Source organism: Quercus lobata, chromosome 8 (genome assembly GCF_001633185.2).
Source record: "Quercus lobata isolate SW786 chromosome 8, ValleyOak3.0 Primary Assembly, whole genome shotgun sequence".
Classification (NCBI taxonomy): domain Eukaryota; kingdom Viridiplantae; phylum Streptophyta; class Magnoliopsida; order Fagales; family Fagaceae; genus Quercus; species Quercus lobata.
In genome coordinates, this window is record NC_044911.1 from 56,230,698 (window position 1) to 56,356,436 (window position 125,739).

The 125,739-nt window shown below is 33.8% G+C and overlaps 8 protein-coding genes across 17 annotated transcripts; 3 read left to right on the plus strand and 5 right to left on the minus strand.

Annotated features, from left to right (window-relative positions):
• Positions 1–51,146: 51,146 nt before the first annotated feature.
• Positions 51,147–51,836, minus strand: LOC115957106. The gene has a single exon (XM_031075335.1). The coding sequence runs from the start codon at positions 51,834–51,836 to the stop codon at positions 51,147–51,149; it is 690 nt and encodes a 229-aa protein (XP_030931195.1).
• Positions 51,837–59,030: 7,194 nt separating this feature from the next.
• LOC115958007 (serine/threonine-protein kinase-like protein CCR2) lies at positions 59,031–61,839 on the minus strand. Its single transcript, XM_031076370.1, has one exon. It carries the CDS (start codon positions 61,482–61,484, stop codon positions 59,163–59,165), a length of 2,322 nt encoding a protein of 773 aa, XP_030932230.1. The 5' UTR covers positions 61,485–61,839; the 3' UTR covers positions 59,031–59,162.
• A 2,843-nt stretch (positions 61,840–64,682) lies between these two features.
• On the minus strand, positions 64,683–66,390 carry LOC115955848 (chlorophyll a-b binding protein 6, chloroplastic). Its single transcript, XM_031074219.1, has 4 exons — positions 66,112–66,390; positions 65,813–65,915; positions 65,127–65,415; positions 64,683–65,021 (listed from the first exon to the last, which is right to left on the minus strand). Exons 1-4 carry the CDS (start codon positions 66,306–66,308, stop codon positions 64,876–64,878), a joined length of 735 nt encoding a protein of 244 aa, XP_030930079.1. The 5' UTR covers positions 66,309–66,390; the 3' UTR covers positions 64,683–64,875.
• A 3,203-nt stretch (positions 66,391–69,593) lies between these two features.
• Positions 69,594–80,698, plus strand: LOC115954772 (uncharacterized protein slr1919). Of its 2 annotated transcripts, XM_031072702.1 has the most exons (16): positions 69,598–70,192; positions 70,673–70,848; positions 71,619–71,784; positions 71,973–72,025; positions 72,575–72,718; positions 72,851–72,955; positions 73,035–73,160; positions 74,218–74,418; positions 74,814–74,920; positions 75,034–75,196; positions 75,346–75,411; positions 76,066–76,159; positions 77,839–77,951; positions 78,674–78,744; positions 78,974–79,118; positions 79,658–80,698. In XM_031072702.1, the coding sequence occupies exons 1-16, from the start codon at positions 69,871–69,873 to the stop codon at positions 80,096–80,098; spliced, it is 2,493 nt and encodes an 830-aa protein (XP_030928562.1). In that variant the 5' UTR covers positions 69,598–69,870; the 3' UTR covers positions 80,099–80,698. The 2 variants fall into 2 exon arrangements, with proteins under 2 accessions (XP_030928563.1, XP_030928562.1); XM_031072703.1 differs by lacking the exons at positions 72,575–72,718; positions 72,851–72,955; positions 73,035–73,160 and having other exon boundaries at positions 69,594–70,192.
• Positions 80,699–81,722: 1,024 nt separating this feature from the next.
• LOC115957474 (rhomboid-like protein 19) lies at positions 81,723–86,941 on the plus strand. Its single transcript, XM_031075720.1, has 8 exons — positions 81,723–82,031; positions 82,152–82,276; positions 84,027–84,087; positions 84,195–84,361; positions 84,924–85,029; positions 85,158–85,360; positions 85,471–85,608; positions 86,426–86,941. Exons 1-8 carry the CDS (start codon positions 82,008–82,010, stop codon positions 86,526–86,528), a joined length of 927 nt encoding a protein of 308 aa, XP_030931580.1. The 5' UTR covers positions 81,723–82,007; the 3' UTR covers positions 86,529–86,941.
• Positions 86,942–90,075: 3,134 nt separating this feature from the next.
• LOC115954565 (probable E3 ubiquitin-protein ligase RHG1A) lies at positions 90,076–104,974 on the plus strand. Of its 9 annotated transcripts, none has more exons than XM_031072454.1 (8): positions 90,076–90,319; positions 96,126–96,272; positions 100,394–100,554; positions 100,979–101,713; positions 101,894–102,303; positions 103,550–103,648; positions 103,731–103,865; positions 104,679–104,964. In XM_031072454.1, the coding sequence occupies exons 3-8, from the start codon at positions 100,449–100,451 to the stop codon at positions 104,826–104,828; spliced, it is 1,635 nt and encodes a 544-aa protein (XP_030928314.1). In that variant the 5' UTR covers positions 90,076–90,319; positions 96,126–96,272; positions 100,394–100,448; the 3' UTR covers positions 104,829–104,964. The 9 variants fall into 9 exon arrangements, with proteins under 9 accessions (XP_030928314.1, XP_030928313.1, XP_030928307.1 ...); XM_031072453.1 differs by lacking the exon at positions 96,126–96,272 and adding an exon at positions 98,551–98,654; XM_031072449.1 differs by lacking the exons at positions 90,076–90,319; positions 96,126–96,272 and adding exons at positions 96,566–97,467; positions 97,614–97,692.
• Positions 104,975–106,549: 1,575 nt separating this feature from the next.
• Positions 106,550–110,167, minus strand: LOC115955965 (probable ubiquitin-conjugating enzyme E2 C). Its single transcript, XM_031074392.1, has 6 exons — positions 109,792–110,167; positions 109,557–109,584; positions 108,460–108,690; positions 107,695–107,758; positions 107,560–107,619; positions 106,550–106,995 (listed from the first exon to the last, which is right to left on the minus strand). Exons 1-6 carry the CDS (start codon positions 109,923–109,925, stop codon positions 106,940–106,942), a joined length of 573 nt encoding a protein of 190 aa, XP_030930252.1. The 5' UTR covers positions 109,926–110,167; the 3' UTR covers positions 106,550–106,939.
• Positions 110,168–112,548: 2,381 nt separating this feature from the next.
• On the minus strand, positions 112,549–118,978 carry LOC115955964 (MLO-like protein 6). The gene is made up of 15 exons (XM_031074391.1): positions 118,697–118,978; positions 118,252–118,309; positions 117,888–118,126; positions 117,352–117,468; positions 117,026–117,086; positions 116,005–116,093; positions 115,483–115,557; positions 115,197–115,291; positions 115,049–115,098; positions 114,771–114,811; positions 114,470–114,643; positions 114,323–114,358; positions 113,796–113,863; positions 113,589–113,649; positions 112,549–113,380 (listed from the first exon to the last, which is right to left on the minus strand). Exons 1-15 carry the CDS (start codon positions 118,817–118,819, stop codon positions 112,979–112,981), a joined length of 1,689 nt encoding a protein of 562 aa, XP_030930251.1. The 5' UTR covers positions 118,820–118,978; the 3' UTR covers positions 112,549–112,978.
• Between the last annotated feature and the right edge of the window lie 6,761 nt (positions 118,979–125,739).

Below are 125,739 nucleotides of genomic sequence, written 5' to 3' on the forward strand. Positions count from 1 at the left end.
TTGGTTGCACTCCTCTCAAGTGCCTTTTCTTTCACTCTCTCATAAATCTCCTGCCATCTTCCATATTTCACTTAATATAAGTTTACTCTCTCCATTTATTGCTAGATGGCTTCCTATGATATTGCTAAATACATTTATTGACGTAGATTTTTTTGATAAACATGTTTATATAAGTCGCGGATTTAGTAAACTTAAGGGATATGTCGTAAATCTGAAGGTTTTAAGTATCATCCACCACACTATCAGCCAATGGAATTTTTAGAATGTCTCGCGAATATAAAATTGAAAAGTATAGCTCAAAAACTAAGACACCACTTCTTTATGTGTATTCATTTAATCTTAGTAAATAACTAAGTATATTTGTCTGGCTCTACAAAGAATAGCTTAATGTATTTCATCATCTTATCAGCTATATTTATATGCTTCATAGCCTAACTTACTTGAACATAAATAATAAATAAAAACCAAATTTTCATTAATTTTATATTATTTCTAACACTCGTGGACAGGCAGTATCCCACATATAACATTCGCATCTACATATAATAAGATTCACATAAGCAAGTTATCCCCTCCAAAGATGCTCAACAAAACCGATCAAGTAACAGTTTTAAATGAAATATATTGTTTTTCTTTTTTCTTGGGGTCCCAATCATGAAGTCAAAATGCTAACAGATCTAACAAAACTAATAAAATTTAACAATACCTGCAGCCGTTTGACCCGATTTATTAGTCCATGAAAAGAAATTCAATTTGTAGCATTAAGCACATGCGTGCAAATATTGCAGAACATAGCAGTCTTATCCCTTAATTAATTGTATGTTCATTCTTTGTTTGATGACTTTCCATTATCAACTATGAAATGGGGGCAAGAATTTCAAATGTTGGTATACAAACAAAAAGTTTCTCAGAACCATATCAACTTGGAGAGTATCAAAGAATATTTAAAGGTACTAAACACTTCCACAATTTGGTTCCCTTTTCCATTCACAAAAATGACGGATGAGAAAAAGTATTTCCACCCAAATTAAAGAATATTATAACGTGGTTGAGTTAGCCAAGGAGGGTGATGTTTTGCCCAAAAGGTTCGTGACCAAATATCTTGTAGATAAATTATCGGACTCGTTGAAAAAAAAAATACAAACTTCATTTCAAGCAATAGAGAAATTTTATGAGTCTTAAACAAAGCGTAGTCCACATTAAAATTGAGGAGTGAAATAGGCCTTTCACTTTTGGGAAAGTCTACTAAAGCTCTCTCTCTCAAAAAAAAAAAAAAAAAGTTACTAAAGCTAAGGAATTTTCCTTTTCAAGGCTAATATGGTAGAAGAGAAACCCTATAGGCCTCCACATAAAAATAAAAAGTAAGACATAAACTTAATTAAAAGGTAGAAATCATAAGAAATATGGCATCCATCAAATCCTCAAATTCTAAAGGAAAAAAAATGATAATTTGTTTTATTTGAGGCAAAATAGGTCATACTTCAACACCCTTTTACTCTTCGTAGTGCTTCACATTCTTCAATTATAACACAACCTCATTTCAGTTTATTTACTTGGTTAGATTGGAATAAAAGTTTTATTTGATGGTGAGATAGTTACATTAACTAAACATGTCATATTTGTTGGTAAGGGTTATGTTCATCAAGGTTTCTTTTGTAAATATTGATAAAGTTAATTATTAATATTGAGATACGATTGATTTCGGAATGATGCCACTTTGATTAATATCGTCACTAATTCATCTTCCCAAATATGGTGAGGTGGGATGAGTTTTTGGGGCAACACACTGACACCAAGATGCTAAATGTGGCTATTAAAGAAATTATTTATGAGTAATTTTAGTTTCACTACTTTTTTAGTGAATCATGTAACTTATTTAAATAATATACATAAGCTTATAAATCGTCATAGAGTATGTTGGAGGAGATTCGATTCATTGTTAGAGGATAATAGAGCAAGAAAAATTACAGAGATGTTGCTTGATATTAGCCGTAGCACTTTTCCTACATGGAGATGATTCTTCAAAATGACACTGTGACAGCTTCTTCATCCACGGAAATTTTATTTCCCTTTTTTTTTTTTCTTCTTGCAATCTGTTTTAATTTTTTTTTTTTTTTTAAGCCGCATGACCTGATCGTTAGCAAAACAATTTTGAACATTGATAATGCTGTGTCTTTTGTGTGGGCCTAACATCAATTATTAATTCAATGTTGGACTAGCTTTTGTCTGGACTTCATTCTTTCATTTAATTTTGGATTAGTTTTTAAGTGGACTCAACACATAATATATATTACCTAAAATACATATAATATAAACTTTTTACCAAAAAAAAAATATATATATATATATAATATAAACTTTTTTTAATAATTAAAAAAAAAAGGTCAAAATTGGGAAGTAGAACCGGTTTTAGCGGTTGAATCGTTGTCATTAGAAGACACCAGCGGTATTTATAAGTTGTCATTGTTGAAACTTGAAATGAGGGGAAAGTGGGAATCACAAAATCTGACCTCGTTTATTTGGTTGGAAATTTTCGTATCCATGAGAGGCAATTCCCAAGTGAAGAAATCAAATTTACTTATATATATATATATATATATATATATATATATTCAACTCTTATTAAGTCTCGCCTACAATAGCCATGCCATTTATTTTCCAATTCTAGAAAATCAATGTAAACTTTGTCCTATGTGTTAGGTCTAAAATTATTATATGTTGGCAATCCGTATTTAAAATGTTTCCAATTATATTTTGATTTGAGTTGTAAGTTCTCAATGTCTAGAAGTATGTTAAGAGATTATGCTTGAAGACACATATGACTACCTTTGCTCAACAATTGCTGAATTTGCTACTTCGACTACAAGCTTGACAGCATTTTGACCGATTGAGGATGACTTCAGTACAAGTCCATCCTCGATACCTTTTGATCAATCAAGATTTGCAGATTCAGTTTTTGCTAAAGACATTTTTTTGTTTTAAATCGGCTATATTGGGTTGTAAAAGAAAAAATCCTAAGGTATTTAGAGAGAAACCCTAGCCTCCACCTAGTGAACCTAGGAGTTTAGAAACTCAAGAGAAGGATATTATGTTGTGACTATTGTGTGCCAAGGATTTTGTACTAAGCATCGTTTGACACCAACCTTAAAGATCCTAAAGATCCTATTGGAATTTTATGTGAAGCTATTGCACAAACCTACATCAATCAAGTTGTTGTAGAGTTAGACACAAATGAAATATTTGGGCTCTAAAGAAATTCACGAAGTAGAAGAGTCCAACTAGTTGGAACTATGTACGGTCATATGAGTAAATCCCACTGTAGGTGGAAATACTTGGATTGAGTATATTTTGAATTGTTGTACTTCCATACTACATGGTGAATTCGTTAAGTTGATGGTAAGCTTCAAATCATCCATCTAGTTTTTCCATCATAACTATTTCGTATGTGTGAAAATTTATTATTTACTGCACTTAGATTTTGTGGTATAGTTGTGTCTATCATAAACTGAATTGAACTATTGCATAATAATATAACTAATTAATCAACTTAGATAATTGGTTAATTTAATTGAGTTCTAAATTTCCTTACACAATGTAAAACATAAAGATTGCTCCTTATAGTCGAAAAATAGAATACGTTCATCATACACGTATATATATATATACATCTCATAAGGTTTTGTTTGCATGGAATTCTGTCTGCAGCAGCAAAGAAAAAGACTGATTTGAACCATTGAACAATATGCTTGGTATTGTGATAACAATTGATGGAGATGGACATCAATGACATTGAAATATTGGAGCCGGGACACATCACATGAATGTGAGAAGGGGCGACCGAGGCTAATCAAAAAGGCATACCAGCATGCATGGCCTGCGCTTAGTCACTTACACACCTTTTAAGCAAAGGGTTCTCTGTGTCTCGTAGCAATACTAATAGATTGATTTTTGATCGATTTGGATATATGCATGCACCGCCATGTTGCATGTCCAGAGAAGCTTTGCAGTGCATGCCCAAATTAGCCCTGTCTTTTTGACTGAGAAACAAGGACACAAAAATGTCTATGGATATGGGTACTGGTACGATATGGCAACACGACAAATTTTGAAAATAATGAGATACAAATATAACAAGACATGTCTATTAAATAACTACTGAACATATTTTTATTTATATTGCTGTATTTTATCAATCATTCATTTTTCATATAATGTTAAATATAATCAAGTTAAGAGTAATAATGGATAGTAAAGCAAATTCACTACTATTAAAGGATGTTCAGAAATCAGAATACAAATTAAAGAATAAAGATATTTATTAATTTTCAAAATGCACCAGCACTATTACTATTCAGAGCATGAATGCTCTCTTTGTTTTGTGAAAGGATATTCAATTCCTCTTATTTTTGTGTTCCAACTGCGTCCTTTTTTTTTTTTTTTTAATAACATGGCTAGGACACGCATGTAGAACTATCCGAGGCCTGTCAAGTATCCGACGCATGTGACATGTCTAACACATATACAACATCCTAAATGATGTGTCCGTACTTCCTTACTTTCTCATAAGAAATGAAATATATAAATTTAACCCCAAAAAAAAAAAAAAATACTAGCATAGCTAGGTACCTGATCAAGTAATACTGTAATAGTAAATCTGAGCAAGGACAGAAAAATCAAGGGATCTTAGGAAATAGAGTTATATGGCAGTGTACGTGAGCTTTGATTTTATTTTCAAAATCGTAGGAAGTACCTAGAAGGTAGACAAGAAGGGACTAAAATTCTGGAAACACTTGAGTATAGTTCTGGAAAGTTGGGATTAGGATTTAGGGGCATCTTTTTTTTTTCTTTTTCTTTTTTTTCTCTCTCTCTTCTTTTTTGATTTTCTAACATACCAATGTACACTGAAAAGTGAAAATTCAGTCGTACAGTTTGGAAGTAGAATTCAAACTATAAAGTTTTAAACTTTTTTTTTTTATATAAACTATAAAGTTTTAAACTTATGTATTGCTATCCAAACTCATCATATTCTTAATTTTGTTTTCTTGGGTAGACAAAGTCGATCGTAGATTTAGAAATATAATTCATCCGAGGACTAAATTAGATGAGACAAAACATTTACCATGAATTTCATTATAGCTACTTTATTTTACCACCAGTAATTAACCCAAACTTTAGTTTTCATGATACAACAAACTGCAATCTTTCAAAATCACGTACTTAATTTTTCCTGGTAAGAAAAAGGGTATGTTCTATCATATCAAGGATAGAAAAAAGCAATGTCGGTTTAGGTTTGACCCTTGCTCCAACCTCTTTTCTAAACTCAACTTGGATGAAAGTGATATGAATAATTTATGCACAGGAGATGAAGTAGAGTGAAGCTGCTTCACCATATACGTAAAGCAATCCAATGTGCTAATGTTTTGGCTAAAAATGGACCGCCAACAGGACCGTTGTGTATATGATACAGGCCTAACTCTTGATCTATATATAAATATAACTTTTTGTTATGGGATTCTAGTGGTTCAGTCTTAAACATGCTATGTACTAAGAATTAAATAAATTCTCCATTTCATCAATTTTTTTTAGACAAAATTTGGTTTAGAGGGTATGATATTCTACTTTATATGAGAAAGGAGGATATCTCATGCATATATACTAGACTTTTGTTGATGAGTGCCAGGGTGCTCATTAAATAATGTATTATTTATAAAAAGCAGGAACCTCAATTATAATGGTCTAAGTATCTACCATGCGGCATATTGATTGAAAATGAAAGATTATTCTCTTCATTTAATCTTTCACCTCAGCAAATTTTTTTATTTATGTCGAAGTATTAATAAATTGACATGTAAATGGAGTAAATACATTTTTTTTTTATACAAGATAGAAATTCTATTTTAGTCTAATCTAAATGTATATGTGTGTAAAACTCCCTCTTGGAGACTTGAACCCCGACCTTTACCCCCTACACCCCACAAGCACTTATACTTGTAGATTGACCATCACACCAAGGGTGGACGGTGGTGTAAATACATATTTTCATATATTCATTATTTGTGTATCAATTATTTATATAAAATAAATTCATATGGTTATTTTATAAAATTTATACACAAAAAAATTTATTTAAAATACTTATTATTAAAAAAAATGATTGGAATATGACTTTTTTTTATTATTATCATATTTCGTTACTTTGGAAAAATTGAAACAAACACTATAAAAAAGGATTAAAAAAATACAATTAATAACACATGTAATCAAGAATATAAAAAATTATTATGGGAATTAGTCAAAATAATTAAATATTTGTGAATTCACTAAAATAACATATTCAAAGTTTCGATTACACTAATTTTATGGTTATTTTTCTAACTCCTTTTATTGACATGGGCTTAAATTGTATGTCACTCACTCTTTTTAGCCACATGCAATATATATATATATATATACATATAATTTTTATGGTTTTTTTAAGCTTTATATAGTAATTTAAAAAAAAAAAAAATTCATTTCCTCCGTTTCTAATGACATGTAACATAATTAAAGTCGATTCCCCAACTATTAGAACACATGATTACTAAAATGTATGAGTTATATTATATTTTTTGACAAATTAATTCAAAATGTACTGCACATTGCGTAGGACATCGACAAGTATCAAGAAAAGCATAGAAAACTATAATGAATTTATGCTTGCAAACCAATGAATTATTATTATTTTAAGACTCTCTTGTTAACAATACCCATATTTATACTATATAATAAATTTGTGTCTTAGAAGCCACAATTTTATTTTTCCTTACAGTTGGTTACAGTTGGTTGTTTTCTTTTTGCTGCACTCTACTTTCAAGTGGTTATAAAATAGTTTGGGGTGATTTAAATTAAACTTAATTTTTTTTAAATTCAACTAAAACCATAAACTTCTTAAATTATTTCAATTCATAGCCTCAACGAATCACTATTAAATAAAAGTAAAAGAAAATATCTACCCCCCCCCCCAAAAAAAAAAAAAAACACATTTCATGTGAAATCATAACATGCATTTGGAATGCTATATGAGAACAATGAAATTATTATACCAAGTCATTTAGTTATTACCAAAATTTTACAATAATTATATATATATATATATCATATCATATCATATAAACTCATGCCCAGATTATAGTTGCGCTAAGGGGAGATATTAATTTTCTCTTCTTTTTTTCAAATTATTATTTTTCTTATGTATTGTAATTTATTTTAAATATATTAAAATAATTAAACTAATTGCACCAGATATAACTCTAATACCCAAGTTTGAAAATTTTTAAAGAACATACAACATTTTTGCTCTTTTATTTTTATTGCCTATTTTATTATTTAATTTTAATATTGAAATATTTATTTTCTCCTACATATAATTCTTTCATAGTACATTAGTACTAGTTATATGTAAATGATATTCAAGTTAGCGACATATCTCGAAAAGTTTCAGATATGTACTGGAGATTTCTAACATGTAAAAGGCAACGACAATATTTTTCAATCAGGAAGAGAATCTTAAAGATCACTGACATTTCCAAGCATTACGCAAGACATTGTTCACATCTATCCAACTAGGAAACTTATCATAGAAGATCTCTCTCCATAGCTAGTTCATGTTGTTGTTAGGAATAGAATGGACAAAGTTTAGTTATAAAATTAGTTTTAGTCTAAAACTACAATCTTACTCAACATCATTAACATTATTACATATTTCGAAAATCTAACCGTTAGATTGTATGTTCTTTATGCTCTTAACACACATGTCAAATTTTGTGCTAATTGAATATTATTTACTATATGATCTATAAGATTATATTTTATGCAAATTTTAAATTATAAAGACTTGCAATTTAAAAAATTTATTGATGACATAGTTATTAATCTTTAATTTTATAGAAATTTTGCAAGCATGGAGGATATAAAAAGAAAATGTAAACTAATTGTGAATTTGTCAAAATTCACCTCCAATAAAAATAAATAATAAATAAATAAATAAAACGAGATTTTGTAGCTAAATTTTGTCTAGAATATTGATTCATGCTTTAGCGAAGAGAGTGAGATTTTCTTTCAATCACATTACAGGTGGAATCTTGGGCTTTAGCTTGGGTTTATCAGTTTTTATTTTTCCAATCAAAGGCCCTCTCAAATTTTTTTTTTTTTTTTTAAAAAAAACTTTTTTGAGAAACCCTAAATTAAAAAACTTGGCAGAAGTACTTGCATCAGTAAGAAATTTCAAAAGCAACATCTTTTCCCACGATATGTAACATATTTTTCAGTTTTTCTTCACAAACCAAGATGGACAAATTAATCCTATTAGTTGAAAAAACTATTCTTCTGGGTGTCACTAATTAGAACTTTTTCTTTCTTTAAAATGTGGGCATAAGCATAACAAACTCAAATACTGGTTAACTTGACAATACCATTGAACTATAAGATATTTTAACTAAAGCACTATTTTTTACAAACTATCACATAATCTTTTTTGGGATACAAACAATAATTTTTTGTAAGTGTGAAACTTAACTATATTTGAAACCATCAACAAATATTTGAAACTATTAATTCATCTTGGGTTTTTCTACTTAATCTCCATCAAGAGGGATGCATAAAGTAATGTCTTCTTCTTCTTTTTTGCTGAAAATGCATAAAGTAATGTCTGATAATTTCTTTACCTTGCCACATATAAAAGCATAAGGTAATCAATAATGTGAGAGGGAGATGCATGAACATGAGTGTCAAAAAAGCATTTTTATACCCCTTGGAAATTGATAGAAGAAGAGATAGAATCTACTTTCTAAAAGACCAGATAGTACAATGTGTAAGAAGCCAGAGCATAACACATTGGGGAAGATGGACCCCACAAGCCCAAAACTTTTCTTTTTCATACCATTCTTCTCTATCCCTTAACTAAACCTGCCCCAATGAACTATATATATTGTCTCAATTGATAAGGAGAATGTAGCTAGTGTAGATTATAAATTAGTGTAAATGAAATTGAAATTTGAAAATCATGCACCCCCAAATGCCACAATTGATTTTCCCAGGAGATCTCACAAAGGTGGTCCCATTCTCTTTGCCAGACCAATGTCCTTTATTGACCTGCTTTGACCGTAAAACATATTCCCTGCAAACCAATAAAAAAGAGAGAGGGTAAGTGAGGGTGGTCCACTCCTTATATGAGATTCCCCAGTAGCCATAATGATAATCCTCCTGCTGCAAAAACAACACCTTTTGCTTTTCCCAGAATCCACACTCTTTTTTCTTGATGCCCTGGCCAGACGTGTGTATGTGAGAGAGAGAGAGAGAGAGAGAGAGAGAGACTGGTGCATCTGAGAAAAATATGATATGGGGGGTGAAGTCCCCATTGCTTAAGATAATATGTATGCAAATAAGCCTAAACATCTCTGATCAGTGTTCAGTATTAGCTTTGCTAGCTTTACTTACTATGCACAGCAATGACTATGATCGATTGACCAAGAAATAGGAACAGCTTGTTGATTTTGTCAAAAGAAAAAGAGGAACAGCTTGTTGATAATACAAAACCTTTTCTATTTCTTCATTTGTTAGGGGTTGAAACTTAAAAGCCTAGAGTATCTGTGTTTGTGGGTGTCTTTACACCTAGGTATACAATTGGGCTTACTTGATCATGTCTTCCCACAAAGTAGCAAAATTAATAGAACAATGGTTAGATTCTTTAGAACATGATGATCCATTGAACAAATGGTCTACAAAAATGGTTTTTTTTTTTTTTTTTTTGACTGATTTGTGCAACTTAGCCCAAATGCATTCCATACCATGTACTCCAAAAACAAAAGTGAAACAATCCATCATTAGGCTTGCCAAGCTAGAAATTTGATGAAATGGGTAGCAAAAACTTTGTATAAGAAAAAAAAGGTATGTTGATTTGGGATATTTTGTTTTGTATATAAAAATCAAATTAACAACTGGCTTTGTGTAATTATGAAACAATTGCTACTTTTCAGTACATTCATAATAAGACCAGGGGTCATATGAAATGTCCATGAGACAAGCGTGAAGGGAGATAGAAATGGTAGTTGTTTGTAACTTCCATGTTGTCAGGCACCGCACAGATCTAAAATTTTCCGTAAATTTGGCAACAGATTTTACACAAACACAGCTTCACAGAGAAAAGAAAAAGAAACCTCGTTACGTGTGTAAACGAAATGATTACGGTCCCATGGGAAGCCACATGTGACCATTGGTAAAGGAATAACTTTCACAGAAAAGAAGCCTACTAGTACTATTATTTTCTGCAAACAAAAAACATAGACATCATGAAAACCCTAAAAACCGTAATAAATATAACAAAGAAGAACAAGAACAGCAAGAAGAAGAGGATTGTACCTTTGTTCAGACATGAGAGAACCTGCAAACTTGTCTAAAAATTAGGACTTGAATATGACTGTAATGAGAAAATCAAAGAGACCCCAAATTGGAAAAGAGAAAAAGAAAGACTAATCTTTTATGTATAATACATGTGGAATATGCATGGCTCCTCATACGCCATCCACGGAGGCCATCGATGCTCCGGTGGGCTCTGCAAATGGCATACAGGGAGCCAGGCACATACTTATATGTGTACACATGAAAATGATGACATAAAACGTGCATGTATACATGAATTTCTACATTTATGCACATATTTCCACCATATAATACTAAAGAAATTTCCACCTAAGACCTTTTTTGAAACCCATCAAGTGTAAATTGAACTAAGGCTTGAAAAAAAAAACATGTTTTTATGTATGTATGAATGAACATGTTACATGTATATATGCAAGGACTTTGAAGTGCATACGGATACTATGAATTCCAACCCTAGCAAATCTTCCAAATGATCAAGAGGAAGATGAAGATTTAGTAGTTTCTGTAGAGAGAAAGAGAAAGAGAGAGAGACGTTGAAGGGGATTGAAGAAGGGAGAGAAAGAGCTATATATTGAGGAAAGGAGCTAGCTAGGAAGAGATTGTGGAAGATGGGGAACTAGGTCATAATCAAAGGTGGCTTGAAAGCCCCACAAAACCCTATTGAATTGGTTTAACACAAGCAAACCGGTGGGCTGAACTTAGGGGATTAAAGGGTCTGGCTAATGTTGTGGGGTTTGTGTGTAGATTTCTGAGGGAAAGAAGGAAGATGTGGGGTTGGTGTTGCACCCCAGCTCCCCACTAAATATAGACAGCGAGAGAGAGAGAGAGAAATGAAGGGTTGGGTTAGTAACCACGCAATTTCCTAAGCTAACCTTATGGTGTTTGAAATCTCCTTTTCTGGGTCGTAAAGCAAAGGTTGCTTTTCTCTTCTCTGAAGCTCATTTTGTCTGGGAGTGCTTGGAAGACATGGATTCCTCATCCCTCTACTTCCTTTAAATAAAAATAAAGTTAAAGAAAGAGAAAGAAAAAAAGGAAAAATACTACCATAATTTTATCATCTTTTTTCCTTTTCCTCCATCACTTCACACTTCCTCTTTATCTACCTTTTTTCCATTCTATTCTTTCATATTATATTACTAATTTATTATGTTGCTGTATTTTGGTCAAGAGTGAAGAGACAGGGATAAGCACTTTAACTCTTTTTGTTTAGATTTTAGAACTAGCCATGTCACTTTGTTTACCTAATTCACTTTAGTTCTGTTCACTTAGCCAGCACTAACAGCTCATAGCGACAGATTTTTTTTTTTTTAATTAAAAATAACCAAATTGGAATTTTTTTATAAACAAATTCTTTAAATATTAGAAAAATTAATCTCATAATCTTTCATAATTACGTGGACCAAATTTTGGTTTTCATGAAAGCTGAATCATTCCAATCGTATTGTGTAAGACATTTAATGTCCCGATCCATCATGTTCAAAGAAATTAGGGTCAAAGAATCATTTTCAGGAGAATTAATTTGTAGCACTGCTTGATTTTATTTTGTCTTTAGACATTAATCATTAATCACAACTACTTGGCTGTCTCAATTATAATTTTTTTTTTTTTGGTAAATTACTTAATTGTTCCTTAGCATTTAGGTTATGTGTAAATATAATCCATAATTTTTTAATATTATGTCAAAATGATTCATGCTTTTAATAATAATGGTCAACATTTTCCATCCACCAAATTGACACAGCGCAAAAATTAGAAACCAAATAAGTAATATAATCTCTTTCATTTTCTATTTGCTACATACTCAACAAATTTATTAAGGAATAATAATAAATTTGCGTACTAATCTAATACAGCACAAATTTTATGAGAGAGTTAAAGACCTCAATGTCTAGCCTGATTTCGTCTGATGAACCGACCTAACATGCTTTTCAGCTTGTCCTAAGGCTTGTCCTTTAATTTGATTGTCCTGCTAGATCTCTCACAATTTTTTATTGTTCAGAAGTGGTACCCATCTCTGTAGTTATTTTCAATTCTACCTGACCTCTTATTGCCTGCACCATGAATAACTTCATTTGTACATGACCAACTAGCCAAAGCTTCCCAATAATACTTCTAACCTTATGTGAATGTTCTACGAATAGTCAATATCTTTTAGAGAATCTTTAGCTGTCAAAATATGGCCACCAATAGAATTTCGTGTTAACACCAAAATAACAGATGCCAGGCTTTTATATATATATATATATATATATATATACCTTCTCCAAAAAAAAAAAAATTATATATATTATCTTATTTTTGGGTTATATCAATTATTAACCCCAAAAAAGTTTGTCCAAAGTAGATGTTTAACCAAAAATAAATTTAAAAAAAATTGTGGAAAAGTATGTTTGCTCAACATTGGGATTTTTTTTTTCTTTTTTTTTTGGAAAAACAAAAACACATAATAAGGAAGAAGAAATGAAGTTCTAATATAAAGGTTCAACGTTAGAATTTAACACGAAGTATAACATTTTAAATGAGGGTTTCATACAAGTCATATTTGTTATTTGAAAGATAATGGCGATTTGGAAAAATTGAGAGCATAACTTATTTGATTTTTAAGATGTGAATAAAATATGTATACATATAACCATTGTTTGTCCTTTCTCTCATCTCTTTTATTCAACATATTTGTCAGATCTCTTCTCTTTGTCCCTAAACTAATTGATTCCATTTATAGAATGAGATTGCCCTTAAGATATTGCGAAGATGCATCTTAAGAAACTGTTAAAAACGGGCTGTCCATTGCATGATTTGCTTCCAAATACCTAAAATATCAATGTGAGGCACAAAATTTGGTATTACATTTATTAAGTTGCCCGGTAAGCTCTTCCAAAAAAAACAAAGGGAAAGTTGAGAAAACGGGATAGTGCAACTGGGTCGGAAAATTATTAGGTACTCCCGGAGTACCATAAATGCGTACTCCCCCCTCTTACATAAATGGTGGGTCCCACTAATTTATGTGAGAGGGGGGAGTACGCATTTATGGTACTCCGGGAGTACCTAATAATTTTCCCACCGGGTCATAGAATTTTTAGGGTTATAGCTATCTTTTTTTATCACATGAGTGAAGTTAACAATCCAATTAAAAAATGGTACAGATGTTCTGTGGCTCATCAACATGAAAAAACAGTGCTCATTTCTTTATAGAACTCTAATCATAGAAATAAACCAAAAAAGAAAAACAAGAGGTAATGGTTGGCCTTGGATCTCTGACCTTGAATAAGTTATGCAAAGAGTGTTCTTACATAATTATTAATTAGTGATTTTTTATTTTTTATTTTTTTTTTTGCATAAATCTAGGTTCATACTCAATAACATTGGTTCTAAAAAATTAAGGATGTTATGAAAATTTGAGTAGGAAATTGTAAAATTCTGAAATGACACATATCTGAATTTGCATGATCAAACCCTTAACACGCAGCTAGTTTAAATGGAAGGAAAGTAGAGGGGAGGAGAGGGATACAATTTGATGAATCTTGTTTGGATATTTTTTACATGGATGGAGGGGGAGCATATGGAAGTAGAGGGATGGGGGAACCGCTTATATTTAAAAAATAAATAAATAATTGTCAATGTTGCCTTTATGATGTCAATTTATATATATTAAATCTACAAAAGAGAGTCATAACTGTCAATTTATATGACCTTTCACTGCTCTCTCTTCTCCCAACTTAATTTTAAAACATCTAGACAAATGAGAGAGATTTTTATTCATCTTCCCTACTTAAGTTTTAAAACATCCAAATAAGGAGAATGGATAATCTCTTCCCACCCATCCCCTTCCCTCTCCTTTCCTCTCTTCTCCCCTCCTTCCCCTCCTTACCTTCTACTTCTCTATCCCTCAAAACTTCCAAACATAGTGCCAAGGGGGGAGGGTGAGGGGTTTGGAGGGGTATCTTACCCCTCCTCACCCCTCTTTTTTAATTCTCTCAAATTGGAGGAATTTGAATGAGGAGTAGAGGGAGGGGTTCCACACATATTAAAAACATTGAAATTGTCAATTTTACCATGTTGTGGTCAATTTATATATATTTCCTTAAAATTAGTAAATAAAGAACATAATTGTCAATTTATATGACCATTTCTCTCTCCTCGCTTGCTTAATTTTTAAACATCCAAACAAATGGAGATATATATATATTCTTTTTTCCTCTGCTTAATTTTTAAAACATCCAAACAATGGAAAAATGTAACAATTCCCTCCATTCTCCTCTCCTTCCCATCCTTACCTTTTATTCTCCTCTCCCTCCAAACTTCCAAACATTGTGTAAAATGTTCAGAGTTTCTAGTATTACAAACGAGGTTGCCTGCTTCATAGCCTAAGTACTCTTGTGAACTTAGGGGAACGACTATGGATAACAAAAATCTAACTAAAACTTAAAACTAAAATGAATTTCCTTCAAAATTACAAAACCAGACTCAACGTTTGGCAAACGTATTTGTACCTAAATGTTTACAAAGCATTGAGTCACGTTTACTTGCTCAACTAAAGATCGACAGCTTCAAGTTTCATTAAGATCCAAATTAGTATGCAATTCAATTGATGTTGGATCGTTTTCTTCTTTTACGACAGTTGCGAGTACATTGTTTATGGCACCATCTGTAATAAATTTAAAAAACTCTATTGGTTTAAAAATTTATTTCATCTTAAGAGGGACATGTGATTTAAAAATAAATTCAATTCTATCATTAGTCTAAAATTTGAATGTATCTAGAGGTTTAATATAGATGTCCTCTAACTCTGTGTGTGTATGTATATATGGAGACAACTAGGAATATTTTACTTTGTCAAAGAGATAATCATTACTTATCTATTAAAGAGATAAATACATTGGGAAAACTCCTTAAGTAGTTAATATAACATATAGAAACACATTTAACTTATGTGTATACCAAAGAATCTCCTTGAGAAGACTCCTTGAATAGTTATTTAATATAGAACTTCACTCATACGTGTATACCCAACAACCTCTATCTCACATGCGAGTCTTTGCCTTTTTGTTGTCTATGACCAAGTTCTACTAGCTCCTCATTGTCTATGAGCTTTTTACATCACCAGCACATTATTTATGGACCTTTTGTACGTCATCCATGTGAACCACTACATGTCAACTCCCCACTCTTATTCACTGAAACCAGAAATATGGACCCTAAACACCTCGCCACCTTCGCCACCACCTGAGCTCTGATCCCCACACGCATCCATTGAAATCGGAAATAGGGACCCAACACCTTGCCGCCTTCGCCACCACCTAAGCTCGATCTGATACCAATTGTTAAGGAAATAAATGCCTTGGAGAGATTCATTGAGTAGTTAATATAACATATAAAAATACACTTAACTTAAAAGGCCTAAGCCTAATGAGTATGAGTTTAACTATATTATATTAACAAGTCATTTTTCTCATCATTATTCAATGTAAGACTTCACTCACACATGCATATCCAATATTATCATTTTTTTTTTTTTTGTTTGTAAATTGCATTCTCACACTTTAAGCTATGAGATTGATTGTAATGTCACTCTAAATTTTAAAATTTGAGAAATTGAACTTCAAAATTATAGGGCTCTATTTATAGTATCCTCCCACCATTATAGGGCACTCTCACACGTAATTAATAATGTATATGTAGAGAGGGAAAATTCCCGACCTATCACAAGCTGACACGTCACATTACCAAGTCCACAAAATACAGCCAATTACAGAACACCATATATTGCTGCTATGTTTTGCTATCACTATTCAGAAGCCAACAGAAATTTGCCAAGTGTCATGCAAGAGCCAATCACGCATCAGCGCACGTGTAAGCGATGACTCAAGCAACCTCGCACGTGTAAGCGATGACTTAAGCGGACCAATCAAGCTGTGACATGTGTCACCAATCAAGCTCCGCCACGTGTCGCTCACCCACCCCAAAACTCCTATAAATAGAAGCCTTCCTGAGACATTTAGAGGACCAGATTTCAGAAGTGAAAAAGCTCTGTGAAGATCAAGCCTCAAAGCCTTCAAGAACTTCAACCCCAAAATCGAAGAACATTCGAAGCAGAATCATCCAGATCATCTGCCTAGATCCTAAAGTTCACGGGAATCAAGCCAAAAGTGTCCGAAAACATCAACAACTCACAAATCATTGAAGCTCAACGGATTCAAGCCTCTAAAGCTCCGAAGAACTTCCATCACAAACCTTCGAAGACGAAGAATGCACGAAGAACACGAAGAACGCGAAGAACAAAGGATTTCTAAACAAGCTCATAGCCAGAGATTCATTGTAATTCCGTTTCAGTAATCTTCGATCCATCCATCAACCAAATTGAAGGATATTTTGTGTTCAAGTCAAATCCACATTACCATAAATCTAATCAATAAGTTTTGCAAGGAGATCGAATCAGAGGATCACTCTTTTATAATTTCAGAGAATTGTACCACACAATCATAAATACAAATTCGCATTTGTGAAACTATTTTACTTGTTTGATTTATTTCAAACTAGAAATTTAGTCGCTTACAGTATACATTATTAAATGATTATGTAGTTATTTTTGTTGGGATTATGAATTAAACATGTAAAGATTAAGATTAAGTACGATGGAAACTGAGGAAAATTTTTAATGGTAGAGGGACGTTACATTTGCACCTAATCCCATAGTGTAGTGGGTTGATTGTTTAGATTTAAAGTTTAGATAGACATTACAAATAACTCTATAATTTAGGATTAGAAAATGCAATTCACCCACCAAAAAGAGAGAGAACAGAAAATATTCAATTTTCTAAGCATAGGAAATATTAATTTAGAGGGAGTGTTGGGAGTCAACAAACCTCCAATACAAATAATTTTTGACTGTCTTATTGAGGGTCCCCCAAAAGAAGAAAAATGTGCTACCCTGTATAGCTAATTTGGTATTAAGAATTGACGTACAAGTGTGTTTTCCATTGAGGGGGCAGTGATAATCAAGGAATTACCACAGTAACAAAAATATAACAATTTCGAAATTACAGTTATAACGTATACTAGAATTTCAATCCAACCAAAACAAGAGCAATATGTCGTTTCTTTCTATTGTTTTATCCCTTTTTGTAGCTTGGTTCTTGTGTGATAGCGATTAGCGAATAGGCTCTGTCCCCATCATAAATATTCGATTTTCAACCATGGAAAAGATCGTTAATAATTGAGTCCTATACAAATAATCCACCCCCCCCCCCCCCCCCCAAAAAAAAAAAAGGGTTTAAACTTGAAAGTACTAAAAAGAAGCAAACTGGTATTGAACAGACACATACACATAAAATAACTGCTATAGTTCTTGCTTTTGTGGTTAGACTATATAAACAGAACACATTTGTGAATCCTGACCTATTCAAAACATTTTCCATATTCTGTTTTACAACATTCTGCTTTTGAGCTTTATTTAGAAAAACTTAACCTTCAAAACGTTGCATCAACCTCCTAAACACGTAGGAGTATGCTAAACGGGTACAACTGCATTCCCATTAAATATGAACCAAAAGCACCACAACTTTCTCTCATCCTTTTCATTCTCTTCAAAGATAAAAGGATGGCGACCAAGAAAACCATTGCCATGTTCCTCATCTCCTTGCTGGTTGTGATGATGGCATGCACCGACACGGTTGAAGCAATGCGATGCGGCCAATGGTGCCAACCTCAGTGCATGAAAGTCAAGGGTGCATCTCAACACGCATGTGAAAAAGCATGCAATGGTCTTTGCTTACAACTTGGTGGAAAAGGAGGCGGGGATTTTATTTTACCCCTTAATAAAAATGCGACCACGTGAAGCATTACTATTCTTTGGAATTGGCTTTTTAGACTTTTTTTTCTCGTTGAAGGACAAAAACATTAATATGTGACAGTCGAACTAATTTTTTTTGTTCAGCAGATGTTGGAGTGTTTTAATTTTAAATTGTAATATTTGTAATTGATTTTCCATTAATTGAATAATCAAATTTTGATTATAAAATTTCATCCATTGATGGATTTTTATTTTAGAAATACAATCATATTAAACTATTACATTCTTTTACCTGTTAACCCTTATTTCTTTGACTCTTTTTTAATTTATTTTAATTTGGTAATTTACTAATCCACCATCCTCCGCCTATTAGAGAGACATCTTTTGTTTAATGTCTAATTGAAAGCGAAGTTTCTTTGCATCATTTGTATACTTCATTCCCATTGTCCACAGAGACGTAGTACGGTAGTAGTGTCTTTGTATAACTACTAGCCGATGTCTCATAAAATGTACAGTGAAACAGTTTAGAAATAATCTTATTATGTTCTATCTATAATACTTATTATTATGTGCAACCATATTTGGGGAATCAACTTTCATTATATTATATGTTATTAAAATGAGAGAGAATGTTAATTTTTAGTATAAACGTAATTAAGTATATGAACCAAATTTTTTGAGTGAATTGACAAATATTTAATTATTTTTACTAATTTGAAAATGCAATTATTTTATAATCTTGATTGCATTTATTAAATTTTCTTTTATATTTTCCTATACTGCGATCAAGAATGTCATATCCAAATTAATTTTTTTCTATATAAATCTTAGAAAATAATCAAAAAAAAAATTATTTTACATAAATAATTAGTGATCTACATATAAATTATTAATACATGAAAATAAATGTATATTATGCTTAATTAAATAGCACAAATATAGGCTACTATAGTGCTAGTTCCATATGTTTGTGTGTGTGTCATTAAAAGGATTTAGGAAATGTAAATTGTTATGATTAATATAGTTAAAAATAAGAATTCCTAAAGGTTTTACAAATTTTACTACATAGAGTTTACAAATTAACTTATGTGCCAATAGATATGATTGGTAGGTTTCAACCACCTCATAAATGGGTTGGATAGGAATTTCATTTTGAGCCTTAGGTTTAAGTTTATAGTTTTTTTCAACACATCTGACTCAACATAAACCATCATATATATATATATATATATATATAAGTTTATTTTCTTATGCTTATTTTAATTTTTTAATTTTTGATATTTTAAGTATTATTTTCGATGAATTTGAGAATTTGGAATAATATTATATGAATTGAATCATTCGTTGAAAAAAATATTTAAATAGTTTAGGAAAGTCCAATTTTTTTTATAATGTAAGCACAACTCATGTGAGTTGTGTTGGTTTTGACTCGGGTTAGAATGGAAATTTCTCACCTTAACAAGATTGGATAACTGACATTATAATAATAGTTATAATCGTGAGTATAATATACTACATTAAAATCACAACAAAAGTCGGTAGAATAGTATCACTTGTTCTACTAGCTAGTATTGGGTTAGCCTACATTATATGAGTTATAATCATGAGTAACAAATTAAAGTCACTTGAATACACCACCTTTAATTCAAGCCACTTATTAACATTTGGTCATGTAGTAAAGAGAAGTAATATGTTCACAACATTTTCATGATAAATCTTAAATGGTAAGTTGTTATTGGGTTTAATTTAAACACATTACTGAACTTACTTTTTTACTCACTAATAACAACTAGTAACAACTTACTATTTAGAATTTATTATGAAAGTATTATGAAAATTATATAGACATAGCATTTTCTAGAGTAGGGAATTTTTGGGTGTAACATTCAAATCTTACTCCCAAGAAGAAATTAAGGCTAGGCAATATTGATAAATTGCTTTAATTCAGATGAAAAAAGCAAGTAAAACCGGTTCAAGTAATTAAAACCTTCTGGATAAGGTAATTAGAGGTTAAATTATAAACATGATAGTTTGAGACTTTGAAAGTTTGTCAACAACAACAACAACAACAAAAAGACTTTGAAGGTTTGTTCTTGCTTCCATGTGACAAGTTACCTGATGAGGCAATACAAAATATATTGTCCACAGAAAACTGAACTTGCGATTGCAATGATTAGGGTAACTTTAGGTCGAGTACTCAAAATAGCCATCGTTTTCTCGTCCCAAACGTGACAAGTACTGTTTGGAAGGTCAGGTCAGGTCAAGTCTACATCCAATTCCTGCTTGATTGAAACTCTCAATATTGAATATTGGTACACTTATATATCCCATATACATATCACTAAGGTTTGTAGAAATTGTCATTCTAATCCAAAATTTCTTTCAAATTTTTATACCCCTAGTTAGCTACTCTAAGTCATTAGTCATATCAAAATTGTTCCATAATAACCAATTGATGATGATGATGATGTCTAACTAATATAGAGATGTGTCAATCAGCTATAAGCTATTCTTAAGAAACCGCATGCGCCAAAAAGCGAATTAAAAGTTCAGGTCGGCATTGACACTAGCTAATATCCAAACAACAATACTGCTTATAATAATTTTAAGTCATAACCAATTCATTCCCCACTCGCCACTCGGCACTTTGCATAATGTGACTTTTCTTGAAAGATCATCTAATTGGTACTACTATACTCACATGTTGCTAATCCCAGAACCATGTATATTGATTAAGACCTTACTCAAATTTGTTTCATTATTGATCGGTTGAAATTTTGTAATAAGTTAGGTAAAGCCTAACAGGGTTAAAATAAAAAAAAGGCAAGAAAAGGTATTTGATATCAAAATATAATAAGCGACAAACATATCTACAAAAATTAATTACTCTACAAATAAATAAAGGGAACATATTTGTTAGTGGATAATTATTTTTGTATATATGTCTTTTATTTATGGGTCATGTTAACAGGTACTCCTAAGACAATTGTTAATAAACCATTTTTAAGAAAGTTTTATAATCCTTTTATAAGAAATTGAACTTAGAGGAATAACGAAATAATTTTTCTAAAAAGACATGTTGCAAACGTCAGCCTAATTAAACCCTTGAAATTTGAAATTTACTCGTTATTGGTGGTATGAAGAGTGGTTGAAAAGTAGCACCTTTTTTTAGAGTAGCACTCAGCTTAAATTAAACCCATAATCAGATCATTGTCACTCTATCTGATAGAATAATTAATGCAGATTTAGTGAGACAGAAACTCCAATGGTGTACTGCAACAACGTAATTAAAGTAGGAACAGTCATTTTACACACTTGTTGTTTATTTAAGAACTTTAACCAATTTCTTAAATAAACCATTTTTTCAATTTTATATATTCACTTTTTAAATTTATTGAATATATATATATATATATATCTATATATATATATATATATCATTCTTCATTTTTTTAATTTATAATTAAACCTAAAACTGTAATCATAATTTTTTGTTTTAAGAATAGAGAGAGATGAAATTAAGAGAACAAGTTTGAATGAAAAAGAGAAGTGCTCTCCGAACTTGTTGAGCATGGTAGTATTTTGCAAAAAAAATAAAATAATATTAGAGAGCCCAAACATTTTCTGTGGGATTCTAAACTAAAATGTTCTTCAATTGGACTAAAAAACGATGTTTTGAAGAGCCCAATGCTAATGCTCTATGAGGTTAAACCAAATGAACCAAAAAATAATATAATAACAATAAAGTGGTTAAACAATATGGACAAAGGTTAATGAGGACAATCGCAAAGATTATAGTATTTAAAAACACAGTAATAAACTTAATAAAGAATTATACAAAACATAGAGTGAAAGAGAGCACACTCATTTGCCCACTTGGAACGCAACATATATAGCATATGAAATTATGAATAATGAGTGATGATGTATGTGTGTGAGAGAGAAATGAAATTATGAATAATGAGTGATGATGTATGTGTGAGAGAGAGAAATTAGAATGTATATAACAGTAAGAAAAAATGTTTGACTTACCTTTAATATTTTTTTAACTAAAATCTCTTTTTGTTTTAATGAGAAACTATTACATCACCTACTAACTAAATAAAATGTGTAGATTAAAATTCACTACTACTTGTCATTGTGTATTTAAAATAAAAAGAGATCTCCGGTTAAAAAAATATTAGAGTTAACTCAAACCCTAAGAAAAAAAACCTACTAACATTGTTTTTAAGAAAATTGTTAACAAAATATTTTAAGAAAATTTTAATTATACTTTTATGAAGAAAAAAAAAAACTATCAAAATATTAATTACATTTTTTTCTTTTACTATAAAAGATTTTCTAAAATATAGTTCATTAACAAAAGTTTTAGGACATCTATTAACATTTTCCAAAAAAAAATTTTGAAGTTGAGAGTAAACTTGGGTTAGTTTGAGAAGAGAGTGATCAATCTTCCGTGTCTAGAAAAGGGTGCAAAGAATTTCTCCTATCGTTTCCTTGTATGTAGAAAATGGTAAGCGATCAAAAAGAAAAGAAGAAAAAGGTTAAGAAACCCATATATTAAAAATGGGAAATGGAGGGTGGCTTTATCGTGTAGAGTGTTGGAAGCAACAAGTGTGGGAATCCTGGTGTCAGATTTTATTGGCTCCCTCTGGTTTTTTGTTCACTGATCAGTGTCCCTTCCCTTAATGTTTGTATCTAAGTGTCTCACGGCTAGATTCTACCCCAACCCTCTCTCTCTCTCTCTCTCTCTCTCTCTCTCACACAAAGCTAAGTTACTGGAGTGACTGACTCTTCTGGCTTTAAAGTTTTGAAAAACCTTCTCTGCTTCTATACATTTTTTTGCCTCGAACTACACGCAAACACATTCGCGCACGCAGCTATTGGCATTAGTATGTGGATGATGATGGGTGTGGTACAGAGAACCATGTGCTATACAGCAACTTCATTCTTCTTTCTCTCTCACACTCTTTGCATATATACAAAAAAAAAAAAAAAAAATTATTTATAAATATACTCATTGCTTTGCTCCTCGAATTTAACACAAGCAACACGCATGTTGGTGTGAGTATAATAGTACCCTCCCAATACACATACAAATGGTACCACTGCTCCCCTTTTGAGGAAAATAGTATTCCGCCGCTTCTCTTAGTCAGCTCCCCTTGTGTCCCACTCCCTCCGTTTCTATTACATGATCTGCTAGTGCAATCTGAAAACCCTAACTCTATCTATTTCTTTTTTGAATTTACTAACAAGCATCCTTAAAGCAAATATTAATAAACTATTTTAGAAAACTTTTTAACGAAAAACGAAAAAATAATTCACTATTTTGACAGCTTTTTTAATCTTTCATAAAAACTTTTTCAAAATAGATAATTAATGTGTGCCCTTGGAGCACACATTAACCTAATCCTTTTATTATTAAGTAAATATAATAGAAGATAAATATATTTAGTGCACACCCTATAGCTTTAATTATTTGGGATGAGAAAGAGGCCTTGGAGGGCTCCAAGATTCTTACCTTTCTCTCTAAAAATAAAAAATAAAAAACTCTAAAAAAAAATGATGATGAATGTCAAGTAGAGACACCTTATGAACCGACACTTTGGATATTACACAAATCATGCTACAATGAACATTGATTATTATAAGTCTTCTAAACTGTATTGTCCAATTCTTTTATGAAGTAAAATATGGGCTTGAAACTCCCCCACTTAATGATATATATTCAATAATTATGAATTTTCAATATACATTTTAAACAAATAAATTTTTCAATTACACATATAATTCATTATAGGTGTGTGTAGGTGTTTTTCCTGATATTTAGGCATAGTTTAATTTATTTTGTTAAAATTGTACAAAGTTATTAGATAATGGAAAATTAAATTCATAACTTTTGCCCTAAGAGCATTAGCATTGACATAGGAAACTTTTTGGTCAAATTTTAACTTAAAAAACCACTTTTTCTATTTTATCTACTCTCTTTCAAAGATACACATCTAACTCTTTGTTTTTTCTCATTATATTAAAATTTTATATATTTATTTATTTGTAATTTCTCTCTTTCCCTTCACCATAGCCTACAACACCAACCTCACCGCAGCCAACACCATAGTCCATACCACCACTTGCACTGCAAAACAAAGTGATCAACACATCACCAAAACCGAAAATCTCCACTCTTAAATCATTGTTCTCTTCAAACAAGATGTTAACGTGTAATGAGCTTGTAAGCTTTAGATCCACTTTATTTGTCTTGCTTAACACATATATTTGTACAAAACACATACTTGTACTACACATATAACATTTGTACAGCACACTCTTGCCTCCAATATGAAGGCATTCATTCTGCTCCTCCGACAAGTCTATTAAACATCAACACAAGATTTGGACAAGAATCTCTATGATAAAGAGTAATTGTTTCGGTTTACGAACCGTGAGAGATGTCGTGGGATATGGATCGTTCGAGTGCATGAGAGAGAGAGAGAGAGAGGAAATGGGGATTAAATAATAATAAAAAATCAATTACTAAGCTACAAAACTAGTTAAAATTTCATAAGCATTGTAACTACTAACTAGAACACATTTTGCCTAGCAAAAAAACTAGCTTAATGTGGGCGATTTTTTGAGTTGGAAATACAAATTTTAGCTGGGCTAGTTAGATGGTGTCTAAATAATGCTAGTGTTCTTAAAGAACTTATTAACAAAAGTGTTGTAGGATCTTATAATCGTTAAACAATAGTGAGTACGTTACACATATAATGACACGTACCTTATCTGATTACATGTATTATCGCATGAGAAAATAACTATTTTAATTTTACAAATGTTTAACTATTTTAACATTAAATAATATACCACATGGGGTAATTATTACACTCAAAACATTTGGAATTTCGTGTTATATATGTTGCGGGAATATCACAAGAGAGTTTTTGAATATGTTCCCTTATTTTTTTAGGACAATAAACCCATAAAAATATGTCCATCTAAAAGTTTATGTTTGAATTGACTTATTTATTAATTTGCTTATTTAATGAAATTGGGTAAAAGTATAGTTATATCTTAAAAAGTAAAATTTTAAAATGTTGTGCCAAACCAAATAAGTTTATGTTTGGCAAAAATTAAAAAACCAGCTTATTTTACTATTCAGCTTGTTTTTACTATTATTCATAGGCCCCACTGCACTTTTTGGTACTATTTATGGGTTTCACTGTACTATTTCAGTTAAATTTTACTTTTATCTACAATATTTTCAGCAAAAAAATTTTAATTTCAACAAAATAAGCAAATTACAAACAGACCCTAAACTTCCTAAAAAACCTAAGTTACACTTTTTAATTTTATTGGACCAATAAGATAGTAATGTTAATGTATCAACTGTCGGTAGCAGGAATGCCTGCGAATTCGAATGAGACAATGCTATATACAAAGAATTTTGTTTACTATTTTATTTAAATTACACCCCCTGACATAGAGTGAAGTGATGTGTGCAATTCATACAATGGACAGACAATGAGTCATTTCAAAGGGATAACAGGTCATGCATGTGATACACGGGACTCATATATCATGACTTTTGTGGCAATTCACATGTGCATGAAAAAAATTAGGATTAACATCATGATTCAAGAAATGACAAAGTTTAGTTACAAAATTGGTTGTAACTTAAGATTATAACCTTACTTAATAAAATAAATATTACTACATATTTTAAAAATTTAACCGTTAAATTGTATGTTATTTACGCTCTTAATACACGTGTTAAATTTTGTGTCAATCGAATATTATTTACTATATAATCTATAAGCATATTGTGGGGGCCGGTTAGTCATTAAAATTATTAAAGTCAAGTTAATTGGGCCTGTGGCCCATTCGAGGACGTAAATCTGTCCGAGGAGGCCCATATCAAGTTGTAGGGGTAAACAAACGAAAGGAAGAGTAAATATCACGTAAGGTAAGTTCAGTATTCGTCCGAGGACAAAATCCTTCTCGGCAATATGAGTCCGAGAACGACCAGAACGCCACCTTGTTACAAACGTACTTCACAGTTACGTCACTACTAAAAGTGTGATAAGGGACCAAGGGTAAGAAAGAGAAGGCAAACAAATATCTATAACAACAGTTGCCTCCGTATTAATTGCCTCTTAACCAACTCTCTGGCCGCATTAATGTGGAGGTGATGCCTGAACAGTGATGAAGCAGCCTTACAGCTGCTAGTATGAGGTTCCAGAAGGTGTTAGATGGGACAGAAAGAGATCCCATGAATCCAACTTACACGTGTGTGGTGAAGATGATATGAAGAAGGCATTATATAACATGAAAGAAAGCATTGAGAAGAGGGGATCGGAACATCAGAAAACAGAGAATACTCAGAAGAAAGCCTTGAGGACAAAAGAACTAAACTTGTTTCAAAATAAAAAATTAATTGTTGAAGCTGTATTAATCCATCTATAAATGTGTGATTTAATCGTTTTTCTTTTAGGGTTAACCTAGTTCTTGAGTACCCACGCTCTATAAATTTTATTGTTTGGGTCTCTAACGTACGAATCCAATACCAGTTTGTGATCATTACAAATTGAGTCCTTACACATATAATTTATGCACAATTTTAAATTACAAAAACTTGCAATTTAAACAATTTATTGATAACCTAGTTATTGATCTTTAATTTTTTTAAAATTTTGCAAATATGGAGGATAGAAGGAGAAGATATAATCCAATAGTGAATTTGTCAAAATTCACTCCCAATTAAAAGATATTAAATAAGGTTGTAGTTTTAGGTTATAACAAATTTTGTAGTTAAACTTTATCCTTTAAAATATCTAAATATATAGAAGGTGCAAAGAAAATACCATTTCCCTTTTTAAAGTTATAAAAATTATAGTAAGAAAGTTATGAGATAACAAAGTTATTTAGATAAAAAAAAATTTGCTCCAAATTGATTTGAAAGAAAGTTCTATCAATCTAGTTATTAAGTGATTCAAAAAAATTTAATAAATTATGTGATTTAATACATTTCAATAATCTTCTAAACTACTTATTTGATAGAAAATTTTAGCCTTTAGGGGTCAATTTTAAACCCCCCCGAAAAGGAAAAGCAATCGTAACATCCAAAACAAGAAAACCCATGTCCCCCTAATTAAGGGAACAGTCAAGACCAAATACATTTTGGTGATGAAGAGATCTCTACAATCAGAAACATCTGTATATGATACTAATTGGAATAAGATTCCTTATTATTCAAATTCGCAGCTCAAATTCTTTCCTCCTAGACTTTTAAGCACTTTGTGCATGAGAAAGTGTTAATTCAGTTATAAAACTCTTGGCTTATTGTCCTTTTTTTATTTTTTTTTATTTTGAGAGAGAGAGAGAGTCTTATTGTCCACTTTTCAATACACTCCCAAAAGATTAAAAAAAAAAAAAAAAAAAAAACTATGCTATAGTTTAAAAACCTCATTATTCATATATAATAGAAGTTATAGAACCAGCCAGGAAATCATAATCACTATCGGCACTGTTGCTAAATGCGACCCACTAGAGGAGATGGCCTAGAAAACGCCCAAATGGGCCCTTCATGATGCGGGTGATCATAGGCTTGGTACATTTGTACAGTATGGTCCACTAAACCAATAAATCCAGAAAGTTAATTTCGGCTTGTCTTCTGGGCCAGAAAGTATTTTTTAACAGTTTATGTAATGGTCCTAAAAACCGTCCATTAGTATATGTGGACCTTCACCTTCATCGGCTTTCACCTTGGTCCTGCGCTCAGGTCTGACTCCACGGAACCTTCCTGAGAAGGCCCACCAACTTTGCGGATTGAGACTCAAAAGGAAAGCATTGAACAAAACAAGGAACCCAGTGATAAACTAGGTGCAAGGGGAAAGGGATAGTTTCATTTCTTCCCTTATAAGCTCTGCTATATATATATATATATATATATACTAGATTAAAGTTAAACCTGACATAACTTTAAGCAATATTATGTTTTTTGATAATTTTTTGTTGGATTAGTTTTTCAAAAGTCTTATAGTTGAATTGCACCTTCTTTATGTTCTTAACATGTATACCAAATTTCGTGTCAATCGAAAACTATTTACTATTCAATCTAGAAATTCATCTTTTATAAACAATTTTAAATACAAAAATTTGAAATTTAAACATTTAATTGATGACATAGTTATTGATTTCATATAATCTTAAAATTTTGCAAGTATGTACTATGTAGAGTATAAGAAATGTATCTAATTCAACAATGGGTTTGGTAAAATTCACATCCAATTAGAAAATATTAAGTGATGTAACAAAATTTAAGGTTATATATATTTTCACAAGATAACTTTGCTTATTATCTTTTTAACCTTCTTAGAAGGAAGAATTCTTTGAGGGTAATCCCAAGTTGGGGGTCAAAAACTTCAAACCAAAACTTTATAAATAATGCCTTAGGAATCACTAGGCTAATTAACTTTTTGTCCCCCTCAAAAAAAAAAAAAAAATCTTCATTTTTTTTTTTAATAATAATCCTAGCTTATTCCTTCACATAATTTAAGATGATTTCCAAGTTCCAAGTCAAGGCTGTCGAGCCCATTCACCTACGAAATAAAAAGTTTCTTTCTTGAGAGGCTTTAGAGGAAATTAGGAGCCCATTACAACCCACTTGATCCACAAGCCCATCAGACCACTTATCCCTACCACTTGCATATGAAAACCCTTCTTATAAGTTATATCCACTACCAGGCAACAGCACTGATGTTATGTAGCTTTGCAATTTGCTTTTCACTGGTTGTAAGCTTGTGTTAAGTCCACAAATCCTTAGGATTGGGGCAAAAATGGCCCATTACCATCAATTTTGGAAATAATTTACTCAGAAACACTGTTTCCGAACTATATAGCAATCTACCACTTTTTCGGACCTATAGCGGCGTTTTCCTGAAAAAATTTTTTATAAGTCCCATAACAGGTTCAAGGGGCCCTATAGTGGCGTTTTTAAGCCCTATAGTGACGTTTTTGGGCCCTATAGCGGCGTTTTCCTGCAAAATTTTTTTTGTAAGTTCCATAACAGTTTCAAGGGGCCCTATAGTGGCGTTTTTAAGCCCTATAGTGACGTTTTTGGGCCCTATAGCGGCGTTTTCCTGCAAAAAAAATTTTTATAAGTCCCCATAACAGGTTCAAGGGGCCCTATAGTGGCGTTTTTTAAGCCCTATAGTGACGTTTTCGGGCCCTATAGCGGCGTTTTCGGAAAAAGTGGTATTTCCCTAATTATTTCCGAAACAGTGCTCTGTTGCTAAATATTTCAAAAATTAATGCTAATGGGCCATTTTTGCCTAGGATTGGTGTCTTCTTTTATATCTTGTAGTTTCATCACGAGCGGTGGTGGCCTCGTGGCAATGGGCTTACCCCTATGAAGTTTGGTTGGTGGTTGGATCCAAATCAAATCTCAAAATGGGAAGCGTTTAAAATTATTTCCACGCCACCACTCTTCTTAGAATTATGAAATAATTCTATTGTATTCAATAAAATAAATTTAAAATGAAATTCACTTAATATTGGAAGATGTAAGAATACAATACAATTATAAAATTATATGTGTAATACAAGAAATGTAAGTGATCGATAAACAAACTACGTTGGCCCTAAAGCCTAATAGGTTTGTACACTAGTGGCCATAGTCTCCACTAGTGCCTTCAATGGGCTTGGGTCAAGCTATGACTCAATCGGCTATCTTGTTTTTGTAGTCCCAATATTAGGCTCCTAACGGGTAGGATCTTATTATGATTACACCCAAGTAAAGACATCACCTTCGGTCGCTCCCTTTTACCCATTTTCAATATATTTTTATATTTAAATATCTCATAGCTTTTTTTAATGGATCAAGCCATCTCACAACTTTGATATGACCAATTATGAATGGTAAAAAAAAAAAATAACAGGTTTATGTAAAAGAAACATGCAGTCAATCATAATCTAACCTGTCGAATAATTGTAAAAAATAATGGGGTAAAAGTTTTGATCTTAGAATAACTCTACTCTATAAGAATTTTAGTATTTTACTCACATAAAAGCCATTTGAGAATCAAAAAATCAGTAAGTACAAGTAAGCATAGTATATATATACATTTTAAAATTAAAAAAAAAATTCCTGTTGGGCTAATAAACATCAACATTAGATTGATGGCAAAAATGGCCCATTAGCATTAATTTTTGAAATATTTAGCAACAGAGCACTGTTTCGGAAATAATTAGGGAAATACCACTTTTTCCGAAAACGCCGCTATAGGGCCCGAAAACGTCACTATAGGGCTTAAAAAACGCCACTATAGGGCCCCTTGAAACTGTTATGGGACTTACAAAAAAATTTTGCAGGAAAACGCCGCTATAGGGCCCAAAAACGTCACTATAGGGCTTAAAAACGGGCCACTATAGGGCCCCTTGAAACTGTTATGGGACTTACAAAAAATTTTTGCAGGAAAACGCCGCTATAGGGCCCAAAAACGTCACTATAGGGCTTAAAAACGCCACTATAGGGCCCCTTGAACCTGTTATGGGACTTATAAAATTTTTTTTCAGGAAAACGCCGCTATAGGCCCGAAAAAGTGGTAGATTGCTATATAGTTCGGAAACAGTGTTTCTGAGCAAATTATTTCCAAAATTGATGGTAATGGGCCATTTTTGCCTTAGATTGATGACAAATCAAACTTTGGTCCATTAGTATATGTGGACCTTCAACTGCATCGGCTTTCACCTTGGTCCTTCGTTCAGGTCTGACTCCGCGGAACCTTCCTGAGAAGGCCCACCAACTTTGCGGATTGAGACCCACGGGCCGAAAGGAAAGCAATGAACAAAACAAGGAACCCAGTGATAAACTAGGTGCAAGGGGAAAGGGATCGTTTCATTTCTTCCACTATAAACTCTGCTATGTATATAAACTAGTCGCTAACCCGTGTGATGTACGAGAATAACTGCTAGATGATTTCAAAGGAAAAAATAAGTCAGAACCTTTCATATTAGATATATTGAAATGTGTCTATTGGAAGGTCATAGCTCTTTATATTGGACATAAAAAGAAGTCATAACCTTTCATATTAAATATATTGAAATGTGTCTATTGGAAGGTCATACCTCTTTATATTGGATATATATTAAAGGTGTCTATTGAACGAAAATGTGCCTATTGAACAAAAATGTGCATATTGAATGAAAATGTGTCTATTAAATAAAAATGTGTCTATTGACTGAAAATATGCATATTGAATGAAAATGTGCATATTGAAGAGTCATAAAAATTTTGGTATGAATAGTCGTTCATATTCATTTGATAATTTTTTCTCAACTTCTTCTTTTTTCATCTTTCTTAAAAACACAAGAAACTTGTGGATTTTCTTCAAAATTGCTTTTTGTAGAACCTAATAAACTTGATTGTGTAATGGGGAGAATTTTGTGCCCATACACTATTGCACATAAAAAGCCAAAAAATATAATTGGACTAAGAACCAGTTATATATAAACTATAAATTTATCTGGTGCGAAAATCTAATTCAAACTAAAAAATAAATTTCTACTAAAACATAAAAATATTTTTATTACAGTAGTCAACGATGAAACAATAAGAAGAATAAATTGTGAAGTGCAAATATACCAAACACATATTAAATGCCACATGTTTGATTTTAACTGCTGTTATACTTTGAATTTACCACCAAAGTCTGGCCATTCCAAGCATGGTAATACAATCTTATACAAATTAGAACACAAGTAATAAAACTGCCAACAACACAGAATAGTTAATAGGGTATATATTAATATTAAAGACCACGTTTCAACCAATAACAATACACAATACCATTCTTTTTTTTTTCTTTTTTTTTGAAAGGACACAATACCATTCTTAGAGGAAAATATTAACATAAAGCAAATGCGCATGATTCAATTTTTTACAATGGCCAACAATTAAAGTATCAGTATAAAGAGGTATCTACTTCTTGATTATAGTGCCAAAGTCATGGCCATTTCATAAATTATAATACAATCTCACTCTATATTATGGCCATAAGAAAATATTAAAACAACCTGTAATACTGCTTTAAACCAAATCTTCATTGCAACTACCCGATTCAAACCCAAATCTTAAAATTTGAATGGAGATGAGGAAATACAAAACAATAACTCCAATAACCAAATATGCTTAAATAAATAATCAAAGCCATTTAGCCAAAAAAAATGGGAATTCAAACTCATTTTACAAAGTCAAATGGTTCACAAATAACAATATATATGTTGTGTAACTTTGGCACACAAAGTAAGGCAAAAAGTATGTAACCGAATAGTATAACACCATGATCAATAGTTAGAGCAATTTCTCAATCACGGTTGACCGAATTAGTTTCTAACCTTTTCACCAAGGGAATATAGCGCCAATAATGTTGTTTTCTTATTTCTATACTCCTCTAGCAGAAAAGAAACCAAGAAAAATAAGAGAGAGTTAAAAGATATAGTAACAGTAGTAAAATTGTATTGAAACGGTTTGTTTAATCCACCAAGTGAAAAGACACAATTTTTTGGTGTTTTAAAATTTAAACGTGTCACAAATTTATATAGCCACGTGGCGTAATAAGAAGTGGTCAACAAAAAGTCAAACGTTTCGACTATTAGTTATTATATAGATATAGATATTTGTTGAAGATTCTATAATTATGTAGGCTAAATACTAATTACTATTTAAATATTTATAATTCACTTAATAATATAAAATTTACAAAAGAAAACAAAAGTGAAGTTTTTTTTTTTTTACCCAGTACTTGATTTCTGGAAAGTAAAGTACCATAAAAAAATAATAAAAAGATAACCTAAGTTGAGTAAAAAGTCAAATTTTAAACCACTTGTAGGCAACTTAAATTTCAATTAAATCACAAGTGGGTAAATTGTAATTTACAATATTTTAAATTTGAATTTATTAAAAAAAATACAAATCTCAATCTCGTTCCAAATTATATTAAATTTTAGCAATTTAATCCCAAATTTGTTTCACATATATTTATTAATGAATCCAAACTCATTTCAAACTCAACTTTTTATTTATTTTATTTTTTGTAAAAAAAGATAACTTATCAAATTGTGAAGTTTTAAAATACTATTAGATCACATTCAAATCTTAGAGTGACTATATTTAAGAGTAATATGTATTAATCTATAAATATTTGTTGAAGATTCTATAATTATGTAGGCTAAATACTAATTATTATTTTAAATATTTATAATCCATTTAATAATATAAAATTTACAAATGAAAAATAATTTTAGCCAGTACTTGATTTCTTGAAAGTAAAGTACTATACAAAAATAAATAAAGAAAAAGAAAATAAAGATAATCTTAGGTGGGTAAAATGTCAAATTTCATACCACAGGTAGGCAACTTAAATTTCGACCAAATCACAGGTAGGTAACTTGTAATTTATCCTATTTTAAATTTAAATTTATAAAAATATATATATTTATATATATATATATATAAATCTCAATCTCATTCCAAATTATATTAAATTTATCAATTTAATCTCAAATTTGTTTCACATATATTTATTAATGAATCCAAACTCATTTCAAACTCAACTCTTTATTTATTTTATTTTAATTATATATATAAAAAAAGATAACTTATCGAATTGTTAAGTTCTAAAATACTATTAGATCACATTCAAATCTTAGAGTGACTATATTTAAGAATAATATGTATTAATCTATAAATATTTGTTGAAGATTCTATAATACTAATTATTATCTTAAATATTTATAATCCAATTAATAATATAAAATTTACAAAAGAAAAAGAAAAGTGAAAAAAAAAATTACCTAGTACTTGATTTCTTGAAAGTAAAGTACTATACAAAAAGAAAAAGAAAAAAGATAAAGATAACCACAGGTGAGTAAAGTGTCAAATTTCAAACCACAAGTAGGTAATTTAAACTTCGACCAAACCACAGATGGGTAAATTGTAATTTATCGTATTTTAAATTTGAATTTATTAAAAAAAAATCTCAATCTCATTCGAAATTATATTAAACTTTAGCAATTTAATCTCAAATTTGTTTCACATACATTTATTAATGAATCCAAACTCATTTCAAACTCAGCTTTTTATTTATTTTATTTTTCTTAAAAAGAGACAACTTATCGAATTGTTAAGTTCTTAAATACTATTAGATCACATTCGAATCTTAGAGTGACTATAGTAATATGTATTAATCTATAAATATTTGTTGAAGATTTTATAATTATGTAAGCTAAATACTAATTACTATCTTAAATATTTATAATCCACTTAATAATATTAAATTTACAAAGGAAAAAAAAAAGTGAAAAAAATTTTCTCAATACTTTATTTCTTGATGTAAAGTACTATACAAAAAGAAAAAAAGATAAACATAATCTCAGATGGATAAAGTGTCAACTTTCAAACTAAAAATAGACAAATTAAATTTTGACCAAACCACAGGTGAGTAAATTGTAATTTACCCTATTTTAAATTTGAATTTATTAAAAAAAATATAAATCTTAATTTCATTTCAAACTATATTTAATTTTAGAAATTTAATCTCAAATTTGTTTCACAAATATTTATTAATAAATCCAAACTCATTTCAAACTCAACTTTTTGTTTATTTTATTTTTCTTAAAAAGAGATAACTTATCGAATTGTTAAGTTGTAAAATCTATTAGATCACATTCAAATCTTACAGTGACTATATTTAAGGGTAATATGTATTAATCTATAAATATTTGTTGAAGACTCTATAATTATGTAGGCTAAATACTAATTACTATATTAAATATTTATAATCCATTTAATAATATAAAATTTACAAAAGAAAAAAGAAAGTGGAAAAAACATTTACCCAGTACTTGATTTCTTGAAAGTAAAGTACCATACACAAAAAAAAAAAAAAAAAAAAAAAGGATAAAGACAGTCTTAGGTGGGTAAAGTGTCAAATTTCCAACCACAAGTAGGCAACTTGAATTTTGACCAAACCACAAGTGGGTAAATTGTAATTTACCCTATTTTAAATTTGAATTTATTAAAAAAATATAAATCTCAATCTCATTCCAAATTATATTTAAAAAAATTATCAATTTAATCTCAAATTTGTTTCACATTTATTTATTAATGAATCCAAACTCATTTCAAACTCAACTTTTTGTTTATTTTATTTTTCTTAAAAAGAGATAACTTATTGAATTGTTAAGTTCTAAAATATTATTAGATCACATTCAAATCTTAGAGTGATTATATTTAAGAGTAATATGTATTAATCTATAAATATTTATTGAAAAATCTATAATTATGTAAGCAAAATACTAATTACTATCTTAAAGATGAAGATGTAGAGTTACATTGAATGTCTTCAATCTAAAGAATAATGAGAGATAGAAAATGAGATAGAAACTGTCAAAGTGTACATGAGTTTGTAGGTCTTAAAGTATAGGAGTTTTATTTTACATCTTTGTCCCTGTTAGTTGAAAACTTGCAAGTGAATACGATAGGCTCTTCAATTTTTTTAGTAATTGTTAATAATTTTTATCCATTATTATATGGGATTACTACATTTTTTAATCACAAAAATACCTAAGGTGTGATGAAAAATTTATTTCATCCAAAATGCATAACACTCATCACATCCTTAGGTATTTTTGTGATTGGAAAATATAGTAATCCCAAATTATAATAGATGCAAATTATTAACATTTACCAAAAAAATAAAGGAGCCTCAGAGCATGCGCTCATCACGCACATGCTCAAAAGCTAGTATTCTGTAATTATCACGCACTTCTTAGAGGCTCTCTATTTTTTTAAGAGATTACTACATTTTTTAATTATAAAATACCTATGATGAGTATTATGCGTTTGTGGGTAAAATAATTTTTTCATCACATCTCTAGGTATTTTTACAGTGCTATCCTCAAGTTTTGTATAGTTGGAGTTATTAATACTTATCACATGCATACTCAGAGGCTCTTTTATTTTTTTTCTTAAAAGATAATAATTTACATTTATTATAATTTGGAATTTCTACATTTTAAAATTACAAAAATACCTAGGATGTGATAAGAATTATGCGAAAAAAATTATTTCTCCCACAAATGTATAAATCTCATCACACCTTTAGATATTTTTGTAATTGGAAAATGTAGAAATTCTGAATTATGATGAATGTAAATCATTAACTTTTAGGAAAAAATAATGATAATTGGAAGAGCTTCTGAGCACATGCTCATACACATGCTCTGAGGCTAGTCTAATTATTAAATTAATTTCAATTTGGTAATATAATTATTTCAAATTAGACAAAATTAAACAATCCAAAAAGATAGAAGAAAAACTCCTTATTGCTCTCATCCAATTGAAAAGTGACATTAAGAAAAATAATTTCAATTTAAGCAGTTGGACTTCAATTCCATTAAAAATATGCCTGGGGAATAACTACTTTACATGGAATCTAAGTCCCAAAAAAAAAAAAATATATATATATATATATAGAGAGAGAGAGAGAGAGAGAGAGAGAGAGAGAGAGAGAGAGAGAGAGAGAGAAAAAGAGAGTAAAGAATAAAGAAGATTGTCTTGCCAATTCCCTCTATTCCCCCATTAGATTGGAAGGGGCAAGAAAAATAAGGGAGTCAATACCGCACCAGAGGCTGTACGGGTTTGGCCAGTGGTACGGTATATTTCGGATACCGGTCAATACCGGTGTACCGTTTCGGGTTTATTGCTATTTTTGATATTTATAAATATATATATATATATATATATATATGTGTGTGTGTGTGTGTGTGTGTGTGTGTGTGTGTGTGTTATATAATAAATATAAAAGTTTACCATAAAACATTTCCTCAATTTAGAACTAATTATTCATGGTTTTAAACTTTAGTATCAATTAAAAAAAAAAACACACAATATAAAAAATAGAAAGCTTAAAAGTTACCATTGCATACTAAGAAAACAAATAATACTAATAAGTTAATGCAAATAAGTTATCACCAGTACGGTATATACCGACCGGTACGGCCGGTACCGGTATGGTATTGACTACCTTGACGAAAAAGCTTGATAGGTTATTCTTCCATATTTTCTCAAAGTGTTTCAACACCACCTTGTCTTGCCATCTTGGTCTTTGATCCTGAGTTGGATTGGCTACCTCTTTGTTAATTGTCATAACTAAAATACTATTTCGTCTCATGACCTTGATAGGGAGAACCCTCAAAGATAACAATATGGCAGTAGTCTTTTTATGCACTTTCCAACTTTGATGGCCCATGAACATATTGCAACCTCTTCAAATTCTTACATTGAAATGAAACACCAATCCATTTTCCTTTCTTAGACTTTAAGGCTTCCATTAGAACCACGATTTTCTGCAAAATAGGAAAATTTTTCATATGTTTCAATATTGTTGTTGTCCCTGTTTCCTATCATTTCTCTCGTTCCATATGCATTACATAAAGACGACATTCTATTAGACATCTTCTCAAATATAATATGATCTTTAATAAATAAATAAATAAATAAATAAAATTGCTTCACCTTCCGAAGGCAACAATGGAGAGATACACCCCAATAATAAATTGAACGATTAATAAAATCTCTTAGTTTTTGTTTACTTAGTTGTGCCCCTCTTTAGTGAATTATTGTTTAAATCTATTATGGGAAAAAAGAAGAAGAGGGAACTATTAGACAATTTGAACAACAATGAAAATGTTATATTTTTCATATCAACATACAACATTGCTACACATACAATAAGCCCTTGACCCTAATCGTACAAAGAATAAAATCAACTTTGAATAAAGTTAAGTAATACCCACATACTTTTCTTGCTAAATAATCATGTATAAGTGAGATAGGCCCTTACACACACTTCAATCATTGAATTTTTAAAAATGACTCATTCAAATCTCAAGGGGTTAATTCCATTTAAAAAAATCAACCACTTGAAAGATAAATATTCACAAAAAAAAATAGTTAGGGAAGGGGGGAAGGAAGTTTAAATTGTTGATTTTTCTGTATAATCAGTTTTCTTTGTTGTTGGATTTTTTTTGTAAATTATTCTATCATACTAACGAACTTCACACATTTCAAGTCACAATTAGAGTAAAGAAATTTGACACAACATAATGACATAAAAAGTCTCAAATCCATTAATTTTTCTAAGCTTCACAGTGATGTTTGAAGGGCACCAATAAAATCAAAATTGCTTTAATCCTATAAAAGATAATAAAAAATAAATGTATAATCACGTAAGTCACTTCAAATAACATATAAGGGCAGCATAATTGGCAATCCAAATATCAAAATTAGATTTGAAGAAGAAAGATGTACTAAGAATGCCTTTTTTTAGGCTTAAAATTTCTTAAGATTTTTTTTTTTTTTTAATAAAATTTTTAGAAAGGATTCTTCTATCTTGAAACTGCAAAAGAAAGTTTTTGAATTACTGTCCATGGTTCCAATATGAATGTTTTTTCTAATTTTTTTTCGCTTTCTTTAATAACAGTATTAAAAAGCATGTAAATTATAAAATCCACTTCTTGATGGGAGTAGTTGAAAGAGTTGGATAACTGACCATATAGTGCGACAATGTTTTCAGTTCTCTAGGCTGAAATCTAGGAAATAATCAAAAGCTAGGGCCAATCGCATCAAAATGTGAAGTCTGGTGTTCAGTAGAGACAACATTACTGCCTTTATATAAGACTCCAGTCAGAAAAATAGGTAGCTCCCTTAGCTAGGACAATAGAATGCCTTCTGTCATTGTCACTTACAAAAGAACTTCTTCGTTATTTGATGTGTTCTCTTTTTCTAGTTCAAGCATTGTGAGTTCTACTATAAATTTAATTAGTGAGACCCACAGTTATATGAGAAGAAGGAGTACGTATTTATGGTACTCCGAGAGTACTCAATAATTATTCGTATAGATATATATATATATATATATTTTATTTTGAGAATCTAATTTATAAGTAGATAAAGAAATATGAAAATCAATAGGAGAGTGACCCTATTTTTTAGGTAATGTTTTAGTAAGAGTTATAGTTATATTTTTATTGGATTATCCTTTAGTTTTATCTCTACTTAAACATAAGAATGTAGGAGCATTTTTGAACCAGAAAAATGAAGATGCCAAATAGGGGAAGCCCCTTAAATAGTATATATATATATATATATAAATAGGATTAAAGTTACACTTGGCGTAATTCTAAGTAATGTTATGCTATTTAATAATTTTTTGTTGGATTAATTTTTCAAAAGTCTTATAATTAAATTGCACGTTCTTTATATTTTTAACATGCATACCAAATTTTGTGCCAATCAAATACTATCTACTATTCGATTTAGAAATTCATCTTTTATGAACAATTTTAAATACAAAAGACTTAAAATTTAAACATTTAATTGATGACAAAGTTATTGATCTCATATAATCTTAAAATTTTGCAAGCATGTAGAGTATAAGAAGTGTATCTAATTCAACAATGGGTTTGGTAATTAAAATTCACATCCAATTAGAAAATATTAAGTGATGTAATAACAAAACTTAAAGTTATATATTTTCATGAGATAACTCTACTTATTATCTTTTCAACCTTCTTAGAGGGAAGAATTCTTTGAGGATAATCCCAAGTTGGGGGTCAAAAACTTCAAACCAAAACTTTATAAATAATTCCTTAGGAATCACCAGGCTAATTAACTTCTTGATTTTTTTTTTTTTTTAAAATAATAATCTTAGCTTATTCCTTCACATAATTTAAGACGATTTCTAAGTCGAGGCTATCGAGCCCATTCACCTACGAAATAAAAGTTCCTTTCTTGAGAAGCTTTAGAGGAAATTAGGAGCCCATTACAGCCCACTTGATCCACAAGCCCATCAGACCACTTATCCCTACCACTTGCATATGAAAAACCTTCTTATATCCACTGCCAGGCGCCAACACTGATGTTATGTAGTTTTGCAATTTGCTTTTCACTGGTTGTAAGCTTGTGTTAAGTCCACAGATCCTTAGGGTTGGTGTCTTCTTTTATATCTTGTAGTTTCATAACGGGCGGTGGTGGCCTCATGGCAATGCTTACCCCCATGAAGTTTGGTTGGTGGTTGGATCCAAGTCAAATCTCAAAATATGAAGCGCTTAAAATTATTTCCATGCCACCAACTCTCTTAGAATTATGAAATAATTCTATTGTATTCAATAAAATAAATTTGAAATGAAATTCCCTTAATATTGGAAGACATATGAGTACAATATAAGTACGTGTGTAATACGAGAAATATAAGTGGCCGACAAACAAACTACACTTTGGGCCTAAAGCCTAATAGGTTTGTACATTAGTAGCCATAGTGTTCACTATTGCCTTCAATGGGGTTGGGTCAGCCTATGACTCAACCGATTCCCTTGTTTTTGCAATCCCCACCTTAGGCTCCTACAGCGAGTAGGATATTATTATGATTACACCCAAATAGAGGAACCATCTTAGTTCGCTCCCTTTAACCCATTTTCATTTTATTTTTATTTTTATTTTTAAATATCTCATAGCTTTTGTTAATGGATCAAGCCGTATATGAGAACTTATTTTACCCATCTCATGTATTGTCCTTTTCATCCTTTTCATTTTGTGTTGGACCAAAAATTATTAGACTAAATTTAAGGGAAAATAAAGTTATTTATATTCATAGGATTATTACCCCCAACTTCTTTTTCCATTGCCAAATTAAGTTGTAATTTATTATTACTTCATTTTAATTTTTAAAGCATAATATATCTCAAATACATCAAAATCCCAATATATACTTTGTGGAGAAATCTAGGACCATAATTTTTTGTGTCATAACTTTCTCACAACTTTGATTTGGCCAACTATGAGTAGTGAAAAAAAAAAGGGTAATGTGAAAGTAATATGCTACCAATCATAATTTGATATATCGAATAATTGTGAAAAATAACATGGTAAAAGTTATGGTCTTAGAGTAACTGTACTCTGTAAGAATTTTACTCACATTAAAAGCCATTTGAGAGTCAGAAAATTCAGTAAGTACAAATAAGCATAGTATATATATACATTTAAATAAAAAAAATCCGGTTGGGCTAAACATCAACATTAGATTGATGGCAAATCAAACTTTTTTTTGTTAGTATGTTAAAGCCAAGTTACTTTTCATTATTATAATAATTTAGTTATTATAACATATTTAAACTTAAGTACAGTACTTAGGTGCTGTTCTTTAAATTATTTTCTTAAGATTCAACATGTGACTATATGTACTTAACTTAGAATACAGTTCCATCTTATAAGAAAAAAATCATATATGTATATATATGGTTTAACTTTTTATCCTATTATCATTAATTTTCAAATATTATTAATATTTGGGCACATATTAGCTTTCTTTTAATATTAATATATGGAAAGAATGTTTGATTTGTCACTGATGATGCCGTAAATATCACTAGTGAGCCACACAATCTTCGCACGCTCGTAACGATACCTGCACAGCGAAGAGAGAAGACCTAACAGAGAGCATCGGTGTGGTGCTGGTCGAATATCCTCCGAAGGTCAAGTTAGAACTATTCTCACAACTCTAGAGTGCTAGAGAAGGGTAAATTATGCATACCTTGATTTGTGAGGGTATTGGGGGTTTTTATAGTAGTAGAAGGTTGAAATCTCTCCCTTGGTGTAGAAATATTTTTCTTATAGGAATCCTCTTGAATAGTCCCAAACGTGATGGACAAGACATTTTCTTATAGAGAAGATCTTCATTAATGCGCGCATCTTCCGAAATTCTCTTCGTGTTTGGATTCCATTTACCTTGGAATTCTATGGTGGTTAAGTGTGTGTCGCAAGTATTTCCCATCTAGGGTTTCTGGCTGCCACGTAGGTGCTTGATTCATTCCTGTTACATCTGTTTATGCAGGATCTGTCCATAATAAACCTTTGCACAAATTGGGCTCGCCCTTTATCGGGCCTCGGACGTGGATCCGTCAAGCCCATTTCATGGAGATCCGTCAACCTAGATTTTTACCCTCTTTAGTTACCCCCTCACCCCATAGGTTTGTCATCTTTGAGTGGAAGGACCCGTGGGATGACGGTTCAAGGTTAAGGGGATGACGGATCAAAGGCCTGTGGGTCGACGGTTTCAATATGGATGCCGTGAATTGTGCCCACCCCTGACAGGTTGTCTGGAAGCCATTTATGACGCATGACACATGTCGCTCTTCCATTGGATTTTATCTCAGATCGAAGCGTCGCTTCATCTTCTGTGCACTTCCTCTATAAATATCACACTCATTCTCCTTTCATTTCTCTACTTTCCGCTGAAACACACTGTTAGAGCACTTCTGTCATCCTTGTCAGATACCACTCCATTCAGTTTCTGTATCCGTCGTCAATCCCCTTCTTCCGTTCACTCATTAACTTGGTAAGTACTCCCTTTTTCACAAGTCTCTCTTATCTTCGGACATACTCTTTTTATTTTCCTAGACTTTATACACCCGTCACCTCTTCTAGACCCGTCAGAGTCTTAGGTTTTGTTGTCACGTGTAGGCAATGTCTAGTGCGTCAAGTAACCAGTCAGTTGTCCATGACGGGGCGGATTACGAGGAAGAATACATGTCAGGTCACAAAGACCAAGAGAGTCCAAGTGAAGAGAGGAGTCCGTCCGCCTCTTCCTTGTCCTCAACAAATGAGGATATGGAGATGGCTAACCTAGAGGAGGTTTTTGACAACGTCGAGGAACCAATAAAATCTGTCGTAGGTGCTGATGGACTCAGGGAGTTCATCATGCTACCGAAGTGGACGGTGAATAATTTTAGGTCCACCATCAAGGAGAAACACTTCAACACTCTTAGGGCCAATTTCCAAATTCCAGATAACATCCCCATCCGTCTGCCTTATAAGTTAGAGAAATGCTACTATGAAGGGGTAGAAGGTGTCGAGGTGTACGAACACATACTGAAGGCATGACTTAGGTTTCCACTAAGCTCTCTTCACCGTGAGCTTCTCAAATACCTGGGTCTGTCCATCAACCAAGTATCCCCAAACGCTTGGAGGGTCTTCATAGCAATGGAGGTTCTGTATAGTGCTATGTCAAATGGTGCTAGGAGGCTGACGGTGCGAGAATTCCTTCATTGCTACCATCTAGATGAAATAGACAAATCAAGGGGGATGTATAGTTTTGTGCCTAGGAGTCCGTTGTTGAAGATTATATTTAAAACCCTAGACTCCAATAGGGATTGGAAGAGCCATTATTTTTTTCTAGAAGGTAACGAGTGGATGTGTTGTCCAAGGGACACGGAACACATGCCTGTCGACACAACTTAGGGCATATTGCCTTCGTCCAGTATGCACCCGTTCTAGCGTGTGAACTCTTTACAACCATTCGGTTTATTATAATTTTTTCAACACTTTTAACCATCTTTTTATTTGCAGTTAGACGGGGTCCACAAGTTGAACTTGAGGAGTTCAGCTTTCTTAAGAGAATTTTTGCTAAGACCAAGCCGGAGGAAAGGACTTAGGCAAAACTAGTTACACTTGATACCATCCATTGGTATTGTGACGGACCTGAACCAACGCCAGTAGCCGTCAAATACGATGCCAAAATTCTCAGACGTAAGTCCATTGTCCTCATTCTATTTGAACGACTTTCATTTTTATCATAGTAATTAACTTCATCTGTCCACCTTTACAGAAATGGACAACGCTAAGAGGAGGGCAATGATTAAGGTGCAGGCTGCCAAGAAAAAGAAGACCGGCGATGTGGCTCCCAAAGGGATGGGCTCAAGCAACCCGTCTATAAAAAGGAAGCAGCTATTCAAAGGGGACCGTCCTCCTAAAAAACCCAAGGTCCCTTTGGAGCCTGTTGTAGGGCTAATGGCTGAGTGTGCAAAGATGGTCACTCCAATGAAGCATGGGGCTGGCAAAGGCCCTATGAAGGTTCCATCTACCAGTTAAGAGAAGTCACCCGTCCTCCTCCGCGAAGACTCTATATATGCCTTGGAGTAGCTTTTGTCCATCATAACGTCGGAGGATTATGAGGATTTAGGCAATCACTCCACGGAAGCAATGGAGAGACGGGACTCTTTGCAATCGCTCAGGTAATTCTACTCGTTGACTTTCCGTCCATCCATTCCACTTGGCTTTCCATCTAACCCCCCTTTTTTGTGTTTCAGGCTATGATTATGATGAAAGGGCTGATGGAACGATGTCTTAACCATGAGATAGCCTTGGACCGTGTGCAGGCAAAGGCAGAGCTAACAGAGGATGAATTGAGTCAGCTTAAAAACTGGAAATCCACAATGGAGAAGAAGTTTGATTTCTCAGAGAAGGTGAGGAAGGAGCTTGAGCAAAGCACGGAGGAGGCGAAGAAGGCCCTTGAAGAGAAGAATAAAGAGGTCCAGGACCTGGAGGATAAGCTCTGTCAGGCTAAGGAGGTGGTGATACGTGAGTATCATGACTTCGACGCCTTGCTATCTGAGTTGGAAGACTCTTATTTGGAGGGTTTTAATGACGCTCTGCGTCAGATTAAGAAGGCCTACCCTAACCTGGATGTGTCCAACATTAAAGTTGAAGACCAATCTCAAACATCCATCATGCTCGTCACCTCGGAGGATACTGAGGATCTCTTTGCTGAAGATGTAAACCAAGGCGACGGGGGGTCAGCCCAGGCGCAAAATGTCCAAGGTCCAGCCCAACCCATTGGGGATGATGCCCGTCAGCTTAAGCAGGAGAAGGTTGCCGACGTTCAAGAGTAGTAGTGTTTTTATTTATTTTATTTTTTTATAAGTTAGGAGAACAATCTGTCATTATATTTGTATGTTGAACAATTGCCCTTCAAGGGTTTTATGATTTTTTTTATCCGTTAATGGTATTTATTTTGCCAAATGGCGTATTCCGTAGTTTTTATGCAACATGCTCGTTTTATTTGGTCTTTTTGTGTGACCGGTTGTGACCTTTGTAATCTGAATATGATTTAGTGAAATTTCCATCCTCCTTGGGTGGACCGTCTATTTTATGGACTTGATAAAGTTTTCGTCCTTCTCAGATGATCCGTCCACCTTATGGACTAAGATTTCCATCTATCTTGGACAATCAGTCCATTTTATAGACTAAAATGGTCATACCGTCTACTTTATGGACTTTGTTACTTATCCTGTTTGGATGATCCGTCTACTTTATGGACGTTGTTTCTCATCCTCCTTGGATGATCCGTCCACCTTTATGAACTTTAGTTTATACCCGTCCACTTTATGGACGTTGTTTCTCATCCTCCTTGGATGATCCGTCCACCTTTATGAACTTTAGTTTATACCCGTCCACTTTTTGGACTTAGAATTTTCATTCTCCTGGGATGATTCGTCCAGTTTGTGGACTTTAGTTTATACTCGTCCACTTTTTGGACTTAGAATTTTCATCCTTCTAGGATGATCCGTCCAGTTTGTGGACTTTAGTTTATATCCGTCCACTTTTTGGACTTAGAATTTTCATCCTCCTGGGATGATTCATCCAGTTTGTAGACTTTAGTTTGTACTCGTCCACTTTTTGGACTTAGAATTTTCATCCTCCTGGGATGATCCGTCTAGTTTGTGGACTTTAGTTTATACTCGTCCACTTTTTGGACTTAAAATTTTCATCCTCCTGGGATGATCCGTCTAGTTTGTGGAATTTTATTTATGCCTGTCTACTTTTTGGACTTAGAATTTTCATTCTCCTGGGATGATCCGTCCAATTTGTAGACTCTGTAAAAGAATTCAGGTAGAAAAACACAGATGTGCTTGAATATTTTTTTTTTTTTAAAAAAAACCATGCGTTCATAGAAAAGTACCTGCCCCCTTAGGCTTAAAAAGATACATAAGGTATTGTAGCAAAAAATTGTCTAAGTAAAACTAAATAAATTAGGAAATTGGGAAGCGTCGTTGCTCTCCATATTATCTCTACTGGTAGTATTTCCATAGGTGTTCCATGTTCCATGGGTGCTAAAGCTTTCGCTCGTCCAGTGTCTCGAGATGGTATGTACCCTTCCTCTGCCATGATGTGATCCTATAGGGTCCTTCCCAGTTAGGTCCGAGCTTCCTTGCGAAAGATCTCTAGTAGCGTCCATTACCTTCCGTAGTACAAGATCTCCAACCTAAAAGTCTCTGTGCCTGACATTGGAGTTGTAGTGTTTCGCCATGAGATTCTGATATCGCCCAACCTTTGCTCCGCTATCGCCTGGACTTCGTCCACCAGATCGAACTGAAGGCGCACGGCCTCTTCATTCTGATCCTCGTTGTAGTTCTCCACCTGATAGCTTATGAGCCCTATTTCGACCGGGATGACAGCGTCACTTCCGTATGCTAATCGAAATGGCATTTCTCCAGTGGGTGATCTTGCTGTAGTTTGGTATGCCCATAGAACGCTTGGTAGCTCGTCCGGCCGGATATCCTTTGCCCCCTCGAGCTGGGTCTTGATGATCTTGAGCAAGGATTGGTTCGTGACTCCAACTTGCCTATTGGCCTATGGGGTGCGGGCGATGAGTAGTGATTCTTGATACCTAGCTCCGAACAGAAGTCCTTAAATGCTCTGTTGTCGAATTGCTTTCCGTTGTTGGAGACAAGCACTCAGGGTATCCTGTACCTGCAAATGATATTCCTCCAAATGAAACTTCGAATGTTCTTTTCTATGATAGTGGCTAGGGCTTCTGCTTCCACCCACTTAGTGAAGTAGTCGATACCAACTACTAGGAACTTTAGCTGCCTAACTGCTGTCGGGAAGGGACCCATGATATCTAGTCCCCATTGAGCAAACGGCCAAGGGGCTGTCATGGGGGTCAACTCTTCAGACGATTGCCTGATGAAATTACTGAACTTTTGGCACTTGTCTCAGGTCTTGACATAAGCTTGTACATCCGTCAGCATTGTAGGCCAATAGTATCCTACTCGAATCAACTTGTGCACTAATGACCGTGCCCCCGAGTGGTTTCCGCAGATACGCTCGTGGACTTCTCTCATTACATAATCTGCTTCCTCATGGCTTAAACACCTCAGGTACAGTCAAGAGAATCCTCTTTTGCATAAGACATCTTTTATCAGCAAGAATAGTGATGCTTGGACCTTCAACTTCCTAGCAACGTCTTTCCCATCTGGTAACACGCTAGTCTTCAGGTATGATATCAATGGCGTAGTCCAATTGCTTTCAGAATCTACTTCCTGCACATTTGTTTCGTCATCAATAAGTGAGGAGACTTGAACAAATGACAATACCTGTTTGGGGACAAGCATAAATTCTGCCGAGGCAGCTTTTGCTAGACGATCGGCACATTTGTTTTCCCTCATTGGGATTTGAATGAATCTGACTTTGAGGTTGCCGATTCGATTCTTCACCTCTTCTAGATACCTTTTCATCCTTTCATTCTTGCACTCGTAGCCGCTATTAATCTGACTTGTTACTACCTATGAGTCACAATGTACGACCACGTTTTTAGCACTTGCTGCTTTTGCGAGGTCTAGCCCCGCCACCAATGCTTCATATTCAGCCTCATTGTTGGTCATAGGGAAGTCCGGTCGGATCATGCACTCGATCTTATCCCCCTCCAGGGTTTTGATTACCACACCGGCCCCTCTTACTCGTCTATTGGAAGATCTGTCCATGTAAATATTCCACTGTCAGATCTTCTCTACCCCCTGGCCGTCCCCGAGGGTGAATTCGGCGATAAAGTCAACCACCGCTTGCCCTTTTATAGTTGTTTGTGGACAGTACTGTATATCAAACTCACTAAGCTCCACTGCCCACAAAGCCATCTATCCTGCAGCCTCGGGGCTACTCATGGCTCTTCCTAGGGGCTTGTCCGTCAAGACAATAATGGTATGTGCTTGGAAGTACGGCTTGAGTTTTCGCGCTGCGGTTATCAACACGAAGGCCAACTTTTCCATCTAAGGGTACCTCTCCTCTGCTCCTCGGAGCGCTCGGCTTGTAAAGTAAATTGGTCTCTGAGATCCGTCTTCCCCTCTTACCAAAGTTGCGCTAACAGTGGCTTGCAAAACAGCTAAGTATAGGTAGAGTTCTTCTCCTGGCTTGGATGGACTGAGCAACGGGGGAGATGAAAGATACACCTTTAAGTTCTCAAACGTCTTCTGGCATTCGTCCGTCCACTCAAACAATTTTCTCAGAGTGCGAAAGAAAGGTAGACATTTATCCGTCGCTGTCAAGACAAACCTGTTCAGGGCTGCAATTTTGCCATTCAAGCTTTGCACCTCCTTGACCGTCCTCGGTGGTTCTAACTCCATTATGGCCCGTATCTTCTCCGAGTTAACCTCTATACCTCTTTAGGATACCATGAATCCCAAGAATTTCCCCGCCGTCACTCCAAACGCACACTTGCTTGGATTTAGCTTCATTTTATATGACCAGAGGGTGTCAAAGTTCTCCTGGAAGTCGTCTAGGTGATCATCTTCGCGTAGGCTCTTCACTAACATGTCATCAACATAAATTTGTACGTTCCTCCCAATTTGGTGCGCGAACATTTTGTTCATTAATCTTTGGTATGTCGCCCCAACATTTTTGAGTCCGAATGGCATCACCTTGTAGCAGAACAGTCCCTAGCTGGTAACAAAAGTGGTCTTCTCTTGATCGGCTTCTTCCATTTTGATCTAGTTATAGCCCAAGAAAGCGTCCATAAAGCTCAAAAGCTAGTGTCTTGTAGTTGAGTCTACCAAAGTATCTATCAGTGGGAATGGATAGTTGTCCTTAGGGTAAGCCTTATTGAGATCTGTGAAATTTATGCACATCCTCCATTTTCCATTGGCCTTTTTAACCATGGTCATGTTTGCCAACCAATTGGGGTAGTACACTTCTCGGATGAAATCTGCCTTGAGCAACTTTCAAACTTCCTCGACTATGGCTTTGTCCCGCTTCTGAGCGAATACTCATTTCTTCTGCCGGATTGGGGAAAATAAGGGCGATACATTCAACCTGTGAACTATAATTAAGGGGTTGATTCCTGGCATGTCCTCGTGACTCCAGGTAAACACGTCTTGATTGTCTCTTAGGAGTGCCATGAACTTTTGGCGTACCGGCTAACTTGCCAGTGTACCGACTCTAGTCATCCGTTCTGGCCTTGAGTCATCAAGAATCACTTCTTCTAATTCTTCAACCGGCTTCATTACTGCCCGTTGTTCTCCTATGCACATTGTTTGCTGATGATCGTCCATCTCTAACATGGCAATATAACATTCTCGAGTTGCCACCTGATTTCCGCGCAGTTCTCCTACTCCATAATCTGTAGGAGGCAAAACTTAGGTACAGTACCTTAAATACAGTACATTAGGTTCCCTACTTAAAATTTTGACACCTGTCCAATTTAACAAACAAACTAAACGGCGTTAAAACTAAAATATCTTCTTTATTACTTTTTTTTTTCCTTCTTCATTCTTTTTCCTGTACCGCACACGGTTTCTCTTCCAAACCCAAAACCTTTCTCTTCCAAACCAAAAACCCATATTTCGTTCTTCCTTCTTTTTCCAGTACCTGCAAATGGCTTCTCTTCCAAACCCAAAACCTTTCTATTCCAAACCACTCATGACCTTTCTCTTCCAAACCCAAAACCCAAAAAAAAAAAGAAAAAAAAAAAAAAAAGAATATCTCATACCTCTCTCTCTCGGTGTATGTATGTGTATCTGTTTCCTTTCTTCTTTTCTAATCCATGATTCTTTCTTTTCTGATCTATGATTCTTTCTTTCTCTCTCTCTCTCTTGGTGTATGTGTGTATGTATGTGTATCTATTTCCTTCTTTTCTGATCTATGATTCTTTCTTTTCTGATCTATGATTCTTTCTTCTTTTCTGATCTATGATTCTGTCCTCTTTTCTAATCTATGATTATGTCTTCTGATCTATGATTCTTTCTGTCTTCTGTATGTATTTATGTGTATCTGTTTCAGCTTTGTTGATGTTAAGTGTGGAAGTTTCGGGTATAGCTGAAAAGGGTCCCTTTTTTGGTTTGAAACCCAATAGATCTAGCTTTTATTTTTTGATCTTTCTTGTTTGGTTACCGAGAAAATGAGGGAGAAGGGTCTTTTCTAGTTTGAAACCCACTAGAAAATGAGCCAATTGGAGATTTGCGCAGTACAGGAAAAAAACGGAAGAAGGAAAAAGAAAAAAAAAATTTAGTTTTAACGCCGTTTAATTTGTTTGTTAAATTGGACAGGTGTCAAAATTTTAAGTAGGGAACCTAATGTACTGTACCTAAGGTACTGTACCTAAGTTTTGCCTATCTGTAGGAAATTTGATCATTAAATGGTAGGTTGAAGTTACAGCCTTCCATGAGTTGAGGGTGGGTCGTCCAAGAATGGCATTGTAAGCGGACGAGCAGTCGACCACTAGGAATGTTATGTCCTTAGTGATTTACTGGGGTAATCACCTACCGTTACTGACAGCGTGACGGCACCAATGAGTAACACTCTCGTCCCTCTTAAACCAACGAGAGGGGCATTTACCGAGACCAACTGTTCTCTATCAATCCTCATTTGCTGAAAAGCCAAGTAATATAGGATGTCTGCCGAACTGCCGTTATCGACTAAAACCCAGTGCATGTTGTAGTCTCCTACTCGCAGGCTAACAACAAGCGCGTCGTCATGTGAGTGGTGCATCCTTCGAGCATCTTCTTCTAAGAATCAGATGATGGGGTTATCGATCCGTGCCATCTTGGGTACGGTGCCCGTAAGCTAGACGTTCTGGACCATTCTCAGGTAGGCCTTTCGAGCTTTTTTGGTTGACCCAGAAGTTGTCGTGCCCCCTACGATCATCCTTATGTCTCCAATGGGCGGCCTTGGGCGCTCATTCTCCCGTCGCAGGGCCTGCTCTTGGGGTGGATCCGCTTTTTCCTTGCTAACGAACCTTTGTAGCTTCCCCTATCTTATAAGAGCCTCTATCTGCTATTTCAGATCGTAACAGTCAGCTGTGTCGTGCCAATGGTCTTGATGGAAGCGGCGGTACTTGTCCCTTGGCCTCTTACTAGGATCTCCTTTCAGCTTGCCGGGGAACGTTAGGGCTCCTTTGTCTTTAATCTGCATTAAGACTTGATCTATTGGGGCAGTTAATGGGGTGAAACTTGTGAACTTCTCAGTGGGGGGTTTGAAGCGTCTATCATCCTGTCGTTCTCCGGTTCTAGCCATTTTTCGCCCCCTATCCTGCCGTGTGTCCTCCTGTCTTTCCCTTTTTTTGGGCTTTTTCTCACGAGCCAGCAATGCGTCTTCCGCGTTCATATATTTGGTGGCCCTGTAAAGCACATTCGACATGGTCTTGGGATCGTTCTTGTATAGAGAAAATAGAAACTTACCCATCTGTAACCCATTAGTGATTGCTGCTACGAGTATCTTGTCATCTGCTTCGTCAGTTGAGAGGGCCTTCTTATTGAAACGGGTTATGCAGGACCTCAACGTCTCGTCTTCCAGCTGCTTAATGTTCATCAGACATGTAGTAGACTTCTTGTATTTGTGCCCTCCAATGAAGTGCGAAGCGAATTGGGCGCTCAACTCCTTGAAGGAGCTAATGGAGTTGGCCGTCAGCTTGCTGGACCATATCCTTACGAGGTCTTTCAGCGTGATAGGGAAGGCCCTACACATGATCTCATCTGGTATCCCCTAGATATGCATCAGAGTCTTGAAAGACTCCAAGTGATCCAAAGGGTCCTTGTTTCTGTCATAGTTCTCCACCTGTGGCATTTGAAACTTTGGCGATAGTGGGAAGGAATTGACGGATGTGGTGAAGGGTGAATCGGTTCGGTGGACTAAGTCGTCGAGATCACTAGAGACTCTTCCCTTGAGCACACTCATCATGCACTCCATCCGTTCTTTCATCATCTGCATCTCCTCGACAATGTGGGGCGGGGCCGTATCGGCGATGAATGGCCGGCTCACATCTTCTCTATTCGGGGTCTTGCTTCCCTCTGGTCCCTCTTGGTTCCTGTGATCAGCACTAGCACCTTCTTGATCTTCCTCTTGGTTTCCTATTGCCGTGTTCTTCTATCGCAACTGTTCCTCTAGGCTTTGGTTTTGTTTAGTGAGGCGCTCTACTGCCGCTGTAAGAGTTAGGACCTATCTCTCCAGGGCAGTAGGTCGTGGCTCGTCTTCTTGAACGTTGTTGGTGGTTGCCATCGAGCGTGTAAGTACTATGCAGCTCTTTGTCCGAGTAGCGTTTGTATGGCTTACAAGTCGCAGTCTTTCCCATAAATGGCGCCAACTGATAATGCCGTAAATATCACCAGTGAGCCACACGATTTTTGCACGCCCATAATGATACTTACACAGCGAAGAGAGAAGACCTAACAGAGAGTACCGATGTGGTGCCGGTCGAATACCCTCCGAAGTTCAAGTTAGAACTATTCTCACAACTCTAGAGTGTTAAAGAAGGGTAAATTATGCGTACCTTGATTTGTGAGGGTATTGGGGCTTTTATAGTAGTAGAAAGTCGACATCTCTTCCTTGGTGTAGAAGTCTTTTCCTTATAGGAATCCTCTTGAATAGTCCCAAACGTGATGGACAAGACATTTCCTTATAGTGAAAATCTTCATTAATGCGCACATCTTTCGGAATCCTCTTCGTGTTTGGATTCCATTTACCTTGGGATTCTATAGTGGTTAAGTGTGTGTCACAAGTATTTTCCATCTAGGGTTTTTGGCTGCCACGTGGATGCTTGATCCGTTCCTGTTGCATCTGTTTATGCAGGATCTGTCCATAACAGACCTTTACACAAATTGGGCTCACCCTCTATCGACCCTCGGATGTGAATCCGTCAGGCCCATTTAATGGAGATCCGTCAACCTAGATTTTTACCCTCTTCAGTCACAAATATAATGTTTGAGGGATAAATTGTTGAAATGAATGGTCTGTTTGGATTGAGAGAGGGAGAGTAGAGTAGAGTAGTGTAAATCTGGCTCAAAATTAGCTTATTTTTAGCCAACTTTACACTACTTCTCTCCACTCTCCCTCCTTTCACCTCTATCCAAACGGCCAAAGAGTTGATAAATGAAATTGACACTTAACTTCTTCTTCTTATTTTTAAGATCATAGAGATTAAAGACAGCATAGGATTATAATTCTCAAACCCAGATATACCATTTTCTTGATAAGCAAATACATACACGAGGGACAGCTGGAGAGGAAAATGTGATTCTAAACAAATTAACAGCCCTCAAATGAAATGATACACTGATCATCAAGCTCCTCCTGTGGATCCCAACCAAGAACACGTGCCAGCCACTCATCATCATCGAAGTTCCCACCATCACAGCCGTTCATCATCATCCCATGATCAAATTCAAACCCAATTTTAATCTCCTGTGAACCAAGCTTCTTCTTCCCTGTCCCAGTGGGTCTCACGAACTCAATGCCAGCCATCACCGTGGACATCGAGTCCGACACCGATGCCCCACAGCTCTCACTCTTGGCGCCGTCACTGACGGCAACAACCGGCATCAACGGCAACTGAGACGGAAACTTGGCCGGGACCGAGGTGGTGGAAATATTAGAAGAGGTGGCCGTTGAGGTGGTGCACGTGATTTCTTTGTACAACTCTTGCATGACCTCCTCTATCAGCTCCTCTTTGACAGTGAACTCCGTTAACTCGCCGTCGCCGTCAAGCTCCTTCAACAGGTCTGTCAACTTAACGGCGAGGTCAGACTTTGGACTTTTCTCCATGGTAGTAGTAGTACTGTACTTTGTGAGTGTGGAGTGTGAGTGAGAAGTGAGAAGTGTGTGTGGAGCGTATGTAAAGGTGTTGAAGCATTGAAGAGAGAGTGCCACGTCTGCATGGAGGTTTGCCACGTAGGAAGGCAAGCTACTTGTTAACACTTACGTACGTGTCAATTGTATGCTGTGCTTGCCTAGTAACTGAAGAACCAAAGCTGACGATATGTATATGTTCATACTAGTATGACGTTAAATTGTACAGCCAAAACTATGTTCTGCTGGACAAGCAGTATCACATGAATCATGAATGCATGCATTCATATATTGTTTCCTTTTTCGAAAGAGGAAATTTGTTGGGTTTTTTTCCCAGAGGATTCAGATGGGTTGGGTCAATTTTTGCTCCCTTTTTATATATTTATCCTTATTCAAAAAAAAAAATGAAAAAGGAAATTTGTATACACAATTTTTGCATCATAATTCTAATGTAGTTACAATGAATTTATGTAAAAATAATAAACAACTACATACAATCTAACATGTCAAAGTTATGACAAAAATTGTAAAACTAAAAAAATATTTTTTAAAAAAATGAATTGTTTCAATTGAATATATATATATATATATATATATATATATATGCAACTCCTCTCTTTCGTACGTATGAATTTCATAAAACTGTGGGAGTGTGGGGTCCATGGTCCATACATTATAAGTGGAAATATATATTATGAGAGAGAGAGAGAGAGAGAGAGAGATTATTAGTTTCTACCCAAAAAAAAAAGAGAGAGAGAGAGAGATTATTAGTTTTATTGGAAGTTCAGGAAAGGAAAGGCAAGGCGTTTTAGCTAATATGAATTTTGCGTCTATAACTTGCTCTTAGGGTCTGTTTGGATAAACTGAAAATTGAAAACTGAAACTGAAAACTGAAAAATATTGTAACAAAATAATTTTTAAATGTGTGAATAGTACTGTGAGACTCATTTTTAATGAAAAAGTTGCTGAAAAGTAAAATTTGTGGGTCTGTGAACAGTGCACGGTGTGCACTGATTGACTGAAAATTATTGACAAGTCAAACTTTGCGGCTACTGTTCATTGAACAGTAGCCATAACATTAAATTTGTGGCTATTGTTCATTTCAACGTGGAGGTTTTCAGTGTTTTCTTGCTGCCACTGTAACTGGGTCCCACGCCCTTCAAAAACGCAAACACAAAAGTTTTCAGTAAACACCCAATCCAAACATAACCTTAGTTTAGACTTTTAATTTTTCAAAAAAAAAAAAAAAAGTTTATACTTTTGGATCATCGATCTTTGGGGCTTCTTGTTAAGATAATATGAGTTGGATTAAATTTCTTAAAAGTTCTTAACGAGTTAGGATAAACCTAATTTAAAATTTTTATCTTGATATTTTGAAAAGAGTGATTAGTTTTTGTTAGTTCGTCAATAATTTAATTACTATTAGTTTTATTACAAAAGGTTTATAATATGATTGGTGTCTTATCAATAATATAATCAATCTGCAAATATAAGTATTTGTGAAGTGTGAAAGACAAGGGATAGCGTTCAAGTTTTTAAGAGGGAGTTTCACATATTAATACCAAGGAAGTCAATACCGTACGGAAGCCGTTTCGATTTAGTTAGGGAAATAAAATATTTTAGTACCAGTTGATATCGGTGTACCGTTTCAGAATTACCACTAATTTGATATATTTATATATAAAATTTAATAAATATAAATATTTATACGTTCAATAGTAAAAAATATTATACTTCCTTAAAAATATTTAAAATTATAAATCTATGTCTCGTTTAATATGATAACCTCTAATTGAAATGTTAGTTAATTAAAATAAGAATATTGCTAAGGATATTATTTTTGGCATAACTTTACGTCACAAAACAAATTGTAATTGGAAAGTTGTATTAAAAGGCGTGTTCCTAGCATTACCTTTAAAATAATACTATACAATCTACTTAGATGATTATGATGTAACTCAGCAACAAAAGAAAAAGAAGATGATGGTGATATAGATTTGATAGTCATTGGCAGATCACATGTATATAAAAAAAAAAAAAAAAAGAAGTAGCTCTTTGAAAGCTGTAACTTTAAAATATTAGTACTTTGTTCATGGGGGTGAGTGTCAGGGCACACCACCACACAAAACAAAGGTACCTTGCTTTTTATAAAAACAAAAGAAAGTCTCAGAATGCATTTAAAAGAAGCACAAGAGTCGGAGAGAAATGACAAAAAGAAGATGAAGAAGAAGAGGAAGAGCAAACAAGGACGACGGCAAAATGGGACCAGTGCCAGAAAATCAGTGGCGATGACAATATGTGGGTTATTTTTATTTTCTTTTCCATTTATATATTTTTTTATTTGTTTCAATTTTAGTTACCTGCCAATTTTCATTTTCTGTTTGAAATCAAGTATATAACCTGGTACGGCCGAAACGAGTCCAGTACAACCGGTATTTGAACCGGCATGAAACACCAGTGTTCCTGTACCAGTGTACGTGCTGGAACGGTAAATACCGGCCATTCCAACCATTATAGTACAAAATCGACTTCCTTAATATATATACACTTATGTTAAGTTAGAATATAATTTTTATTTTGTATCAAATATATATATAAAGTGTACTATTTAATATTAATTGTTCTATGAAAACTTTATAAATTGACATGAAAATAAATATGATTGGTTCAACTTTAACAAAATAATAGATAATTTATTTATTATTTGTTTGTTTTGTCTTGTGTTTAAGAAATTGACATACCAATTAATTAAAGATTATGTAATAGTTGTAGCATCATTCATATGCCAAAATAGAGATAATGAATGATTGCATAAATGTTGATGAGTCGGTAAATTATAATCCACACATTTCAAAATGAATTTATAAAACTCTTTCTTATAGTTATCCGATTCCTACCAACTTTAAAGAATTATATTCGATTCCATAGGATGCAGACGGAATTTCCTCTACATGGACCTTCTTTTAAAGTGTAGAAAGTAGAAACAAATTTGAAATTTGGTAGTAGAAAGAGACAAGTTGCCTAGAGAAACTAAAATTTCTCAAGACAAGGTTACCCTTCATGTGTGAATGTGAGACTCAGAAAAATGAGGTGCATGGTATGATGCAGATGAACTTGGTCTATTAGTATTTTTTTTTTTAATGCAAGATAGAATTTCTATTCTAACCTAATCTAAGTGTATATGTGTGTAAAGCCCCCTTCTGGACACCGACCCTTATCCCCCCACACCCCACAAGCATTTATACTTGTGGAGTGACCACTGCACCAAAAGTGTGCGGTGGCAATTATTAGTATTTTCTAGTAGCGAGAAGGGCAACTTTCTTTGTGGACGCTAGAATTACACGAGTTTTCTAGATCAAATTCTGTACCATTAATTGTTTGATAATTAAATGACCAAATATGGACAATTGGATTGGGCCATGGTGTTATATCTAATGTTCTTAGAAATTAGAACCGTTTTGTTCATAGAAATGGCTAAAAAAATAAAATTCATACTGTTTGGTTCTATTCGATCCACTTCGGTCTCATTCGGTCTATTCTGTTCATTTTGGTTTTATTCGGTCCATTCGGTCTTATTTGATATATTTCGGTCCAATTTCGTCTACTTCAGTCCTATTCGGTCCATTCTTCCACTTTGGTCCTATTAGGTCCATTTGGTCTACTTTGGTCATATTCGGTACACCACTTTCATCCTATTCGGTCCAATTTAGCCTATTCTATCCACTTTGGTTCACTTCTGTCCAATTCTATCCAACTAGGTGAAATTGGTTCATTTGCTCCAATTCGGTCCATTTGATCCAATGGAATTTGGGTTGAGAGCACCTATTCTAAATCTAAATTTATTAAAAAATATACATAGATCTCAAACTCGTAATATCTAAAATCTTAAATATAGCATTTCTTGTTATTACATTCTTGTTGAGACACATTGACATAGTATTTCAATCTACTTAGGTCCCACTAAATTTAAGTGAAAGTTTTTCTAAACATGAAGACTATAAATATACAAATGTAATCTTGAGGGCAATTACTCATTTGTTTTAACGTCATTAATTTTAAATAAATTGCAAGAGGTTGATTACACCTTCAAGTAAAATAAGTAAAATATATATATATATATATATATTTAACTATTCGGTGCGTTGGAACTTTCCAGATATGTATAATTTTTATTTAACTATTCGGTGTGTATGAAATGTAAAATAGTAATATACAATACTTCATAACTCAATTTTTTCCCTTTTATTTGTTAAAATAATTGTTAAAATACCTATATGTTCATTTTAAAGATAATGAATGTTTAATTATTGTAATTTGTTGACACATATATTTATAGATTGTATTTTTATTTAAATGAAAATTATATTTATTTTTAGACTTTCTTAAATATGTAAGTATATTATTAGGTATAGATGGCCAAAATGATAAGGTTATTTGAAAACTATCAAATTATTTAAGATAATTTCAAAAAAAAAAATTATTTTTTCAAAAAATGATAAGGTCATCAAGTGGCTCCGCCACTGAAGTCAACTAGTTAATATATTTGATATTATATAAAAATTAGAGAAACAAATCAATAAAAAAAGTGGTGTTGTAGTCAATAATGTGGCTCAACAAGAACGTAGCAATATTAAATACTACACTTTGACTTTTAAATACTATATAGATTTAGGAAGTTAGGGAATAATATGGTTCAAAAGCTATAAGCATTTCATCCATGGCATCACTTCACATGTCATCTATGTAACAAAGAATGCATTCTAAACTCCATCCGTGTAAGATGTTCTAATCATACACACTATGGAAAATTATGTAAACTCAAATATGTTCTAATCACAAATTGCGGAAAATTCAGCCATTTGTAGTTACAGTGTAGACTATTGATGAAATCGCCAAGTCATTATGCTTCCAGTGATTAGTTCTTACTATTGTTGCAAGAGTTCTTAAAATTATCAAATGAACCACCTTTTACATAAGAGATCATTATGTAGACAAGCATTGCATAAGAGGGGCTTAGCTGCCCAATGGTTCACAGAAGGGAAAAAAGATTACCTCAAAGTCCATGAACAAATGCAAAAACTTAAGAAATATTTCTGATCTCCTTCTCTTATGGAGAAAAAGAATCCAAAACAATGGAATGTACAACATACTAAAACTCGTGTAGATTACAATTGAAAGGCTCTTAAATTAGCTTAAGCAAATTCTTAGATTTCCATCAATCAAGTGTAATTATAAGGTCAATCCACTCTTTAGTATTTGATCCAACAAACTTACCAGTTTAGGCATGGTAGGACGCTCAGTGGGATTTTCTCTCAAAGCAAGCTCAGCTACATCAGCTAGTTTGAGCAATGGTTCCACATCTCTTAGTAGAGCCACACTTCTATCAATAATGGAAGCTGCCTTGCCAAGTCTTATTAGTGGCAATGCCCACTGAACAATGCATGGAGGTGAGCAATCCCTGTCATATGCTTTCCTTCCACTTAAAATCTCTAGTAGAACAATCCCAAAATTATAAACATCACTCTCCATATCTCCATTTAAATCTCTATCACTAGCACTTAGTATCCCAAAATCTGCAATTCTTGCCCCCCATCCAGGGTCTAGCAGAATGTTTGAAGTTTTAACGTCGTGATGAACAATTGGGGGTGTGACTTCTTTATGTAGGTACTCAAGTCCTCTTGCAGCCTGTAATGAGATCCTCAACCTTAGGTTCCAATCTAAAGGTGAGAGCTCCCCATGAAGATGGTCATGGAGTGTGCCATGGGGCATGAACTCATAAACCAACAACCTCTCTCCCATTTCTGCACAATAACCTATCAAGTTCACAATATTACTATGCCTAATGTTGCTAAGAATCTCTAGTTCTGCTTCAAAATCACGGCTATTGGTGTGAATTATAGTGGCAGCATTAGCCCTCTTAACTGCTACTTGACTACCATCTGACAAAACAGCTTTGTAGACAAAGCCAAAGCTTCCTCGGCCAAGTTCATTAAATTCCTTGAACCCATGTGTGGCATCCTTTAGTTCTGAAAGCCGGAATACTTGGGCTAATCCAACACACGTGCTTATCGAATGAGACAATTGTAGACTGAGGTCAGGATCAGCTTCCACAACTGGCTTGCCTACACAAAATGTGCACTTGAATTTACCCCTTTCCTCATCCTTAGTTTTGATCATCCGGGGAATAAGACACCACCCAAATAAGACTAGTAAAGTACCTGACACCAAACATCCAATGATGATGACTAATTTGTTCATCTCTTGCCGCTCTTGCTCTTGAACTCCTGATGGCGGAGGAAGCCCACAAATATCCCAACAAGTTCTATTTTGGCATAGGGAACACGCAGTGCAAATTCTATCAGCAGTGTCACTACACACACTAGAAGAAAAATAACCTTGAGAACAATTTGTCCCACAAGGCAGGCAAATTTTCAAGTCCTTCCTTACACATAAACTGATCAAATCTGGCTCGTTGAGGGCACTTGCATTGAATGAAAACTTACCAGCACCACACAAGCCTAGTGAACACACACCCGGACTACACAATTGCAAAGGCGGGCTATATGCCAGTGGCAATTGCCCTTGAACACTCCAGCAATCAAGAACCAAGTCAACCTCTCTAACACCACAAATAGTATAGTCTGATGAAGCAATTGACATAAACCCCGAATTCTTTGGAACCGAACATGAATTCAATCTTCCCCAACATTCAACCCCATGATCATCCTTATGAACCCCACAATAATGTTGAGCACCAGCAGATAAGCCCACAAAACTAGTTCCAATTGGTGGGGTGCCAAAATCATTGGCCTCACCCCAGCATTCTACTTCCTTAGACACATTAGAAATCCCACAAACAGAACCTCTCCCTGATGCTAATACATCAAAATCCTTGGAAATTGAAGGTATTCCCAATTTAATCGAATTGGGTCCCCAACAAACAACACCACCACCTTCTCTAATCAAACCACAACTAAACCCCTCCCCAGAGACAATGTACCTCATTACAAGACCACTAATGTGAGGATCAAGAAACGAGGAGTTATAATTATAAACAAAACCATCATTAGCTAAACTATCGTTATGAAACTCCCAACAATCAACAGTACCAAAATCAATACTAGAATAGTAAGACCCTCTAATAGCACAGACATGGTTTTTGCCAGCTGCAATTTGTGAATAAGTTATGTATTGGAAGCTTTGAGGGAGAAGATTATTACTTGAACTCAACAAGTTCCAACAATAAGCCTTGGAAGTATTGGATGTAATCCCACATATAAAGCCCTCGCCCCCAGAGAGAGTAGCCATTGGTGGCAGAGAAGTGGAATATAACGATGTTGAACTTGATGAGGACTTGTTGCTTTTATCCCAGCATATGATTTCTTGATTGCCACCAGCATCAATGGCGCAGAAGAACCCGTTAATATCACCAAATGCAGCTGCAACTGGGCCTGGTGAGCCATACCCGGAAGCAGTGAATGGCATTGACGGAAGAAGGAGCAAGAGGAGGAGCCAAATTGGTGAACCAGAGAGACAAATATGGATTGGCATGGTCTGTTGGGAAGTGGGTTGTAGCTATTTAGTGTTTATGTTAACACAGATTGGAAGTAGGTGATGGTTTTTGTGGTATGGTCAATGGTGATGGAGTAGTTTGAGCTTTGTTGTGAATAATGTGGGTCCCGTGGGAGTGTTTAGGCATGTTTTTATTTTACAGTTTCATAAGTGTGAGAGGTCAGACAGTTTATGAAGTCAGTTTCTTGATTTAAAGAAGTTCATTACCATATTCATTTTCTGTAGGCAACTGTAATTTAAATCAACACTACAGGCTGGCTCGCTGACATGGATACTCTCCTTGTTCAATGGAGTTTCCCGTGCACACGGCTCTATTGTTGATTTGTTTCTGTTCCTGTTTCTTTATGTTTTGTTTTGCTTTCATATTCTTAAGGCACTCTTTTTTTCATAGATTTTTTTTTTTTTTTTTTAATTTATTTGACACTTCTCCAATATATTTTAAACCTTAGATCCAATCATCTAAGTTTTGAGGTCAAGCAATATGTAAGTCTATAATATTTGTATTTGTAAATATATAAACATCTCCAGACTCCATCTAATATCCCATCTAGCTCTTTCACTCTGGCTAAACCATTAGTATTTCTCAATCTATATTGGATTGTTGAAAATTAGTACGTTTTCTTTATGTACTAATCGCCTTTGACCCAAAAAAAAAAGTAATTATGTCACTTTTATTATAGTGAAGTCAAATGCAACGTCTAAAGGAGACTGATTTATATATACATGTTAAAGAAAAGGATGTCAACTATCTTTTGGGCTTTGATGCCTCATAGCTTGGTAGAATCTTTCTTCACCAGGTGTAAATTTGATGAAGGAGATGCTTATCAGTTATCAATACGGTGGATGAAATTAAAGGGGAGGGTTCAAACTTTTCAGGAGTGCATGCAAATATGCAATGCAACACTTTGTGTTTTCACATATAAACATGGTGTAAATTTGGTGCACTGTGAATCTGACAATCACATCTTTGCTACTTGTACACTTTGAAATTCAATATTCACATGAAAAACCCAAACTTATTGCAGTAAAAATCATATTGACTGCAAGTAATTATGACTGTCATTTTACCATAAACCAAATGGTTTTAGTTAATTTGTTTAGGCTAAGACCTATTTAAATTATACTATACATATAGGGAGACAGGAATATTAGTTGTGGACAGGGTTATGTAGATCTCCATACTAATTGCAATGAACAAGCAGAACATGATGTATGTAAGGGACTTGACAGTTGACATGGGATCCCTATTGAGTCTGCTACTTTGTCCTCCTGTCTACTCAGCCAAATTGCAGATTGAACAATTCGATACTGAATCGTTATTCATTTAAGCTGGTACTTAGAATCTTATTAAGATATGGTCTTTTGATCTCTTTCATTTTATTTAGTATATAATTTTTTGGTGTATTATGCCCCACATGTGCCCAAAAAAGATTTAATCATTCTTGACAAACTGAGGGTTAAAACAACATTGTGCTTCTTAACAACGAGCACAGGGAATTATGATTCTAATATAGACTTTATCAGAGAAACTGGATTGGTATTTGGTAGTTCCTTTAGATTTCTATTATGTTAGAAGATTCCAATACAAGGAAGTGTGATTGAACATGGGGTGTCAAAGTCTAAGTTCTAACTACTACTAATAAATCCAAAATTGAATTTCAATTATAGGAAGGAAAGACTGAAATCAAGGGAGTTCCAAATCTTCCAAAGATTATATGTTTATTCTAAGATGGATTAGTATCACATAATTGGGTGCCCCTTCCTTTTTTCAATTGTTGTTTTGGATAATAATTAGAGATGTGAAGAACATTCTAGTCTTTGAGATTTCATGACCAACTTGGATGTGTCATTTTTCATTATTTTGCTCCAACATTGTCAACAGAACTAGTTTCATCAAATCCCTAATGCCGATTCTTACATGTGAAGGAAATTAAAAAAACAATGTAGCCATTAACTTACAGATCACAATATGTACAATCCTACATGTAAAGGAAGAGAAATGAGTAGACTTGTGTAGAATAAAATGGCTTTATAGTACCTCCGTACCCATGTTGCCAAGATGCATAAGAGAAGTTAAAGAATTAGTTTTTTGCTCTTGTGATGACTGTATAGGATCTGTCAAAACCAAAATAAGATTTAGTCAATGGAGACAATAGGCACCATTTGCGGTGAGAATATTCATAAACAAGTTACAAACCACATAATTTTCCAAACATTGGTTATTTTGTTACTTAACCCCCTGACCACAACAAGTGGGAACATGTGTATTAGGGGGTTTTCTCTGATTTTTAATTTTGCTCTAAGAATTGATTGAAAGCAAAACCAATTAGATTGCCTTTTATTCTTCTGAAATCATGCAAATCTCAATTCATTAAATAATGTTTTATCACATTGCAGGCCATTAATTAAGTTGTTGCTAGGGCCATGGGTAGGAATTAATGTGCACCTATTTAGTGACTCTCATTATACCATCCTCTCACAGCATATGAGACTCGTATATTTAGTCACTCTTAGTTTTTCAAATAGAAACTTCTATTATTTCAATACATCTCTCCAACTATTAAATTATTAAAAAATAATAATAATAAAAAGACCGCCTTGATATTTTTTTTCATGATTGAATGGTATGAACTATGAAGGTTATTAGGTTAATCGTGGATTCAAGAATCCAAGCTAAATTAAATAAAATAAAAATTCCAAGTTGATGCTGGTCCGGTAAATTTTTGTGGTTCTTCCTGGTTACACTGAGCCCATGGCCCAAGGGAAGCCAGTGACGCTGACTCAACTGTCCACGCAATGGGCAATGGGCTATTGCTGCAAATAATTAATGTCAAGAGTTAGGCCCAATTGTTCAAGCAACAATGATAATGTTATTTATACTACTTTTCAGTTTTCATAAATTAAATAATAATTTAATAAACCAATACTAATTTATTTGATTTGAGTTTAGTTTAGTTGTTGTAGTGATTCTCATTCTCTTTTTCGTATGGACTCTTTATTTTTATTTTTTTCCACCACTTCCAATAGGTCACATTATAATTATAACGAAAATTGTGACATAAAAGTTATGTGGACAGATTTTTCTCTTTTACCTTTAGAGTGCAAGAAGAAAATACCCAAATCGTTAGTCACTATCCCAGTCAATTGGAGCTTGTTCCCAGCATTTCTCTCGACCACTACCACGAATTAACTAGACTTGTTTTGCATTTTCTAGAATAAAACAGGTACACTGACTTACACAGTAATTTTTAGGTACCAAAGTGAAAGTTTATAATGTAGCAATTCTAAACTTATAATTACACAGACCAAAGAAATCCCGATTCATTACAGAATGTCACATGGACTTTTACAGTGAAAAGTATGATCAAAATTACAACCCTCTTGGGATAATCACATTCCCAATGTTGTTGTGCCATGGGTCAGCCAAGTGAGAAGCCAAGTTCTCCAATGGTCCTGTGCCAGGATAAGCTGATTGTTGAACGCAGAACCCCAGAAAAGCCAAAATTGCAAGCCGACCTACATACAAATCAAACAATAAAAAAACATGTTAGATACATAATTTACATGACTTCTTTATAGTCTAAAAATGATTGTAACAATTAATGAATCAATCACTCTTACCATTTTTAATCTCTTTGACCTTGTATTCCTCGAATTTTTTAGGGTCCTTGGAGTAGCCCAAGGGGTCAAAAGCACCACCAGGGTACTTCTTCTTCTCAGGGTCTTTCTCCATGCTACGTTGGTGCTCAACGAAGGAAATTGCGAGGAATTCAATAGCCAAAATGGTGGGAAGGTTACCCCATGGCACTGGGTTTCCCAAGTATGTGGCTTGGCCTCCTGGAACTGCAGCCCACTCCTGAGCCTGCACCCAGTTGCCCAATCCCAACGCCTCTGGTACTAGGACTCCTGGCTACAAAAACATACGAAGATAGATGGAAAATAATTACATAAAGCGATAAGCTTTTGGGTTAATTGATAGTTTATTATAGTAGTTTCAAAACCACTTATCTGAGTTCGAACCTTATTTTCACTTTACTTTCTATTTAAAAAGTTAAAATTCCTGTTATATGAGCTCACAAGGATTATCAATTATATAAGGTTACGGTCACAAATTCTTACCAGTTCTTATTTGGGTACATTGTTAATATTACTTTTTCACTTACAAATAATCACAAACCATGTAATTACATCAGTAATTTGTAAAATAGTTTGTGAATTCAACATTTTCCTTGTAACTATAACCCAAACTTCAGTTAGGAGACAAGTGTTTTCACAAGTTGCTTATGAGTCTTTAAAATGAAACTTACAACAGCAAGCATACACCATCTGCAGTGGATGAGTTCGGATTCCTTAAATCTTTCAAGGTTCTCTGGAACTTCACCTAGCCCAAGTGGGTCAAATCCAAAGTCCCTGCCACACAAAAACACATGCAACTAATCATACCTCACATCATGCTTTACATGATACCTATTATCACACAAAAATGCTAAAATTACACTACCAATTTTACAACATAATATATAGGTGCCCCAATTTATACTTTTTTTTTATTATTATCGTTGACACATCGGTTTTTAAGATTTATGTGTATATGATTTATACGTACCCGGGTGCCGAGCCATCGAGGTGTTTAGGCCGAGGCTGACCTGGCATCCACTCGGCCGACATGGTAAAGCGGGACGAGGCATTGGCACCAACACTAGGAAGAGGGGTAGCTGTGGCAAATTTGGACTTTGAAGAAGAGAGGACTGATGGGAAAGCTGTGGTAGCGATGCCACAGCTCATCAATGTGTTGGCAGCCATTTGTCTCTGATTGAAGTTTTGTGTTTTTGGAGAGGAACCAAAGAGAGAATGAATGAATGTGGATTATGGAAGAGGAACCAGTAGTACAAGTATGTGAATGAAAGTGGGGATATAGGCGAATCCAAATTTGGATTGCGATTGGCTAGTGATACTAGATTTTGCTATGTTATTGGGCCACGTGTCAATTCCAATCCATTTGGGTACGTGGAATATCCCTGTGGATATCAGATATCTTAACCATATTTCCATGGTGGAGGTTGAGTGCCAGCGGGAAAAATCAACTATCATTGTTACATGTCACACTGTGTGAATGCTATAGAACTTGACCCAGACTTTTTTTTTTTTTTTTTTAATTGCTTTGTGTGTTTGACTATTTCCTTAAATTTATATAATCTTCTAGTTCCACACACACCAAATTATTACTAAAAGGAATCTCATAGATTTACATAGGCGGAGCTAGGGGTACCAAGGGGGCAATGGCCCTCCTAGCTTTTGAAATTTTTCATTAATCATCTTTTACATCCAATAATAAATCTAAAAATTACACAAAAATGTATTCACCTGCCATCCGTGAGAAAATTTCCTGGCTCTACCACTATCATGGAATGATTATAATATATTGATAAAATGTTTTGAACCTAGAATCTTATAAATATCATAAAATCTTAGAAACTACTAAGCCACCCCAAATGCATATTGTGAAAATGTGTGGACATAGATCCACTCGGTTGGACAAACCATCTCAATTTGCTTTCTCTCTTTCACGTCCATCTGATTCTTTATACCAATTTTGTTTTATTTAAATTTGGGGGTCAGACTCAGGATTAACCCAAATGCATATTGTGAAGACAAGACTTTTGCTTTGTTCTGTGCCATCTGCCACGGTCCCATGGAGTCATACTATACTCATGTTCATGTACCCTTGAAAAAATAAAAAGCAAATACTTACAAAGCCTTGTAGCCAAACAAAGTATGGTCGTCTCATTAATCCAAGTCACGACCAAAACCCAAAAAAAAAAAAAACTCGGAAGTCTAAAGTTCAAAGCACCTTATCGCACATCACATTAGCTAAATTATAATTAATGAGTCAAAAGTTTTCGCAGCTATTAACATTAGTGCGTAGCCTCGTGCATATGCACGAGTACAATTAAAAATAATCAATTATACGATTCAAATTATACATTTTTTTATAAGATGTTCAAATTATATATGGTATTAACTTACACTTTTTTAAACCATACATCTTTAAAATATGTAATAGTTTCTCATTATATATATATATATATATATGATTTAGAATTTAATTGGTTTTAGACTTTTTGGTTTTTGCATCTAATAATTCACTTGTCACAAAAATTAAAAACTTAGATGGACACATGATGAAAAATTGGAATCTAATTAAAATCCAATTTAGAATCTTATTGGATTTGGACTCTTCGATTTTTACACTCAATAATTCACTTGGCACAAAATTAAAAATTAAATGGGACACATAGTGCAAAATTGAGAATCCAATTATAATCTAATTGGATTTTTTTTGAGTTTTGACTATTAATATATATATACAAATGACTTATAAGTGAATGATGGTGCATGATAAAATAGCGTTAGTGGTGAACTTAAATAAAAATGATGTTACTTCAATCACATTTAGCAATATAAATGGTTGTGAAAAACATTATAAAAAAATGTGTCATTGTATTATTCAATTATAATTTACCCTTAAATTGAGAAATTGCAACAATTTTTTTCACAACTATGGACATAGCGTGTTGTGATTAGTACATAATAAAACTAGTGTCAATGGGGGACTCAAATGAAAATGATGTTACTTCAATTACAATCAACTATCTCTTGAGAAAGAAACTGTGAAAAATGTTATATTCCTAGCATTACTCAATCGAGAATCAAAATTTGAAATGAGTCACATTGTTTGTGATGGATACCATGTTGCTTCTAGCTCCCAAGTATTATATGCATCCAATTTGATGAAATTGACCCAACCCAATGCATTGGATTGATTTTTCGTGAGTTGGTGGGTTGGGTTGGAATATTTTTATCCTCAAGTTAGATTTATGAAAAAAAAAAAAAAATTGCCCATATATTTGAGATCAGACTATCTCTAGCCTTATATACTTAAAAAAAATAAGAGAGAGAGAGAGAGAGAGAGAAGAAAGAGATCAACCTATTGATTACAATGAATTTTCCACGTGTATTTAAAAGCATTCCACTCCGACCGAATCAACACAAGCACACCTTAGATTCAATTTAACTAGCTTGGGAGTTGACACTTGCAAAATAGGGTGTACATAGGTCAAGTTGATAGGTTTTTTTTTTTAATCTGGTCCACCATGGTTGGGTTGAAAAAAATTTAACCCAATGGGTTCAACCCAACCCACCTAAATCAAGTTGGACCTATGGATTGAATAGTTTTTTTAAATAAATAAAATTTAATTGAGCATTAGAACAACATCAATACAAATAAAAGCAAATTTATAATTTAATAAACTTGAGTATAGCACTAAACCAACACCACTATTTCATTAGTACTTTAAAATTAGTAGGATATCATATAGATCATGAGGGACGTGTCAAAGCTGCTATCAGCAAGTCCATCCCCATTTCATTGGGACTGTTAGAGGCTGAAGCTAAGGCTTTGGAGGAAAGTATATATTTTGCATGGGATGTGGGTGTTAGAGATGTGATCTTTGAATGTGACTCCCAAATTGTTTGTTGAAGCAGTAAATAATCTTTGTGAGCCACCTACTACTATTGGTAATATTATAGATGGCATCAGGCAGAAGCTGCAGGACTTCTATAAGACCAAAGTTTTTCATATTTGTCAATAGGCTAATAGCCCTGTTTATATTTTAGCTTGATATACTTTTCATATTGTTAGTTTTATAACTTAGATAGGGAAAATTTTTTATATGATTAAATCTACTGTGACTCAAGATATATTGTTTTTATCTTATTTTTAATAAAAGTTATGATCTTCTTATAAAAAAAATTAATAAACAAAATAGTAAAAAATAAAATTATTTAGGAAAATGTTAATAAATACTTTGCTGTGTTTGTTGAGATTTCCTATTAAGGATCTCATTTAAAAAAAAAAAAAAAAATTGACAGTCAAATCAAACCCATCAGCCAGCAGGTTGGTTGGCTGCACACGCAAAAGCGTGAAATTATACGGTGTACGACCGTTAAAAATCGCCGACTCTCCCGAAAAGAAAATCAAAATGTGACTCGCACTTGACGACGTGTTAGTCAGCAAATAACTAGATAAGTTTTACCATTCACCAACCACCTGAGCTCAGCCTAACATTACCACACGCGATTCTCACTGTTTCATCAAGCGCGCTCTCTCACAGTCACTGAGCACCACATTCCACACACCTCGCTGTTCCCATACCATCCTTTCACTCACATCACATGTTTCAAATTTTCAATCACAAAACAAACTTATTATTTATTAACCCCCAAAAAATAAAAGAAATATTTTAACTTTTAATTATCGAAATTGAACAACCGTTTCTTTCTTTCTTTTCACTGTTGGTCGCCAATGGCGACGGCACCGTTATTTTCGCCATCGACTCCAATCTCTGCTCGGCGCTGCTACTCGACGCGAGCGCAAGCCTTCAAAACGACGACGTCGATTAAGAAGGGACGCGTGGTAGGGAATTTGGGACACTTGGGCGAGGTGGTTCGCAAGGACGTGGATTTTCTGAAGAAAGGTATAAGAAGAGGAATGGAGTGGGCGAACGAAGCTCTTCAAGTTCGTCGTGTCTCCAAAACCCTAGACGACCTCTTGTGGCTTCGCCATCTCGAAGAGCCTCAGGCTCCTACATTGGAGCCTCGGCCTTGGCCTCAACCTTGCTATCCAGGTTAAGCTTCTACTTCTCTCTCTCTCTCTCTCTTCCAGTTATGGTGATTTTTCCAGTAGTGAATAATTTGTTAAAGCTAATGTTTATTGCAAATTTTTTAGTTTGGAATTTTCTAGAACTGTATGCTAAAGATTGATTTGATGGACTCTGCTTGTGTTACTGCTTAGCATTGCACTTTTTGTCTGGCGGCGAAAAATTGAGTCATTTTCTTATGAAATAAAGTATCATGTTGGATAGGACAGAATGACCGAAAAGAATACATGTGATCAATTCTTAGTTTTGCGGCTATAAGGTTTCGCTGTTGTTTTAACGGAGGGTTTAAATATAGAATAGAATTTAAATTAAGAAATATATATTAGAATAATGGCAAGTTCAACTAAAAGTCAAATGTCTTTGGTATTAATGTATTATTATATATATAAATAAATTACAGATGTTGGTTTAGTTGGTTTTGATATTGGAACTTTTGTCTGCTGACAGAATTGTCTGGTGTGGATTTGTTCATGGCTGATCTCAAAGCGTTGGAGGCTTACGCTGGTTATTTCTACTATCTTTCTAAGATTTGGTCTAAACCGCTTCCTGAAGTCTATGATCCACAATATGTTGATGACTATTTTGGTTGCAGGCCTCATCTAGTGGCTTTTCGACTTCTTGAGGTAGTTGAAATGATGTGTTATCACTTATCAACTTGTTTTTAATGCAAATGCACGTTGTTCTAGAGGTATGGCGCTTGTCTTTAACACAAGGGTCCTGTTAACAGGTATCCTTAGGGCAATTGTTGATAAACCATTTTAGGAAATTTTTGACACCACTTTCATGAAAAATATAAAAAGCTGTCAAAGCAATTAATTGCTTTTGTTCTTTTCCCATAAAAAGTTTCTTAAAATAAATTATAAACCAATGCCCTTAGGGCATCCGTTAACATTTCCCTTAACATAATTAGTCATCTTGTAGTGGATTTCTTTTTTGTTCTTGAGGAAGCTTTTTGTCGGAAATGAAACATGTCATTCTTGCTGGTGCCTGGAGTGTAGGTCTGCCTTTTGAACTACACACGTTTTCAAACAATGCGTGTCTTTTAAGCATGCAGACGTCATGTATCTACATATAGGGTAGAGATGGCATATGCATTGTATCAAGTTGGACTAAATAGAATGCTGTCCATTTTACCAAGAAATACACCACATCTTCTTGGATTAGAGGAAATAGTGTGCAAGAAACATGGTTATGATTCTTAAAATTTAAGCATGAGATGCATTCTATCTTTCGGGTGACAGGCTGACACTGCCCTACTATTCACCATGTTTTGCGCTAGGTTTTCTAATTCATTGTTTGCAGGGTCTTCTATGTCATCATTATCAACAAATCGTTGTTTAGTATACTTTGTAAATACATCCTTATCTCTTGTATGATACTTGTGTATTGGAAGGTATTTTCCTCCTTTGCATCTGCTGCAATCAGAATTCGAGCCTCTGGGATTAGAAAGTACTTAAAATTGAGATCAGATAAGGATATTGACGGGAACATATCACAATACAAATTTGGAATGGTGTTAAAAGAGACAATGCTAAGCCTGGGTCCCACCTTCATCAAAGGTAAGGAATATTTTCCAATTGAAGTTTTAATTTCAATAGGTCCCTCTGCTCTATATTTGTTTTTTTCCCCCAATTACTGTTTTTGCTTCCAATATTGCTCTTTAAATTATATGCTGGACCCTTATTTTCTTTCCTGCAGTCACAAGATTATCAATATGCTAGTTACATGCCTTTCCTTGCTGATGCAGTTGGTCAGTCCCTTTCCACAAGGCCAGATATTATTGGTACTGAGATTTCCAAGGTCAGTTTGAAGAGATTTTTCCTTCTTGCCTATTATTGGTGTAGTTTCTGGGTGTACTTGTGGCAATGAAGAGACTTAACGTGCTTCAATTTTTTTTTCTTCTCTTTCTGCTATTACAAATAACTATGTTCTATGTAGTTCTGATAATACCTCATCAAATGTTCACGCATCTTGTCACGTTGAGTGACAATAATGACATATCTTTGAGTAATGTTCTTTTCACTGTATCAATATAAAAAGTTCAATAGGATCCCCCATTGAATTTCTGGTAGTTCTGTTTTACATTAATATGTATTGGCTTAAGTATTTGTGTTGTTATTTTTGTCTTGTTGTGTGCCACTATGGTTGCTTGTCCTTACATAGCATAAAATAATTAAACAAGTAAATAACTATTAGGATAGAGAAACTTTCTAGAATACAAAAGTTTGTTTTACATCTTATACTTTAGTCATGGATATTCTTCTATACACTTCCATGTCTTTTTATGGTGAAAGTAACTGCTATGTTGGTTTTTATTTTTCCCTTTTTGGTTGTGAGTTATGATTGCAGGCATTGTCTGAGCTGCACGATCAAATACCTCCTTTTCCTAGGAATGTCGCTATGAAAATTATTGAGGAGGAATTTGGTTCTCCTGTGGAATCATTCTTTAGCTACATCTCTAACGAACCTGTAGCTGCAGCGTCATTTGGTCAGGTGGCTCATTACTCCACTGCTATGTATGATTGAGAACATAATGATGCCATACCTGCATACATATGTGTATGCTTGTGTAGAAATTTTCTGATTTGGTGCTTTCATATTCATTTGTGTTTTTACATGATCAAGGTCTACCGTGGGAGTACTCTTGATGGAGTTAGTGTTGCTGTGAAAGTTCAGCGTCCTAATTTGCGTCATCTGGTTGTGCGGGATGTCTATATTCTTCGCCTTGGGGTTTGTATTCACCTCTCTTAAATCTTCTTTTTATTTTTAGTAAGAAATTCTTGAATAATTTAGTGAATTACTGATTCAGCTGGGGCTATTGCAAAGGATAGCAAAGAGAAAAAGTGACCTCCGCTTATATGCTGATGAGCTTGGGAAAGGTTTGGTTGGGGAATTGGATTACACTTTAGAGGCTGCAAATGCTACAAAGTTTCTGGTAATGATCATGTTTCCCATTCAAATTTAATCTGCCTATATGTAGTAGATGGTTATCCAAGGTTTTTTAAAATACAGCTAAAATCTGCTCATGGGCATTAGAATCCATTACAAACTAACTTTGGCCAGCATGGAAGTGGGATATAATTGTTAAATTTGTGAGATTTTGGGATGAAATAGGGCAGGTTGACCAGCTATGAGCTAACCTTCTTCACCCTGCTTCCCATACTTCTAGTTGGAATTTGATGGGGAGTGGATGCTTGAGCTTGGAATAAGTTAAGGATTTATTAGCGTAGCCTAACTTCCAGGTATTTTGGTATGTTTTAAGAAGTTTAAGGGCTTAACTTTTGCAATTGAAACCACCAGGGGAATATGTGTTACTGACTTAAAGTTGGAGTTCTTTCCTTGTACGAATATTTGACTATATGATCAATTTTTTTTTTGGTTTGTGGTTAAGGCCATCTATAGAATAGTACTACTTTTGGGACCTAAGAATAACGCAAATGGATGGAGAAGACAGGTGAGAAGAAACCTCTCTCTCTCTCTGTGTGGATAAGTAAGAAGAAACCTCTATTATATAGAGCTATGAAACATCTTAAGAATTTAATGAGTAGTAGTTGGGTAGACAGTGTAACTGACCTTTGAGTTTGGAATGGAGATAGTTTGTGGGTTCTTTCTTCCCAGATTGAGAGCTAATAATCTTTTCCATTTCACTTTAGTAAATGTGACATTGTTTCTGCCAAGTAGAAACAACCTTTTAAGACTTTCAAGAAGTAGCTTAATACTAGGAAATACAATTTTTAGTGGCTGACATCATGTGACAATATAGACATGGTATATCAATTTCTAGGTTAATGAAAGTTGAATATGATAATCCTTTTGGATCAATGAATGTGCCTTTTTGATATATATATGGAGACATACTCATAATAATTTAGGCATTAAGCAAAAAAGGTTGAAATAAAGGACCTACGCTTAACAACTCTTTCAAGTGCCCAGTCAATTTCTTGGATAAGATACTTGTATGGCTTACTAACTATTTATTGTTGTCCATACAGGAAGCTCATTTGCCCTTTCCATTTATTCGTGTGCCAAAAGTGTTTCAACATTTGACTCGAAAGAGAGTTTTGACTATGGAGTGGATAATTGGTGAAAGTCCAACTGATTTACTTTCTGTATCTACTGGAAACTCTATTGATCATGGTTCTCGTTATACAGAGAGGCAGCAATTTGATGCAAAAAGGCGTCTTCTTGATCTGGTGTGTAATAGAGATCTGCATACTTACCCGCTATGCTTAGCTTCGACACTATCCCTTGCTCCCAGGGTGAAGCCTGTATGCCAACATCATTGGTTAAACATCATAAATGCAGAGCCAAAAAGGGATTTACTAGTTTAACAAAAAATGATATCGTTGTACATAGAATAGGGCAGTTAGACATGATTTTTGCATCCCAATAAAATTATTTGGATGAGGCCATGACCCTAAGTTGAGATAAACTTAGTTAATGTTGGAAATGTGGTTCTTTAATCAGTCAATTAGTGGTACAAATGAAAATATGTGCCAAGTATTCAATTCAATTGTCTCAATGCTTCAGTGGCATCATCTAGCCACATTTATATGCCAATCAATTAACAGTTCCTTGTCTATTTTAGGTGAACAAAGGAGTGGAGGCATCATTAGTTCAACTCCTTGAAACAGGCTTATTGCATGCTGATCCACATCCAGGAAACTTGCGTTACACGTCCACAGGGCAAATAGGGTGCATTTTTCTGCCTGACCTTTCCCATTATATAAAATTCTGCTTTTGTTTTGTTAGGAGACGTAGTCATATCTATAGCTTTTGCTCACCTCTGCTGGTAATTTCTGTGTCAGGTTTCTGGATTTTGGTTTGCTATGTCAGATGGAAAAGAAGCATCAATATGCTATGCTTGCATCCATAGTGCACATAGTAAATGGGGATTGGGAATCCCTTGTTCGTGCTCTGACTGAAATGGATGTTGTGAGGCCAGGGACTAACATCCGACGTGTTACAATGGTATCGTATTTGGTTCTCTCTACTCTCAAGTTTCAGTTTATAGCTGTTTCTTAGTATATTTATAATGTTAGCAAGCAGCAACTTTTAGCAGACAATCTTGTGAGACTCCTGTTCACACAACTAACTGGTGAGTTGTAACTGTATTTCAGGATCTGGAATATGCCTTGGGAGAAGTAGAATTTAGAGATGGAATTCCTGATGTGAAGTTCAGCAGGGTGAGAATCATGTCTTGAAAACGCTAGTGGTTTGTAATCTTATTGTCATGGCTCGCCTGATCAACTGTCCATCGATCATCTACAATGATTCTCATGGGCAGTAAACTTGGGGGTGCTCCACTTGGTTATTTTTGGGTGGACAGATTTACTGTTTTAAAGAATCTCCAAATTTCATGCATTAGTCAGTTGCTCAGTGCCAAGGATTCACCTTTTCGGGATTTTAACCTTGAGGATTTCCTGAAATCCAGCTCACATTATTAGAAGTCGTTATTCTTATAATTATATCGTGAAATGATTATCATCTATATTGTACTTCTTGAGGATTGCAGTGAAGTTTGATGATAAGTTTGGAAATTGTAAAGTGGCTCTAATTATTTATTTGGGTTGACCTTTTTCAAAGCTCTCCGAATAGGTCCTTGAATGCAATTTTGATTTAAGTGTGGCCTCGTGTGTTGTGGAGTGTTGGAAATAGCACTCTAACTTCCTCTTCCGTCACTGCACATAATGTTAATATGGATTTACTCAAAGTGAATATTAGTAATGCATTCTATTGATCTGTCTTTTTTTAAAGTCTTTCTTCTCTTAGTGTTATAGGCAATTACTGTTGCTGTTTTGTATACATTAGTGGCTCATTGTTACAAGACATTTTTCTAGGTTCTGGGCAAAATCTGGTCTGTGGCCCTCAAATATCAGTTTCGCATGCCTCCATACTACACCCTTGTCCTGCGTTCTCTTGCATCCTTGGAAGGTAAGCTTTCGTTTGCCATATGCATCACTGTCATTTGCTTGAAAAGCATTATATTTGTAGGAGCTTCAGTATGTTGTGTTCTATTTCCATGCATCACTGTTGTATGTTTTGTGATTATATCTTTTAGCGAAAGAATAGAAAATGTAATTTAAAGTTGACTAATAAGATTCTGTTTTTGTATACATAAGTTGGAAATTGGAAATTGGTGCCCATATCTTGTCTAGTCCTCTAGGTGATCCAAACACCTGGAATAATGGCTTAAATAACTTTCTGGGCCTAGCTAATTCGGTTTGAGGTTGAAAGTTTTTTTTTTTTTTAATGAATACGTGGAAAATATATGTTTGGATCCTTGGGAATTTGGCTCCTTCCTTTCCCCTCTTTTCCCTGTAATGCATGCATAATTGTGTGCATGAGTGCTTGTGTGAAGACCTGCAATAAACTCACCCTAATAAGTCTTGATTTAATTAGTTGGATTCAAGTTCTGTTAAGTCTACAGTGTCAGTGAATATTTATCTACTTATTAAAGACAGTCTGAAGAGCTAGAGTACAATGAATATTTTATTTACTTATTAAAAAAAAGTGTGAGAGCCTATAAGCTATAGCAACATTTAGTGGACAGGAAGCTTAACAGATACAATGGCTGTAATAGAATTCCGAAGCATCTGTCATTTCTATGATACTATGCCATGTTGCCAATTTGATTCATTATTTACAGATATCCTAAATAAACATGATAGATAACTGCACCAAGTTATTATCATCTACTGAGAAAACTCTAGCTGGAGGAAAGAAGCTTATTCTGAAAGTTTGTGAATTTTCTGACCGAAGTAAATGATTTATATCATTTTTGAATCCTACCCAATTTGATTCTGGGTCAGTGCACAAATCTAAGGCTGTTCAGAATGGCAATGTAAATTGAAATAGCATATAAATTATGCCATTGACTTACAGAAAATGAAAGAAGGAGAATGCTATTAGAATTCATGGGAGAAAGAATAATAAAAATGGGGAGCTACAAAAGGGTTGTTTTTATTTGGATTCTTGTTGTTAAGAGGAGTGAATTCATGATTCCCAATCCTTTTTTATCTCACTTTTTGTTTTTGTTTTTATTTTTTATAATTTGATAATTATAATGGGGGAGGGTGGATTTGAACCTTGAACGTTTTTGTTGAAAACACTAGCTTGTGCCAGTTGAGCAACAAGACTCTTGGCAATCCTTTTTTATCTCACCTAAAATAGAAGAAAAGTACTACTTTATGAGAGATGGAATATACAGGTGTTCATAAGTCTGAACATTAAGTACACCAAATCAATGCAATGCATATCCAGAATATGAGGTTTTATCAATTTCTTTTTGGCTCAATTTAAGTAGGGGTTGAGTACCTCTTCTGGCCTCATCTGGCACCTGCACACACACCTTGGGGTTTTCCTTTTGGGGGGAAGAAGGGGGTAGGAAGGTGGGGTGGAGAGGAACAAAAACAGACTGCAGATACAAGCTGATGGAGGATCAAAGTCTGTTGATCCACACTGTGAGATTATTTACAAATGTTCTGAGAAATGTCTTGCTTTTAACACATGCATTTATTTGTATCTATATCTCATTTGTGGTATGTCATTTCAAATTTCCTAATGACAGCCATTTTGCTTTAACCTAGGTTTGCTTTGTCATTTTCTATCAGGTTTGGCAGTAGCAGCAGATAAAAATTTTAAGACATTTGAAGCTGCATACCCATACGTTGTTCAGAAACTTCTCACTGATAATTCAGCTGCAACAAAGAGGATTTTACATTCGGTAATGCTTAAAAACTTTACACTTTGTTAGTGTTGCTTATTGTGCTATAACATGTTCTCCATTAGCATCTAACTTTCTTTAAGTGTCCTATAAACGACTCAAATCTTTGCTGCATGCTATTGAAGTTATTGGAAGCTTAGAAACTATGATGTGAATTGTATAGTGTTAGCCTAAGTTTAGAGGACTCTGTTGGTAATGAAGAGGACGTTTAAATTGTAAAACCTGTCTCATGGTCCTCAACCCAGATATATATTTCAACATGTCCCTGTTTTATGATTACAAGCATCTGGTAATCTGTTTTTATGAAGGATGAAACATTAATGGTGTTTAGATTTATTTATTTATTCACCCATAACCCAATTAGAGACCATTATTTGGTATAATGGTAAAAGTCGCATTCTCAGGCACAAGTACACAGATTTGGATTTGGAGAGATGCCACTTTGAGCAGAATTGCTGAAGGTTAAAACTGCCTCCAAATATCTCCTCTTAAGACCCTGCCTTGATGGGACCTACACTGGTTGCGGCCTTAAAAAGTTATTTTAGCCCGGTTCATGATTTTTGCATGCCACATGCTGCCAATATTCCTTCTGCTAGTTGCATTACTATATACAATACTGAAACTGTTTTCTCTCTTCTATTATCTTGTAAGGAACTTGGGAAGATTTCTGGATCATTGTATTGCTGTAGTTATTGTTTGTTTACTTTTATCTTCACATTCAGGTTGTCTTAAACAGAAAGAAGGAATTCCAGTGGCAGAGGCTTGCTCTCTTCTTAAGAGTAGGTGCAACTAGGTATGTTCGGCTGATCTTGTTGAGTCAAATCTAAAATATTGAACCAAATTTCTCATTTGAGTATGATATTCTCTCGCTCTCTCTCTCCCTCTCAACAGTTCTAGCCAACACTATCTTCATAAATGGACTCTTTGCCTGGTCTTTTACTAGTCTCTGTTAATTTGTCTGGTAACTTGTTAGTGTACCAATTTTTTCCACAAAAATAGTTTAGTTCTTATTTTGTTTGCAGGAAAGGCTTGCCCAAGGTGATAGTATCAAACAATGAGACTTCCCTTGACTATGTACCAAATAGGGAATATGATGTTGCAAACTTGATCTTGAGGCTTTTACCATCTAAAGATGGTGCTGTGCTAAGAAGACTCTTAATGACTGCAGTGAGTGCCTTTGTCTGGAACCTTTTTCCCCCTTAAATGCAAAATTTACAAATCACAGTTTATTAATTTTACTACTTGTTTGGGGTGCTATAAGATCATTTATGAGAAATATTATCATATTCCCTCATCTGCCATATCATGGGGTGGCTGATGGCTTTTAGTTTCTTTTCAAGACTGCAATCAGTAGTTGTATACTGATTGATGACAGTATTATGAGTGACTTTGGCCTTTGTCTTGTCTTGCCTTCATGTTAATGAAAAGAATGGGCTCTCAGTTTATGTGGTATTCTTGTTACACATCTCAATTCTTTCCCATCTCTTGAGAGAAATGCATGAGTCTTGGTTTTGGAAGTACTTATCATAGTTAGGGTGTTGATGGATTTGGACTAGGTTTTAGGGGTACCATTCTCTCGAGTATGATGACAGTGGAAAGGCAGATTGAGTGTCAAAATACATGAAATAGATGCTTATGCCTATTGGCCAAGTTCAGCACCAGTGGTCTTGCATTTTGAAATTCTCTTATTGCATTTTAATGAACAGGATGGAGCTTCACTAATCCAAGCAATGGTTTCCAAGGAGGCCAAATTCTTCCGCCAGCAACTCTGCAGGGTCATTGCTGACATATTGTACCAATGGATGTGCGAAGCACTTGGACAAGATGTTAGAATAACCCAATACAGTTCCCAGGTGAGATTAGTGACTGGACCTGACAACAGAGAGCTACGTCCATCTTCCAGATTATCTACACCCATATGTGATTATAAGTCCATCTTGAGAGATCGGCGGCTCAAAGTAATTTTTCTGGCGGTACTAAACTCCATGAGGAGAGATCTGGTATTGACTGTGAGGTTCTGCTGGGCTTCCTTTGTAATGTTTGTCACAGCTTCTGCTTTGGCTTGTCATCGGATTTTAGTCTCTTTGTCCGAAACTTACATGGGACCAGTACCATTTGCTCCCAGGCGATTTGCTGTCAGTGCTTGATATTTCATCAAACCCTTCCAAAAAGCCTCTTTTGAAGAAAGATTGAATGCAGACATCATCACCAGGAGTACATCTTTAACCCTTCCAGTAATTTTATAAAACTAAGATGATCAGAGCTACTCTTTTGGAAAAAAGGCCGACAAGTAGATAGTGTATATCGCTTACTGTCAGATTTATGGTTTGAGTGCCACACTGATATCTGTGTTGCTACTTGCTCTCAGATCCAAAATATGTTCCCTGTATCCAAAAAAAAAAAAAATTTGGGTTACATCAATGTTGATATTGGTGATTGGCATTGCATGCTGTTAAAAGGTCTGTACATGGTGATACTTGTGGATAGTTGCATCAACAGCTAAAGCTTTCTACATGCTCTAAATATATAAAGCTAGGCAGAGAGAGAGCGTGGGAGCTTATAAATGTTTGTACCATTGGTAATGTAAACAAATAATTTGGTAGTGAATGTTGCAGAACAACTCTAGGTATAATCAATTTTTACTACAAATTCTTACACTTGGTTTTCTGATTTGTGAGGCGAAAATTATATACAAATTGATCTTGTGTAAAAGAGAAAGGAAATCAGTATTCAATATTTTTTGTTCATTTATAAGCAGTTGGCAGTTGGACATCCCTGCTTATTTTGTTTAGGGTTGTATACCCTCACAATTTTGTTGTTGTTGTTATTGGTCCCCCCCCCCCCCCCCCCCCCCCCTTAATGACACTCGTAAATAGTAGTAACAAGATAGAATTTGTCCAGGCTCATTAATTAATCTATGGATGGTAAACAATCGAATAAGTCTCACATTTATTTAGTATTTATTTGTTTGTTTTTACGAAGATTGAAAATGAAAGCATTGATAATATTTATGGCCAAAAAGGAATAAGCCATTGATGACATTAATGATAAATCATTATTGGAAAAATTATAACAGTGGCATTTATTTACAAAGGCAAAAGGTTACAGAATTTTTTAAGGATATTGATTTATGAAATATTTTTAAAAATTTTTATAAAAGAAAAAAAATTAATTTTTTACAAATTTTTTATATTTTTAAAGGAGAATGATAATTGGTTTATGAGATATTTTTAGAAATATTTTATTAAAAAATGATAAAAAAATAAATATTATTTGAAAATTTTTCATATTTTTTATGAAAGTGGTATTAGAAAGTTTATTAATAATTGCTTTAAGTATATTTGTTATCATGACTCTTTTTATAAAAATGGGCATCAAAATTTTTCTAAAATAGTAAAATGGTTTAATAATAAAAGCCTGGTACTCGTTTACCGGACCATCGAATGATAAAATGAATCTTAAACAATTATTAATATTAACACCAGCGAATCAAAAAAAAAAAATATATATTAACACCAGCTTTTTGATAACTCCGTTCAACTTTTTTTAAGTTCCATTCCCAACTAACATTATCCAATCAATTTCAGGCTTAAAAAAAATAAAAGAAAAGAAAAAAAAAGGGGTAAACATCTGTATCATCAACAACGTGAAAAGAAACGTTTATGGTGGGCCATTTCTGTCATACTCAACTAATTAATTAATTTATTATGTTTTAAAAACTTTTTATTTTTATTTTATGAGTAATTATCAATCTCTCTCTCTCTCTCTCAACTCTCACCCGAATGCAAATCTCCTGGCCCAACCTTAAAATCCAAAAAAACAAAAACAAAAAAAAAACTTAAAGTTGAGTCTTTATCCTAGACCTCTCGCCTCGGGCTAAACAAATAAGCAATAACCCGAGATTAATAAAAACTTGACCTCCCTCACAGCTCCTCCGATCTACAACACAAACCAGATCTCCCAAGTCAAAACACAAACAGACACGCACACTCAGAGGAAAAATCACCGGGCGTTGATTTCCCAGATCAACGGCCACCGTTCCAAACCTCCACCGCCATGAGCACTCCAGCACTTTCCGGAGTATTATTATTTCCTCTCCTTTCAGATCTCTAATTTTCTTTTTTAAGATTTGTAAAATTGAAATTTGTGAAAAATGAAATGGTTTGATTTTAATTACAGTTGTTATGGTATGGTTATTAGGGGGCGAGCTTTTATTCAGGGTTCAGTCGACTATGCAAGGGGATTGCGGTGGTACTTATTGGTGGCCACATTCTGGTCCACCTTCTTCCCTCCGCTATTACTTATCTTGCTCTCATACCCGCCAGGTATGGTTTCAATTTTGATAATATAATTCTAATTGGACTTATTTTTGTTATTACTTTGGTAATAGAGTCTTTGGGATGAGCATAAATTGCTTAGCCCGTCAGGGGGTGAATGCCCCTCGATAACCGGGCAACTGTACTAGAGGCGAGTACAAAGGGCTCTTCTTTTGAAAGGTTCTAAAAAAATGTTAATAATTAGTGAGTCACATTGCGAAAGCTCATTGTATAATGTGAAAGGCGTGCATTGGACTTTTTGTTATGTAGTATATGATGTGATATGATTATTTTGTTGCATATAGTTGTTGCTTGCAGCATTTGAGGTTTTGCATTTGCTAGTTTGCTTTGAGATGGAGGCAATATGGGTTGTGGGTGTAGATTTTTGATTGGGCTAGGTGAAAGAGTGGTTGCTTAAACCTGTGGAATTAGTGATTGGTGTCGTGAAATTCTTCGTGTGTCCTGTATAGTTTCAGATTGCGATGCTGTTTCTGCTGAAAATGCTCTAGTTTATTATGATTTAGATGAGGAATTTCAGACTGTTGCTCTGCCGGGAACTCATAGGTTTTGGTTATGCTTGGTTGGGCATACGTATCTCAGTTATTTTTATGTTGAGAAAGTGTTAGTATGGCACCTAGGAAGCACAGTCACGGAGACACCTCATTTGTGTCCCGGCCCTTTTCTTTTTTCTTTGAAATGTGACAGGACATGTCCCGGGTGTATTTTGGTTTTTGGATTCTGTTATAGTAGTATCCATTGTTTCTCTTAAATTGATGTATGTTTAAAAAATAAATGCTTAACAATATAAAAAATATATATAAATAAATGTATATTTAATAATTAATTAATATACATATCCCCGCTGTTGTGTCCTAATTTCTCAGAAATTGTTGTATTGCCGTGTCGTACTTGTGTCCATGCTTCCTAGTATGGTGGTTTGGGTATCCAGATTTTGATTGACAAATTTGAGGGGTGTGAAATTCAGTTTATTTGGTGTAACTTTTATGCAAAATCCCTGGATTGTTTTTGGGGCTGGAGCTCTGTCTGCTGATATTGGCAACACTAGAATCTACATTGTTAAAGTTCTCCAGTAGAATGGATTTGATTTGGGGTTATGCTTTCTGTACATCCACGGATCCAAAATGCTGCCTTGTTTTGGTTAATGTGATTAATCCACTGTTGTTTGTTCAGCTGACTTGTGTAGGCATAGTTATAATGAGGGATAGAATTTACAGGCATTGTTTTCCATGGGTTCAGCTGTAACCAAATATGAAGGCTGATTTTGCAACTAAGCTCAGTGTCGTATTCTTCAAAATTTTACTGGAATGTAATGTCCATAGTTGTTCTTATACCTAATATCTGTGCATGTCATTTATTGATCCTTATCAGTGTCTCTTCCTTCTTTTTTTCTTAAAAAAGTTAAGTCTGCCTACCCATTTATATACGTGCAATGGTTTTTGGCATTGCCTTGGTTGAAGAAAACTAGGCAGGGAAACTCCTTGCCCACTTGATTCTGTCGGTGATCTGAAACAAGTTGAGGGAGAAGTCTATGAATGAAAATCTAATACTTATGAGGCAATATAATTCAAGAACTTATAAGCATTGTAAATGTTTCAATGCTTGATTTGTTTTTGCCTACAACTATATTTGATTTCACCTTTCTGGATATTTGTGAATTTAAGCCCAGTGCTTTAGTTTGCTAGATTTTACTTAAATGATTCTTAGTCATTATTCCTGTTTTAATATTATTTTTTCACAGGACAATTCCTTTTGCTTGGAACCTCATAACAGCTGGTTACATTGAACAATCAGTGTATGGGGTATGCACTTCTTTTGCCATATTGCCTGAAATATCTTTTATTGTTTGTTAGTTTTATTTATAAAGTGATACTGATGGTCACGCATGGTTTTTTTTTTTTTTTGGTAGGTGGTTGCCAGCACAATTGGTCTCCTTTTCATTGGAAAGCTTCTTGAGCCTGTATGGGGTTCTCGGGAATTCTTGAAGTTCATCTTTGTAGTTAACTTTCTGACTTCCCTATGCGTTTTTGTTACTGCTATCGCCTTGTACTACATTACAACGCAGGAGAATTACCTGTGAGTACCTAAAAATATTTACCTGTCTTTCTCTTCCTATTCAGTCAACTATACCCACTTGTCAATCCTTACCTTCCAACTATGTTTAGCACTCCATTTGGTTGCTGATGAGTGATGGAAAAATTAATTTGAGCCAATGAGCTCTAGGTTACCTGGCACCTCCTCCACTTGTAGGATGAAGTTGGAGGGTTAAGTTGTGCATTCAAGACCGACTAAGTGTGTGTATAATTACCATAAAAAATAAAATAAAAATTAATAATTTGAAACTTGACTACCATTTTCTCTTTCCCTGTTGACTTATTGGCAGGCAATTGGTGCAATCAGTATATTTAAATTTCAACTGTAATAGGGAATTACACTTAAGATTTTATCAGATGGGTGTGCAAACATCAATGTGTCAGCTCTTAAGTACTTCCATTCTTGGTCACCTATTGGCCTTTTTTTTATTTTTATTTTTTTTTATTTTTTATGTTTATATATTTGTATTTCAGATTTTGATCATTTCTGTCTCATCCTTAACAACAATTCCTGATTTTTTTGCCTTAATTCTTTACTGTGTTAGTTACATGCCTCTTTCTGGCTTCCATGGGATTCTGGCTGGGTTCTTGGTTGGCATCAAGCAGATCATTCCTGACCAAGAGCTGCCTGTAGTAAAGATAAAAGCTAAGGTATGGATCTTTTTAAAAAAATGTTTAAAAAATCTCACTTCTTAAGAATCATTTGACATAAATTCCTTATCTACCTGATGAGTTGTCTCTCACACCCTCTATTTGGCATTGATTCTAATTCTATGCAGTGGTTACCATCTCTTATGCTATTGCTGTCCATTGTTGTAAGCTTCTTCACACTTGAGTCGGCAACATACCTTCCAACTTTAATATTTGGCACGTATGTGAGCTGGATTTACCTCAGATACTGGCAGAGGAAACCGGAAACAAAGCTTAAGGGTGATCCAAGTGATGATTTTGCATTCTCTACCTTCTTCCCTGAATTTTTAAGGTAATCTAGCATTCTCTTTTATATAGTAACTTCTTAATTTAAATGTTGTTAAAAGTGATATTATGGTTCTCTCTCTCTTTCTCACATGTTTCTTGTTGGCTGGAATGCAGACCAGTCATTGATCCCATTGCATCTATATTTCATCGAATGCTCTGTGGGAGAACTGAAGCTTCTAATGACGCTGAGGATCACACACTGGGGGGTGCCCCATTACCTGGTTCTGATCCCATTGAGGCATCTAGGAGGAGGTAACATCCTTGTTCTATGTTGCCGTTAAAATTGTTTTACATTGTACTTGTCTTAGCAAATTGTAATATAATTTGGCACACAAAAATAATATAGAACTTGCAGTCTTCCATTAAGCTAATTTTCACCTTGCATGTGAGTATAGTACAAATACTTCATCAAATTTAAAGCTTTAAGTTGCCTCATGATAGCTAGAGCCACCAACAAAACCACCAAAAAAAGGGGAGAAAGAAAATAAATAAAAAAGCGGAGGAGCATAAAAGGATGGTCTTCCTCTATGTATCAATCACTTGAAACCCAATGAAGGGTGAATTTAATCCTGAGTCTGTGTTTCACTTTATTTTAGAGAAGAATTAATTTTTTCCTTTTGCTTTTCATCTTTTGGTGGCCACGTTTTTCTCTTAAAGATGGTGGAATTCACATCTTTTGTTAGTTTTAAGTGGTGAAATGCTTACAAAAATTACTGAGATACAATTCAAAGGTTTTAAAATAACATGGTTTCCATAATATTTGAAAGCAAATTCATGTTCTAGAATGGGATTATCACTGGATGAAAAAGATAGGGATCAAATTAGAAGCCAATAACAAAATTGATAATAAAAAGAATGCCCTCATAGAAACAAGCTCAACAAGAATGATAATATACTTTATTTTTATGAAAGATTTGTAGTAAAAAAGAATGATACAATGATTTATGAAGATTAGCTACAATTAAAAAAGAAAAAAAAAGAAAAAAGAAAAAAAAAGAAAAAAAAAAAAGAGAGTTAATTTTAGGTAGAAAGAAAGAATATAGTCTGTGACCAATCCTATTCCTCGCAGAGAAAGGGGAGCTCGAGCACTTGAAGAAAGATTGGCTGCTGAGAGGTTGGGTGCTGCAAGAGGTGCAGAAGAGACACAAATAGATGCCACAGAGAAAGTTTGATAACTTTGAAACTTTACTGTTGAATCCAGTCAACCAGCGCAACTGTCTTGTTTCCTTTAGTACTTAAAGAGGTTTTGCTGTATTTGGAGAGAAGCCTGCACTCCGAAGGAAGGTTCTATTATACATTTTGCCTGGGATTTTAATCATGATGGTACAAAATTTACGTTGTCTTGTGTTTCCTTGCATGACAATTCAATTTGTGATCTCGCTCATATGTAGAATAGACACAAAAAGTGGCCCGGAATGTTTTGCCTTTACACATACTAAGTAGAGCTTCTTTTCAACTGTGTGGGACCATTTGGTATGGATACTTGTAAAAACGTATCTAGATAGCAAGACAATTTTTCTTTCAAACAAAAATATGTTTTGTTTTATGAAATACTGTTCTTAACTTCTTCCTGGCATTTGTTTTTGCCTAGTTGTCTTACCTTCAAACTTTTCAGTTACTTGCACCTGCATATATGCGATTGTAGTTTTCCAATTTGCAGATTGAGCAGGTTGCCAGTTATATGTCTGTGGTGTGGTGTGGTGTGGTGGATGTTCTTCATTGTGATTGGGAGTGAATTTGGAGTAAAGCTAAAGAGGTTTTTTTTATTGGCGATTGGGCAGTGTACTTTTTAAATTGTGAAAATCCAATCTTCTTATAACATGATTTTTATCAAATTTAACAATAACTCATGAAGGACAATGCATAAAAACATAAACATCGAGCAGTTAAGAAAAAAGAAAAGAAAAGAAAAGAAAAAAAAAATGGGACAAGAAAGCAGATCTACACAACACCCTCTGAAGCAATCCTCAGTGACACCCAAAGTAGGTATAAAAAATAATAGCATCCACGGAGTTACTAGGACTATAACGTTTACCATACTTTGAGTAATTCTTAGGTACTTTCAGAGTATAGAGAATGATTTTTTCTCTTTTCACATTTATAATGGGCTCTACTCATTAATTTCATGATAAAGTCCATCACGAATGTGAGAGGATGCAGCACAATATCTCCATACTCCAAGAATACTTAAGAATTTTCACTTACCCTTTCTCACAATTATTCTAGATGGTACACTGTGATTGGTTGCCTATGACTCTCACATTGACCCACCACTCGTAGTTAGTCACATATGATAGTTGTGTGAAAGAGTGATAAAGGTTGTACTGGAATTATTAGCATCCATGTCCAAGGATTTAGCCCACACACTCAAATTTGGCATAGATATGACCAAATAAAATTTCAACATTAAGGTCAATGGACTTCTTGATTAATGATACTTACTCCTTGTCACTTGTGTTGAGGGTCTAATTTGACCCTCTCTCACCCAAAAAAAAAAAAATCAATACAAATATGTGTTTGAATTTAATTGGAGAACTATGGCATCTATGTAAATAAAGTAATACTACCTATATAACAATTTAACAGCAATATTGGTGTCAAGTTATTATTAGTGGATAAAAAAATGATGTTAGTCATGAACCCATATTAGAATTAGTAATAGTTTGGACCACAACTTTTACAACACCATTTTCCACAATTATTCTATTGCTTATCATTTTCACATGAATTCACCATTTCAACTCTCACAATTAACCATATATGATAATTGTAAAAAAATGGGTGGTAAATGTTGTAGTTCTATAATTATTGGCATGGAAGGCAAGGATTTAGCCCACACTCAAAATTGGCATAGATATAACCAATTGAAATGTCTACCTTAAGGCCAATGGACTTCTTTGATAGATGACACTTGATCCTTGTTCAACTCGACACCTCCCTCATTCCAAAAAAGGAAAATAAAAATAAAAATCAATACAATTGTGTTTGAATTTAAATAGAGAACTATACTTAAGTTTTACCTTAGATTTTTTTTTTTTTTTTTTTTTTTTGGGAATGAGGAATTTGAAAATTTTGATATAATCTCTTAAAAACACTAGAAGATACCAATTAAAATACAAGGCTCTTAATTAAAGTTAGAGACAAAATTATGAGGATTAATTAATTAGTTTTTCTAGACCACAAAATTTTGTAAAATTTGATGAAATGTGTGACTCAGATACCATGGATCTACCAACATTTCTCTACCGTTCATAGAGTCATAGTCATCCATGTTAGGAGCAAAAGGTGTGTCCACAATGCACATATTACTTTCTCTTAATTAATATCCTGTTGGTGCAGAACTATTAATGGATAGAATGAGTCTTCGAAGGAATTCCAAGCCAAAAAGAAAAAGAAAAAAGATATTGAGTTAGAAAACACGTACCTAAAATTATGAATCTTACGACATTGTGATTGATCACCGGACCACGGCACTGCAGGCTTCACTGTACACAGTGAGAAACACACAATACACGACATCAGACGTGTGTCATAAGGAGCGTGCTTTTAACGTAACCCTTTACAGATAACTTCTTATTATTTATATCAGCACTCGGCAGAACATATAATAGACATAGAATCTCAAATCTCAATCAAGCGATTCAGAATTTCGAACACGTCACGTCATCCACATAAAATAAAACAGCTCTATAACTTGGCATTTGGGGAATCAATAATGCCAGTAACACGACAAAACTCACCATTTTTGTCACAATTTACATATTTTCCGAGTTGTGAATAGGGAGTAAAAACAGTGGATCTATAATAAGTTGTGACAAAATTATGGGTTACTAATATTATTAGAAAATCAATTTATTTATTTTGGATAATGCTAGTATCACAATAAAACTTACAACTTTTTTCATAACTTATTCACATAACGAGTGTTAGATAGTAGAATAAAAGTGATGAATGCATGTGAACTTACAAATTTATCATTCACAGTTATCAATTAAGGTTTTCAGACCCGGACCGGACCGGGAGGTCGGACGGTGAAAACCAAGAATCGGGATGAAAACCGATTTTTTAAGTATCAAGAATTTGATTTTTTGTTAATTCCGTGAACTCCTAAAATTGGGGTTGGACTGCACAAACTGGTGGCAAGAACCATGAACCCCTTATCATTTTTTATTTATTTATTATAAAAACAACTTAACACAATTTTATTCTACTTAATTAAATTATTCATTTCTTACAAGGAATTAAAAAAAAAAATTAAAATCAAAATCCTTTAAAGATATTCAATTTTACTTTAAAAATTAATCATAAATTTTAATGTTTTCATGGTTATTATTTTATTTTATTAACTTTCTTATTTAATTATTAAATATATACTTGAAAATTATTAAATTTTCTTCACATATATAAATATATTGTCAATTTTACTAGTTTTATAAATTTAATATCTATATTTAGGCTTTAATTAATTATTAAATTAATTATAACGTTATTACGGTTCGATTTCGATTCGACCTCAAAAATCTTTAATTACTCATTCTTACGGTTCAATGAACAGTCTGAGTATGAGTCTGAGTCAGAAAAGTTTGGTACCAAGGTGAACAAATCGTGACAGAGTTATAAATTTTGACACGTACCCGAATCAAAGCGTGCATATTATGCACGGGACAAAAGGCATGTCCTTGATGTGATACCAGCATTATTCGTTATTTAATAATCTGGTTGCTTTACACGAAAAGCACCCGATCATACTCCCTACTTTATTCCCTCCCAATTCGTTCTCTTTTTCACTTCTTATACGTACGGTTTGTTTATTCAATTCCTTCCTTTTTCGTCTCAAAACCAACAACCACCTCTCCCTTCTCTTTCTCTCGGGAAAGGTTCGTATATCACCTCTCTCTCTCTCTCTCTCTGAGCCGTTCGATTCTTTGACCATCAGGAGTCAACGTTAAATCCAACGTCTAAGGTATGCTCTCCGTCTCCGGCACACATTCACAACTTTTTCCGATCATGCATGCGGTGCTTGATCACATTCACAGAATCTAACTCTTAATCTGCTTGCATTATCACTAATTATTGATTATGATCCAGTTTAAGGAGAGACAGTCTGATCATAATTTTCCTAGTTTTTGTTTTAATTTTTACTTTTCTTGTTTTATTTATGTTTGCTTTTTGTGTTTTTTAAAGCTCGCCTTTCTAGTTTCACACAAAGGAATTTTTTTTTTTTTTCATTTTCAAAAAATTGATTTATAATCGATAATAATAATAATAGAAGTAAAAGAAATAAATAAGTTTTTGAATTTCCAATTTAATCTGTTATTTTATTTATTTATTTTTATTTAATAAGTAAAAACTCAGATAGTTTCCGTTGCCGTTAACTATCTGTGTTTTTCTTTTGGATTTATAATCTGTAAACCATAAAATCATTAACAAATTGATCATTTTTTTTTTTCTAAATTAAATGGTTTTGTTAATGTAATTCCTTTTTTTTTTTTTTTGGCAATTGATTTTGTGTTGTAGCAAAGTTTTGTATGATGCTTGTATTCAATTGTTGTAGTTTAGTCATAATAGAGTGGTCATTATCAAAGGGTGCTTCTATTTTGTTTTAATGATTTCTTTAGAAGAAACCAGGAAGAAGCATAAATTTACTTGATGGGTTCAATCTTTGTACCCCCAAGAAGCTCAAGCCCTTAGGTTTGCACTATAGATTTTGTTGTTTTAGTAGGTTTTTCCTTTCTGCCAGAGAAGAAGGTGATGCATCTTCTACATCAAAGGGTTTCTTAGAGTGCAAGTTTTTTTGTCCTTTCAATTTCAGAGTTTCTTGGAGAAGTTTGGAATGTAGGCTTACTTGTTTTACAATTTATGGATTGTATTTTTTTTTTGGGTTCTGTGTTGCATCTTCTACATCAAAGGGTGTTGCATCTTCTGTGTTACAATTTTGGAATGCCAGAGAAGAAGGTGATTCATCTTCTACATCAAAGGGTTTCTTAGAGTGCAAGTTTTTTTGTCCTTTCAATTTCAGAGTTTCTTGGAGAAGTTTGGAATGTAGACTTACTTGTTTTACAATTTATGGATTGTATATTTTTTTGGGTTCTGTGTTGATCTCTAGTCATTTCTTTTTTTGTACCTTGTTCTACCTTTTGATTCTCCTAGCTTGTTTTGTTTCTCAATGCATTCATCTTAGGATCATTATTTCACTCAATAACTTTATTTAAATTTTTTGTCTATGTCTAATAAAAAAAGACATGTCAATTAAAGAAGTAATGGAGAGTATGATTTCGGATAGAATAGAATTGAGGAAAAGATTACATATGGCCGACCCTAGCTGACACGTTGAGGATCCATAACCAATGCCAACATTTTGAGACTAAGGCTTTGATGTTGTTGTTGTTTTTCTGTTTGTTTGTTTTTGTTTTTGTTATTAAATAAAAAAGGACATGTCAATTAAGGAAGTAATATAGAGTATGTCTTTAGATAGAATAGAGTGGAGGAAAATAATACATTTGGCTGACCCTAACTAACATGTTTAGGATCCATAACCGACCTCAAAATTTTGAGACTAAGGCTTTGTTGTTGTTGTTGTTGTTGTTGTTGTTGTTGTTGTCTAATTGGACAACTTTGTATGATTCAAGTACCCATTGTGTGCTCCAATATTGCAAATATTTTCTGCTAACTAAGAACCAAATATATATATCAAAATTATTGTGATCCAAGAACTCTAACAAGTGCAGAATGGAGGGTGAATTTGAAGTTGAAGTCCACTCATTATATAATGCCTTAAAAATAATTTCAATTTTGTCCCTGGTAGCTCCTTTTCCCCAAAGCAACGAGTATTCCTTTCTCTTCATATGCACCACATTAAGCATAGTGGAATAGTCTTCCAAATTTTGCCTTTAGTCCTCTGTCCAAAATTCCCTGTCCAACAAGACAATAAACAAGCACATAATTAGGCATTACTGAACTAACACCTAACAAAGATGATAATTTGTAACCACATTTCCCGGGCAATGACATAATGTAAAAAAAGATGGGCCTCTGCTCCCCATTGCTAACACATATAACATTAATCCAGAATAATTATCCCCTGCTTTCTTAGATTATTTGTTGTCAAGATTTTCCCCAATATTGCACTCCAAGAGAAAAAAGCCACTCTGAGCAGGATATGAACCTTCCTTATACTTTGCTAGTTTGCTGTGGCAAATGCTTCCTCCCTTCTCTTTTCAATGCCTTGTAGTAGCTCTTCACTTGAAAACCATGATTCTTTTCCCCAAACCATTTTGTCTTCCTCCTCCCATCCTATCTTGATCGCTCATAAATAATCCAAAATGTGCTCTATAGATTCTAACTCCCTATCATGAATTGCTCAGGAGAATATTGGGTTTGAATAAGTGGATGCATTGTGATTTTCTAAATAACCAATCAACCTGGTGTCTCTGTTCTTAGCAATTAAGGAAAGTGCAGGATACGTTTCCTTCAGCATAGTATCCCCATTCTAAATAGTATGTGAAAAATGAATTTTGGAACTTGTACCCACCTCAAATTTGAAAATTTTCAAAAGGTTATGCTAATCTCTTCTGATTTTGCCCCAAAGACTCACTTTGTAAGGCCCTCTAACAACATTAGAGCACCGAGAAGTGTAAATCTGATGGAGACACTATAGGTAATCTCTTTCTACTCTGTTGGGGTAGCTGGGGGGTTATGGGGTTTTGTATTGTGCTTATTAGGGTTGAGTTGGGCAATGCCTAGGATGGTGTTGGGTTTACTTACCTATTGGACAGGTTTATGTAGCCAAAAGGTGCATGCTGAAATTTGGCCCGGGGGAGGGGGTATTCCTTCATGTTTGATGTGGATATTTGGAGAGAAATGAATGTGTACATTTAAAAGTAAAGAATTTTTGAGAATCCAGCTGAAATTTCAGTTTATGGGAACTCTTTTCTAGTGGAAGCAAGCTGCTAGGTCATCTTCTGCTTCAGATCTTGTAGATTTTATGGAAAAATTGTGCCTTAGTTGATTTTCCTTGTACTTTGTTTTCTCTTTTAGGTTCTCCCTTTTTTATACTCCCAGTGTACTTGGGCTACACCCTTTTTTATTAAATTTATAAAAAAAATCCAAGAAGTGCTTGATTAAAAACCAGCAGCCTCTTAATTCCCAAACCTCCATCATGAATTGATGTGCAAACATTCCAATAGGCCAAATGTTTCTGCATTTCCAAAAAAACTAGTTGACGTATGAGTATTATATACTTATATGATTCTTTTGAGGAAAAAAAGTAAGAGCCTATTTGGTTACACCATTTTCAGCCTGTTTTTTGTTTTCTAAAAATCATGGGCCCCACTAGCATGATAGTTGTTTGGCAAGTGTTTTTTGTTTTCATTTTCTAAACTGAATCCGTTTTTCACTCTGTAAAACAAAAAAGTAGGAAATTTTTTTTGGGTGTTTTTTGACAATTGAGAACTAAATTCAGTGGCAATGTTCTAAATAAACCGAAAATTTGTTGGGCCCACACATGTGTTGTCTCACTCAAACTCAGCAAGTATACTTTTCCTCCATTGGGTTATGCCACTTAAGGTACTTGAGGCGTTTGAGTCTTGGCAAGGTAAATTAGGACGACATCGCAATATAGTTTTTTGGAGACTTGTGCCGCATTGCTTGATGTGGTGTATTTGGAGAGAAAGGAATGCTAGATGCTTTGAGGGATGTGAGCGCTCGTTACTAGAGATTAAGTCTTTCTTCGTGCATACTCTCCTTGTTTGGAGTGTGGCTTTGTCGCATTGTTCTTGTTTTTCTCTTCTTGCTTTACTTGATCATTGTAATTTTGGTTCTTGATTTTTGCCCCCACAGTACATCTCCAATGTACTCGGGTTGACTATTTTTCTTAATAAAATTTTTTCGTTACCTATCAAAAAAAAAAAAAAAAACAATATTTTTGTTTTCTATTTTTGAAAACTTGTTTAAAAAATAGGAGCCAAACACAAATCATGCCAAAATTTTGTTTGGAGAATTGGTTTCAAATACAATTTTTAGAAACAGTTTTCTAAGTTTAGAAAAAAAAAAAGTTGGATGACCAAACAGGCTCTAAGTTTTTGTTAAAAAAATCACGACAAAAATTGTTTTGCATGAAATATTGAATTCTTGATTTATATTTTTGGGTCAAGAATGTGTTGAATTCTTTGAGATAGCTCTTCTTCATTTGTGGTTTTTGTGCAATGTACAAAATTACAAAGTCCTTCAGCTTTCTATGTTAATTCTCTAATTAATGTGGTCCTTCAATTTTGTAATTTGAAATTCCAATAGAAATTTCTGTTATAGAATATGATAGCTGTTGGGTTAGATGAAATTTGGAAGGAGAGCAAGGGATTCAATCAGCATCTAAATGCCATAATGGGAAGGGGCTTAATGAACCAAACTAGGATGTTAATGAGATAAAGAAGTTTGGGAAAAATTGTCACGTGAATGTAGGAAGGATAGCATGTTGTGATACCAAGTATATATAGTGATAAAAACCAGTGTTAAATTTGAAGTAAATATATGGAAAGGATTAGACATTTTTAGTGGCTGATACTTGTCTTCTGCTTTCTTTACAAATTTTTACTTGGGTGCTTTCTCTCTAACCTTGGGCCTGTTGGAATTGATGCTGTATGGAGAGAAACAACAGGCCATTGTCATTATTTTATTAGACATGCAGGTTTGGTTGCTAGTGGACCTTATAGCATTCTTTTGGGGGCATAGAGAGAGGCAAAGGTTAGAAGCTTGATGGGATTTAGGGTAAAGGGGTGCTGCAATTTTGATCAGATGGTATTAGATGTTCCTAAGGCCCCTGCAGATACATCCACGAGTTGATGGACAATTGCATTTTTTGAGAGTTTTGGTCTACTAATTTCATTGTATTATAACATATGTGGATGAATAAGTTTTTTACTTTTTCCTTTTTAATTTCATTTTTGCTTTCTATGTTTTTGCAAAAGGAGCACTATATTGTTAGAATTCTATATCAATCACAAACCTTTGTAGCTTGATGAGTGTCCTTGTACTTGGCCTGTACATCTTCTTGATCTCAGGTTGCAGGTTGAGTTATGCTTCTCAGCTTTTGTACTTTGTACCTTTTTCTTCAAATAAATTTTTTTGTTTTCTCTATATTTTATCTCTTGTTAGATTGGACTAAAGCCTCTAAATTAAAAATCATGAGTTGTGTGGAGGAACAACTGTGCTATTTAAATAAAGCTGATAGAAGAGGAAACTGAAAGAATAAAGTGAATTACATGGATTTTACTAAACACACCAAACAGAATCATTGGTTTCTAGAAAGGGCAGTTAAATAACAGAAAGAAAAAGGGCAAGAAACCCCCTCCAATTGGACTATTATTTACCTTTGAAGTCGTGTTATTTTAAGAAAGTTACATTGAATACAGATGCTACATTGAAATTGAATACAGGACTATAATCTGTTGAATATTTATGAAATTTCTTTTTATGACTTCTAAGTTTATCTTATTGTGTTTAGAAAAGCTGTGTGCATGAGCCCACTCCTGGAAAATAAACTGACCATGTGAGGTCAATTAATGTTTTACATGATCAAAAAGAGGCTCACATCTCAAGATATTATACAGCAACTAGATTACTTATCCCCCCTTATGTTTTACAGCAATTAGAATAAAATGGTTAGCCTGTGATATGAACGTCATATTTTTTGTAGTGAAAATGGCTTCCTTAATGGTCTTGGATTATGAATTTTTGCTTATTGTTCCAATGTTCCATGCATATGTGATATCAAGTCCTCTCATGTTACGCATATGGAAGAATCCAACAGGGCAAGAGATCCATATTTTTCTCTTCATGTGCACACATGTTCAGAATTGATTCATGTAAGAGGGTCCTGCAATATTATTTCTCTTTAAGGGCTCCATGAAGGCAAAATGAAGGTAGTAACAATACTTATATTTTGGTGAATTTCTCAACTCTCCCGTACGGTTAGGTGGTTTCCACCATGCTATTTCAGCAATTCTGATGTTTTTCTTTCCTATGTATATCTCCTTTTAGAAAAAGAAAGAATTGTACCCTTCTAGAACGATACCATTGGTGAGGTATTCCTATTCTAGACTCTTCTAGAAGATACTATTTGTGAGATGTCCTTATTAGCTGTCACTATCAGAATCTTGAATTTAATCATTTAATCATTATTCTTAGAGTAGTGTATATATATATATATATATATATATTGATAAGTAAAAAAATTCATTGAAAATTGAAATAAGAAAATACAATGAAAATAAGGCACACAGGTACTGTGCTATAGAGACAACAGAAAATATAAACTAAATAACAATGAAAGTACAAAAATCAAGAAAATCTGGCAAATAATTTAAAAGTAAGAACACCAGAAGCATTTGCCCATTCAAAAAAAGTCTGAAAGAAGCTTTCAACTCATGAATCGATCTTTCATTCTCTTCAAATATTTTCTTATAAGAATGTTCGTCTTATTTTCTTGATAGTTGTAATTTTCATGCTTCCTAATTTTGCTTTTGTGCTGGTTCCTCAGCACACTCCCTGTGTGCTTTGGTTCCTTGTGTAATTTTTGTTTTCTTCAATGAAGCAGTATTTACTTATATTAACAAAGAAAAGAAAAAGAATGTTCGTCTTATTTTTCCACTGCTTTCATTTTCCTGTTAAGAGAACATACAAAATTTCATTAATTTTAAGTTCTATTTTGGAGCCTCAATTGTATCACTAATTGTCGGTGTATCTCCTTGCCTTCTTGGGAGGAAACCTTAGAATGTGGAAAGTAAGAAGGAAAATGTACTTGCCTAATCGAGTGCAGAAGCATAATACAAAGTGATGACACAGTACTAGTGAGATAACATGGTTACCACCACTCTTTCTTCTGTAGGTTGGCTTCTCAATACCTAATCCATCCCATTATACTGCGATAATCAAGCCGTGGTACACATTGTTTCCAATCTTGTGTTACCAAGCATGTAGAAGAAAATTTCCATCTCATACTAGACAAGATACTAAGTGGAGAAATAGCTACACCATTTGTGAGATTTGAAGACCATCTTATTGATGTCCTTACAAAGTCATTGTGTAGGAGTTGATTAGAGCCTATTTTGTTCCAAGGTGGGTGTGTATGACATATATGCACCCTACAAACTGTTATTATCAAGATATTCTTTTTAATATTTTTTTAAATCTTCTCCTTTATATTTGGAATGGATTGGGTGAGGGTTGAATACTGAAAACAGCTCATTTTCTTAATTCATTAGAAAGAGAAAGAATTGTCCTACTAGAAAGATGACATTTGTGAGGTGTCCCTGTTCTGAACTATTCTAGAGGATGCTATTGGTAAGGTGTCCCTACCAACTATCATTATTAGAATATTCTTTGCAATATTTTGTAAATCTTCTCCCATATGTATGGAATGGATTGGATAAAAAAATTATTTTCTGATTTCTCTCTCTTCCTCTCCCCTTCTCATTCCATGGAGCACAATATATGAGTTGTCACTAAGGACTCATGCATTGATACCACTTCATATTTTCAACTAGTTTATGTACCCTTGCCCATTGTGTTGCTTTCATATTTTTTCAGTTACTTTAGAGAGGTTTCTTGATGTCGTAACAGAGACTTCAAAAGAATCCAATTGTCTGATTTATCAGTTAATGGGCAATGAATGGGTAACCATATCTGGTAAATAGCTAGTTAAACTTTCCACTTTATTAGCATTCATCTGAAACCTTTTATCTTTATCAGCATTCATCTGAAGCATATTAAGTTTGGTCTCATTGAGCTACAGAGGAAAAAGAATCTGAATATTGAAAATTTTGTATATAAAGAGAGAGAGAGAGAGAGAGAGAGAGAGAGCTGTAATTTTGTCCTAAAATCAACCTTGTGCTGGAGGAGCCTAGTGATTCTTAGATGGTATATTATTTTCAGTTGCAGGAGAGTCTTTATAATTCCTTGCTCAACATGCAGAAACTATTGCAACATGGGCTTGTTACTGTGAGTCTGGATATTTTGCCTATCGGGCATTGGTAATTCCTTAAGTTCTTGCTGCATTAAGTGGAGATTATGAAGTGGGGTACAACCTAATGAATATGCTGACTGCATTTTGATGTGGTGTACAAGATTTAAGATGGTGCACTCGATAGCTCTCTGATTTACATATACTGAGATAAACTTAATTTTGCCCATTGGATATAGGTGATACCTCAAGTTCTTGCTGCATTAAGTGGAGATTATGAAGTGGGGTGCAACCAAATGAATATGCTGACTACATTGCTATCAACTGTATGAGATTGAAGATGGTGCATCTGCTAGCACTCTCATTTCTCTATCATATTGCAGTTTTAATTTTCCTACGATTTTGTGATATAAAAATTGCTTTTACTCATAATGATAAAGTTTCCTGTTACTTTTCATCCATAAAAGTGTTTATAATTTTCTTGTAGTGTAGTTGGCAAATAGACTGGGAATCAGCCTCCCCAAAATTGGGAATAAGGCTGCTAAACTACCACCTCTCCCAGACCCTGCTGAAGTATGAACCTTGTGCACACCTTTTTATAGTTTACGAATGGAGGTCAGAGGGACAGTTGTTACTGATTAGATGGAGAGAACCAGCATGCCTTTTAGTTTAAAGTGCAATAGTTTTGATGCCAGTGAAGGTGTTGATGACTGATGAGGTTGAGGAAGTGTTGATGTGGGTTCAATGAGGAAGATGAATAGCCTGAGTTGCTTTTAGTGCTGGTGATATCCTGAAAGGCTGTTATTGTAATAATATAATTGTACAATGGTAGGTATGGGGACATCATAGAAGTTCTAAGAAGATGAAGCAGTATCTTTTTGGCAAGTCCATATAGCTCTTTATGGCTAGTTTTATGAAGCCCATCTGCTGTTGTCCATTTCACTATGGGTGATAGAATTTCATTACCCTTTGAAGAATCAATTTCTGGTCATGATCTGTGTCGTGCATTTCAAGATTATAGCTACAAAAGTTCATCATGATTTGTTTCAAAGACTTAACAAGCACCTTAATCTGAAGCAGTTCCATACTTTGTCTTTGATAGGCAGAAAAACTTTTCCTAATTTGATAATTTTGATTTCTAAAGGTGTAGAGGTTTGATATAATACTAGAAGACAGCTGAGCTAAGTGGTGTATTTGAAAGTGTCTTTTACAATTACTGAATTACGTACTTGTGTATCGAGTAATATTGTTGTGCTTAAACAATCATAGCAGTCACTTGTTATCTCAGTTATACACAGAAAAAGGTTCTTTGGTCATACAAGATATACGTAATTGATTTTGGTATAAGTTGCAGTCATAGACAGTTTGGTGTATTGCTTGTTTAACAAGGAAATAGCAATGTATTTTGCATTCATTTAAATTGTTGCATTGTTCTATGTTAACATGTAGATCAGTGAGAAGTGGCAGAATGTTTGATCCATTTCAATAATTTAAAGGTCAAGTTAAAAAAATGTAGTTTTTAGTATCTTTATTTTTCTTCAAGAAAAATTGCTCATGTTGTAAAGAGAGATTATGCCTTGCTAAATTGCAAATGGGGAAAATATTTGGAACAATTATTAATGGTGTAGATGTGGTGTATATGAATATTTCTTTTGCTGGTATGGTTCCTCAATGTTGTGAGGGATTATGTGGTTTTCTTTCTTCCTTTCCCCCCCTATTGTATCTGTGCAATATTATTTTAAATGGTTCCTAATATCTCTAAGTATAGAAACCTTCTTTGGCCTCAGCCTTGTAGTGTTAGTTTAAAGGGCAATGATTTGTGATTATGCCAACTTCCGTGAGCATAGCTGGTCCAATAATACTTCTAATCTATTACAAAATTAGTATATAAATATGCAAATGCTTAGCTTGGTAAATGATATGGGCATACATACATGCAATATATATAATAAGACTGCATACACACACTCATACATGTATTCATGCATGCATGCATTTATGTATGTCTATATTTGCGGAATTTCTTTATGTAAATATATATGCTTTTTAATTGAACCTTCAGACTCTTATGCTTGTATGCAGGTCGGTGCTGTTTCCTAACTCCAGATTTGAATCATTTTGTCCTTTTTAAGGGGATATGGGACATAGGCACTTTTCCAACTCATTGCAAATGCCTGAGTTTGAGATGGACCAAGACTTTCATCATAGTCGTGGAACTGCTGAACAGTCTTACATTCATATGGGTACTGGAGCTATGAATGTTTTATATGTATTATGTCCAATTATCCAATGGATATTTCTTTTTCTTTGGTGATTACTTCATAATTTGATTGAATGTTGCTGCCAGCATCTAAAAAATATACTAGATTTTCTCCAGACATGGATAGTAAAGTGCGGGATGAAAAGCAATTAGCAGTGACCATTGAATAAGTTTTTTCATCTTGAGTATTTTGAACTCTCCTAATTTGGTGCAATTATGATTGAATGTCTGATTCCAACTTAATTTCTGTATAATCTGGAGTTCTCCAGCATGTTTCCCTTCCATTTTACTGTAATGTTCAACCTCAGAAATTCCTAAATGATCTGTTTCCTTGCTAGTAATAGTTATTTATATTTCTGCCACTCATATTGTGGAAATGACCATTTTTCATTTTATAATTTGTATAGCAGGAAGGGCTGTTGCTCCAGAAAATGGTTCTATCATTTATCCAATGGAAAATGCACTGATGAGTGGAGTATACTGTGCCTCTTACCGGAACTTGGAATGCAGGCCTGTTCAACATTCCTTCTCTGGTGTTAGAGTGGAAGGTCCACATATTCCAGTGGCTGATTCAGGATCATCATGTGATCCCTTTCCACATTCTTCAGCTTATCTGCACCCGGAGAATAGTGCCAGCCATGCTCATTTAAGTTACTATAATGGGCACAACATCCAAGAAGTGCAAGGTGGTGTATTAGATCCTACAATGGGCACTGGAAGAAGTCCTTTCAAAAGAAAAAGCCCTGGACTTTCTTTAGCCTGTGATAGAGGCAGCACAAGCAGATTTTACGTTGCTGGAAGTTCCTCTGGTTCTTCTGAATCTCATCCAGGGAAATCAACTTCAGACTGTCAAAACTATACTTCAAGTTCCATTTGCTTCCCTCCCTACAGGGGTGGCAGCCCCCTGTTTGGCAGTGAAGATTCTCTAAGGAATGTGAGAAGCCGATCTAGACTGGATTTGGAACCCACCATAGGGAGAACTTACATATCAAATCAATCTTCTCATCATTACCATCCAGTGACTCATTCGGCCAGCCAATCTGGAAGACTAGACATTACTTATACAAATGTTGATGTAAACACTCATAATCAGAACCATTCCACTCCACCTCCTGCTGCATACGGAAGGTTTCTGGCTTCAGGTCAGTTAAGACATAAATATAATTATTCTTCTTCACTATCATATTATGCCACTCTTCTGAGAATTTACCAACTTATTTATTATAATTCCAGAAAACAATGGCCAGGTCAGTTAAGATATAATTATTACTCTTCTTCACATTTATGCCACTGTTATGAGAATTGACCATTTATAATTTCAGAAATCAATGGAATGAGCCATGAGAGGAATCAGTATCTTGTTGGAGCAAGTACTGCAGATATTGGTCATTTACACCTTAATTCCATACCAAGCAGAAATCCCTTTCCATCACCTCCACAATATCCTCATGGTATCTATGCGCAGACCACATGTGAAGGTCATGGTAATTACTCTCGAAGAGCTACATCTTCATATAGAGCCAGTCCAAGTTTCTCCCAATTGGGACATGAAGCAGCTCACTCTGAAAATGGTCTTCAGCTTCTCTCAGAACCTTTCTCTTACAGATATTCAAGGTCATCGTCTGGCAGAGGCTGGCGTAATACTCATTGGGACGGAAGGTCAAGGATAGCGAATGAGAGATTCAAATCACTTTCTAATGCTGCGGATGCACATGATAGAATGGGACCTGAGGTGAGTAATTATCATTTTTCAAGTTTTACATGTGCTATGAAGGGAGCAAGATCTGGTACAACCACTGGATTATGACATTTGGCAATCACTGAACTGATAGGTTTTGAGCTTCATGGTTTCCACTTTGGAGATTTCTGAGTCCTAGAACCGATATGATATCATTCTTAATCCTTTACCTGTATAATTTTATCATAGTCCCCCCCCCCAATATTTATCATTAATCGGATGGTTGTGCTGATTGGATCAAAAGCCATCTAACAAGGACTTTGTCATGGATATGTATTCAAGACAGAGTAATGTAATTATGACCATGCTAAGATGTACATGCTTGTTATACACGTTGATACCTGTGCAGAAAGGGGGCAAGGAGAAGTCTTTGTTATATTTGATGGGAAGGATGCAAAGGCTAAGGATTGTGGGGGGCTGTTTTTTATGGCTTACCTTTTTCAGATTTTTAATCTCTTGATGGGATCTTTGCTGGGACATGTATTTTGGAATACACCTTGTTTTGTCCTTTTGGTCTGTGGAACAGTTCCTTGATTTACTTTTTCTTTTTCTATTGATAAAGCATGTGCTTTACTGATTGTGTACAGTTAAAAGGAGGTTGAGAAATCTTAACATAAAAACTTTAGGAATTTCTTCTCAAAATATTATAATGGTGAGTTGGAGATATTGTCATTAGCCTTCTGTCACATACCGCATAAAATTGAAGCAAGTCATCATGGTTTAGTGAGTTTAGCCATGTTATGACTTCATTTCAGTTTTTAGATCCTTCTTGTTGGTTGAACCAAGTCCTTGAAGGATGTTTTGAGACTGAGCTTTTATGAATTTTTTTTTTTTTTGGGGGGGGGGGGGATAATAATAAATATAAAAATTGAACCAATTTAGAAGTGTCATACAAGAAATAAGAATTGTTTAGGGGGCCAACTTCATATCTTTTGAAAACTAAGTAAATTTAGGGGTAAAAATCTAATATTTAGGAAGTTTGGGGGGAGTAAATTTGGAGGTAAAAAACTAATATTTGAGAAGTTTTGGGGGGGGGGGGTATGGCCCCCCCCCCAAGCTTCAATGTGGTTTCCCCCCCCCCCCCGTGTTCAATGGCTCTCACCTACATATCTTGCCAAGATACTGACTCTCTACAAGCCAGATACTTGTTCTGCTTATTTGGTGGCATCATGCAAACTGGATATGTAGCAGCTCTTATGGTAATTTATCATGTGATGACATGTACTTGTCATATTTGCAGGCTATAATGATGGCTGATCACTCACCTGTGTATGGCTCCAGAAATTTGATTGATCGGTATAGGGACATGAGGCTTGATGTTGATAACATGAATTATGAGGTAATTATTACTTCATCTATCTCCTTGTTGTCTTTTGGATTGTCCCAGCTTCTGTTGACTATAAATTATTGGCTTCGGGCAGGAACTACTTGCTCTAGGAGAAAGAATAGGGCATGTAAGCACTGGCTTGTCCGAGAATATGATTTCAAAGTGTTTGATGGAGACACCATATTCTTCATCAGAACTTATCCTGGAGGACCGCTGTGCTATTTGCCTTGTAAGTATTTTACTGTTCCCGTCTGGCCGTCTCTTTGATTAGGAGTGGCATGCATTTGAGATTTAGACCCAAAAGTATGGCTACTCATGATAATAGATGGAGTTTGTGAAATTTTTTCATATAGTTTAAATTACTATGGTTAATGATTTTGAGCCATGCTATTTTTTTTTTTTGAAATTGTTCCAGTCCATAATGATAGAGAAATGTGAATATGTTTAAAAGTCTTGCAACAGCTTGAATTTGGACAGGTTGCTTGGATTTTTTTTTTGTTGGGCTGAATAAACATCAAGGGTACTACATTTGAATATTACCGTAACACAGCGTAGATATATATATTTTTTTTCTTGAGGTTGAGGGCTCTTAATATTCCAAATTAAATTTTCTGTGGTCCAAAATTTGAGTTTAGTATAGACATGCACCCAGTTAGATGCATACATAGTTATGTATATAAAAACTATATCTGGATATGTTATTTCTAGATTAGATTCATATATGATTTTTAATGGCTTAATCTTATTGGGTGTGATTTATCAAGTATTGGGCCCTGGCTTAATCTTATTGGTTCCATTTGCTTCTTGAATAGCAGTTTACCTTGTTTGCTCGAAGAAATTAGCAAATTATTTTTTGATTCATGTCACAATCTAGATGGCTGACCCACTCTCAGTGGGGTTTGTGGGTTGTGGTATCATTTGGGCAGTCCATGTTCCTAAAATATGAGTTTTTTAATTGATATCTATGTGTGTGCACGAATGCATCCCCTTCCGAGGGATCTCTTAACTTTTTCAGCATTTGGTTGACATTTGCAATTTACAGGAAGAGTACAAGATTGAGGAGGAACTTGGGAAAGTGAAGAACTGTGGCCATGAGTACCATGTGGACTGCATCAAGAAATGGTTATTGATAAAGAATGCCTGCCCCATCTGCAAAGCTCCTGCTCTATCAGATAGTTTGAAGGAGCAATAGTTAACATTTACTCTTATGTTCTTTCAATCTCATTCTTGTAAATATATAAATGGAATTGATGAAGGGAGTTACAGAGACCTCTCATGGAATGTGTATAGAATGTTTGAAGAAACTTGGTTTATTCTCAGTTCACTTATATTGTTGTCTCCCATCTCATATGTACCAAGCTCCAGCCAAAAATCTGACCTTGTTGGGAAACAGTATCAAACAATGGTACAACTGTGTCCAGAAGTCTCTTTCTCCTTATGGAAAGATAAGGAAGAGTACTTCCATTTCCTGTACAGTTGTCCCGTTGTGTTTTGACTTTTTTCAACCCTACTAGTTGGATGGGGCGTGTCATGTTTAGCCCAAAATAGTTCGGTTAGCCTAAAAATAGTTTTAATCAAGTTTAAAAAAAGGTAATTTCATTTAATTGAATATAAAAAAATATAATCAAAGAATATCCAACCCAAAACATATATCCAACTCCAAGACCTTACCCAAATTGGAAATAATTATATAAAAAAGGAATTAAAAAAAAAGAGGCAAAAAAGTATGATCATAAATTTTAGGTGGCAAGTTGCTGTTGATGTATAAAAAAATAACAGAAGTGGACCGAAGTAGACCAATTAGACTGCATGGACCAAAGCAGATCGAATGGACCTAAGTGGGGCAAAATGGACGGAAGGGGACCGATTAGACCAAAATAGACCAAAGTGGGTTGAATGGACCGAGCTGGGCAGAAGTGAAGCAAACTGGACCTAAGGGGATCGATTGGACCAAAATAGACAGAAGTCTGCCTCATGGACCAAGCAGGACCGAGGTGGTCCCATTGGACTGAATAAGACTGAAGTGGACTGAAATGGAGCAAACTGGACCTCAGGGGACCAATTGGGTCAAAATAGACCGAAGTGGGTTGAATGGACCGAGCTGACCCATTGGACTGAAGTAGATCAAACTAGACCGAAAGGGACCAATTAGACCAAAATAGACTGAAGTGGGCCAAATTGACTGAGCTGGACCGAAATGGACTGAAGCAACCTAATTAGACCGAATAGACTGAAGTGGACTGAATTAGATGGGCATAGCAATAATAAGTAATAGGCTTCAAAATTTTTTTTTTAGACAGGACATAATATCCATTTATAGTTGTAACTGAGCAAAGTTAAAAAACAGAGCCTCCAAAGCGGGAGGTGGAGAATCCTTAATCCATATCACATCATCTATTATATGTTTATACTTTAACTTTTAGATATTATATAAATATAAATGTGTCGATAAATTTCAATTCTAATTTGATATCAATCTTCAGAAAGCTATAGATACAAATTCTCTTGTATCACTTATTATTTTTTATTTAAAAAATATACTATATCTTAAAAAGATAATAAAATAGAACTCCAATTCAAACATTATCTCCATCCAATTGGGGTCAAAGTGCTCAATCAATGACCACCCAATTATCCTATCAAAAAAAAAAAAAAAAACAAAAAACAAAAAACAAAAAACAAAAAAAAGAACACCCAATTACCAGGTATTCAATAATTGATTATTTTTCTATCTTTTCTCCCCCCAAAAAATATATTAATTATTTTGCGACAAAACATGTATTATTTACTCTTTACTCTTTAGTGGGTGTACCGTGTACCACTTACTTCCTTCAGACCAATGAGTGCAGTAGAGAAACACAAAAAGCAGTCCCTCTATGAAAAGGATAACACAGTACACTATAATGAATATGACATCAGAATCAAACATATCTGATGGGAGGCATCCAAATTCATTAATCACCATGTAACATAGCTCTACATCAATATTGTCACGTTCAATTGATATCAACAAATTTACAACTTCTTGTGAACTTATTTTTTGCAACTTCATAATACAAATCAACTCCTTCAGTTAGAGAAAAAGGTCTCAATCTCTTCCGGTTTCTCAAGCATCACCAAATTGACAATGTGAAACAAACTACTATATCAACAATTCAATGTTTCATTCATGACAGACCACGAGAAATTGAGAACAAAACTATACTTTGAACTTTAAAGCCGAATCTACTTTTTCCCAACTTTACAGATATTATATGGGAACAACATCCAACTTTGTTTTCTGTGGTGACAGAAGTCTATCAATCAGCTTTCAAATGCTTCCCCAGCAAAATACTGTTTGTGGACCATTTTTTGGTAATCTGCCAAAATCATTCCACAATTCACAGATAAGATATTGCTCAAATGGATAATAAAAAATTCCAATATTTTAAATACAACAAACAGTGGTATTTCAGTGACATTGTGTGATAATATATGGGAAATACTATGCCTACATTCAAAGCCAGATATGGTAGTTTGAGAGCAGTAACAATCGCATGGTGTTTAATACTGATACACTATAGCTGAGTTTGGATTGCACTGAAAACAACCCATGTCTGCGTTTGACATTTTTTCCCTGGGTCCCATGCACTATTCATAAGACCCGCAAGTACAGAAAAACGCAAATTTTGCTTTAAAATTGGGTCCCACAGCACTATTTACACATTTAAAAATTATTTTGTTACAGTGTTTTCAGTAATAAATTTTCAGTTTTCAGCAATAAGTGGTATCCAAACAGACCTTATAAATTCGTTAACTGGAGGTTGGGGTTTTTGGGACATTCATAACCACCAACAATAACCTAATCTCAAAGCTCAAAAATGTAGAAGAAGAAAAAAAACATAAATTGGCGGAAATGAAAATATGTGTATCCATTATCTAACCTTCCTTATTGCACCATAAAGCTGCAGCATAGCTGTTGAGAGGACTCTCTGGGTTAGGCTCTGCATATGAGAACTGTTAGGCACTGAAAAAAAGCGACAAAGAAAACTTAAATATGTAGGTTATAGCAACCAGACCTCCCAATAGACTCTGAATGGACAAAAGAATTGTTCTACAATCATAAGCTGAAGACCATTTGTCCTGAAGCAACATAAGAAGAGAATTACATCAGTTCTACTTTTTTTTTTGGATAGACTCTGAATGGACAAAAGAATTGTTCTACAATCATAATGAAATAATTTCACGTCAGAGCAAGTAGAACTCAATATAATCAAAAAATATTGCTCAGGTTTCAACTACTTGAACTTTAACTTATCACCCACATTGAGTCTTTTTCTTTTCACCTAAATTTCCAGTGCCTGATAAAACTTGTAACCATCTAAAATCTTGACTATTCTAACTTAATTTTCTGACCCAAAATCCATGACAAAAAAACTATCCTGTAAAATCATTCAAGTGATCTATTACTAGATCTTTTCTTTTGTATAAGACTATAAGGACAAGTGATCTATGCTATGCCTGAGTGTTCACCCTCACCAACAAAAAATTCAAACATAATTAGTTATTCTTTTTTATTCGTAAGTTAAATATGCACCCAGTGGAAGTCTTGAACCCACAACCTTACTCTCCATTCCATTATTTGGGAGAGGAAGGTGTTAGTTGAGCCATAGCTCGTTGGCAAACATAATTGAATATTCTTAATCAACTTATTCAAATTTCATCATTTTAGAACATCAACATTAACCATTGAATATTCTCCCAATCTCCCATTTCATCTCTCTTTAAGTCCAGTATTACAAAGTTTGCTAAAAGAAAGTTAATCTACCAACTTTAATTGATACCTGAAGTATGTCAAGACAAATGTTGCCAAACTGATCAACATTCGGATGGAAGCACATCGTCTCGAACTTGATTTGGGGTGGTTTAAAAGGGTAGTCCATGGGAAAACGTAATGAGAGTTTGTAAGATAAACCCTCATACATAGTTCCTTTTCCACCCTCAATCGTACCAATCCATGTAAAAATGCTCTCGCCCTCAGGAAAAGCTGATACTCCTAAATCCCCTCCACTCATCTGCAGAAACAAACTTCTCTCTCTCTATTAGAATTAGTGAATACACAACACCAGCAAAAAATAAAAAGGAGAAAAATGACTTTAAGACTTTTACGGAGAATCAAGGAAAAGCAATTCTTATCTAATGACCACAACCAACAAGAAACAAAGAAACACACTCAAAGCTCCATAGGTAAGATTGAAAATTAATAATCCACAACCCTTGTCAGAAACCGCTTAAATGACATAATTAATGATTCACTCTATTGTAAATGACATAATAACCCATTTGTTATCTAAAGACTTTTACATTAAATTCCACAAACTTAGAATCCATTTCCTATTCAACTTTCCATAAGATTCTAATCAGAATAAACAAATTTTCATTATTAAAAAAAAAATATATATATATATATATATATATATTTATCCATTTCCTATTCGACCTTCCATAAGATTCTGATCAGCATAAACAAATATTCATTAAAAGAAAAAAATCTTTATTCATTTCCTATTCAACCTTCCATAAGATTTTTATCAGTATAAACAAATTTTCATGAAATAAAAAAAAAAAAAAAAACAAATCTTTATCTATTTCCTATTCAACCTTCCATAAGATTCTAATCAGCACAAACAAGTTTTCACTAAAAAAAAAAAAAATCTTTATCCATTTCCTATTCAACCTTCCATAAGATTCTAATCAGCATAAACAAATTTTCATTTAAAAAAAAAATCATCATCCAAGAGAATTCAAAAACTGAAAGCAATTCCCTAATCAATTTCACTACTTCATTAGCCTATGACAGACAAAGATTAATCAAACAAAATATGCGGTTTTAAGAAAATCAGCACGAATCGATAAGGAAGATATCGAAGCAAAAACATACCATGAGAGACATCAATTCCTTTTGAAGCCTGCAAAAAAATAAAACTAATTAAACCAACATGAAATCCGTGTAAAGCCTAAAGATTCTGAAGTCTATATTTCTTTTTTCTTTCCTTCTTCAAATTTTCTCGGCAACCAATCACAAGGAAAAAGAAAAAAAAAAAAACTTCTTTCTTTCTTTCTTGTTATTGTTTTCTCTGGAAACAAACAGAAATTTGAGGAAAAAGAGAATAGACCTTTGAGAAACAGAAGATGTGTCGACGGGTATAGGCGAATTGGTGGCCTGTTTAAGTGGAGCCGCCGCTGCATGGCGATGATGCGGCTGCGGGATCGACGCGTTGTCCTCCGTCGGATTGGGCCGGACCTCCATGACTCTACGATCAAGATCGAGATAGTGAGACTGTGACAGAGAGAGAGCCTATCAGAAATGAAAAAAACCGATTCAACGGTTGTGATTTAATCGATCAATCAATCAATCAACGAAGTTGGTAGTCTGATGAATAGCGGTGAATTATGAATAGTGGGAAATGAAATCAATTTTGAAATGTTTGTTTGGGAAATTGGCAGTTTGGCAGTGCCACTTTGGCTTCGCTTTATTTTAGTGATTGTGAATGGTAGTTTAATCTGTTACGAATATTCTTCCTTTTTTTTTTATTATTTTTTTTAAGTATATATATTTATATTATTTTAGATAGGCATTTTCTTGTCATCCAATAATTAAAAAAAGATATTTGGAGCTCGACCTTTGCCTACAGCAAAATCGAATTAGTGTTTTGATGGGATGATAAAAAACAATTATCATGAACATATAACATAAGTTAAAATTCTTTAAAATTATTATAGTTAAGCATGATTATAATACAACCACGATATCTGTTGTGGATGTAAATTGCTAATCCTACCCATCTATGAAATAATAATATGCTTAAAGATTAATACTTTTTTCAATATAAAGATTAATGTAATCAGGAACAGTATTGACATATAAACAGTTTTTTTTTTTAAAAAAAATAGGAATAGTAATGATTTGATGACTCAACAGCTTATTAAAAAATTGTACAAAATTTAGAGTTAGCTTCTTTAAAGCTAACTTTCCTGAGGTGGGTTTTGAAGATCATTAAATTAATGATAATGATAAGATAAATGATATTGATCTAAACTATAATATGTTTGGAAGGGAAACTTGTAAAGACGTTTATGCTTTTTTTTTTTTTTTTTTTAAAAATTTAATCTGAGAATCATGTTTGTGCTAATTTCTGTCTTGATGTCATTGTTTGATTGTTTTGTCTTTTAAGGAAAGGGCACCCAGCTAATTGCCATCAGAGTCAGACTCCATATCCATAGCTCACACACTCACACAAGTCTAAATCAAAAAGGAAAAAAAAAAAACACATAAATATATATAGTAATAAAGTAATGGATTATGAGTTCATTTGTTTGTATAGTTTGAAAAATTAGCCATAATTTTGAAGACCCCCTCAAAAAAAAAAAAAAAAAAAAAAACCATAATTTTGAAGTAGTTGCATTGCATCATGTATGAATTTTTTTTTTTTATTGGCCAGAAAAATCAATATAAGCTTTTCATGGAAGGGGATTAGGATTTCAATATGAGAAGTTAGAAGTGAGCTGGTTTATATTGCCAAAAATGTCAGCTTTGATTCCAATAATCAAATTTGACATCTTAGTAGTTAGAATTGTCCCCCTACAATAATATAAGAGTTAAATAATTGATGGGGTCTGTGGAATCCACTTTATAGAAATGAAATTAATTGATTATGATTGAAATCCTGTTTGCAATTATGAGATACAATGAAGTGAATGAACTCTAGTTTTTTTTAGTGTAGCCAGAGATTTTATGTCTAATTGTCTATACATCTACAAAAGTTCGTTTATTTTGCAGTTTATTAAATGATATGGGCCATATGGCCAAGATGTCTAATTTTCAATTTATTCTATGCAGTAAAATAATTTTTTCTGGGATTTTTATTCATTATGTCTCCATTTCCAGAGATTGTAACCATGTAGCTCATAACATTTCTTTTATTGTTGTTTTAGAGCTTTTTTGAGCCAAAAAAAAAAAAAACCTATATGTTCTAGGATAACAACCATTAAAATTGTGCCAAAAAAAAGTAAACAGCGATTAATATTATAAATATATGTGAATCTAATCCAAATTCATATGATCATATTTTGTTGGATGCCAGGTTGCCAACAAGATATGATGCTTTATTTGCTGGTTGTCTTTCAAAAATTGCAGGACTCGTCAGAATAAACTATTAAAATGGGGTTACTAAGGGGACTATTTTTGTGCCTTTTTTGTAGGGATTGTATAAAATACAAAGATCACTTGTTCTTTGAATGCCCATTGAACAAGAGAATTATGGCTCCAGGTTGAAAGCTTACGTGGTTACGCCTAACTCGGTTAATTAAGAAGGCAGACCAGGCCTGAACTCCTTCAATGGAGTGTTAAGGACTTGAAAGGAAAGGGAATCTAAAATCTGTAATCTGCAAAAGTTGCGGCTGCTGCAATATATGATATTTGGCTCTAAAGAAATACAAGAATTTTCAATGGGGTCATCAAGACTGGGGAAAGCATTAATCATGCTATCAAATGGGATGTGAAGGCTAGGATTGGTTAATTCAGGAACTTTAAATACTCCTTTACAGATCAAAATTCTCTGTTACTTGTGGGGCATTCCTTGTTCAGTGTTCAAAGTGTAGGTGGAACAGGTTTAGTTAGATGCTGGTCTTGGTTTTAGTCTTTCTGTTGGCTTGTATTTTTGCTAGTATGTGGCTGTGCTCCTGCAGTTTTTGCAGCTATTCCTATTTACTGCTTGTAGTATAGATTGTTAAGGTTAATAAAGTTTCTGCTCATTCATCAAAAAAAGAAAACTATTGCAGGCCAAAACACACTGATATGTATTATTGGGCAGGCAAAAAAAGAACTTGTGTAGAACTGCCCTGCTAGTTACATGGATCTTGGCAATGGCAGATTATTCAAAGAGGCCTGATATGGAGGCTACAATACTTGTTTCATTGCTGTTCATGTACAACTAATAAAGGATCACCATCAAACTAATATGTACTCACACATTTGCACACTCACACTAAAAATTTTCTGTTTTATCTTGAGAAAAGAAAAAAAATATATAATTTATGGCAAATAAACAAAAAAAAAAAAAAAAAAATCTTCTCTCTCTCTCTCTTTTTTTTTTTTTTTTTTTTCACTTGTAAAAAGAAAAGTATTATTCACGATGCCTCAAGCCCTCGAAAAAGAAAAAAACTGTCAATCCTAATTACAAATGCTTGAATCATCCTTGCCACTATTGGTGCACAAGTGCCAACCATCTGTCATGTACAAAAAATGTACACTGTGGTATAAGTATGTAACAGTCTCCTATGATCCAATCTCCATTTGCTTATTCATTTGCTAAAGGAGAAATCCGACGAACCAATGTTGATTTCATGTTGAGTACGAATGGGTCCTGGAGCTGGAGGCAATTGCATTGAGCTAGGATCTTGAATTGACTCGAGCTCCAGGACTATGTTACTTGGGGATGGCACATCTTCTATGTCCGAATGATCATTTTCGACATTAAACCTTGTTGGAGATGCATGCGTGCTATCAAGGCTGCTATGGTGATAGTTGTGCAAGAGGTGTAACGGGGACATGCCATGTGTTGGAGTTGCTGGCCTACTTGAAAGGGGTGTAGTACTCTCAGAATGATGGCTATGCTTAATGTTCTTTTTGGCTGTGCGATGCCAATTTTTCAATGCTGTTGCCACTTTATCATTAAAAATGGTGGGTTTCATGGTAGATCCCATCTGTAAAATCAGTCCCAAAAAAACAATTGGTTATAAATTGATGGTAATCATCACCAATTCACAATGGTCCTCTTTTACTATGGTATCATAGTTTAGAGTACACTAAATTTATTCTTAGTTCTGTACCTTTTTCAAGCTACAAGACCTATAGGTGTAATAGTACTATATATATCAAGAAGTTAGAAAAAGATATGCTATCATTTCTCACCTGAGTCACCAAAGCATAGAGAGGCAAAGTCACATAACTGCATAGAAATTGTATGACGACCCTGAAGAAAATGCCAGTGTTGTTAAGATTAACAATTCTTAAATTTAATGATAATCAATAATCACTAGTCCTTAATCATCTATATAAATCTGAACAAACACACCAGCATACAGAATTCTATACATGGGTATTTGTGATGAAACTCACCCCATTGAGATTCTGACGACGAGATCTGCAGTGCGCCTATGGAAGCAATTCCTTAAGCCAAACTCATACTGAAAGAGGTGAAAACATATAATAGGAAAGTTAGAAAATGCTCTCAGCATATGGTTCTCTTGTAGCAATATTCTATATCCTAAAAATGGATTAAAAGAACAGAATCATGTTGCCCCACGTTAGACAAGAAACAAAGTGACATATTAATTAAGAATTAAACATGCTAAATACAGCAGGTATGATCAAGTTGCCTTGTTAATTTTTATTTGTATAGTTAGCTCATGACTCAAAGAGCATGATTTCAGATAGAATAGAATAAGGATCCCTAAGGCTATGATTGTTGTTATTGTTACAGTTCAATTCATCAAAAAAAAAAAGTTAATTAATATTGTCATCATTTAAGCACCAGACATATGATTTTTAGCAATGAAAATGTCACAAAGGACTTCTATAGCAGTGCAGACATCATTAAGTACTTTATAAATGATAAAATAGTTGAGCAGAAATGAAATGCTTACCGTACTCCAAGCAAAGAAGGCCAATTGAAATGCATTCTGCCATTAAAAGTCATCACATAGAGAGGCCAAAAGCAAAAGAGGTTAATGTTAGAATCCTCATATATAGATTGACATACTAGTAATTTTCTTGATGTAAGTGAAAGATACCTGAAAAAGAACCAAGTGAATGAGAAAGAGGATGAACTTGGGGCGTCCAAACCAGAAGAGGTCATCACCTAGCTGCACCACAGGTGCACCCCTAACCACAGCACCTCTATCCTGAATGCTTAGCCCCATTTTTGTAATTATGACTAGTAGCTTTGTCCCCACCAAGAGTATTACCTATAAAATTCACAAAAAAAAAAAAAAAAAACACATTATCTTCCATTTATTATGCAACAACCCAAAATTAGAATGAGTTCAAGGTTTTTTTTTTTTTTTTTTTTTTTTTTTTTTCCTGGTTGCTTACAATTAATGGGAGAAATGGTAGCCATAAATAAGAATTCAATCCTGTCCAAATATAGAAAGAAACATTTATTAGTCAATAATTACTAAGACAATCCATACCAAATTTGGTTTCAGAAATGAGAATTGACACAAAATAATGGGCCCTGGCTGTATTCTAGTAAAAAACGAAAGTCATACACTGTGCTTCAAGTTCAAATTAGACTAGGCCCATATTCTAAATTGAGAATTCTGCCCAAATTTGTCAATAGTTTAATGTCCAAGAAGTAGCGTTTAGCTTACCATATGTGTTGGACACTAGGAATAACACAGCAAAGAACCATACGATTGGACTGCACATGAGAATTAAGGTTAGGAATTAGGATTATTCTAAGATAATTGAAAATCAATCAAAGAAAGAAATCAAATTCTAAAATGTTGGAGCACCAACCTGATGCCCACCACAACTATGAAATCCTCTTCAAGTGATCTGCTAATATATTTTTGGAAATCGAATTTTGTTTCACTTTCGGGTGGCAAATGTGCCTGAAAATCACATTATGTATCATTGGAGTTCCAGTTATAAACATGAATTTATATATATATATATATATATATATATATATCTCTCTTTCTTAGGAGATGACATATACACCTGAAACAAGATATAATTTTTCTTTTCTCATTAAAGTGTATAAAAGCTTGAATATTTTGTTACTCCATATATAAAAACTTACCATGATAAATCCATGTCTCAGTGTAAGGTAATCGACCTTGGTAACTGAGGTAAGGAATTGTCGAAAGAAACACACCTGATGAAAGGAGGAGAAAGAGCAACTTTAAAATTTGTACCACAGTTAAGTATTATGCCTTTAATTTTCCAAAAAACAAAAAAAAAAAAAAAAAAAAAAAAACACCAAAATTTTAGTATATAGAAAAGTAGTTGGAAGTCTTAATCGTACTTAAAACCATGCACTTTCTGAAATTATTGTTTTATTAATTGCATTCTCAGGCTTTTTACTTCCCCAAAATATTTTTCAAAAAACTCCCTCAAAAAAAAAAAAAAAAATATATATATATATATATATATTTCAAAAAATATTTGACCACCTCCCGGGTTCCATGCAAATATATCATGCACATGCAGAGTAATTAGTTTAAATAATAAATCAATAAAAATCTTTTTAACTACTTAATAAATTCACATAAATCGGGTAAGGATGTTGTAATTTCAATTGGAAACTCAACTCCTAACTTACAATCCAAAGCAAAATTGGTGACTTGCTCCAAAAGTTCAAATGTCTTCGCCCGAATGATGTATCCCTTGCAAACCTAAACCTCTCTGGATCTGCATCACATAAATCATTGTATGTATATATGTCACACCCATCAAGTGCATAATTTTTATTAACATAACTATCAAAAAAAAAAAAAAAACCTTTCATTTTATTTTAACTTAAATTGGCATCAGCAAACCTCAACTTGACATTGCACGGGCAATATAATAAATGTACTAATTAACAGAAGCTTAACTAGCCACCCAATCAGCAAAAATAGGTAAAATAAATAAAACATTAATATTGCTATCATAGCTAAAAACAGCATGAGAAATGTTAGACACATTAATTTTCATAATTTTTTTCTTGATTGTTAAAGTGCTAAATTGTAATGAGAGTAACATCTCTTTTATATAAATCTTTTAGTCATACCATTTTTATTATTATTAGTATCAACCATAAGTTCATAACAAATCACCTTATCAATTAAAAAAAGGAAAAAGATAAAAGATTATAAAAATTATTGTACAACTATTCTCTTTTTGACAAGTAAATATAAAATAATCCGTTGTTTTATTTTATATTAAAAAACAAGGATGTGATGACTTTGTGAGCCACTTTTGTCAATTATTTTTTTGGTGTTTGACGAGAGAGAGAGAGAGAGAGAGAACTCTGACCAAGTCCATAAACAGACAAATTAACTAATTTTTTTTTTTTTTTGAGAAAGTAAATTTTTAAACTAATTTGACTTACTTGAAATGGGTACAATTTTTAAACGACAACGTGCATGCATTTTTGACTTAAACTTTAGGCAAACTCGGTCCCGGATATCTTTTATTTGTCTACGAACTAATTGTTTGTTTTTAGTTTTTATTAGCTAAGGCATCGCAGTGGTGTATAGTAGCCTTGAAACTACTACGTGTATTCCCACATAAAATAATGAGAAACAAAACTTGATTGGTTAGCTATATTCACCCGTCCGAAAGTAGTACGTGAGGCATACCGTTATAGTATTGGTATTCAAGTGTCTTTGTTTCGTCCTCCCAAACCTTCCATTTTCTCATCTGCAATCCATTCCAAACAAGAATTTAATTAGTAATCATTCGAATTTCAAAGTAATTATCAAAACACATGCTGTGTGGGGTTCACTAATAATTATCTTATGCTGACATATACAGAATATATATATATATATATAATAAACACATTTGTGAGAGAGATTATTATATATAAGATATCTTCTGGGCTCACATACTGTCAGATATGGTGCATAAGATAATTGAGAGAGAGAGAGGTGTGGCAATTGTGTATGGTAAATTAATTAAGTACCTTAGTTCTGCCCAAAGCCAAGGTGGTGATGCAGTAGAGCACATGAACAACAGCTAACACAAAAATGAATACGTGGAGCTCGTGAATCCCATATGCAGATACCAAGGCCACTTTACCCTACCAAAATGTCAAACATAAAAACTTTACAGAAAATAGAAATATCACAAATTTTATTATGCAAATTTTATAGATTGATGTGTTATAAATTACAAATTATGGTTCAAATATTATTTATTTATTTATTATGTTGTTAAATAGGCACAAATTACATTGATTAATTACCATTTGCCATTTTAGTTTTCAAAGCTGAAGTCAAGCTTCTACAGCCAATTCATCATAATTTATTTGTTCCATTCCAAGTCTTCAACAACCTCTAGGTCCTCTATCCCAATAATGAAAGACTATTCATTGGTGGTACCACAATACTAAATTCATTTACATTAACTAGCTATAGTAGCTATGCCAGAATACCAATATATTTGGAAACAAAAAAATAAAAAGAGAGACAAAAGAAATCATTCCTGAGTTAGCTTTACCTTTGTTGTGCATTTGTCAATTACTTTTGCAGCTAACATTCTTCGTGAACCGAAATCAAAATCCAAAATTTGTAGTAGTTTCCGTCCTTCGTTCTGGGAATTTGAGTATGCGCTACTACTCTTGTCACCCTTTTTACAAGGGTGCCAAGTGGCTCCAACACTCTTGGGTATACATATATTAGTAATGGGTGTTTGAAGCACTATTAGGAGCAAGGATATGAATCCCATTATCATAAGCTCTGGAGGGAAAAAAAAGGGTTAGGCTTTGGACAGACTTAACTTCTTCTTTTTTAAGACATGTTTGAGATTAGATAAACTGAGTATTAATTGTAATAATATATAAATGATTATGGTTTGTCAGTACCTCCTTTGATCTTTTCAAGGGCTTCATAGAGAGCTCTTTTGTGTTTGTTTTTTAGCCACTACAAGGAAATGAAAGAATCTCAGTCATCATCAAGAAGAAAATACAAACAATATAGGAACAACAAAAATAGTAGGTTGGACATATCACAAACAACTTCTTTGTTTCTCTCAAGCATCAGAGAGCAAAATTCAAGAAGATTTGATACAAAAAATGATTGTTGTGTATATAGGTCTGACCCCAAACTTTAATTTTGAAGTTCATTGCATGAATAACGTGAGCTATATATAGATAGATCTCTATTTAAGCCAACCGATCGACTGGCAAACTTAAAGATTAATGTTTAGAAATCATGAATAGCTATATATCTACCACCTTAAAAACTATACTATATAAGATAACTATTAAAACTTTTTGGTGGGACATTAAGATAAACAGGTAACCTTACCTTTCCAATGATATGAATAATATGTTCAACGAAGATAGAAATAAGAACCAACACGAAGCACACCACCGCAACAGCCCATGTTGGCGTTTCCTCTAGTGTACGTTCATACTCTCCTACGGCCATCACAGTGCCCTAGCCCTCGATCGAAGCAAAACTCTAAGAAAGTTTACAATAAATAAATGGAAGAGATTGCTGCAGGGATGAAGATATGGATAACTCTTTACAAGTTGTTCACAGCAAAGATTTAATGATTGCAGCTTGCAGTTTCTATACGTATGTTATATTAATGCTGGATGTATATGTGTGCAGAGAGAGTGTTTGTTGTTTATATAGGGAAGACAGTCTAAGGTTACAGAAGAGACCGAGAGGGTAAGACAAGGAATAGAAGACTTTGACATTTTCAAAGATTGGACGTTTGGAGAGAGAACCAAGATTTATAGGTGTGCAGTGACGGTGCCACCTTATTGTCAGGTTGGTCCTCGTCAGGGTGGTCCAGAACCACCTTGATCTGGAAAAAAAATTATATATAATAATTTAAAATTTTATATTTATTTACCCTTAAAATGTTTTTTGAAACCACTTCTATTTTTTTATGTCAATAAAATTAAATTTTGGTCTATAATTTGAGCAATTTAACAATATATTAGAGTCTTTTAAACAAAAAGGAAAAACTCAAAAAAAAAAAAATTTATAATAAAACTATTACAAGCTAGGTAGTAGCTTGATTCATTCAACTAAGCACACTGTCCAATACAACACAATTTTCAACATTTTATTATTTTTTTATTATAGTATTATTTTTCCTCACTAGACATATATTACTTCTCATTTTTAATTATTTTTTCTTGTTTATTCTTAACCACACACGTCTTCTGTCTCTTCGATTTTTATACTTCATACTTTTAAATTTTATCATATATTCATTTACACTTTTACATCTATGTTTTGCCTTCCTTCTTATTCGTAACTTTTGTGTCTTCTACTAGTACCAGTGCGGCAGTGCCTCTTCTCAAGTTTTGAGTCTTAAATTTCTCAATACGATTTTTTTTTTTTAGCTGTACATGTACCTTTGTTCATTTCTTTTATTTTCATTTTTTTCCCCTTTTGAGGTTTTTTGATTTATAGAATACAAATTTGTTTTGGTTTTAAGAACAATTTTTTTTTTTTTTTAAGCGCAAACTTCATGCCGGCCGAATCTTGAATTTCGGCCAGTATTTACCGAAACACCCGAAATAGACCGAAATAACCTGAAATTTTTTCCAAAGTGGAATAGGGTGGGTTGCTGTTCCGGTTTGTTTACTGGCACAATATTTTCCAGCCGTTACTATCGGAACGGAATGAAATTAATAATATTGAATCAAACATAATTACCTAAAGGCTAAAAAGAAATAAGATTGTGTAATTTATACTTTCTAAGGATTACCCTGAACAAAATTTCTGGAGCCGCCACTGTATGTGTGTAAAGAGAGTGTTTGTTGTTTGTATAGTGAAGAAAGTCTAAGGTTACAGAAGAGACCGAGAGGGTAAGACAAGGAATAGAAGACTTTGACATTTTCAAAGATCAGACGTTTGGGGAGAGAACCACTAGTATCAAAAAGTTTATCTATTAACAGAAGAATTAAAAGAAACTTTTCTCCTATATTAATTGTTTCGTGGATAAAGAAAAGAGAGTGAGAGAAAAAGTTAGAAAATACCACTAAATTAACTTTCTTTTATTTTACTTTAAGTGTGGGTTTATATTATTCCTCCTAAGAGATGATGTAATAAAACATTTACTTTTAATATTCTCTTTATCTGTGATTCATACTTTACTCAATAAGCGGGATTTAAAAATGGTAGTCGACTTTGAATTTAAGAACCCCAAAGAATGGGTTGAGTGGTTTCTAAATCTTAAGGTCTCATGATCTCGTTTCTCGTGAGATCAGAAAGGTTTTATGTTTGAAACTTCTAGCCAATAGCTTTAGACAAATTTTAAGAGATTCTAAATAATCTGGTACTTGAAGAATGTTGTAGACATATAGGTAAGTTGAACCAATTTAAAATCTTATTCATGCTCTTTGTTACCTCTTTTCTCATAATACTCTCTAACGCGGGAGTAAAAGTGGGAGAACTACAAAAAAATGTACGTTGACAAATAATCTTATTTGACTGATTTACTCCTATTTTAATAATTTAATTGATTTTTAAAGAGTAACAATAATTCATTCTGACATTTTTCCCCTCTCATTTTTCTTGTGTTCCTAACTAAATAAATATTTTTATTTATTGTGGTAGCAAAAACTTTAGAACTTTTTTTTTTTTTTTTTTTTTTTTTTTTGTGGACAAGAAAATTTGTATTATAGCAAACAAAAGATTGAAACATGCACACAAAACAACAAAGTTTAACGTGAATCAACCAATTCTATGTCTATATATACAAGAGCAACACCGACACCAAATGTACATTGTCTCTTTCTCCTTTTGTCTCTACCATAGTGCTGTGAATTGTGATAGAAATTTATTTTATTTTGTATCCTTTTCTTTTTATTTCTACCCTTGAACTTTTTTATTCTACCTTCCAATTAATAAAAAAAGTAAAGAATTGTGAGTCTCACTCAAACATTGACTAAGGTAAATGGGTAATTCACATGCACCCCCAAAATAAAAGAAGAAAAAATAAATCTGAGTAAGTAGTTTGGATCTAGAAATGATTCTATCTATTTGCTTTTAAAATTAACAAACGTGATTTTACAAAGATTTGATTTTGACAGATATATAATACGTCATATATTATATATATTCTATTAGATTTTAATTGTATTTCAATTTTTTCAAATGTGTCATTCTAATTATTCTATTATTTCATACCAAATGTCTCTATATTTTAAATATCCTCTAATTTCATGTCAAGTGTCCTTCCAATTATATTTTAGTTTTGTATCAATTACTTTTACATGCAAATTCGTATATTAGAAAAAAAAAAAAAGATTATGCTAATATATATAATGTACGTTTGTGGGTTCTAATTAGTTCAACTGATAAAATTTTTTATTATTGAATAAGAGATTTAAGGTTTTTCTCAAAAACCAATTAGTATTTTAGTCTGATAATAAAAGACAATAATTATAGAACAGGCTACATAAATTGAAATACTATTGTATCAATCCAAAAAAAAGTATAGTTATAAGCTAATTGTTATTTAATCATAATACTAACCATCAATTATGGGAATTCAAGTTAGCTCAATGGTAAATTGATAATTTTTTTTTTCCTTTTAGTACTTTATGGCTGTGGTTCTCCTCCTTCTCCGGCTATCCAAAAACAATACTATTAGTTATCACTAGTGTGTAACTCTGTGCCTATGTATGGACATAATTAAAAACAATCACAATTACACGGTTCAAATTACACTTTTTTTTAGAAAATGTTTAAATTATACATAGTATTAACTTACATATTTTTTAAACCATAGATTTCTAAAATATGTAATGGTTTCTCGTTATTCATATGTGTGTGTGCACGCGCGTGTGTGTGTGAGATTTAGAATTTAATTGGATTTTGACTCTTCAGTTTTTGTACCCAATAATTTACTTGCCACAAAAATTTAAAAAATTAGATGAACATGTGATGCAAAATTGGACTCCAATTAAAATCTAATTAGATTTAAACTCTTCAATTTTTACACTCAATAATTTACTTGACACGAAAATAAAAAATTAGATGGGACACATGGCGCATCATTGGACTCCAATTGAAATTCAATTTGAATTCTAATTTGATTTTCTCTGAACTTTAGCTTTTAATATATATATATATATATATATATATAAATTTTGACATTTTAGTTTTTACATTCAATAATTCACTTGTCACAAAAATTATAAAAAAATTAGATGTATATATCGCGTAAAATTAAACTCCAATTGAAATCTAATTTAGAATCTAATTGGATTTAAACACTTCGATTTTTACACTTAATAATTTACTTGACATAAAAATTAAAAATTAGATGGAATACATGACGCACAATTTAACTCTAATTAAAATTCAATTTAGATTTTAATTTGTTTTTCTCTAACTTTAGCTTGTTATATATATATATATATATTTGATTCATTTCTTTATTATTATTATTTTTTGGAATAAAATTCTGGCTGGGAGGGAAATACAAGGGGGAGGGTGTACCCCTCTCCCCTAAATGATTTATTATTATAATTATATTATATTATATTATATATACACCTTTGACCTATATATATATTCAACTCTGTCCAATTCAAAGTAAAAAAGAAAAAGAAAAAAAAGAAAAAAGAAAAGAAAAGAAGATGACTCTAATCGATCCACGTAAAAAATTAAAAAATAAATAAAAATAGATTACCCTTTTTGTTTTAATAATAAAAATTGGATGACTCTAATGGAAACATTAACAAGTGGCCAAGTCGTTTTACCTACGTAATATAATAATAACTATTCGAGCTCTTCAAGGACCACGAGGAGATTTTTAAAATTCCCATTTTCTTCCAGTACTTAATACCTTACCCCTGACCGGCCGGCACTGGTTTTGTTATCTCTGAATAGTGCCTTTTCAATTTTCATGGATTAAAAATTGAGCTTGATCGTATTCTTTAATGATTAACAACGTCATTACTATTCTTTTGATAGCGATGTTATACTTATCAAGTACTCAGCTAAGTAGGGGTACACCCTCCCCCTTGTATTTCCCTCCCAGCTAGAATTTTATTCCAAAAAAAAAAAGTACTCAGCTAAGAATTTTCTCAAAAAAGAAAAAAGAAAAAAAAAAGGGTATTCAGCTAAGAATGCACGTCATGTGTCACATGTGGCAAAAATACTCTACTAATTAAAACTTGCAATATTATCCAATAAGATCAAACTCTTCCAAATTCAACAGATGATGTTTATATATACTAAACTTGACATTAATATTCTTCAAAAAAAAAAAAAAAAAAAACTTTCACATGCATATTTGTTATTATCATATCAGTTATAAACCTATCAAATTTTTTTTTTTTTTTATTGGTAACAAAAAAATTTTGTCACGAGGACATTTGGTAACAAGGCTTAGGTGACAAATACGGTTTCATCACCATATGTCTTCGGCAACGAAATAAAGACATGTTGTCATAAAAAGTTTTATCACTATAGCCCGCTTTTATTGTGGTGTGAATATTGTTAAGAATATTACAAATCTACTACATAAACTTACAAATATATGTGTCAATTTTTTTTTTTTTTTTGAGAAGAATATATGTGTCAATAATTACAACAAGAAAAAAAAAATCAATTTTTTATTTTTAATGGTATTGAGGTGGTACCAATATCTATTGTTATGTCAATATATAATATTTTTGTATTACTTTTATAGTAGTTTTAACATTTTTCAATTTGTTAAATATTAATTTATGTTGGAATATTTCATGTCAAATTTACTCTTAATCAAATTCAAATACATTGTATTTTTGCATTTTATGGATATATTGGATTGAGGGTTCAAGAACTAAAAGTGAAGTTGCTGAGAAACTGTTTTTGCTCAAGTGAAGTTGGGTTTCGATCCCACAGGTTTGGCATATGGTGGTCATTTGAAATTCAATTGAGGAAGATTTTGCAAGAGTTTTTCTCGAGCGAAATGCTCAAACATGAGGCAAATCAATTAAGCTTTCTTCTGTTGTACCAACTTATACCCAACCTTTATATGCATCATTTCTCATGAAATTTAACCCTAATTTCCACCTAAGAGTTTAGAGAAACTTAGCAAAAAATGAGCATAAAACACTTATTCATTCTCTCTACTCTCTCGCTCACACCATAGCTAAATCCTTTAGAGATCAATTCATTCACACCCATCACTACCTTTGTATTATGAGGGTTGATTGAAGTTATGGAAAATCATTGGAAAACACCCATATTATGCCATGGTGTCTTGAATCCGCAATTTATCTAGTAGTTAGATTGAAGAAAGGACTCACAAAATCGGTTGCTAGCAAGAGCTCGAAAGGCTTGAGTACATAGATAACATTAGGCTTGAGGGGTTTTTTGCGTATTATGTATTGCAACTATTTATTCTAACTGATCATTTTAACAGTGGTGTGAGGTTTTTATACCCTACTCTTGGGTTTTCCATTTTGATAACACATCCGATGTTATCTTGTGGTTTTTATTTTATTTTATTTTAATGGGCTGCTCTATTTGCGCGCTTTATACACTTATGAATTAATGTTTATCATGATGTTCATGCACACTTAAATTTGGTGTTAATTGTTAGATTAGTTTAAAAGTAATAGTTTAATTTGGGGTTTAAATCATTATTTAGAGATAAGTAATTTCTCACAATTTACACTAGCTATTCAAATTTTTTACTTAGTTAAGCTCAGCAAGCTAAGATACCTCAAAATCTTCTCCCTTAGGCGACGCTAAGGGTTCTCCCTCTCATGTATCTACGAGGTGACATCTTCCCTTAGATTGACTAAGGGGTTGTATTTTATTTTACCACACACCGATGGTAGACGATGTTATCAACAACTTGGAGAACATGAAATTGACAACAGAAGAAGAGGAAGTAATAGCTATTTTGGATGAAGGTCAGAAAGAGGAAATTAAGAGTTGCGCTTTGAGCCTCTTTGGGAAATTTCTCACGTGCAAACCATTCAACAAGAGACGTTGAGAAGAGCGTCGGGATTGGATGAGGGAGTGCAGATGGTGGAGGTTGGCTCAAACTGGTACCATTTCAAGTTCAAAACGGAATTTGAGATGGAAAGGATTCTTAAAAGCAGCCCATGGTCTTTTGATAATCAAGTGCTCTTGGTACAGAGGTGGAAACAAGGGATGACGACAGGGAACGTTAAGTTTGATTTAGTAGTAATATGGATTCAAATTTGGGGGGCACCTTTTGACATGGTTTCCCCAATAGTCGCAGCAGAGATAGGAAGTCAGTTAGGGCGAGTGGAGGAGGTTGAGAAACGTTAGAGGCAAGATGCTCATAATCTTTTTATGTGAGTTAAGGTGGCCATTCCATTATCGAAACCGATAAGAAGGGGGGGGGGGGGTTC

What these genes read in the sequence shown, in the direction of transcription:
- LOC115955964 (XM_031074391.1), bottom strand. Translation starts at nt 118,819, where the DNA reads ATGGCCGTAGGAGAGTATGAACGTACACTAGAGGAAACGCCAACATGG. An exon ending in CCTTGAAAAGATCAAAGGAG is followed by an intron (nt 118,127 to 118,251) that starts GTACTGACAAAC and finishes TTTTCCCTCCAG; the next exon opens with AGCTTATGATAATGGGATTC. An exon ending in TGAGACATGGATTTATCATG is followed by an intron (nt 115,292 to 115,482) that starts GTAAGTTTTTAT and finishes TGTGATTTTCAG; the next exon opens with GCACATTTGCCACCCGAAAG.
- LOC115957106 (XM_031075335.1), bottom strand. Translation starts at nt 51,836, where the DNA reads ATGTGTAGGGCCTTCCCTATCACGCTGAAAGACCTCGTAAGGATATGG.
- LOC115954772 (XM_031072702.1), top strand. Translation starts at nt 69,871, where the DNA reads ATGGCGACGGCACCGTTATTTTCGCCATCGACTCCAATCTCTGCTCGG. An exon ending in TGGCTTTTCGACTTCTTGAG is followed by an intron (nt 70,849 to 71,618) that starts GTAGTTGAAATG and finishes GTGTATTGGAAG; the next exon opens with GTATTTTCCTCCTTTGCATC. An exon ending in TTAAGAGTAGGTGCAACTAG is followed by an intron (nt 78,745 to 78,973) that starts GTATGTTCGGCT and finishes TTTTGTTTGCAG; the next exon opens with GAAAGGCTTGCCCAAGGTGA.
- LOC115955965 (XM_031074392.1), bottom strand. Translation starts at nt 109,925, where the DNA reads ATGGAGGTCCGGCCCAATCCGACGGAGGACAACGCGTCGATCCCGCAG. An exon ending in AGGAATTGATGTCTCTCATG is followed by an intron (nt 108,691 to 109,556) that starts GTATGTTTTTGC and finishes TTGTTTCTGCAG; the next exon opens with ATGAGTGGAGGGGATTTAGG. An exon ending in TTTATGGTGCAATAAGGAAG is followed by an intron (nt 106,996 to 107,559) that starts GTTAGATAATGG and finishes TGATTTTGGCAG; the next exon opens with ATTACCAAAAAATGGTCCAC.
- LOC115957474 (XM_031075720.1), top strand. Translation starts at nt 82,008, where the DNA reads ATGAGCACTCCAGCACTTTCCGGA. An exon ending in ACAACGCAGGAGAATTACCT is followed by an intron (nt 84,362 to 84,923) that starts GTGAGTACCTAA and finishes TTACTGTGTTAG; the next exon opens with TTACATGCCTCTTTCTGGCT. An exon ending in ATTGAGGCATCTAGGAGGAG is followed by an intron (nt 85,609 to 86,425) that starts GTAACATCCTTG and finishes TATTCCTCGCAG; the next exon opens with AGAAAGGGGAGCTCGAGCAC.
- LOC115955848 (XM_031074219.1), bottom strand. Translation starts at nt 66,308, where the DNA reads ATGGCTGCCAACACATTGATGAGCTGTGGCATCGCTACCACAGCTTTC. An exon ending in CTCGATGGCTCGGCACCCGG is followed by an intron (nt 65,916 to 66,111) that starts GTACGTATAAAT and finishes TTTGTGTGGCAG; the next exon opens with GGACTTTGGATTTGACCCAC. An exon ending in GGTCAAAGAGATTAAAAATG is followed by an intron (nt 65,022 to 65,126) that starts GTAAGAGTGATT and finishes ATTTGTATGTAG; the next exon opens with GTCGGCTTGCAATTTTGGCT.
- LOC115954565 (XM_031072447.1), top strand. Translation starts at nt 100,449, where the DNA reads ATGGGACATAGGCACTTTTCCAACTCATTGCAAATGCCTGAGTTTGAG. An exon ending in ACAGTCTTACATTCATATGG is followed by an intron (nt 100,555 to 100,978) that starts GTACTGGAGCTA and finishes TAATTTGTATAG; the next exon opens with CAGGAAGGGCTGTTGCTCCA. An exon ending in CGGAAGGTTTCTGGCTTCAG is followed by an intron (nt 101,714 to 101,893) that starts GTCAGTTAAGAC and finishes TTATAATTTCAG; the next exon opens with AAATCAATGGAATGAGCCAT.
- LOC115958007 (XM_031076370.1), bottom strand. Translation starts at nt 61,484, where the DNA reads ATGCCAATCCATATTTGTCTCTCTGGTTCACCAATTTGGCTCCTCCTC.